The following is a 127,149-nucleotide window of genomic DNA, read 5'->3' on the forward strand; positions in this document are numbered from 1 at the left end:
AAGGAACAAAGTAATACTTTTCAGAAAAAACATGTACAGTTTTTAACTACATTTATCTTTTCACCTGTTTGGGCCACATCATAACGATTAGATACAGTTCTATCTTATCGCATATTACTATGTAATATTGGATATTGACCAAACTTACCAGCAGACTGAAGTCCCAGCATCCCACGCACACCAATACACAATTGGGTTTTACATAGGGCCTCCATTTCAGCCTTAAAACTGTTGTTAATCTTGTCATTGTGGAGGTGAATCATCACCCTTACTGTCTGCTTGAAATGTGGCTCACTCATTTGACAGAGTACTTGACAGCTGCCAGTTCGCGGTTGAACTGCTCAGCAACTGCTGAATTAACTTCGGTCCGTAGGGTGGGACAGATGTTGAGGCTCCTTAATTTCTCTTCTGGACGTTTGTGGTTGCTCTGATGGAATCTGTCATAGAGTGAGTATCGCTCATTGGTGCCTGTGATTGGATGTTTGGCTGACATCCGGTCACTGTCTGGTTCTTCCTGCAGTGGTAATGCGGACCTCAGGTTCTTCACCCACTGCAGGTCAACCACTAGCTCTTTTTTTGTTGCCCGCTGTACGTTGTCCGATGTCGGGGCACAGAGTCTTCCATCGTTGTCTTTAAAGAACAGTTGTTTGGTACGGTTGTTGGTGTGCCTTGCAACCTGTCCTGCTACGTCTGATATGTAACAAGTTGGGAAGTATTTAAAGCTGAGCAGTTCGTCTGCGTGGTCTCTTGCAGACTCCGTCCAGAAGAGAAAGTTTAAGTAGAACACAACGCCGTGCACACAAGAGAAATGGAGGACACCACCTAAAGAATACCACAAAAGATTTTACAGCCCAATCATGTTATTGGACATTAAGAAATATTTCAAAAGTCATATACTAAGCTAGTTCTCACCACCAGCTTTCTGAAGCTTCACAAAGAGTTTGGGGTAAACATCCTTGTCATGGGCTAAATTTCCATTTCAGTTTAAACACTCTGAGAAACTCCAGGACACAGATGATTACTTTCCATGAAGTTTACTAGGAATCTTGTGAAACTAAAAACACAATACAACAAAATGTATGTATTATTAAACAACCAAACATCACAGCAGTATTCGATACATAGCATGGCTTAGCTATCCTAGTGGCAGCAAAATATAGAGCTAGCTTAGCTTTGCAACACAATTGGCATTTCAGCAGTCTTAATATTCACATAAACTCAAATTGCTTCATAACTTTATGTTGCTGGATGAATAATACTTACAGACGTTGCTTTAGCAAAGAGGGAGGAAGAATAGCCTGGTAATTGAAGAACTGATGACTGTGCTCACACAACTGTAGCTGCTAACACAACTGTAACTGCTCACATAACTGAAACTGTTCACACAACTGTAACTGCCACTATAACTGAAACTGCTCACAGAACCGTAACTGCTACTATGTTGCTATGGCTACGAAAATAAACAAATGACACAGAACTATGCCCTTCTAGAAAGGCACACATTTTCTAGGGGCATAACACTCCCCGCTTGGGGTCTTTAAAGAGCCCACATTAATGAACAGAATCAGTCCTTGGAGAAAGAAGCAGAACCACTTCTGTGATGGGACGAGAGAAAGTCTTTTTGGTTCCATCCTTGTTGACTTCCACTTCGACTTTCCGGACCAATCCATCTTCTCCTGGAAAGGTTTTTCTGATGATGCCCATACGCCACTCATTTCTCTTTGCCTGATTGTCTTTCAAGAGAACTGTGTCCCCTTCTTGGAGGCTCGTCCGTTTCCCTTGCCATTTGTGCCGAAGCTGCAGTGTTTTGAGGTATTCACGTTTCCATCTGCTCCAAAACACGTCTGCCAAGCTTTGAACTTGTTTCCACTCTTCTCTGAAGAGATCTACTTCATCATAGCTGTCTGACGGGGGAGGAGGCGCAGCGCCTGTCTTGAGGGTCAGGAACATTGCTGGGGTGAGGATGAAAGGCAATTCTGGATCTGATGACACTGGGATGAGCGGTCTGGCATTCATGATTGCAGCTACCTCAGCCATGAGTGTGGTAAGAACCTTGTGTGTCAGGCGAGATTTCCTCTGCTCAAGCAGCATGCAATCCAAAATACGGCGAGCGATGCCAATCATGCGCTCCCACGCGCCTCCCATGTGAGACGCGTGGGGTGGGTTAAACACCCAGGTGCAGCTCTCTGTGCTCAGGTACTTTTCTATGCTGTTGAATCCTGGATTAGTCTCATCCATCTCCAGCTCACGGGAGGCACCAATGAAATTAGTTCCGCAGTCAGAGCGTATCTGCTTTGCGGGGCCCCTGACTGCAAAGAACCTTCTCAATGCATTGATAAAGCTGCTAGCACTCATTGCCTCAATCACCTCGATATGAAATGCCCTTGAACACATGCATGAGAACATCACAGCCCATCGCTTTGAGTTAGAGACTCCTCCTCTTGTGCGGCGTGAGACGATGTCCCTTGGTCCAAAAACATCAACGCCTACGTAGGTGAAAGAAGGTGCTACTTGTAGCCGTTCCGCTGGTAAGGCTGCCATCTGCTGATGTTCGGTCTTTCCCCTCAGTCTTCTACAAGTGATACATCTGTGAAGCAGACTGCTGATACAGCGTTTGGCTCCCACCAGCCAGAACCCTGCAGCTCGAACGGCACCTTCAGTCAGATGTCTTCCTTGGTGTTTCACTGCTTCGTGGAAGTGGGACACAAGCAGGGTTGCGAGATGATGCCGGCCAGGAATGATGATGGGGTGAGTCTTGTTCATGCTTAGATTTGACTGTCCAATCCGGCCTCCTACTCTAAGAAGTCTGTCTTGGTCTATGGTGGGGTGTAATTTCCACAGGCTACTGGAAGATGGGATGTTGGATCCTGAGTTAATGCACTTGAGTTCCTCTGCATAGCATTCATTCTGGACACTCTTCACAACGCACACTTTGGCTCTTAGCAGCTCTTCCTCTGTAGGACGACAGATGTGCCACCCCTGACATTGATCCTGGACGGAGTGGGTGAAGGAGCGAGCTACGTGGATCAGGTGTGCCATGGCTGTGAGGAGAGTGCTGAACTTGGAGAAGCGTTCAAAGCGTTGTGGGTGTACCACATCTCTGATAACATGTGTGAAACTTGTCGTCACCTGGGGACGCACTTCAGAATCGATGTCAGGGTCGATGAGATCGTAAGTCTCCTGAAGCTCAGATGGGTGCAAAGATGCATCACGGAGAAACGTTGGTCCTTTGAGCCATGTTGTGCTGCTAAGGAGAGCTGGTGTCACGGTTCTTGATCCAATGTCAGCTGGGTTAACCTTCTGAAGTCCCTGGACGCGCCCGCGCGTCTTAATCACGTGACAGCTTAATGACGACGTAGCAGCAAGACGCAGCCTTGTCCCAGCTCTGTTTCAACTTGTGTCGAAAGTGCTGACCACAAACTATATATTCGTTTTTAAATTGTGTTGATAGGCCAAATAAAACCAGATTTATGATACATTATTTACGCCATACTTTTTCCTGAATATTTTCGTCACCTTCGACGCACGTTCGATGCATTTAGACACCGGAAAAGCGAGTAAGTGAGTGTAACGAAAGTGCTGGCAGCAAAAAAAAACAAAACCAAAAACCATGGCAACCCCTCATTTATTGGTGGAAAAATGCACCACATCGATCAATCAAAAAATAGTATTTAGTTGCTGGGGAAAAAAGGGAAAGTTGTGGGAGTTACGGCGGCGATAGATAGAGACAGAGATAGTGATAGTGAGTTTTGAGATTGGAGTTATTTGTGACATTTAGCGTATTTTGAGTGCATAGTTAGTGTGTAGTGGTTTAGTGTAGTGTGTAGGGTCGTGTGTTTAGTGTGTAGTGTAGTCGTTTTTTTGTTTTGTGTGACAAAACGATGAGACGGCTGATGAATGTGGAGCGAGCGGCGGAGCTCTTCTTCGAGCTGGACGAAGCGGAGGGAGACGCGGCGGAGCCCGAGTCTGACTCTGAGCCGGAGAGTGAGGACTTTGACGACGAAGTGGATGATCTCTCGTTTGTTTTGGAGGAGGAGAGAGAGGAAGAGGAGCCTCCGACGTGTGTACGGAGTCGGAGATCCGCCCAGAGGACGGGACGGCGCGGCACGTCCACCCAGAGGACGGGACGGCGCGGCACGCCCACCAGGTCCCGGTCCCCGCTGGCTCAGGCAACAGAGCCACGCAGCAGCTCTGAGCCCTGGAAGACAGAGGAGGATGCTGACACTGCCCCAGCAGTAAGCAGGTTCCAGCCTCACAGACCACCAGGAGTCCAGGTAGAGACACTTTCCCCCCACAGTCCAAAAGACCTTTTTCTTTTGTTTTTTGCCACTGACACAGTCACTTCCATCTGCAGCAACACCAACAAAAATGCTGCAAAAAACAAAGAGTCAGGGAAAAAATACAAGTGGACTGACATAGAGAAGGAGGACCTCTATGAGTTTTTTGGTCTCCTGATCTACATGTCACACCATCAAGTTCAGCATTTACACAGGGAAGGCTGTAACTGCAAGTGAGCATGGGCTGTCTTATGATGTCCTGGACCTCCTGTCTTGGCACTGGGTACCATATCTACATGGACAATTTCTACACCAGCCCCAAACTGTTCATGGACCTGTCCAGCATGAAGTTCACATCCTGTGATGTGCCCCTCTGTCTTGTGGTGGACAGGAACTGTTTTTTTGAGTGGCACAAATAATTTGTGTGCCATTTGTAAGTTTTGTGAGTGCCATTTGTGTTTTGTAAATAGTTGTACAAAAAACGCCTAAGGCATTGCCTGCATTTTAATGTAAAAAGTGGTAAATTAGTCTGTTGTGTGCTAAAATTGTACAAAGGTTTTGAATTTAACAATTTATATTTGCATTATAAGTTATGAAAATGGTTGGTTAAACATATTTGTGGTTTTCACAATAAAAAATATAACTTTTTTCTACTCGGATTTTATGTTTTCTGTGTGATTTTAGGTCCATTGTGTTAGTATAGTATGTCAAAATTGAAAAATAACTGTAAATCCACACAGGTGAGGTTGTGCTGAAAAAAATGACACCAAACAAGGCAAGGTAAACAGTTTTTAAGGTGAAATATAAAGGTAAAATCAAAAGTAGTCAAAAACGGCCAATTATACCCTTGACTCCAGAGGGTTAAGGTGTGTTGGGACGTACTTCCACTGGCCGGGACAAGGTGACTGGCGGATTCGCTGGACCCTATTATGTACGTAGACATAAAATCTCCTTGACTGGTTGTGGATATATCCCAATACAACCTTGCTGTTCATGTAGTAGGTGATTTTGTCGAATGTTGTATCCATCTCTGTGGCAATCATCTCAGCAATCTCGACAGCGAGTACAGATGCACAGAGCTCAAGCCTTGGTATAGTTAGGCCAGGCTGGGGGGCCAACTTTGCCTTCCCAAAGACAAACCCAACCTCAGTCTGTTGTTGGTGGCTTGTCACCTTGATGTAGGCCACGGCTGCAATCGCTTTGATTGATGCATCTGCGAAGACACAGAGTTCTCTCCCTAGCGCGCCTGTGGTGGAGAGGGACGTTTAAGGGCCTGGTATTTGGAGCTCTTCTAGGTCCTGGAGTGACTGTTTCCATCTGGTCCACTCGATCTCCATGTCTTTGGGGAGTGGCGAGTCCCAATCCTCTGCTTGCGTGGTGAGTTCCCTGAGTATAAGTCTTCCATGAATCGTAATGGGTGCGAGGAATCCTAGGGGGTCGTAGAGGCTATTCACTGTTGAGAGTACCCCTCCGCGGGTGAACGGCTTCTGGTCGTCTTCAATCTGAAACGTGAAGGTGTCTGTGCGCATGTTCCAGAACAGTCCAAGGCTACGTTGGATAGGCAGATCATCAACGAAGAGATCTAGGCTGTCGACATCCTTGGAGCGATCTTCTGAAGGGAATGTCTCTATCACTGCAGGTCGGTTTGATGCAATTTTGTGTAATCTGAGGTTGGAAGCTGCAAGCATCTGCTGCGCTCGCCTGAGGACACTGATGGCTTCTTCCTCAGTGCTGAAGGACTTTAAGGCATCGTCAAACATAGAACTCACGGTCGACGAATCTTCTTTCGTCGCTGCCGTAGTCGGCCTCTGCTTCCTTAGCTGCCCGTCGCAGACCATACACAGCAACAGCAGGTGAGGGACTGTTTCCAAAAAGGTGAACTCGCATCCTGTAGTCCACAATGTCTGAGGTCAGGTCGTTGTTCCTATACCACAGGAAGCGTAGAAAGTCCCGGTGGTCCTCTTTCACAACAAAACAGTGGAACATGTGCTCGATGTCAGCGGTGATCGCCACTTGTTCCATCCTGAACCTCATGAGAACACCTAGTAGGCTGTTATTAAGGTCGGGGCCAGTCAGCAAAACATTGTTGAGCGACACTCCTCTATATGATGCGCTGCTGTCGAAGACCACACAGATCTTATCTGGCTTTCTGGGATGATACACGCCAAACGGGTAGGTAACAGCACTCCTGTCCGGGCTGCATTGGCGGGGCGGCTTCTGCGTGTGCTCGCTTGAGCATCTTCTCCATAAACTCTAGGAAGTGGGCTCTCATCTGCGGCAATTTTCCAATGAACGTCGGAGTGAGACAAGGCGGTCGAGAGCCTGTTTCCTGTTGTTGGGCAGCCGCTGTCTCGGTGACCGAAAAGGTAAAGGTGCGACCCAACTTTTGGAGCTTTCTTGGTGGCACTCTGTTTCCATTATCTGGAGAAACTCCAGATCTTCCATCGATGGAGCGAGTCTGTGGTCGTCAGGAGTACGAGCAAATACAGTTTGCCCTAAGCTGTCTCCTATGAGCTTTGCTGCACCGTGTGTGGAGATTGGTGCTAGATGGTGCTGATGTTTAGGTGCTTGACTGAACACCTCTTTCACTCTGATCACGTTGTTGCATGGCTGAAGATGGCTTGCACAACCGTTCTCTAGGATGGCTGTCTTGTAACTTCTCACCTCCCGTGGTCTGTGAGCGCCTCCAAGGCATACATCACCAACGACGACCCATCCTAGGTCAAGCCTTTGTGCGAATGGTGCATCTCCTGGGCCACTTATCTGATCTCGGACCTTGTGCACCCGTAAGATGTCTCTGCCCAGAAGGAGAAGTATCTTGGCATCCGGATCGAGAGGTGGTATTTTGTCAGCAATGCATTTCAGGTGATCATGATGGTGGGCTGCCTCCGGGGTAGGAATCTCAGCACGGACATTGGGAATTTGGTTGCACTCCAGGAGTGTAGGCAGAGGAATACTCATTTTCTTGTCTACTGGCTCCACAGTGTAACCAGTGGCTCTCCTCCCCGCTGTCTCTGTACATCCCGCACAGGTCTTGAGCATGTATGAGTAGGAGCAACCAGAGATTTTAAAGACGTCGAAGAACTCTGACCGTGCAAGGGATCGATTACTCTGCTCATCCAGTATTGCGTACATCCTTTTGGACCCCTCTCTGCGTCCGTTTGGGAACACACTGACAAGGCAGATCTTAGCACATGCTCTGGAGCTCAGACCTTCTCCACATACTTGTGTACATGTCGACTTGACCTCCTGGTTGTCCGCTTCGTCCTCCTTCCCGCTGTCCTCTGAAGTAGGAGGGGACGACTTAGATTTCCAGGTAGGTGGGTTAGGGTGTAGTGCTGTCACATGGGCAGTGCTCTCACACTCTGTACATTTTATTTCAGCGGTGCAGTTCTTTGCAAGATGTTCTGTGGAGGAGCAACAGCGAAAGCAGATGTAGTGTTCTTTCAAAAGCTGTTTGCGATCACCTATGCTCTTTTCGCGGAAACCTCTGCATCTCCTCAGAGGGTGGGGCTTTAGGTGCAAGGGGCAAAGTTTATTTGGGTCAATTCTTTCTCCGTCTTCTTTAGACTCAAACTTGGCCGTACCTGAGACCTGTGTTTTGTGAACATATACAGATGTCTTTGTGGGCCTCTCCCATTTGCTCTTTCTCTCTGCTGGAACTTGCATGAAGAGGCTAAAGCCTGGGTCTGTGCGAGCCTTTGCCTCTGTGCTGATGAAGTTTACCAACACGGAGAAAGGTGGGAAGCTGACAAAATGTTCGTGTTTGTATTTTGTCCCGTGGTATAGCCATTTTTCTTGCATATTGTATGGCAGTTTCTCAATGATAGGCTTAATGCCTCTGGAGGTATCCAAGTATGACAAGCCTACGAGGTAGCCATCTTCCTTGGCAGCTTGTAGCTCTGACAACAGGTTGGCTAGATCCCGGAGTCTCTGCGGATCCTTCGTTGTGATTTTTGGAAAGTTTTCCAGCCTGTTGAACAGAGCTTGTTCGACGGCCTCTGGCGAGCCATATATTTCATCGAGAGGCTCCCATGCCATGCACAATCCAGTAGACGGATTCCTGATGTTTACAGTTTTTACTCTTCTTACATGTTCTGCTGACTCTTTCCCCAGATACTTGGTTAGGAGGTCTAGTTCTTCTGTAGCAGACAGATCTAAGTCAGCGATGACATTTTTGAATGATGTTTTCCAGGCCCAATAGTTCATTGGCTGGTCATCATACATAGTGAGACCTGATGTCACCAGGTGGTTGCGGGCAAGATATTTCACAAGGTCTAGAGTGTTTGTAGAATGGTCATGGTTAACTCCATAAGGTGTCCCATGAACAGGCGGTTGTGCAGGAGATGGGGAATATTGTTCGAAGTTCTGTTGTAGTGGTGCTCCACTTGACTGAAGAGCCTCGGGAGAGTGGTGAGGCATAATGGTAGCAGAAGCAGCAGCTTGGGTCTGACTTTCATTGAGTGGGTGGGGTGTTGAAGGGTTAACTTTGCTCTCCATTATGGCAGATGCACTATTGCTGCGTAGGCTGGCTTGTGCTGACACGTAGGTGCCGGTGCGCTGGTCTTTCATAAACTGAGGGACTGGGTCTTTAGCTTCGCTGCATACTTCAAAGCCCATTTCTTGTAAACCGGCCACGAGAGTATTTGCCTCCGCTATAGCAGCATCTTTTTCTTTTTCTTCATTTAATGCATCGAGGCTGGCTTGGATACGTGCCTGCTCCACTTTAAGTTCAATTTCCTTTTTTGAATGTGACGCTCTAGCCCAGAGGTCTCAAAGTCAAGGCCCGCGGGCCACTTGTGGCCCGCCGGCCGACATTTTGTGGCCCCCGAGTGGACATCAGTATGTAATGTTAATGTGGCCCGCGTGTCTTTACCAAATGCGTTTTGGCCCGCATGGGCTACCATAGCAGGCAGCCAGCCAGGTTGCTAGGAAACGCAGCAAGCAACGGAGTGACACCAAGTGGAAGCGTAGCGGTCCTCATTCATCACATCATGTCCCTCTCAAAACCCACTGGGAAAAGAAAGGTCGACGATGACCACAGACAATTTCATGAAAGGTGGGAGTTAGAATATTTTTTTGTTGAGCACAGGGGAACCCCTACCTGCCTTGTATGTGCTGAAAAGGTTGCCGTTGTCAAAGAATACAACATCAGACGCCACTACTCAACGAGGCATGCCGAGGAGTATGCGAAATACCAGGGAGATGAGAGGGAGAAGCGAGTCACAGACCTAAAGAAATGTTTCACCTGGCAACAAAATCTCTTTAGGAAAGCAACCGACGAGGCTGATAAAGCAGTCAAGGCCAGCTATACACTGAGCGAAATGATCGCTAAGGCAGGAAAGCCTTTTACAGAAGGCGAGTTTATTAAGGAGTGTATGTTGCAGGCTGCGAGTATTGTCTGCCCCGAAAAGAGAGCTCAGTTTGCCAGCATCAGCTTATCACACAGTGGCAGAGCGTGTTACCGAGCTGTCAGATAACATTTATGGTCAACTACGTGACAAAGTCAAAGACTTCCGTGCGTACTCAGTGGCCCTGGATGAGAGCACAGACACCACTGACACTGCCCAACTGGCAATATACGTCCGTGGTGTTGATGATAAGTTTCATGTAACGGAGGAATTACTCAGGGTTATCCCTATGTGTGGCCAAACCACTGCGCAGGAGATATTCCGCCAGCTGTGTGATGCCCTCTCGGATGCTGGTCTGTCATGGAAAAGGTTGGCTGGGATAACTACAGATGGAGCGCCTTCAATGACAGGGAGGAAGAATGGACTTGTTGCACTTGTGCAAAAAAAATTGGAAGAGGAGGGTGTCGAGGAGGCAATCGCTCTGCACTGCATCATCCACCAGCAGGCCCTAGCCTGCAAATGCCTAAAGTTTAAACACGTGATGTCTGTTGTGGTGAAGGTCATAAATCGACTCAGATCTAAGGGCTTAAAGCACCGTCAGTTCCGGGCTTTTCTGGAGGAGATCGAGTCAGCGTACGAAGATGTTCTGTACTTCACAGAGGTAAATATTCCTTGTTTATATCTCTACCTTCTCTCGGTCTGTTAATCTTTCTTATATTCTCTGCCCCCCCCCTCTGTCTCTCTCTCTCTCTCTCTCTCACACACACACACTCTCTCTCTCACACACACACACACACACACACACACACACACACACGTCTCTTTATAGCAGATTTTTTGTTAAGTGTTCTTTTTCTGTTAGGTTACTGTTATTCTTTCTTTTTCTTTTCCTTCTCTTTCTTACCTGTTAGTGTATGAAGACAATTAATTTAATTTAATTTAATTTGATTTCAGGGATGCTGGCTCAGCAGAGGGAACATGCTAAAGCGGTTCTTTGAGTTAAGGAATGAAGTGAAAGCCTTCATGGAGCAGGATGGAATGGAGCTTCCTGAGCTAAGTGACCCAAAGTGGCTCATGGACTTTGCTTTTCTGGTTGATATCACACATGAGCTGAATGTGCTCAACAAGAAGCTACAGGGCCCAGGCCAGCTGGTCAGCGCTGCCTATGATAATGTGAAAGCGTTCTCCACAAAACTGGTCTTATGGAAAACCCAGGTCTCTCAGAAAAACCTCTGCCACTTCCCAGCATGCAAGGCACTTGCAGACAAAGGTACACCATTCAGTTGTGAGGAGTATGTTGAAGCCATTGTGAAGCTACAGGAGGAGTTTAATCACAGGTTTGCAGACTTTAAAACACACAAGTCCATCTTTCAGATTTTTGCCAACCCTTTTTCCTTTGATGTGGAAGATGCTCCCCCTGTGCTTCAAATGGAGCTCATTGACCTACAGTGCAGTTCTGATCTCAAAGCAAAGTTCAGGGATGTGAATGGGAATGAAGAGAAGCTTGGACAGTTTATGAGAGAATTGCCCGACACCTTCCCTGAGCTGTCCAGGATGTTCAAGAGGACCATGTGCCTTTTTGGGAGCACATATCTATGTGAAAAGCTCTTCTCCACCATGAACTTCAACAAGTCCAAGCACAGGAGCAGACTTACTGATGCACATCTCCAAGCCATACTGAGAGTTTCAACCGCCTCTTCCCTCAAGCCAAATGTGGCTCAGCTGTGTGAGAGGAAGCGCTGTCAGGTCTCTGGCTGCAAAAAGTAGACAAGAGAGTCCTATGTTCTGAAGAACTGTCCATTGTTCACTTTAAAAAAGAGACTTGTTCTTACTTCCCTGGGTAAAAAAGGTAAAATTAAAATTACATTTTTTTTCAGAGGAATTTATGTTTATAATTACTGTTCATGCACTTTGAGATTGTTGACAATGCAATACAAATTTAATAATAATAATAAATGTCTGTTGAGGAACTGTTATGTAATAATAAATACTGTGAAGGTTGGAACAGTTGTTTTCTAACAGGTTAAATTAAAAAAAAAATATATTTTTTTTTTTTCAGAGGAATTTATTTATGTTCTGTTTATGCACTTTGAGAATGTTGTTGAACTGTTGATGAACTGTTTATAATAAAAAAAATTTTTTTAATACTTGTTGTTTCTGGGCTTTCTTCCTCAAAAGATGTCGGCGTGTAGTTTGATGATAAATGAATCTGCAGAGGTGAGGCTGGGTGAGAATGGATAGAGCAATCTTTATTGAAACAGCTTTCAAGCCTGCGTCCGAACCAGTGTGGCCACACCCGGTGTTCCCAATATTGGCAAAGTTCTCCCTAAAGCTTTGCCCTCTGCTCTACCAGAAATCCTCTCTGATCTAGGAAATCTACAAGTACTCACCTAACCTTCTCTATCTGCACGGGCCTTTTTAAAGTACTTACGCCCACATCTACCTCTTCTTCTAATTGGTCACTTTGGTAGATTTTAGGGTTTCTCTATTCAATAGGCAAAAGAGGTGTTGACCAGTCTCCTATGGAATGTCACCTCCTCTATAGATATCCTACTCTGCTGATGTCCTTCTTTGGGACTTGTGCCCTAAAACTGACCTGACTGTCCCTCTGTCCTTTTGGGGAACTATATAGTTGAACCGGCTCCTGACCATTTGGCATACCAGTTAAACTCTATTATCTTGTCCTCCAACTGCCCTCCAAAACACACATAGAACTGACTAATTACTCTAATGTCACCTAACAGATGTCATTCCCATCTGAAACCTTCCTTAACCCCCACAACCAGGAACAACATGTCACAGTTAAATCATAGCTCAAAATGTGTTGTTGCCCAGATACCTCATACTAAACACCCTTTTTGTGAAATACTTGAGTACTTGTGGCCCAACCTCAGCCAGGCTCTTCCTCCAGTGGCCCCCAGGTAATTTGAGTTTGAGACCCCTGCTCTAGCCTGTGCCGCTTCAGCTTTTGCCTTTGCCATGGCGATGGCCATGCTAATCTTTGAGCTGGACGATGCACCAGATGAGTGGCTGCTCCTTGAGTGTGCAGACTCAGAGTGGTTACCTCCATTCCCTCTGTTAGCGCTGTTATGTTGTGACATTGCTGAGACTCAGCGTGGTTTCAGTATCAGGAGAAGAAAGCTAATGTGAAGCTATCTGAAGCTGTAATGCTAGCCGCTTATCTTTTGATACTGAGTAGCTTCGTAGAATGGCAATCCTTGTGTCTCCCATTACAAACTTAATGTACAGTACAGACCAAAAGTTTGGACACACCTTCTCATTCAATGAGTTTCCTTTCTTTTCATGACTATTGACATTGTAGATTCACACTGAAGGCATCAAAACTATGAATTAACACATGTGGATATATGTACTTAACAAAAAAGTGTAAAACAACTGAAAATACGCCTTATATTCTAGTTTCTTCAAAGTAGCCACCTTTTGCTCTGATTACTGCTTTGCACACACTGCATTCTCTTGATGAGCTTCAAGAGGTAGTCACCTGAAATGGTTTTCACTTCACAGGTGTGCCCTGTCAGGTTTAAAAAGTGGGATTTCTTGCCTTATAAATGGGGTTGGGACCATCAGTTGTGTTGTGCAGAAGTCAGGTGGATACACAGCTGATAGTCCTACTGAATAGACTGTTAGAATTTGTATTATGGCAAGAAAAAAGCAGCTAAGTAAAGAAAAACGAGTGGCCATCATTACTTTAAGAAATGAAGGTCAGTCAGTCCGAAAAATTGGGAAAACTTTGAAAGTGTCCCCAAGTGCAGTCGCAAAAACCATCAAGCGCTACAAAGAAACTGGCTCACTGGCTCACATACCTTTAAGAGTAGACTTAAGACCTTCCTCTTCGATAGAGCTTATAGTTAGGGCTGCAGCTCTTAGTTATGCTGCTATAGGCCTAGTCCGGGGGACAATGACACACTGAGCTTCTCTCTCCTCCCCTCTCCTCTCCTCTCCATCTGTATACATTATGCCTGTATACATGCCCCATCTCTGCATGTCACTGACTTACTTCTTCCCCGGAGTCCTTGTGCTTTCTAGTCCTACAGGCTCCCTTGGATCCTGGCCGCGCCTGGGTCGTGGATCGTGGATGTGCCCACTGCTATGGCCCTGCCTGATCGTGGATGCGCCCACTGCTATGGCCCTGCCTGATCGTGGATGCGCCTACTGCTATGGCCCTGCCTGATCGTGGATGCGCCTACTGCCATGACCCTGCCTAACACCCACCACTACTGGCGCTAATATTAGTCACATCTCTGTTACATACGTTACACTACTATTATCGTACTGCATTACTACATACCATCCTTACCATTAATCACTACTACTGTTATCACTAGTAATCACATTTCCATGTGCATTTCATCATTATTGCTGTAATACATCTTTATGTACTTTCACTCCTGTCAACCATCGCTTATAATCGAATACATTGTGATCTCGTTGATCTGCTCTGTACATGCGACATCTATTGCACGTCTGTCCGTCCTGGGAGAGGGATCCCTCCTCTGTGGCTCTCCCTGAGGTTTCTTCCGCATTTTTTTTCCCTGTTAAAAGGGCCTTTTTTTGGGGCAAGTTTTTCCTCACTCGAATCGAGGGTCGAAGGACAGAGGGTGTCGTCTCTGTACAGATTGTAAAGCCCTCTGAGGCAAACTGTGATTTGTGAATTTGGGCTATACAAATAAAATTTGATTTGATTTGATTTTGATTTGAGGACCGCCCCAGGAAAGGAAGACCAAGAGTCACCTCTGCTGCGGAGGATAAGTTCATCCGAGTCACCAGCCTCAGAAATCGCAGGTTAACAGCAGCTCAGATTAGAGACCAGGTCAATGCCACACAGAGTTCTAGCAGCAGACACATCTCTAGAACAACTGTTAAGAGGAGACTGTGTGAATCAGGCCTTCATGGTAGAATAGCTGCTAGGAAACCACTGCTAAGGACAGGCAACAAGCAGAAGAGACTTGTTTGGGCTAAAGAACACAAGGAATGGACATTAAACCAGTGGAAATCTGTGCTTTGGTCTGATGAGTCCAAATTTGAGATCTTTGGTTCCAACCACCGTGTCTTTGTGCGACGCAGAAAAGGTGAACGGATGGACTCTACATGCCTGGTTCCCACCGTGAAGCATGGAGGAGGAGGTGTGATGGTGTGGGGGTGCTTTGCTGGTGACACTGTTGGGGATTTATTCAAAATTGAAGGAATACTGAACCAGCATGGCTACCACAGCATCTTGCAGCGGCATGCTATTCCATCCGGTTTGCGTTTAGTTGGACCATCATTTATTTTTCAACAGGACAATGACCCCAAACACACCTCCAGGCTGTGTAAGGGCTATTTGACCAAGAAGGAGAGTGATGGGGTGCTGCGCCAGATGACCTGGCCTCCACAGTCACCGAACCTGAACCCAATCGAGATGGTTTGGGGTGAGCTGGACCGCAGAGTGAAGGCAAAAGGGCCAACAAGTGCTAAGCATCTCTGGGAACTCCTTCAAGACTGTTGGAAGACTATTTCAGGTGACTACCTCTTGAAGCTCATCAAGAGAATGCCAAGAGTGTGCGAAGCAGTAATCAAAGCAAAAGGTGGCTACTTTGAAGAACCTAGAATATAAGACATATTTTCAGTTGTTTCACACTTTTTTGTTAAGTATATAATTCCACGTGTTAATTCATAGTTTTGATGCCTTCAGTGTGAATCTACAATTTTCATAGTCATGAAAATAAAGAAAACTCTTTGAATGAGAAGGTGTGTCCAAACTTTTGGTCTGTGCTGTATATATGTTTATACATGCTTGCTGATAAACACAGTAAAACAAGCACAATGTATACCTTCTTTGATTCTATGAGATCAAGTATGATGTCCTCATTGATTGTTTTGGTCGGATGCTTGATGTCAGTGGGTTTCTTTTTTAATGCCTTCTTCACCTCTGTTTTTGGAAGAATACTTCCAATTCTTGTCTGCGGTCCCATCCAAGGTGCCAAAGAAGAATGTCTTATTGATGTGTGGTACGGGTTTGCCACAGATGTTCCTTTTATAAAACATAACACTGTTAAGTCATATATTCAAAGATTGTATTGCGTTTGCATACACAAACATTAAAGTGTAACATTGATAACATTGACCAAGAACTTTAAACACCTTTTTACAGTTTTGATGACATCAAGAGCTGTTATTGTGTTGCACCAACCTGATATGAGGCCTTCTGCAATCAGACCTGTCTAGATCAGACCACACCTTGAGGATGTCCACTTCCAAATCTTTCTCAGATATGGAGTCTGGGTCAGGCCTCTTAAATGTTCCAACTGCAAATTAAGTTTTTCAAATAATTACAAAGGCATGACTACGCCAAATATGCAACAGCAACAAAGAAGCAAAAGCAGGAAGTAGAAGGTATTTCATACAGGCAAACCTTTTATATGTGCATCAGTTATGTGAGTCTTCATTATTAACATAATGTTTTATAGATGAATTACAGAAAAGAAAAGCATTCTTATGTGGTACATCAAAGGCCAGTTTGCAGTTTGCATCTCCTACTACCACTGCTGGGTGGTATCCACACTGGTAGCAAGAATAGTCAAACTGGAAATTTGTCAGTGACAAAAAGTGGTGGAAAGCTCTTCTCACTACTTGGTAATGGTAGCGGTTGTCATTAAAAAATAACAACGTGTCAAGCATCCGTCCACTGGTTGTCTTGTTCTGTAATTGTAAAACAAAGTGTTTGTTCCAGATAAAGTGGATGAAATGGTTAACGCTCTAGCTGTGCCTGATCATCCATCTCAACCACAAGTTGTTAAGCCTAAACAAAGGCCAGCAAACAAAATGGAGGAAAAGATTTTATTGAAGGTTGACGCTCCAGTTCAAGTGATGCAAAATGTTGGAAATCAAACACTACCTGTGTTCCCTCAAACCCAAGCAAGGACTGACAACTATCAGGATGACATTGTAAATATTATGCAAAGACAAAATGATATCACTGCACTACTGGTTCAGCAAAATCTGTCCTCTGTCCTTCCACCAAGAAATATCCCTGTGTTCGATGGAGATTCTCTTCGTTTCAGGTCTTTTATCACAGCTTTTGAAAATGGAGTGGAGGAGAAGACGAACAATTGGAGCGACTGTTTGCACTTTCTTGAACAATGCACCAGTGCACTAAGTGCAACTCTGCACTTAGTGCAGAGTTGTCAACATTTACCTCCAGAGCAGGAATACCACAGGGCCAAAGGTCTTCTAGCAGAACATTTTGGAAATAAGCATAAAATTGCATCTGCTTATATGGAAAAGATTCTGAACTGGACACCTGTTAAAAGTGAAGACATTGAAGCACTGCAATCATTCTCCTTGTTTCTCAGAGGATGCTCAAATCTAACAGAGCAAATGATGCATATGAAGGAGCTGGACTTACCATCAAATATGAGGAGCATCATCCTGAAACTTCCTTATAAACTACGAGAAAAATGGAGAAATGTTGCTTGTGATCTGCAAGAGCGAAGTGGAAGAACAGTGCTGTTTACTGATCTTGTCACCTTCATTGAAAAGCAGGTTCGAATATTATCAGACCCTCTTTTTGGCAATATTCAGGACTCACCATCCACCAACTATAAGGCCTCCAATGCTAATCACCTAAAGCAGAGGAAAAAAGGAAGCAGTTTTGCCACCAATGTCACTGCAGTAAAAGAGGGAGTCATTACTCAGTATACAGGAAACAAGAACAAAGTCACCGGGACAAGATTAATTTCATCAAGGAAAAAGGAATCTGTTTTGGTTGCCTTAAAGTAGGCCACACAAGCAAAGACTGCAGGAGTCGTTTGGATTGCAACGTGTGTCACCAAAAGCACCCCGGCGTTCTTCATATTGAGCGGCAGGATAAAGCAACATCCCCCTCACAAGCCCAGACATCTGTGAGCCCGACAAGTGATTCTACAACTACTACAGTGTCTCAGACCTGTGGCCATATTGGGGCCGGTTGTGAAGACAACTCCATCTTTTCTATTGTAGCAGTTAAAGTCAAGAGCCAAAGGAGTAACAAAACTGTGCAGACATATGCCTTCTTGGATCCAGGGAGTTCCGGCACGTTCTGTACAGAAGACTTGGCAAGGAAGTTGAACCTGAAAGGTAAAGTATTCTGTTAAGAACAATGGGTCAAAAAAAGGTTGTAAATGCTCATGTTCTGTCAGGTCTTGAAGTGTCTGGTATGGACGTGAGTGATTTCATTGAGTTACTGGACGTTTTGACTCAGAGGACCATGCCAGTCTACACACTGTGAATCAGTGGTCGTATTTGAAGCACGTCAAGCTCTACGACATTGATGCAGGCATTGATTTGCTTATTGGAACTGATGCCCCTAAAGTTATGAAACCTTGGGAGTTGATAAACAGCCAGGATGATGGTCCCTATGCAGTCAGAACCAGGGTCGGTTGGGTTGTTAATGGTCCACTTCGTGGTGGAAGCAGGTGTGGCTGCCCTGCTGTAACAACAAACAGAATCTCCGTTGAACACCTTCAAGAAATGCTGGTCAAACAGTATAATCAGGACTTTAATGAAAGATCATCAGATGAACAGATTGAAATGTCTAGAGAAGATGTCAAGTTCATGAACATCGTGACCAGTACAACAACATTAAGTGGAGACCATTACTGTATCGACTTACCTCTCAGACAGGAGAATACCATCTTACCAAATAATCGCTGTGTTGCAGAACAGCGCCTCCTGAGCCTGAAAAGAAAATTTGACAAGAATGGTCCATTTAAGAAAGGAATACATCACGTTTCTAAATGACATGATAACTCGAGGATATGCTGAGCTGGTACCTCTGGACCAACTAAAGCAACACGATGGAAAGGTGTGGTACATCCCTCATCATGGAGTTTATCATCCCAGAAAAGGCAAGCTGAGAGTTGTTTTTGACTGTGGAGCAACGTACAAAGGGACATCACTAAACTGCCAGCTCTTGCAGGGCCCTGATCTTACCAACTCACTTATTGGAGTCCTTGTTAGATTCAGGCATGAGCCTGTTGCTGTAATGGCGGACATTCAAGCCATGTTTCATCAAGTTCATGGCTCAGATAAGCATATCAACTTCCTACGCTTCCTCTGGTGGCCTAATGGCGACACTGCACAGTCTCCACTGGAGTATCGCATGAAAGTACATCTGTTTGGAGCTGTGTCATCACCAAGTTGTGCAAATTATGCTTTGAGAAGAACTGCAGATGATAATGCCAAACAGTTCCCCATTGAAGTGGTGAGTACAGTCAAACATAACTTTTATGTGGATGACTGTCTGAAATTGATGGCTTCAGTGGAGGAAGCAGTACACATGGTCAAGGATTTAACTGCTCTCTGTCATAAAGGAGGATTCAATCTTTCCAAGTGGATCAGCAACAGCCGCACAGTGCTACTATCAATTGCTGAGGACAGCAGAGCAAAGAACAAGATGGAACTGGATTTTGACACGGACCAACTTCCAATGGAACGAGCACTAGGACTACAGTGGTGCATTGAATCCGACAAATTCAAGTTCAGGACCTCAGCACAAGAACAACCACAGACCAGAAGAGGGGTTTTGTCAGTGGTCAGCTCACTTTATGACCCTTCAGGATTTCTGGCCCCATTTAGTCTGCCTGCAAAGCTGTTGCTGCAGGAGCTTTGTAGGAGATTTTTGGGGTGGGATGAAGCAATTCCCAACTCCTTTGCTGAGCAATGGTCTGATTGGCTGGAGGGCCTCCAAAAGGTGGCTGAATTCAAAGTGGATCGCTGTATTAAACCCAGAGACTTTGGAGATCCTGTTACAGCACAGCTTCACCATTTTTCTGATGCCAGTCAAGCTGGATATGGAACTGTGTCTTATCTAAGACTGGAGAAAGATCACAAAGTACATGTTGCATTTCTCTTGGGAAAAGCCAGAGTTGCTCCTCTTAAGCAGACTACAATTCCTCGATTGGAACTCATAGCTGCAGTTCTTGCTGCTCGAGTGGATAAAATGCTACGGAGAGAGCTGCAACTTAAGCTGGAGAAGTCAGTTTTCTGGACCAACAGCACAACAGTCCTTAAATATATCTCTAATGAAATCAGGAGATTTCACACCTTTGTGGCAACAGAGCCTCTGTCATCAGGGAAGCAGCAGATGTTGATCAGTGGAGATATGTGGGTTCTAAGGAAAATCCAGCAGACGAAGCATCAAAAGGAATGAGAGCTGAGGATTTCCTGAATGGCAGGAGATGGATAAATGGACCTCAGTTTCTCTATAGGTCAAAGGAGGAATGGCCTAAACTGGATGTGGATCTTGGTGTGATTCCTGCGGATGACCCTGAGGTCAAGAGGGACTTGATAGTGAACGCTGTTGTCAAGGATTTGGAAAGTGCCACTGACCACCTTATCTGTTATTTTTCATCTTGGATGAAACTGAAAACATCTGCAGCTTGGTTTCTGAAGGTCAAGGAAACTCTGATGTTATAAGGACGGAAGAGAAAGGAGTTTTGTGCTTCTGCAGGCCTCGGAAAGGACAATCTCCAGACTCAAGAACAGGAAGTAGAAAGGAAAATACACAGCTTTAAGGACACACTCAAAGGACAAAGTCTTACTCCTGAAGATCTTGCTAAGGCGGAGCAGTCAATTATTCAATATGTGCAACAACACAAGTTCAGAAGCGAAATTGCCTCACTGAAAGGTGGCTGCAAAAACATTCACAAAGACAGTCTACTGTACAAACTGGACCCAGTAATGGATGGTGAAATCCTCCGGGTGGGCGATCGACTGAGTAAAGCAGCAATGCCAGCAGAATCCAAGCATCCAGTCATCTTGTCCAAAGACCTGCACATATCCACGCTAATTCTGCGCCATATCCATCATCAACTGGGGCACGCAGGAAGAAATCACATGCTGTCCAGTTTACGGCAGAAGTACTGGATAATTAGTGCAAACTCTGCGGCCAGGAAGGTAATATCTGACTGTGTTGTTTGTAGACGCAACAGAGGAAAGCTTGGTGAACAGAAGATGGCAGACTTGCCTGAGGAGAGAGTGTTGCCTTACAAAGCACCTTTCACAGATGTTGGAGTTGACTATTTTGGCCCTATCGATGTTAAGAGAGGCAGAAGTCATCTTAAAAGGTATGGAGTACTTTTCACCTGTTTGACCAGCCGGGCTGTACACTTGGAAGTCACCTACACACTCGATGCAGACTCCTGTATAAATGCAGTTCGGAGGTTTATTTGTCAACAAGGACCAGTCTCATCTATCAGGTCTGATAACAGCACAAATTTTGTTGGAGCCAATCGGGAGCTGAAAGAAAGTCTGGCTGCTTTAAATCATGGCAAAATTCAAAGAGCTTTGGTCAAGGATGGCATAAACTGGAGCTTTAACACACCAGCAGCTTCCCATCAGGGTGGTGTTTGGGAGCGCCTGATTCGTTCAGTGAAGAGTGTTCTCACCTCAGTCCTGAAACAGCAAATTCTGGACGATGAAGGGCTCCAAACCATTTTCTGTGAGGTTGAGGCAATTCTAAATGACAGACCCATTACAAAGGTCTCAGATGACCCGAATGACCTCGAAGCGCTCACACCAAATCACATTCTAATGTTGAACGGGAAACCAATGATGCCATCAGGACTTTTTGACCAAAGTGATCTTTACATCAGGAAAAGGTGGAGGCAAATACAGTATATGGCTCAACTCTTTTGGAAAAGGTGGACTTCTGAGTACTTACCTATGCTGCAGGAGAGACAAAAATGGACAAGGCCAAGAAGAAGCCTCACTCCTGGAGACATTGTCCTTGTTGTGGATGCCACTGCTCCAAGAGGATCTTGGATAATGGGGAAAGTTTTGGATGCCGGACCAGATGCAAAGGGCTTGGTTCGCTCAGTGCGTCTTAAAACAAGGACCAGCATTCTGGAGAGGCCTGTGACAAAGCTCTGTCTGTTGCTGGAAGCAGCAGTCTAACATCATGGACTGATCATCATCTCTCTCTCTCTCTCTTTCTTTCTCTCTCTCTCTCTCTCTCTCTTTCTTTCTTTCTTTCTTTCTTTATTATTCTCTATTTCTTCTTATTTTTTATTGCAGGTTCATCAAGAATAAGAAGATTTGTTAAGATAAATGCATGACATATAGAATATTGCTATGTCCATAGTTCATATTGTGGGAATAGCTCCTTTCTTGGTATTGTATTGGTAATTGTGATACAGGCACAATTAGGGGCCGGAGTGTTGGAGCTATTTAATTGTTTATTTGTTATTGATAATGTTTGATTAGTATAGTTTTATTTTGATTCAATTCGTGACACTGTTTTCTATTATTAATAATTTAAGGAAAATAGTATCCTTTTGTTTTGCTTATTTAGTTTTGTTTTCTTTGTAAATTGGGTAGCACTGGAGGTTATATAGGTAGGAACGCAGGTGGAGGACCAGAATGCACCTGGGTGGGCAAATGTTTTTTTACCAGCGCGAGAGAGGCATGAAAGAAATAGGATTTATTCGTTTCTTTGTATTGCTTGCTTGTTTTTTGGAGTAAATAAATCAACGGAAGAACATACGAACTTTGAATGGACATTACTTCTTTGCCTGCGTACGATTCACCCCCATGGTGCCGAAGTGGCCCTCTTTGATTTTGATTTTTAGTTAATTTGATTTTTCCGACAAATGGCCACTACACAAAGTAAAGATGTATGCATTATCAATGTATGGAATCTAAATAAGTAAGGGATAATGTATAGTTCTGAGGTATGGAACCCCGATGCGACGCTTCGCGTCAGGGTTCCATACAACCTGTCGGGGTTTATTTCTCCATAACAACCTCCGAACTATACATTATCCCTAACATAACAACTATATATATGTATGTATATATATATGTATATATATATATATATATATATATGTATGTGTGTATGTATATATATGTGTGTGTGTGTGTGTGTGTGAATGCTGAATGTCAATTAAGGCTGCCTTACCGCCAAACCTGACAGAAGAAGCTCACATAGTGGCAGAGTTAGAAAAATCCAGTTGTTAAAGTTGTGAAATCCTGAGGAGTACTCCTGGAATCTCACGACATTGGCACACAATGGACACTCTTTCACCGCAACAGAGACACCTGTTAATTTGAAGACAAGTTGTTTTTGTGTTTGTTAACTTGAATGTGAAAAATCTGAATTATATAAATTCACAACCTTCAAGTATTTACATTTAAATGTGTGTGAAGCCAAATATAAATATGATATCATGAGGGATACATCCATGGAAAGGCATACAGTTACTTCGTCATTGATTTACCCTTTTTGACATAATTCATGCCATACACCATCGCTTGGGTAGTCAGAATAGTCGAGGGATTGAGTGCTGGAGGGGTAGGGCCTGGACAGTAGGGGCAGGTGTTTTCTGTGGGGATAAAACAGGGTGGTGGTTGTTTTTCCTGAGTCCTTAAGTCCAGAGGTAACTCCTGCAGACGTGGGATGCGCTTATGGTTAAGCAGATATTCTGTCATAACACAGATCTTTTGGGTGTTGACATTGTGTGGCACACAAGCGATGTTGCTTTCGAACATGTGACTTTCCAAGTCATCAATGTCCTCAACTTGGATGTCTGCGGTGGCCACTAGGGTGCCTAGTGACTCCTGGCCACCCCATGGCTGGGGCATAATTTGACAAAAAACGGCTCTGCGCGCAGAACTTTAGTTCCGCCCGACCGCCGTTTCGCACGGACGCATTTTACTGCAGCACACAACAAACTCTCCGCAGGAGCCACAGAAAGCGGGAGCAGAGCAGGAGCAGAGCAGAGCACAGCAGAGCAGGAGCAGCCAGTCTGTTGTGATACGCTGTCGCCAAGCAAGGACACCTGTGGAGGTAGGTTTTCTATGATCACTTTGGTCGGTTCTGGTAGAGTTTTCTTACTTGTTGACTGTGACTTTACTTCAGTTCTGAAGCATTTCAGACACATACATCTGACTGGTAAAAGTTAGTCTCCTTGTGGTACGTTAGCGAATGGAGAGTCTGCTCTGACTGCCCTCATTTACGTTATATATTATATTATATCGTGTGTATTTCGCGATTTTTAAGACAAGTCTTTTGCACTTAAAAAATTAGACATCATTATACCATTGATTAACCACCAGCTGCAATGTTGTCTGTTTCATCTGTGTAGACAGAAAAGCAGTGCCACTGTTCAGAGTACCCCTCATCTTTAAAATACACTGGAAAAACAGAGTCCACTCCAAGGTTCTTTGCAGCATTGTTCAGTTCCTCACATTTCACACCCCACTCAGACATGAGCCCCTTTGCTTAGCATGTCTTGCAGTGATGTGGATGTGAGGACTGCTGGTTTGGTGTACGGCTTTCCTCTGTTAGTTCTTTCAAGGTGTATGCATTCTTTTCCAGGGTTTCCGGAACTCCATGCAATTCGCATGAACTGACGGCACTTCTCTTCCTCGCAGTCAATTTTTGGTGGATTTGTTGACTTTATGACATGAATGGGAAAAACCGGACTGTGGTCATATTTTGGAGTGACATGAATTCCGTTTTTCACATCAATAATAATAATAATAATAATACATTTTATTTCATAGGCGCCTTTCTGTCACTCAAGGTCACCTTACAGTAAATAAAAGACAATGCACAGTACACAATAGAATAAAATAAGTTAAAAAATAAATTTAAAATAATAAAATAAAATAAAAAGAAGCCACAAAAGTACACAAGAGTACAAACAGTTAAAATGGACAGGAAGCTCAGTTAGAGGGAAAAGGCAATCTTAAACAGGTGTGTTTTGAGTCGGGACTTGAAATGTGAAAGTGTACTGATGTTCCTTATTTCGGGTGGCAGAGAGTTCCAGAGCCGGGGAGCAGAGCGGCTGAAAGCTCTGCTCCCCATGGTGGTAAGACGGACTGGGGGGACAGTCAGCAGAATGGAGGAGGATGAACGGAGTGTGCGAGAGGGAATGGCAATATGGAGAAGATTGGAAAGATATGGGGGGGCAAGATTGTGAATGGCCTTGAATGTTAGCAGAAGGATTTTGAAGTCAATGCGGGATTTGACTGGGAGCCAGTGGAGCTGCTGTAGGACGGGAGTGATGTGGTGGATGGAGGGGGTTCTGGTAATGACACGGGCAGCTGAATTCTGGACCAGTTGAAGTTTGTGCAGGGATTTATGGGTGAGACCGGAGAGGAGGGAGTTGCAGTAATCCAGGCGGGAAGTGATGAGACTATGGACAAGGATAGCAGTGGTATGGGGAGTAAGGGAGGGGCGGAGGCGGTTGATGTTGCGTAGGTGGAAGTAAGCAGACCGGGTGATGTTGTTGATGTGAGATTGGAAGGAAAGTGTGCTGTCGAGGATGACACCCAGACTCTTAACCTGTGGGGAGGGGGAAACGGAGCAGTTGTCAATGGTGAGGGGGAAATTGTTGGTTTTGGAGAGTATTGATTGTGTGCCAATGAGAAGAATCTCAGTTTTGTCAGAGTTGAGTTTTAGTAGATTTGAAGTGAACCAGGATTTTATTTCAGTTAAGCAGTCGGTAAGGGAGGAGGGCGGGAGGTTGGAAGTGGGCTTGCTGGCGAAGTAGAGCTGGGTGTCATCTGCATAGCAGTGAAAAGTGATGTTATGTTTGCGGAAGATATTGCCAAGGGGAAGGAGATAAATGATAAAGAGGAGGGGCCCCAGGACAGAGCCCTGAGGCACACCTGAGGTGACAGGGGAAGGTTGGGATGTGAAGGTTTTTAGCTGGATGAACTGAGTGCGGCAGGAGAGATATGACTTGAACCATTTTAGAGGAGTATGAGTGATGCCGAGGGAGGATAGTCTCTTGAGGAGGGTGGTGTGACAGATGGTATCGAAGGCTGCACTGAGGTCGAGGAGGATGAGAATGGAGAGTAAACCAGAATCAGCTGCCATGAGGAGGTCGTTGGTTATTTTAATGAGTGCAGTCTCTGTGCTATGGAGAGGGCGGAAACGAGACTGGAACTGTTCGTACAGGTTGTTGTTGGATAAATGAGAATGGAGTTGAATTGCTACTGTTTTTTCAAGAATCTTGGAAATGAAGGGGAGATTAGAAATTGGACGGAGGTTATTGAAGTTTGTGGGATCTGCACCGGGTTTTTTCAGAATTGGGGTAATACATCTTGAATGATGTAGGAACAGTTCCAGTGGAGAGAGAGGAGTGGATGATGGCGGAGATGAGAGGGACCAGGGGAGGGAGGCAGGCTTTGACCAGAACTGTGGGGAGAGGGTCGAGCTGACAGGTGGATGGCTTGGACTTGCGGATAAGATCTGAAATTTCTGAGGTGGTGGGGAGCTGGAAGGAGGAGAAAGAGTGGGTAGGAGGAGGAAGTTCAGATACAACATTGAGGGTGGTTTGTGAGCTGAGATGTTGGTGAATCATCTGGATTTTCTGACTGAGGAATGACATGATGGAGTTACAGAAAGCAGTTGAACACAGGTGAGATGGTAGAGATTCCGGGGCTTGGGTGATATTCTTGAACAGTGAGAACAGTGATTTGGTGTTACCTTTGTTGGAAGAGATTATGCCAGTGTAATAATTTGATTTGGTTTGGGTAATGCAGTTCTTGTAATGTAACATGTGATTTTTGTAATTGTCTTTGTGAATATGAAGTCCAGTTTTCCTGTATAGCCGCTCGAGTTGTCGTCCTTTAGCTTTCATGAGTCGAAGTTCGGGGGTAAACCAGGGAGCGGAAAGGGAGAAGGAGACAGATCTGGTTTTTAGCGGAGCAAGGGAGTTGAGAATGTGTTGGAGTCCAGTGTTGTAGTGTGAAACCAGCTGTTCGAGGGTGACTGAGTTGTGAGTGGCCATGAGGGAGTGGATGCTGGAGGAGAGGGAATCTAAGCTAATGTCCTTAATGTTGCGAAAAGAAATGAGACGGCGGAGCTTGGTGGTGGAGAGAGGGAGTTTAACATTAAATGAGAGGAGAAAATGGTCAGATATGGGGAGTTCAACTGCAGTTAGGTCAGAAGGGGGAACACCAGAGCAGCAGATTAAGTCCAGAATGTGACCCTTCGAGTGAGTGGGGGTATCGGTGTGCTGTTGAAATCCAAAACTGTCGAGGCAGGATGTAAAAAGTCTTTTGTGAGTGGGTTGTTGGTATTGTCCATGTGAATGTTAAAATCTCCCAGTACTATGTTGTTTGGTGAAAGTGTGGATAGGTGGGTGAGCAGAGCAGCAAAGTCATGTAGAAAGTCATTGTTTGGTTTTGGGGGCCGGTAAACAGTTGCAATGATGGTGGGAGTAGGTCCAGAGAGCTGACAGACAGTGGATTCGAAGGAGGTGAAAGCAGGGGTTGGCACCGGCGAGACTTTCCACTTCTTGTGATGAATTATTGCTAGACCCCCTCCCCGGCCGGTGCCACGGGGTTGACAGGTGTAAGTAAATGCCGGAGTAGATTCATTGAGTTGGGAGAAGTCATTGGGTTGTTGCCAGGTTTTAGTTAAACAGAAAAAGTCAAACTTATGGTCAGTGATGAGATCCTGGATGAGATGGCCCTTGCTTGTGAGTGAGCGGATATTAAGTAAACCAAAGTTGACAGTGGTGCTTTCATAGTTGGCAGTGGTGTTAGCCGACCGGGGCAGGGAGGCTAGGACACTGTGGTCAACGGCCCTGCCGGTGTTGGATGAAGGGGGATGGGAATTGGACCAGATGGATTGTATTGGCTGAGTGGGAGGGACGGGGGCGCTAGAGAGCTGGACTGTACTTTGTACTGCTGCTGGGATGGGGTGAGGAAGAGTGTCTATGGAGGGGGTGTGTGGTGTAAATAGTCAGTCACGTGGAGCATAATGTACAGAATATTGGATATTGGCTGCAAGCATGCGAGCGCCTGTGGTGCTGGGATGGATGCCATCTGATTTAAAAAAGGAGGGGCGGTTCCAGAAGAGATTAAAATTGTCCGTAAAGTAAAAACCTCGGACGTAGCAGGCAGGTTTGAGCCAGGTGTTGAGCATGAGTAATCTGGAGAAGCGCGCGTCGCCGCGACCAAATGTGGGAATGGGGCCAGAAATAAAAACAGATTTTCCACAAGTGCGAAGGAAGTCCAGGAGGGAGATAAAAGCACGTTTTGTCAGTTCCGAGGCACCCCGAGCCATGTCGTTTGTCCCTACGTGCACAACTAGTCGGGTAATGGAGGATGGGAGAGACCGCAGCAGCCCAGGAAGTTTTCAGGATTTCCAGGACTGTGGCACCAGGGAGACAACAGGTGGTGGCGTTGAAAAAGCGGATATTCCGTGTAATGGAGTCCCCAATGATCAGCGTGGTTGGTGGAAAGAGTGGGCTTGGATGAGGTTGAGCCGGGAGGGATGGTGGTGAGCCAGCGTCCGGGGCGTGTGCTGACGGCAGGATTGGGGACTGTGCCCGGCAGGACAGGTGTTGCGGTGGGTCGGCCGCCCCGGCCCCAGGAGGAAGAGAGTCCGCCAGCGATGTCGGGTGGCGCACGCCTCCAGAGCGTCGGAGAACGGCTTCCTTCAGGAATTTGCGGCGAGAAGTAGAGGTGGTTGTCCTGGAAGACAGCTGGCGATCCGTGACCGAAGCACAGCGGCTCCAGGCACCGGCGGGTACCGGCGGGGAAGAGGTCCCCGCAACAGCCACGGGGCCCCCTCTCACCGCCAGGAAGATCCCAGACGCAGGGCAGCCGGAGCGGGGGGAAGACGCACCGGCAGCCGCCGAGGCACCGGGGACCGCACGGCTATCGGAGCACGAAGCTGCAGGGACGCCACCAGCCGCAGGAGTAGGACCAGCCATCCTGGACGTGGAGCCGCCCGAGACCGAGTCCGGAGCACCAGCGGTCACAGGCGGAGAGGGGCCAGCGGCTCCCTCAGGCAAGCAGCCCCCGGAGCCAGGAGCCGCACGACCGCCGGCAGCCGTGTGTAGAGAGCAGGCGGCGGGGCCTCCCGGCACCGGGCGAAGATCTGGATTGTCGGCCAGGGCGTCGAAGCGGTTGGAGAGGCTCAGGCGAGGAGGAGAGGCAGTGGCATCCTGGTCTCCCTTTCTGCCGCGGATCACAACTTCAGCCCAGGATGACTGGAGGCTGGGGGTTGAGGACGTGAAAGGCCGCGGACAGGTGGAGGTATCCCATGGAGCAGTATCCTGGAGGGCCGCTTTGAGTGAGACTATTTGCATGGATTGTTCGTGGGCAATGTCCAGACAGGAGGTCAACAGGGCCTGTGTATTCTGCAACTCCTGGGAGAGTCGACGGATGTCATCTTTAAGGTCAGATATTTGTTTATTTGCTTTTACGAGGGTGGTGTTGTCGAAAGACATGGCTGTAGCTCGTAGGCTAGTGCTAGTTCCACTCGTAGGCTAATGTTCCTCTGTAAGTTCCTCTCCGCCTATGTCCACAATGTCTCGCTACTACTGAGAAGTAGAGAAGGATAATGAGGATACTTTTCAGATTTCTGATGTAATTTAACGTTAGATTGTGTAATCAATTTAAAAGCCCAACAATGGACAAGAGCTGAAAATTATCTGCAGCTATAAAGTCAGTGGAACACGTCTTTTCTGTTTTAAAGGCTGGAATGCCTATCGTGGGTGTAGTGTCAAGGTTATGAGTATCTCTGATGTGTCGTCGCAGGTTTTTGGTTGAACTTAGCACAGCTTTGCAGTGTTGACATGCAAAATGGTCAGGCTTTGAATCCAAGATCTCTGTGGAGTCATCTTTGAGAGTGTCACGCTTTCTCTTTAAAGTGCTTGGTTTCTCTGCAGAAAGAACAACAAAACAACAATAATTATCACTGCTAATAATCTAAAAGAAGTAAACATTAATAAGGGCCTTTAAATCTTTAATATTTAACTGCCATTGTCAGGGAACACTGCCCTACACAGACATCTGCCCTATACATATTTCTTGGAGGTGGTTCTGAAAGTGTGGGTTATTGGGCATAGAAACAGTCTCTCATGACTCTGTTTCAGTTTTGCTGGAAAAGCAATATGTGACATTGCTGGTGAATGCTTGAGGGTGACCTGACCCTCTGAATTGATTATATACGAATGATATTTTCACTGGCATCATAATTATCAAGTTATGAGTAAATGTCATGCAGATTTATTGCCACAGGTTCAATGGAATGTGTTTCTACAATGTGTAATGGTAAAAGGGGTCATGGAATATGTTGTCCATGCACGCTACTGATACTAAATGGGTCATGGGGCCTTTCATATATCAGAACACATCTTAAAGACAATGCATGGGCATAGTGATCCTTCTGGGGGACTAATTTATATACATATTTTACATAGCTTATATATTACTATTTTATATTTAAAACAAAAACAACAAATGACAAAGACTTTGTGTCCTGTATTACCTTGTCTTTTGGCTGATTCAATACCTGTAAGAGATAGACATAGTGAAAATGTGACAAACATTAGTAGTAGATATTTCTATATGTCATATGATCTAAGTGGACTTGTTAAGACAAAATCAGAGCAAAATATAACCAAGAGAATAATATCAGTAAGCTATGCTGACCAATATCAAATACAGCACTGTTCGGTGATGTCCTACGCAATGAGCACTTACAGACTTACAATAAGTTGAGGTCACAGTGACAACAAATTTATGGTTTACAGTGCAAGGACTTTGGTGCAGTGAAAAATGTAACAGTCCTATAGAAAATCGTGATATAAATTCAAAGGTCTGTATTGATTTTGATATTTATGATACTTTCATGGTCCCCCCCCTTATATTTCTATTTGTCATGGCTTCATGTGTACTTCTATTGGTGACACAGATTAAAATGTTTGTAGATGCTGCAACAGAACACTTACCATGTGTGCTTTTCAAATGCTTTATGAAAATGCCCGACCTAGTTAAAATGCGAAATTTACAAAATGGGCAATGGCTTCTGGATAGTTGGTTGCTGTCCTTGCAGAAGTATGCAACCACAAATTTCTCTGGAAAAAAATTGAAGATGTAATACAATGCATTAAGATATTAAAATAAATAAATCACATCATGCATCTCTCTATAGTTCAATTATACTCCATACCTTGATTGTTTTCCAAAAAGAAAATTGCATCTCTGAGATGTTTTTTGGAAAGGTGGTCCTTATTTGCCAGTTCTTTTTGCTGACAGAAGACACATTCCTGACTGGCACAGGCCAGTAATGAATTCACATCAGAAAATGTCTGATGTGAACCTGTGAACATTAACAATGTAGGCTATGTAATTAGCACTACATCCCACAAGTCATTATTGTATCTATAAGTCAGCCTAATTATTTTCAGATTGTATATCTTACAGTATTTAATTTCATCTACTTGTAAAAGAGTGATTTATGTTCTATAATAATTAGTCATTCTCACCTTCCATTTTCCAGACAGTTTTTCATGAAAACAGACCTATCAGACCTTGAATGTTGATCTTGTAGGCCCAATCTTGTTGTCAAATTTGCAACACTTTTCCTAACAAAAAGAGACAATATTCTCAACACACCAAGCCTTCAAGTGGATACTTAAATGGTCTTCAAGAAGAACAAATGAATTAATGACACTTGTCCTACAAAATAAATATCCCCAATTGGCTATTTACTTATAATGGATAACACAAGAATCAGTTTAATTTCAGAATTTCAATTAACAATGGATTTGGGGTGAATACTTTAAACTATAGGTATAATCATCTCACTCTGTGGCTCAGTGCTGTGTGCAAAGGTGTTAAATGAACTACAGTGACCCATCCCCCTCCCCACTCTCTATGTGTCTGCCTCTCTCCTCCCATAGATGTATAGTGCACTTAATACTCTGCCAAACTTCGACATTTTACAGTGATGTAAAGATGTTTTACAATAAAGATTTGTAATCAAAATGTGGCTCTTCCTGAGGTTTCTTCCGCATTTTTTTTTCCCCCTGTTAAAAGGGCTTTTTTTTGGGGCAAGTTTTTTCCTCACTCGAATCGAGGGTCGAAGGACAGAGGGTGTCGTCTCTGTACAGATTGTAAAGCCCTCTGAGGCAAACTGTGATTTGTGAATTTGGGCTATACAAATAAAATTTGATTTGATTTGATTAATCACACATCTCGTTCTACAAGTGTCCTCAGGGTCAATCTGATTAGACAAACTGACAAGTTGACCAGTGTTGCTCTTCAGGTTGTTAATTAGGCCATTACTGACAACTCAATTCAAATAACCATATTAACACTGTTTTTTCCCAAAACATAATTGCACATATATGATTAAATGACATTACTTACCACGTTTTATACAGTACTTATATCGGGCTTGAAATGCCAGAGACAGGTAACGCTTGGTCCATGTCTTAAAGTCTTCTCCGACAAAAACAGGGGTCACCCCTTTGGTATAATCCAGTTGACGCCCGGCGGGGTTGCCAGGTTTGGAAGCTAATTTAAATATTTAAGCTACAAATCAAACAAAAACGTCCAAGCAGAAATAGTTTTGTTGAAAAAGCTAATCGTAATTGGAATTTTTTGTTTCCTTCGACAACTTCCTTTAGGCCTATTACATTTCTGAAAAATACCCTACTTACCTTGCCTTTGATGCCCTGTATCTCCTGCCGTCTCTTTCTCAAAAATGTTGTATACAGTAAACACAAATCTGGCAACCATTAAAAAAACCCATTATTTTGTCAATAAACTGGAAAATGTAGGCCTATTAAAATCATTTAGCTATACTAAGGTAATGAAATGTTTTTCAAAATTGTTAACATTTTAATGAGATTAAATATTGCCGGTGAGACATAGTAGACTCAAAATGAAGCCATTGCTAATTAGTAGCTTGCTATTATCTCGGTATATGCATCAGCAAATATCAGGTAATGGGTGTTGGTTGGCAAGACAAACTAACAATGACAGTAGCCTATAAAAAGATTAAAAGAAAACAGTCAAAATTTAAACAATAGAGAAATTATTTTTATTGTATTTTTTATACTTCATACAGTGGAAAACATGTAGGCTATATCATATTATGTACGATGATAAAAAATGAATAATGAAAAATGAAATAGCACAAGGTTGAAGCTCTTGTCTGTCTATTGATTTCAGATACAGTGATTACAAACTGCAGGTCAGTAAAAGCCGTGGCGGATGAGTGGCAACTGCCTCAATCAGCTGTAGTTGTCGTGGCAGGTCAATATAATCCGCGGCAAACAGCAGCGGCTGAGTCTGCCAATTATACAGTAGGAAATTAATTCCCCATTTGAGAACCACTGGGTATCCCTACAGACAGTGGCAAATCCGTGGCAAGAGAGAGAGAGACAGAGACAGAGAGACAGAGAGAGTGTGTGTTTCTATACATGCCCCCCCCCCCTCACTTTTTTCTTATCATTATTTTTTATTAAAAACTATAATTTAACAGCCCCACAGTCACTTCATCCTGTGGCAGCTGCTTCAAACAGCTGTAGTTGCCGTGGCAGGTCGGTAAATGCCACGGCAAGTCAGTGGCAAGTGCCTCGAACAGCCTCAGTTGCCGTGGCAGGTCGGTAGATGCCGCGGCACCTGAAGATGCCACCGGAAGTTGCCACAGCAAACAGCGACAGCTGCCGCGGCACCTCACGGTGCCACCGGAAGTGCCACGGCTAGATGCCGCTGCCACGATTTGCGCTTGCCCCTACTGGGTGTTTTAACGGTGTCCGCGGTTCCATGTAGGAATTACTGCACAGACTTTATCTTGGACTTCTCTTATTGCCAACCGAGGTGAGAAAACACTTTTGGAAGAAGTAAAACCCCCACAAACTGTTTATTTCTACAACCGCATTCATAACAAATCGAAGAGGAACTAGCATTAGCCGCAAGCTAACGATGAAAAACTCCGGTTAAGGTGAATTGTCCCAGGTCGGAAATATGGAGGTTGCTGTTAAAGATAAACGAAACATTAAAGAAATGCATTCTTATGCCTGCCGAGCTGACTCAGGGGACGAATGCATTTCTTCTCTGAACACTCCAATCAAGCACGCTGCTAAAAAAAGCAAAAGCAGCTGGAATGAGTCACAAGAGCAACTGTCACTGTTCGAGCTACAAAACACAATAATCTCAGCTGTCATCGAGAAGATAAATGAAAGGGCAGACAAAACGGATAAAGCTGTTCACTACAACACCGTCCAAATTGACGATTTGAAAAAGTCACTGGATTTCTGCCATCAAGAAGTCGTCGACTTAAAAAAACAAAACATAGCTCTAAAAAACTCATGTGAGCTGCTTAAGAAGAAAGTGAACGAGATGGAGCAGAAAGTGAATGAGACTGACCGCTACAGTAGACGTCATAATCTCCGACTGCACGGGGTTCCCGAAAAAAGATGATACCAACATCAAATCTCAAGTCCAGGACATCTGTCAAGCTGTGCTACCTGTCGAGGAGGCTGAGCTGGTCGTAGCTGCGGTGGATGTTGCTCACAGAATAGGGAGACCAAAGGATGGAGGAAAGGACCAGCCACCGCGTCCAGTGATCATCAGGTTTTTATCCAGGACGGCCAGAGATGTCCTATGGAAAGGCTCCAAGGCTAACAAATCAAATCAAATCAAATCAAATCAAATTTTATTTGTATAGCCCAAATTCACAAATCACAGTTTGCCTCAGAGGGCTTTACAATCTGTACAGAGACGACACCCTCTGTCCTTCGACCCTCGATTCGAGTGAGGAAAAACTTGCCCCAAAAAAAAGCCCTTTTAACAGGGAAAAAAATATGCGGAAGAAACCTCAGGAAGAGCCACAGAGGAGGGATCCCTCTCCCAGGACGGACAGATGTGCAATAGATGTCGCATGTTCAGAGCAGATCAACGAGATCACAATGTATACAATTATAATGGATGGTTGACAGGAATGAAAGTACATAAAGAGGTATTACAGCAATAATAATGAAATGCACATGGAAATGTGATTACTAGTGATAACAGTAGCAGAGGTTAACGGTAAGGATAGTATGTAGTAATGCATTACAATAATAGTAGTTGAACGTATGTAACAGAGATATGACTAATATTAGCAACAGTAGTGGTGGGTGTCAGGCAGGGCCATGGCAGTAGGCGCATCCACAATCAGGCAGGGCCATGGCAGTAGGCGCATCCACGACCAGGCAGGGCCATAGCAGTAGGCGCATCCACGATCCACGACCCGGGCGCGGCCAGGATCCATGGGAGCCTGTAGGACTAGAAAGCACAAGGACTCCGGGGAAGAAGTGAAGTCAGTGACATGCAGAGATGGGGCATGTATACAGGCATAATGTATACAGATCGAGAGGAGAGGAGGAGAGAGAAGCTCAGTGTGTCATTTGTCCCCTGGACTGGGCCTATAGCAGCATAACTAAGAGCTGGTCCAAGACAGGCCTGGGCCAGCCCTAACTATAAGCTCTATCAAAAAGGAAGGTCTTAAGTCTACTCTTAAAGGTAGAGAGGGTGTCCGCCTCCCGGACCAAAACGGGAAGATGGTTCCACAGAAGAGGAGCTTGATAACTGAAGGCTCTGGCTCCCATTCTGCTTTTGGAGACTTTAGGAACTACAAGTAATCCTGCGTTCTGGGAGCTCAATGCTCTAGTTGGGTGATAGGGTAGTAAGAGCTCCTGGAGATATGATGGTGCCTGACCATTAACAGCTTTGTAAGTGAGGAGAAGGATTTTAAACTCTATTCTTGATTTTACAAGGAGCCAGTGCAGAGAGGCCAATACAGGAGTAATATGATCTCTTTTCTTAGTTCCTGTCAGTACACGTGCTGCAGCATTCTGGACCAGCTGGAGACTCTTTAGAGACTTGTTAGGGCAGCCCGATAATAGAGAATTACAATAGTCCAGCCTGGAAGTAACAAATGCATGGCCTAGCTTTTCTGTGTCTTTTTGAGACAGGATGGGCCTGATTTTTGCAATGTTACGTAGATGAAAAAATGCAGACCTTGAAATTTGTTTTATGTGGGAAGGACATATCTTGATCAAAGATAACTCCCAGATTCCTGACGGTGGTGCTGGAGGCCAAGTTAATGCCATCCAAACTAGCTATATCATTAGATAATGCATCTCTAAGGTGTTAAGGACCAAGTACTGTGACTTCGGTTTTATCTGAATTTAACAGCAGAAAATTGCAGGTCATCCAGGTCTTAATGTCCTTGAGACATGCATGGAGTTTAGTAAGCTGATTAGTTTCATCTGGCTTTATTGATAGGTATAACTGGTATCATCTGCGTAACAATGAAAGTTTATGGAGTGTTTCCGAATTATATTTCCTAGAGGGAGCATATATAAGGTGAATAGTATGGGTCCAAGCACGGAGCCTTGAGGAACACCATGACTAACCTTGGTATACAGGGATGACTCATCATTAACATGTACAAACTGAAATCGATCCGATAAATAGGACTTAAACCAGTGTAATGTGGGTCCTTTAATGCCAATTAAGTGTTCCAGTCTCTGTAGTAGAATGTGATGATCAATGGTATCAAATGCAGCACTAAGATCTAGTAAGACCAGGGCAGAGACAAGTCCTTTGTCAGAAGTGATTAGGAGGTCATTTGTAACTTTCACCAGTGCCGTCTCTGTGCTATGATGTGCTCTAAAACCTGATTGAAAATCCTCCTATAAACTATTGTTATAAAGAAAGTCACATAGCTGGTTGGCGACTGCTTTCTCAAGGATCTTGGAGAGGAAAGGGAGGTTGGATATAGGTCTATAGTTGGCTAAAGCTTCTGGATCAAGATTAGGCTTTTTAAGGAGCGGTCTAATTACAGCTAGTTTAAAGGACTGTGGTACGTATCCTGTTAATGGAGACAGGTTGATCATTTCTAGTAGAGATGTGCTAATTAAAGGTAAAGTTTCTTTCAGCAACCTAGTTGGGATGGGGTCTAGGAGACAAGTTGTTGGTCTAGATCAGGGTTTCTCAACGGGGGCGGTACCGCCCCCCAGGGGGCGCTCTAAACATTGTGGGGGGCGCTGGGAGCGTGAGGGCTGAGAGGGGGGCGCTCAGGCATGAATGGGGGGCGCCACAACTTGGCTTGTACAAAGTTCATTTGAACTCTACATTTTAAACTTTCATGGTTTCCCAACTTTTTTAGTGCAAATAACCGACCTAAATAGTCTACTTTATGGGTGTTTCAATAAATTCTACTGAGCTACATGTTATGAGATCGGTGCGTGTCCTTTTATCGGTGCGATATCGTCGCCGATAGGATTTTACATGCGTTGCTCTCATTGCCGTAATTCCTAGACCGTTTGTGCTATCGAACAAATTTAAACTGTTCCTGAAAGCTGAGACTCTGGCCTTTGTACCCATATAAACCTCATTACGGTAGGCTATAGGTATCGCGAGTTATGGCCGGGCGAATATAGGCGAGCCAACGGGATTTTACGGACGTTGTTCTCATTACCGTAACTCCTTGACTGTTTGTGCTATCGAAAAAATTTCAACGGTTCCTGAAAGCTGAAACTCTGACCTTTTCACTGATATATGGGTTATTACGGTAACTCGTTTCTCTGCCCGCGGAGAGACAAACAGCACAGAGAGGAGAAAGACGGAGAGGAAGACCGAGAGGAGAGAAGGGCGGCAGACGCGGACATTTTTACGAGACGTTTTTATGACGATTGTGTGGCATTTGAGCATATTTGTGTGAGCAAGACATGTCAAGAAAGTCATCAAGGGTGACAAAACCTTCACAGAGGTTCACTGAGGATCACAGTGACCATGATGAAGGAGAAACTTCATCTGAACCAGAGCATGTAGTAAACGTTGTAGCTAGCTAGCTAATAAGCTAACATTTTTATGACTACTGAACTTACTGTAAGTCACTTTCACAAAACAGGCCAAAAAATAAAAACTATGAGCTAAGAGCGGTGTGTGTGTGTGTAGAGGTGAGCGAGCGAGAGTAGAAGCGGTCGAGAGGAAAAAGTGTATCTTAACGTTCAGATATAGTTTCATAAAAATAAAGCTGCTGTCTGAGACCAAGAACCCGAGTCTGCTGCTTCCACTGCTGGGTAAAAGGGAAGAGATCTCCTCTCTGCTCCCTGACCACGATTGGACGAGCTGAGCAGGAACGGCCTCCATAGTAACGCCCGTAAACAATAAATAAATCAATAAATAAAGCGCGTACAGCCATATATAGTCCCCCTATTTAAAATAGGCTTTTTTTCTTCTTTTTTTCCTGGGTTCATGTCAGCGTCTCAGTCCTCAGGCAATGACCGTTTCTTTTCAAATGTTTAATAAGCCTAGAGCGCATTAATTAACCCACGAGCGATTTCTGTTTTTTTATTGGTTCATTCACTGTTGTTCACGTGAAGTGTGCGTGTTGTTGGCATCCCTGACTACATTAGCCTTCTAAAACTAATTTTTAACAAATTCTGCTGTGGTGGTATTTTTCTTCCCAAGTTCCACGTTGCTTAATACACCTGGGGTTATTTTCAAATGTTGTGATATCGTGAAGTGATATTAACGTTAACCACTTCTATTCAGACTTAATATGCAATTCATTCATCATCCTCAAATGCTGTGTGGCCTTCCTCTCAGTAGAAACACCAGTTTGACTTAAATTCTATCTCACAGCTCTTTGCAGAAAGATCCTAGCAACTCAAGCGCTCAGGGTCCCATTACAACTAAAATAACATTTCCATGTTGTTTACCAGTTTCTCCAGGCATAGTGTTGAGTTATATACAAACATGACCTACTATATGTGTCAAAAACATACATTTTGGAGGCAATGTTCAAATTAAAATCCATGCTTTCATTTCCTATAAAATGTTCAGATTTGCTCAGCAGCACATCATGTTGGGGGCATAAATACAACTTCAATCCAATAAAAACAGGGACTTTAAAGCAAACGAATGGCTTCTGTCATACAAAACCCGATGTCAATTGAAGTCCACCGGCCATAACACACTGTTTACAAGAACACGTCAAACACCAGAACATATAGTAGATTTGCCTCCCCCCTGGGGGCGGTAAGAGGATCATGGTATGGTCAGGGGGGCGTTTGTTCAAAAAAGGTTGAGAACCACTGGTCTAGATGAAGAAATCATCGAAGTTAGTTGGTGGAGGTCAATGGGAGAGAAGCAGTCTAAATATAAGTCAGAATTTACAACTGTTTCTGAGGTTCCTGTGTTTAAAGATACAATAGTGCCAGTTGAGGGCAAGCGATGATGGATTTTGTCTCTAATAGTTAAAATTTTATCATTAAAGAAGCTCATGAAGTCATTACTACTGAGCGTTGTAGGAATACATGGTTCAGTAGAGCTGTGACTTTCTGTCAGCCTGGCTACAGTGCTGAAAAGAAACCTGGTGTTGTTTTTATTTTCCTCTATTAATGACGAGTAATAGTTTGCTCTGGCATTGCGGAGAGCCTTCCTATATATTTTAAGGCTATCTTTCCAGGCTAAGCGGGATTCTTCCAAATTGGTGGAACGCCATTTCCTTTCAAATTTCCGTGATGTTTGCTTCAATTTGCGGGTATCCGAGTTATACCAGGGTGCTAACCTCCTGTGCTTTATAGGTTTCTTTTTCAGAGGGGCAATAGAGTCCAGTGTTGTTCGCAATGAGCCTGCAGTGCTATCAACAAGATGATCAATTTGTGAGGAACTGAGGTTAGCGGAGGAGTCCTCTATTATATTAAGACATGGCATTGAATTTAGTGCCAGCGGTATAATTTCCTTAAATTTAGCTACAGCACTATCAGATAGACATCTAGTGAAGGAGTTTTTGCCTAATGGTGTGTAGTCCAGTAATAGAACTTCAAAAGTTATTAAGTGATGGTCTGATAAAAGAGGATTCTGTGGAGAAGCTGTTAGATTTTCAATCTCGATACCATAACCTAGAACAAGGTCAAGGGTGTGGTCAAAACAGTGAGTTGGTTTATGTACACACTGAGAGAAGCCAATAGAGTCTAATAATGTGATAAATGCAGTACTAAGGCTATCATTAATGACATCCACATGAATATTAAAATCACCTACAATAATTACTTTATCTGATTTGAGGACTAGACTTGGTAAAAACTCAGAGAATTCAGATAAAAATTCTGAGTAAGGACCAGGTGCTCGATACACTACAACAAATAGAACTGGCTGTAAAGTTTTCCACGTTGGATGTGAAAGACTAAGAAGAAGGCTTTCAAATGAGTTATAATTTAATTTAGGTTTAGGATTGATTGACAGACTTAAGTCATAAATAGCTGCAACACCACCTCATCGGCCGGAGCCTCGAGGAATGTGAGTATTAATATGACTAGGGGGAGTGGATTCATTCAGGCTGACATATTCTTCAGGATGCAGCCAGGTTTCAGTAAGACAGAATAAATCAATATTACAATCTGAAATTAATTCATTTACTAACACAGCTTTCGATGACAGGGATCTGATATTTAGGAGTCCGCATTTAATTCTCTTGTCTTGTTTTGAAATTGCAGAGTTGCTGTTAATTTTTTATTAGATTTTCATGCACCACAACTACCTGAAGAACGACCGACTCCACTTCAAAGAGGATTTGACAGCAGCTGACCGAGACACACGCAGTCGTTTATGGCCAATGGTGGAAGCAGCAAGAAAGAGGGGTGACAAGGCCTACTTTGTTGGAAATAGGGTGTTTGTGAATGGGAAAGAAATAAAATAATGTGACAGGTAAAGTATAATGTAAACAGAAGTAAAGTGTACTGCTATGTTTTGGAATCTTTTATTCCAATATGTTTTATAGCTTTATGAAGTACACAAGTTATTAATATGGCAATAAGGTCTATTAGTGCAGTGTTTTCTGCAGTTACAGTTAACAGTTGAGAAGAAAAACTAACAATTGTTTAAAGTTCTTTTTTTTCTGGGTTGTTCGTGTTCTTAATGTCAATTTCCATTCTTTCTGTAAATGCCAGGGGTATTAGAAACTTGTTAAAGATTAAGTGTTTATTTTTGTATTGTCAAAACAAAGGTGCTGATTTTTATTTTATTCAGGAAACCCATGCTTCAGAAGCAGATGCAGCATTTTGGAGGAATCAATGGGGGAAAAATGTGTGGTTATCATTTGGAAGTAACAGGTCAGCAGGGGTCGCTATATTACAGGGGAATTTTAAAGGCAAAATAATTAAACATCTCTCGGACAAAAATGGTAGGTGGATAATACTTCTTGTGGACATTGACCATTCTCAATTTGTCATTACTAATATATATGGCTATAACAATAAACAAAATAACATTTTTTCAACAATAGAAGGTAAAATAAATCAACTATTATTAACATTTCCTACTGCCAAGGTATTATGGGGAGGTGATTTCAATACAGTGTTGGATGATTCCATGGACAGATGGCCCCCAAAGAACAAAGTTGGGAATGAATTAGTTAATATCTGTAGTAGTATGGACCTCATTGATATCTGGAGACACAAAAATCCAAACCAAAACTCATATACATGGTCAAACAAGGACAAATCTCAACAATCTCGTTTGGACTTTTGGTTGATCTCCTCAGACATTGAAAATAGAGTGGAATCAATTATAATAGAGCCCGTGTTTTTTACTGATCACCAAGCTGTTATGATTAAGGTCAACGTGGCTTTATTTAAAAGTAACTCCAATAGAGATTACTGGAAATTAAATAAAACACTATTACAGAACAAACTATTAAAAAAGGATACCCAGGATATTATTGAAAAATACTGGAGACAAGCTAATACATTAAACAATTTTGGAAAGTGTTGGGAATTAATGAAATTTGAGATTAGGAATTTAGCTATAATCACTGGGAAGAGAATTGCTAAAAGTAAAACCCAAATAATTACAGAAATAATTAGATTATCTGAAAAAGAAGGTCTTTCTGAAAGGGAACTTGGAGAATTAGCAGCTCTACAACTCAAATTATTAAAACAAAATGTATGAAGAAAAAGCCAGAGGTGCCTTTATTAGGTCCAGAAGAAAATGGTTAGAACAAGGGGAAAAGTGTACAAAATATTTTTTTAATTTAGAAAAAAGGAACTATGAAGTATCTTCCCTATCTAAACTTCAAATTAATGACCAGATATGTGAAGACAATATGCTAATGCTAATGATAATAAAAGTGGAGATAACATTGATTTATTTATTAAAGGAATTGAAAATGACATCAGAGGTATTGATGAAGGATTTAAATTAACCTGTGACCGGAAGATTGATTTGATTGAGGTTCAGAAGTGTATTGGCTCCCTAAAAGACAACAAGTCTCCTGGTAGTGATGGTCTGATAAATGAATTTTATAAAACATTTATCAAAAACTTAGCCCCGTTCTTAATTGCTGTATTCGAAGAAGCCATAGACAAAGGAGAATTACCACCTACTCTTCGACAAGGACTTATTAAATTGATTCCTAAACCAAAAAAAGATAAATTAAGTATTGAGAATTGGAGACCAATTAGCCTTATAAATAATGATGCCAAGATTTTTGCTATGATCTTTGCTAAAAGATTAAAACTAGGATTAGAAGATATAATTGATGAGGAAAAATCAGGTTTTATGCCTGGCAGAACTATATGTAATAACATCCGTTTAGTTTTGGACATGATTGATTATAAAGATTATATTTTAGATGATAGTTTTATTTTATTTGTCGATTTTTATAAAGCATTCCATACAATAAGTCATCAATTTATGTTCAAAACTATACACAGCTTTGGTTTTGGTGAAAGGTTTTTAAAAGCAGTCAATACACTTTATAAAAATTGCAACAGCTTTATTGGACTGGCCCATGGTACTACTCCAAGATTTAACATTAACCGTGGTATAAGACAAGGTTGCCCATTAAGTCCCTTTTTATTTATTCTTGTCACACAAATTATGGCTACACACATAAAAAAAAGCTTCATTTAATGGCATTATGGCGGTAGATAGAGAATTTAAATTATCACAACTTGCTGGCGATACTACAATTTTTTTATCTAATAAACATGAAGTTGCCAAAGCAGTCCAATGTATAGAGATGTTTTCCAAAGTATCGGGACTAAAAATAAACTTGGGTAAATCGGTGTTATTTCCACTAAAAGAATGTGACTTGTTGGAGATAAATGGTATTCCTGCAAAGACTACATTCACATATTTGGGTATTGTGATTAATAAAAATGAAAAATCTCGTAACAACTCAAACCTCGACCCAATTGTTGAACAAATTAAAAAGAAATTTAACATGTGGTTAATGAGAGATCTTTCATTAAATGGCCGAGTTTTACTTTCCAAGGCTGAAGGAGTGTCACGAGCCGTTTATGTGTCTCTGACTTTGGGTTTATGTAATACAATATATAAAAAACTTAAATAATAAAATTTTATTCAATTTCATATGGAGAAATAAATGTCATTATATAAAAAAAGAGGTATTATGTAACACGAGACAAAATGGAGGCCTGGAAGTCCTAAGTTTTGAAATATTAAATAATACTTTTAAAATTAAATGGCTAACAAAATTAATTAATGAAGATGATAATATTTGGAATGCTTTCCCTAAATTCATTTTTAATTCAATTGGAGGTCTCAAATTCTTGCTAAAATGTGATTATAACCCTGATAAATTACCTGCGAAATTAGCTAATTTTCACACGCAAGCTCTGCTGGCTTGGAAAATGTTGTACAAACACAATTTTTCACCTACAAATTATTACATTTGGAACAACAGGAGTATTCAATATAAAAATAGATCTTTGTATAACAAAAACTGGATCAATAATGGTATTTTTTTAGTTTTACAACTCATGAAAACTGATGGTCAGTTATTACTTTATGAAGAATTTATTTCTAAATTTAGTATAGAAGTTACGCCAAAAGAGTATGATGTAATCTTTAATGCTATCCCGAGGAATGTGTTGCAACTTCTTTTTGGTTATACAACTGATCTTTATAGGACAGCTCCTATAAACAACATTTTTCTGGGGAATATTGATGTCACAACTTACAAATGTACAAATAAATACATCAGGAATCTTTTGGTAAATGTAACTATTCCTTCTGCTATTTTTTTTTGGAAATCTCTTTATAAAGATGTGAATTGGAAAAAAATGTGGTTGATTAGTAATAAATTTTGTCTGAATAATAAGATCAAGGAAGTATCTTACAAAATTATACATAAAATATATCCAGAAAAAAAAACATTAGAAAGATTTAAACCTGATATTGAATATTCCTGTGATTTCTGTGGTTTGTTTGATGAATCTATAACACATTTATTTTTTCATTGTTTATATTGTCAAATGTTTTGGTTAAATGTACAAAATTTTATTGAAAACAAAACTGGACATTCACTACGTCTACATGAAAAAGACATTTTGTTTTACTTTGAAAATAACAAAATGGAAAATGATTTTATTTTTTTCGTACAACTTGTGTTATATTTAGGTAAATTTCACATACACAAAAATAAATGGACTAACAGCAAACCAAATTTTACACTTTTTTTGCAGGAACTTTATCAATACAGCACCGACATCAATGGACTTCAATTACCAAAGGCTTTAAAAACAAACTCTATTTTGCAGAAAATTTTATTTAATTGATGTTTTTTTTTTTCATCTCTTTCTCTCTCTTTGTATACCTTTATTTATTGTCTCTCTTCCCCTGGCTCGACAGTTTTTGTTATGTATATAATTATTAATAAAGTTAAAAAAAAAAAAGGAAAAAAAAGGGAGTGACAAGCGGAGGAAGACGACAGATGGCAGGTTGTCTACTGTAAAGTGGAAACACGAATTTTTTAGTTAATATCTACGCCACTTTGAGTGAAAGTGTTCAACCAGGACTCTGGTTGAACACAAACGTTATTAGTGATAGAGTTGTGTCCGTTTGAGTGGACTACTCGGCACAAGAAGACAGAGAGGAGTTTAAGTTAGCTTCTGACCTAGCGGCTAGTAGTGCTTTTGCATGGACTTTGCTAACAAGCTAGCGACAAGCTAACCTGACTAGTAAAGCCTGTGGACCTGTGAGACCGACGGCAAACACAAAGACCCCGACAGGGCCGGATAGCGCTGCCTGAGTTTCTCTTCAGCCCGGACAGCACTACGAACCGGAGCAAGGGTAAGATTTAGAGAATATGCTTTCATTCTGTTGTATAAGGAAACATACGTTAATAGATACCGATCTTAAACGTTCATTTTGTTTTCACAGACCAACCTCGCTTCATAACGAGGCCGCATGCCCAGATTTACATGACGCTGATAGTGACGCCATTGTGTGTAAGTAACTTTCACTGTTTTGTTCCTCTTCCTTCTTTCCTTCCTTCCCTAATTTTACTGTGACTTAAGTTTTTTTGTTAATGCCACTCTCCTTTAATTGTTTTCCAGCTGCATGTAAGACAGTAAGACCGAGCTCTGTGCCTCGCTGCAGTCTAGATTAAAGGCAAATCCCAAGTACAGGGCAACTGAAGGCACCACAGACGTCTGCAAAATGGACCAAATTCGGACAGAATGCTGCCAGTTACCTACAGCTCCGAGGCGTCAGACTGACCTGTTTCACTTCCACTCCATTTGCACTGTTTACTGTTTGCTGTAGCTACTGTTAATTTGTAATGTATGTCTTGTATTTTGTATGCTACTGGACACTTGTAAAGAATCTATCTATCTAGATCTATCTATCTCAGTGGCGAACCGTGAGCACTACAGCTGGGCCTTCACCTCACCACCGAGAAAAGAAATCATCACAGAAAAAAGCAACAGTACAATGAATTGAAAGGGATTAACAAGTGCAAATTTAATTAACGATTTAATTAACGATGACAACGATGTAAACAAATAGACCATAACGTCAATAACATTCTCCGCAACAAGAAACATTCTCAACATTAACTGGAGACCATTCACGCTACATAGTTAATATTGAATAAACATACTCTAAAGCCAAAATCTGGAAATATAAAATTAGGTCACCCAGAATGTCACCCCGTGACGCTGCAGACACAGACACTGAGGCTCATTTCATCACCATGGACAGCGCTATGAAATCATGGCGCATTACAAATCATTCACACATTGACAAATAAATTCAAGAGCATCATCAATCTACAATACAATTTCAAAAGTTACACAACGCTGGTAATACAAAGACTATTTTCTAAAGTTGCAATGAAGTGCAAATGCCTCTCCATGCGCAATTACGCATGGCGCAATGAATACCTACGTCAAATAAAGGCAATTTGCGCTGGGACAACCTCCGCAATAAATACAAATTCCTGAATGTCCACTTGGCCAGTAATCTTAATCCCTTGAAATAATAATCAAGGTGTCTTAAAAACATAGGCCTACCTTACATGAACACGAAGTCCATTCGTCGGTCTTTCTTTGTGAAGTGGGCGATGGCGGCGTCATAAAGTTTGTCCTTTGATTTGAGCTCCAAAAGAAGTCCTTTCTCTATGGACATCAGTGCCAAAGCTCCCAGGCGATCCTGTCCAGTACTGTTCCTGGTGTGCGTCTTGATGCGCTTCAGAGCCGAGAAAGACCGCTCCACGGAGGAGGTGGACACGGGGATGGTCAGCACCAGGCAGGTGAGGTGATACAGCTGCGGCATGCTCTCAGTCAGCTCTTTAAGAGTCAGAAAGTGCAGCAGGTCTGGTGGGCTCCTTGCCTCAAAGTTTGCCATGTCCGTCAGTTCAGTCTTGAGCCTGGGGAGGTCAAAATGCAGCCCGTAGTTTTCCGCGAGGCTCTGAAACTCAGAGTTGGGAAAGTTTTCTCTGTATGAGGCAAACTTCTTGGGGTCCAGAAGGGCAAGGAACATGAGTTTTTCATGATCCTTGAATCTGCTCCTCAGCTGAGCGAGAATGTTGTCCAGGATTTGACTGTGCAGGTGCTGGTACGCTGCGCGCACATCTCCAACTGTCCGTGCCCTGCGCCCACTGGGAACCCCGACTTCGCGCACAGTGTCCTCATAGATGGAGTCAAATGTGGCCTTTTCTCTCTCTATGGTGCTGCAAAAGTCATCGATGCTGGACAAACAGAACTGCATGTCATACTCCTTATTCTGCAAGATCCCAAAGAGCACGTCGGAGTAGGCGAACATGGAGTTGAATGTGGCGAGGAGAAGGCAGAACTCGAAGCCCGTCAGCAGTGCAGTGTATCCATCAGCGCTGTGTACAGCATCATCATCAAAATCATTGTGGTTGTCAACAATGAATTCAAAGAGCTCGAAGAGTTCTTCTCTCCGCTCATACACAGTGCAAACCAAACGTGATGAAAAGTTCCACCGTGTTGGAGTCACTCTAGGCAGTCTTCGCTGGCATATTTCATCCAGGAGTTTCGTGCGTTTGGCTGACCTTGTGAAAAAGGCTGCGTGGCCACTTAGGTGGGAGAAAAAAACTTGGCACTCTTTGATTTTGGCAGCACTTTGAGACATGACGAGGTTCAGAGAGTGCGCATAACAGTGAACGAAGAGAGCTTGTGGTATTTTTTCTTTGACTTTAGCTTGGACCCCATTCAGTCCAGAGGCCATGACTGCAGCTCCATCGTAACACTGGGCAATTACCTTATTGGTGCAGGCACAGTCCTCCAGAAACTCCAAAACTTGACGAGCTATGGCTTCTGCGCGCTTATCACCACTGACATCACCAAACTGGAAAAAGCGCTCCTTGACACCACCGTCAGTGGTGTAACGCAGGACATATGACATCTGAGCAGTGTTACTGACGTCAGTTGTCTCGTCTACCATAACGGAGACAAAAGGCGTGTTCCTCACCTCCTCCCTCATTGCTTCTGTCATTACATCTGCCACCGATTGAATCAGGTCATTCTGAATTTTGCTGGAGGTGCCGATGAAAACAGTGGCCGAATCCAGATGACAGCGCAGAGGGCTGTCATACTCCGCCAAAAACTCCAGAAACTCCAAGTAGTTCCCCTTGTTTTCAGAATCTTTACTCTCATCATGTCCTCGAAATGCCAGCTCTTGCTTTCCAAGAAATGTGACGACATTGATGAGACGTTTCAGGATCTCTCTGTTCTGCCTGACCTTGTTGTTGTGGGCCGTAGTATGATTACTGCGCTGCTCATCTAGCTGAAGATCAACTCTTGTGTCCCCAAAAGTTTTCAAACTGACCGTCGTTTGCAGGTGTGCCGCAGAATCTTGATGTCGGTGGGCTGACTTCGTCAGATTTGTAAGGCTGACAAATCTGCTGCTGACCCAGGTGGATGACTTGTCAGTTGTAAAAAGTAAGCAACTCCAGCAGTACAGCCTGTTTGTTTTCTTACAGCCCGTCATCCACGGATATCGCTGATAATTTTCGGTCTTGAAATGCCTTTCCACTTTCTTAACCGTTTCTTTTAATTCCAGTTCTGGAGTTGGTCTTCCGTTTTTTATTATTTGAAGTTTTTCTGTGAAAGGCCGCCTTGAAAAAGGCGATGCTATCAAGCTAGCCACAACATCACTCTCATCTTCCGCCATTTCACTCTGTCTCTCAACCGCTCTCACCACTCTGCAGAGATTCGATGTTCGGACTTCATGAAGGCCTACGATCTTTTGTTTTATTCCCGCCCACTTAAAATCAAACCGTGATTGGTCGATTTGCCCGTCACTCTCCACACCAAAACACATAGCTTGGCCTTCCCCGGGATTCGTGAAGTCCTAACCAATGAATGAGCCAGCTAACCGGGCCTTAAAAGAGACGGACGATTCTAATTGGATAACAGCTTTTCAGGACATGAACTTGACAGTAAGCTTAACTTCAGAACATAGATGAGAGAAAATGTATTAAATATATTGTATTAAATTAAATGAGATAGAAATTTAAAAAATAAAAAATATATTTTTTATTGAATGCTACTAATATAGCTTCCCGGTTGTTGTGTGAGCAGAATTGTACATAGTTGTGTGTTTGTGTTTCTGCTAATAAAGCTCTGTCTTTGAAAGTTTCCTTTCCTCAATAAATTCATTCATGTCCTTGATGGTAATAATCAAGGACGAAATTTTGATTTCAGAGGTGGGGGGGACACAAGTTCTTCTAGTTTTCTATTGCTACTTTTAAGTTTACTGTTCCCTTTTTTGGTTTGAATGGTTGTAAAGCATGTAGCAAAACATTATCACCCAATTCTGTGTTTCACCTTGTTAGTCAATTTTACTCCAACTCAGTACCACCAATTTTACACTTATTTTTGGAATATATGGTAAACAGACCTCATTTCTGCTCTTCCATCTTGTGCTCCTTTACTGCCTGAGCATCTACTGACCCCTGGCTGCTGCTGATCCAGCTAAGATAAACATAACAAAAGGTGGAATATCTATGAGCAACTTATAATTTAATTAATTACAATAATGACAAAAAATATTGCCAAATTTATGTCACTCCCTCCCCACTGTGAGTTCCTGACCCAGTTAATGAACTCACTGCTTAGTCGCTACTACTTCTTACCAATAAAATAATACATTTACACATTTACACAGACTTTTTAGTACAGCGGCCTCAATATAAAACTGTACCTGGCCAGTTTGACAAAATATATAGATGCATGGTGTTTGAACTTTGAAAGCTCTGATACAGATTATCATCACCCTAACATTTGTCACAATGCTTAATCTCATGACTAACATATGTTTATTCTTTCAACCTCACCTGTGAGCCTCCAGCCTCTTCTCCTACATCTCCTCCAGCTTCTCCTCCTCTACCTCCTCCAGCCTCTTCTCCTACATCTCCTCCAGCCTCTCCTCCTCTACCTCCTCCAGCCTCTCCTCCTGTATCTCCTTCTGCATCTCTACTATCCGTCACCTGACAAAAATATATTGATGCATGACATGAACAGTGGGACAATTTGGGGAGCAACAATCATCAATTTTGATGATACGGTTATAGAGGAAAAAACTTAGTTTCACAATTATCATGAGTTTGGACGTATAAAATCCCATTTGTAATCTGAGGTTTTATTGTATTTTTCCCTAAATCTTTCATTGTTGGTGTTTTTTTAAAACAGTTGCTGCCTTTCAACATAAAAATAATTCATGAAAGTGTATCTCTTTGGCATTAAATATGAGCTTTTTTTTAATCTTTGCATTGTTGAGGCTCTACAGTTATAATAATAATAATAACAATAATAATAACAATAATAACAATTAATTTTATTTATCAGCACTTTCAATACAACTCAAAGACACTTTACAAGATTATTGAGAGCTTTGTAATTGATGAGGAGGATGTTGAAGTGGATATGCTGCTTTATTGGGAGCCAGTTGCAGGATGGGTGTAACGCATGAGTTCTAAAGAAGTCTCTTATGTCCACTTTTCTTTTTCTAGACATCCTGGCTGCGCCTAATTACCAAACACACATACACACGCACACACGTACGCACGCACGCACATGGACACCGATTCAAACGTTAATGTAAATGAAACCTCTGATATTACAATCCTTCTAGCTGACGTGACCCAGGCAGAACAAATGCCCAATTTACCGCGGCAGATTAATAAGGACTCCTGGGCAACTAGCAGACCGGTGTGCAAGCAAGATGGAGTGACAGCGGGGACGGCCAATCACACAAGAAACGGCTGAGCCAATCGAGGAGCTTGTGGGCGGTCTAAACTAAGGGAAACAGGCTTCAGCTTGAGCGGCCGTTTTCTGCTTGGTCCTAGTGCTTGACGCGTCTCTGTTTACTATAGCGTAACATTGTTTTTGGACGGTAAAAACTGCAGGGGACCAAAACGGCCTTTTGAAAAAGTGCAGGGGACATGTCCCCTGTGTCCCCCCCCCAAATTACGTCCGTGGTAATAATAGTGTAGTCTATAGCATATCATATGATTGAATGAATGAATAAATAAATAAATGGTGGTTTCGCTGCTATTCATATGCAAATTAGAGCTGTTCGCACCTCCGCGAGCTCCTTTCCGACAATTTTCGGCATAGACGAACGCCACCTTCACAGCCTGTAAATTGTCGTTCACTGCCAAAAATCCCACTTTTCATGCAGTGTATGGGGAAATGTCTTCATATTACAATAACACAATACCCAATTTCCTCAGGAATCCTGTCCTTGAACGCCTCCTTTATTTCTGCAAGGACTGTCTTGGAGTCCCATGCTTTCTGCATTTCAAAAGCACTTAAAATGAAGCCCGTTTCATGAAGTCTCCTTTTAGTTTGATGTTTGCACACCTCTTCACACCAAGCATGCTCAATACATTTACTCATTTTTTTTATGAGTAATATTGAGTAGGCCTAGTGATTTTACGACCCAGCACCATACATTTTGCAGATTGAACAGATTAATCTGAGAAAATAAAAATGCATCCTGCGGCTGCTTCCTCCCCTTTCCTCACAGTCTGTGATTGTCTGCTGGTTTTTGTAGTTCATCTACATGACATTAAGTTATGATTACGCATTAAAGACTGAAAATAGAGAACACCACCATCTATTCGCTAGGTGCACAAGCGTATATATGTCTATGTGCACAAGCGGTCGTCATGGAAACTTCCGGGCGTACTGGAGTGCATAGCCATTTCCGGTCATAGCTACACTGTATCAAGATCAGTGTCTTTGGGGCAATGAGGAGGCGACTCCTCTTTGCCCCAAAGACACCCATCTTGATAGAAAATAGCTCACCTAACTGCTGACGAAAAGCAAAGGCATCTAGAAAAAATGAATACTTTCGATACGTATTTTTCTCTGTGTGGGCCCTAAAGCTACTAAAACTACTCTCTAAAAACAGCTGGGTTATTTCATCTACCCAACCGCGGGGTTATGAAATGTTTTATCCATTATGGGTTATTTATATGGGATTTGGGTTATTTTTGTGCATCTCATGCGAGTCAAAATCCATCAACCCAACATACATCGGTTGACTCAGCACCTGGGTTGTTTGTGCTTCGAACGTCATCACGTTATTACGTCATCACGTCGACTTCACCCGCCCGCCTGATTTCCCAGGGGTCACGGTTCCTTGCTGCTCCACCAGAGTCCACACACCGAGCGCTCATGCACCGGGAGAACCTGACCGATCATCCTCGTGGCGAGGCAAATCAATAATAAAAGGTTTGTGCACACTACATATCTAATTCACATTGTCTGTGTTGCGTTACCTATTAAAGTAGTATCTTTAGTTGGTCGGTTTGGCTAAAAACGTAGCTAGCCATTTAGCCGTTTTCATGGAAGCACACACAGCTTATCTGTTTGGTCTCAGCCATTTACCGAGTGAATTAATGAAACTAGTTCATAATGCCCATGGGCATATGGTCATGTATATTGAGTTCTAGCTAGCTGGTTCGCTAGCTAGCAGGCTAATTTGCCAGCTAGTTTGCTAGCTAGCCAGGTAATTCGCCAGTTAACTAGTTTGCTAGCTAACAGGCTAGTTCGCCAGTTAACTGGTTCGCTGGCTTGCCAGTTAGTTCGCCAGCTAGCTAACTGGTTTGCTTACTACTTTTTTTTTTTTCAACTGGTTTGCTAACTAACAGGCTAGTTCGCCAGTTAGTTGCTTTGCTAGCCGGCTATCAATAAACGCGCGAAAAATGGGATTATGGTCGTTATCCGTTTTTGACCAGACCGTTGCTATGGTCTCCTCTCTGCCCAGAGACAGGTGTCGTGCCAAAAAGTGATCGTCTGCCAGAATCTGATTTCCGGCCGCGGGAGCGCGCACAGCAGCCCGTTGAGCGGTAGCGTTTAAACGTCTGGTTTTCTCTGGATGAAACGGTCATGATATGCAGATACACACAAATGTACGTCCGCAATTATAGCAAAGGTATGTGTCTTAGAAAGTTTAACGTTTGTTGTTACGTAATTATCACAACTGTGGCCAAAAGAAGTGGAGTTTGTAGCGAAATCAGGCCTGACAATTACGTGATAGACATGTCCCTATGTGCTTGGTATGTATGATGCCTTTGTTTAGCCCTGTCTGATGAATTAGATTGTAATGAATGTGATTTATAGGTGTGGATTTTCAATAAAGAAATGATCACTTTTGCAATTATCCTCGTGACTCTGCATTATCTTTTATCTGATCTGGGCTCTACATTTGCTTCCCATGTTTGGATGTGTCTTGTACATCTAATATTCTTGTTTATGCCTACTATTTGGAGACAATACTATGAAAGACATGATTCGGGAGGGTTACATAAGCCTATAAAATAACAGTTTTCACCTGCCAAAAACTGATTGAAGGCATAGTAGAGCTACTGAGAGGTTATTTCTGCCTAAATATGACTTGATCTCATTCTTAAGCTTCATAATATGAAGATCTGAGCTCACAGGACAGCTTGAAAATCTTTTAAAGGACCATTACAACAGAAAATGGGCCTTTTCAGCTGCCAAAAAGTGATTGAAGGCCATATACAGTTATTGAAAAGTTATTTCTGCCTAAATATGACTTGATCTCATTCTTGAGCTTCATAATATGAAGATCTGAGCTCACAGGACAGCTTGAAATTCTTTTAAAGGACCATTACAACAGAAAATGGGCCTTTTCAGCTGCCAAAAAGTGATTGAAGGACATATACAGTTACTGAGAGGTTATTTCTGCCTAAATATGACTTGATCTCATTCATGACCTTCATAATATAAAGATCTGAGCTCACAGGACAGCTTGAAAATCTTTTAAAGGACCATTACAACAGAAAATGTGCCTTTTCACCTGCCAAAAAGTGATTGAAGGACATATACATCTTTATAGATCTTTATATTATGAAGCTCAAGAATGAGATCAAGTCATATTTAGGCAGAAATAACATTTGAGTAACTGTATTTGGCCTCAATCACTTTTTGGCAGGTGAAAAGGCCCATTTTCTGTTGTAATGGTCCTTTAAAAGATTTTCAAGCTGTCCTGTGAGCTCAGATCTTTATATTATGAAGCTCAAGAATGAGATCAAGTCATATTTAGGCAGAAATAACTTTTCAATAACTGTATATGTCCTTCAATCACTTTTTGGCAGCTGAAAAGGCCCATTTTCTGTTGTAATGGTCCTTTAAAAGATTTTCAAGCTGTCCTGTGAGCTCAGATCTTCATATTATGAAGCTCAAGAATGAGATCAAGTCATATTTAGGCAGAAATAACATTTGAGTAACTGTATTTGGCCTTCAATCACTTTTTGGCAGCTGAAAAGGCCCATTTTCTGTTGTAATGGTCCTTTAAAAGAATTTCAAGCTGTCTCTTGAGCTCAGATCTTCATATTATGAAGGTCAAGAATGAGATCAAGTCATATTTAGGCAGAAATAACCTCTCAGTAACTGTATATGTCCTTCAATCACCTTTTGGCAGCTGAAAAGGCCCATTTTCTGTTGTAATGGTCCTTTAAAAGATTTTCAAGCTGTCCTGTGAGCTCAGATCTTTATATTATGAAGCTCAAGAATGAGATCAAGTCATATTTAGGCAGAAATAACATTTGAGTAACTATTTGGCCTTCAATCACTTTTTGGCAGGTGAAAAGGCCCATTTTCTGTTGTAATGGTCCTTTAAAAGATTTTCAAGCTGTCCTGTGAGCTCAGATCTTCATATTATGAAGCTCAAGAATGAGATCAAGTCATATTTAGGCAGAAATAACTTTTCAATAACTGTATATGTCCTTCAATCACTTTTTGGCAGCTGAAAAGGCCCATTTTCTGTTGTAATGGTCCTTTAAAAGATTTTCAAGCTGTCCTGTGAGCTCAGATCTTTATATTATGAAGCTCAAGAATGAGATCAAGTCATATTTAGGCAGAAATAACATTTGAGTAACTGTATTTGGCCTTCAATCACTTTTTGGCAGCTGAAAAGGCCCATTTTCTGTTGTAATGGTCCTTTAAAAGAATTTCAAGCTGTCCTGTGAGCTCAGATCTTCATATTATGAAGCTCAAGAATGAGATCAAGTCATATTTAGGCAGAAATAACTTTTCAATAACTGTATATGTCCTTCAATCACTTTTTGGCAGGTGAAAAGGCCCATTTTCTGTTGTAATGGTCCTTTAAAAGATTTTCAAGCTGTCCTGTGAGCTCAGATCTTTATATTATGAAGCTCAAGAATGAGATCAAGTCATATTTAGGCAGAAATAACATTTGAGTAACTGTATTTGGCCTTCAATCACTTTTTGGCAGGTGAAAAGGCACATTTTCTGTTGTAATGGTCCTTTAAAAGATTTTCAAGCTGTCCTGTGAGCTCAGATCTTCATATTATGAAGGTCAAGAATGAGATCAAGTCATATTTAGGCAGAAATAACCTCTCAGTAACTGTATATGTCCTTCAATCACTTTTTGGCAGCTGAAAAGGCCCATTTTCTGTTGTAATGGTCCTTTAAAAGAATTTCAAGCTGTCCTGTGAGCTCAGATCTTTATATTATGAAGCTCAAGAATGAGATCAAGTCATATTTAGGCAGAAATAACCTCTCAGTAGCTCTACTATGCCTTCAATCAGTTTTTGGCAGGTGAAAACTGTTATTTTATAGGCTTATGTAACCCTCCCGAATCATGTCTTTCATAGTATTGTCTCCAAATAGTAGGCATAAACAAGAATATTAGATGTACAAGACACATCCAAACATGGGAAGCAAATGTAGAGCCCAGATCAGATAAAAGATAATGCAGAGTCACGAGGATAATTGCAAAAGTGATCATTTCTTTATTGAAAATCCACACCTATAAATCACATTCATTACAATCTAATTCATCAGACAGGGCTAAACAAAGGCATCATACATACCAAGCACATAGGGACATGTCTATCACGTAATTGTCAGGCCTGATTTCGCTACAAACTCCACTTCTTTTGGCCACAGTTGTGATAATTACGTAACAACAAACGTTAAACTTTCTAAGACACATACCTTTGCTATAATTGCGGACGTACATTTGTGTGTATCTGCATATCATGACCGTTTCATCCAGAGAAAACCAGACGTTTAAACGCTACCGCTCAACGGGCTGCTGTGCGCGCTCCCGCGGCCGGAAATCAGATTCTGGCAGACGATCACTTTTTGGCACGACACCGGCCCTACTCTGCCCCTGAATGGCTAATACCTGCTGTCGGTTGTGAAAACACAGAGCACAAGGCTAATCCAAGATGACTAAAAAGGGATGTTGAGAGAAATAACGAGCCTGCAATGTTAATTCCTCCTTATCATAATACACTTATTTTTCCTGAAACTTTTAAAATGTGAAGGCATAGCATAGTGTTTGACTGATTAAAGTATATAAAAACAGTGAGAGAACCTGATACGTTTGACTAAATGCATTTATTTGCATTTAAAGTAAGCTATTTAAAATGTGTATATGTTTTCAATATAAAACCAAGTAATGATTTATCAAATCTATGCTATATCTCCTCAAAATGGTTGGTTAATCTGTTGTAGACACTAATAACATTTTTATTTTAAAATTTATTTCACCTTTATTTTACCAGGTAACTCATTAAGAACAAATTCTTATTTACAATGGCTGCCTGGCAAACGACAAGGGCCACTTGAGTGAAGGGGGGCTATGAGATTAAAACACAGTGGTGCCCTTCATTTATGCTGTGAGCAGCGACTAATATTCTTGTGAAGTAAAAACATAGTGATTGTTATAGTGATGTAAATTTAGCTCAATTTACGTGTATGCAATTTATCATATGAATTATAAAGGGAGAGAGGGAGGATTGGTTTCTCTATATTTTGTGATGCTAAATAAAATGGCTGTGTTCACTGTTCACCCACAAACAAGCTTTTTATCTTCACATTGGATTACATTATGCTGCTAGTTTGCATTGCTTTTGGAATAGTGATATCTGAATAGTTAATACAATAGCAATTTTATTTTTGCTTAAGCTCTTTTTGTGTTTGTTTCAGATCAATGGACAACTTTGTCATCAACACTTTGACAGAGTGGCAGCTGACAGACCTTATAGAAAGATTTAAAGGTAAGAATTTTTTTTCCCCCCATCCACGGCATATCATGTCTGCATTGCTACTCATAAGCCCTTTTCAGACATGAACAACAGACAATTTCCATTTAATCAGCCACGAACAACACCTGTTTATACTCTTTCACACATGTAGCACACAACCGCACATTGTCCATGATAGGCGTGTTCACACTCACTGGAAATATACCGTTCAATTCAGGCAAGCGGCGTCAGCTGGGTGAAGCGCGCGCAGGAGGCAGGGCATGTCGCAGAAAGTATGCTGCGGACATGAGTCCCTCGCCGTCCCTTTGATTTGCGGAACTATCTTGGCATCGGCCCTCACTGCCAGGAGTTTGCGGATCTCGTTGTCTCGCCAGTTTGGCATTTTCCGGGGCTGCAGCTGGATAGTATTGTTCTTATCGCCTCTAGTTGTTAAATGATCCTTCTTCCGCGGTGGAAGTTTGTATTTCCCTCCAGTGGCATGATAGATACTGTACATCATCAACATGCCCGCCCTGCTCACCTGTGTAATACTGTGTTCACACTAGGGTGGCTGCAGGTAAATGTCCAATACAGGTCCCGGCCGTTTGATACGCACATTTTCGTTCACACATACTGCCCTAATGGGCAATGTCCGTAATTGTCAGGTATTGTGTGAAAGGGGCTATAGTGATAATCTGGACAATCATGGAGTTGACTGCATTCCTTTTTTGTATAAATTCTTATGAAATATAATTTCCTCTTTTTTTTCAATAGCTTCCATGTAATGTGTCAAAGTGACTCCAATAAATGAATAGGGCACATGTCTTTTGTAGGCTTTCAGTGCTTCATTCTATTTTGTAAAAATAAATGATGGAATATGCATGTTTATTACTATAGCTTCCATGTAATTAGCCATACATTTTTGTTTTCTGCTCCTCTGTTGTAAAAACAAAGATGTCTTTGTGTTCTATTTTTGTCTTTCAGAGGAGGGAATTGATGAGAGTTTTCTTCTTTTAGATGAGGCTACCATCAACCAGTTGATCCCAAGAGCTGGCCCTAGGTTCAAGTTCCTCAAAAAATTTAGAGGACTTGTAAGTAGTTGAGATGAATGTAGACGTGAGAGGCTCAATTCTTCAGTTTTCCACACACTGTTATTTCTGAGTATTTAATAGTTTCTTTGGAAAGATGGCATATACTTGCTTTAAGTGCAAAAGGCAAATTTCAGGGGGTATCAAGAGTCTTTTTATGCATTTACGTGCAGTACACCATGTAAACTCGGCATCAACACATTTCCAGTGTAGTGAAAGTGGTTGTGGTAGGACATTTTCTTACATGTGGTCATTTAAAAGACACTTGGAAAAGGAGCATGAAGTTGGAAATACTCTTGATGACCCCTTTGAAGGTCCAGCCCCACCTGTTTATGTACAGAATGTTGAAATGCTGAATGCTGAAATGGAGCCAGCACAGGGAGATGAGGAAGTTGAGGAGGATTGGGATGAACTAGAGCCAGAGGGCATTACCAATCGGGTGGCCCTCTTTTTAGCCCAAATCTAAATCTTCTATGACATACTCAAACTTAAACTTTGTGGTTCAGCATACCTCCAGTTTAATTAGCAATATTGTCAGCAGACTGCAATCAAAGACTATGTCTTTATTTCGTCAGTTTGGTCTTGATCAAAGCCCAGAGGTAGAAGAGCTTGGGGTGGAGTTCTCAGAAGCAGCTGAGCCTTTCAAAGGAATGGAGACAGATTATAAACGGATGCAGTATTTTGCTAAATCTGGAAACTTCATTCAGCCAGTTGAGGAGCTTTTGTCTGGGGTTTCCTATGTTCAGCCAACGGCCTCTGCCACTGGCATTGTCCAGCAAGTTGGAGTTCCTGATTCATATCACCGTATTCCATTAAAGAGCCTTTTGACCAAGATTCTTGAAATTCCCGGGATTTTACAGGCCATGCTGAAATGGCAGCGCAGAGAGGGTGATGCAATTCAGGATGTTTTTGATGGGGAGTTTTGTAAAACACATCCATTGTTCCAGAACGAGGTTTCAATCCCACTTGTGATTTACCAAGATGATTGTGAGATAGTAAATCCGCTTGGTTCTAAGATTGGAATTCACAAGTTAGGACTTATTTATTTCATCTTGAAGAGCTTGCCACCAGACCTGCTATCAAGTTTGCAGTCACAGTTCCTTTTAGCGGTGTACAAATCTGATGAAGTAGCGACCTATGGCCTTGATGCAATCCTACGCCCGATCGTGGAAGAGATCAGGTGCCTAGAGAGTGATGGCATCCTTGTTGATACCCCCAAGTATCAAGGTGTTGTCAAGTTCACAGTGGTCCAGGTAGTTGGAGACAATTTGGGCTTGCATTGGCTACATTGAAAGCTTCAGTGGAAATTATGTGTGTCGGTTCTGCAAAGTAAATAAATGGGGGGTGAGGTCTATGACGCTGGAAGATCCTGCACTATTGCGTGATCGCAATAGTTATGAGGCAGATTTGCGTACAGCTGACTCCTCCCAGACAGGCCTGAAAAGAGACAGTGTCTTGAACAACTTGTCTTTTTACCATGTATCAGACAATGTGGCAGTTGACATCATGCATGATGTACTTGAAGGGGTGGGGCCCTATGAATTCAAACTTGTGTTGAATTCGCTAATTGAGCAAAAGCATCTCACACTAGAAAAGCTTAATTACAGAATAACAAGCTTTGACTATGGATTTTGTGATAAGGGTAACAAACCTTCTGTCATAAGCAAGAGTGATCTCAGAAACCCTGAAGGCTCAATACGGCAGTCAGCATCTCAAATGTGGTGCCTACTTAGGTTACTGCCGCCAATGATAGGTGACCTTATCCCTATGGATAACAAGCATTGGGAACTTCTACTCCTCCTCCTCTTGTGCATGGAGTTCATCTTTTCTCCTTCGCTTACTGTAGCAGCAACACTGTGCTTAAGCAAAATCATTGAAGAGCATCACTCTCTCTTCCTGGAGCTCTATCCTCACCCACATTTACGGCCAAAACACTAGGGCCCAACTGATAGGACTTTTTGGGGCTGATACCGATTATTAGGGGGGAAAAAATCCGATAACCGATTAATCGGCCGATTTTTTTTTTTTTATATAAAGTTTTAAAATTTTATTAATTTAAGTAATATATCTACATATTTACTGTTTTTTTTTTAACAAATGGCTGCTTTTGAGCCTTTCAGACACTTCTACAAAGAATAAAAGGCAGAAAAATAATTTCAAATCCTTTTTATTGCTGAGTCAAGCAGCATATTAACATGACAACCATCCAACATTAGGCCTACAACAAGGCACCATTAGCTACTGCTCTTTACGCCGACAGGAAGACCGACTGATCATCTCAGTAATATACCACGGATTTATCATGAATCAAACTCTGACCAGAAAAGCGTTTTCAACTACTCGCCCCCCTCCCTCCCCTCCGCTGGTCGGTGCCTCCCCGTCTTAACTCACGTTACTCAGTTTGCTCCGGTCTTATCTGGAGACATGCAGCTGCCTCAGTGAGAGAAGTAGCTAGTCGATTACGTAATGTGTACTGTTATGTTTATTCTACCGTTACTGGCACGGCTAATATGTGTAGCAAGGCTAATAGCAGATGGCTAATTCTAACTTTAGCTTGCATATTACATAGTGCTTAAACGTTAACTCGGCGTGATCGAGACCAACACAGCGGGGAACATCGTGAAGTGGGTTGAATTGAAACTTGTTGACTTATTGTTTATTTCACAAACTTGTTTATTTACCGTTGAGGCGGACCACTCTCCTCCGTGCGTCCCTGCTGCAGCCTGCTCCAGATCAGTCACTGATCTGGAGCAGGCAGCGGAGTTTGTCATGAGGTCGGTGCACCCTCTACAGGATAAATAGCCTAATGTCGGGGATCTTTTCAAATGGGGGAACATTTTCAAAGTAAAACCAAGTCTTATTCCCTGCATTTTATTTCTGAAAATATCGGCGACAATCGGCGAGTTTTGGCCGATTACCGATTAGTCTCAAACGGGCTATAATCGGCCGATTTAATACTGAACAGGCCTACCAGGCCCAGGGTCCCAAGAGCTCTGATGCTCTACACAATTAAGATGCTACTGTAATATAGGCTTGTATTGGGTTTGTTCATCTCATGTCTGAAAAATGTACATTTATGTCCACAAAAGTCATCAAAATATTTAATTTAATGGACTATTTATCAAAATGTTGTCCCAGGGAATCACACCCCTGGATCCCGCTTGACAATCGTGTTGATCACGGCATACATCGTGGCTTAGGGGCTCGCTTATCTCCCAGGGAAAAAAAGTTCAGGCTCAGGATTTTTTTTTACTATCACCCCTGGATGACGTTACCGAACTACTGGGATGTTCTTTAAGTGACTACTGGGATGTGATAAGTTGTACTGTAAGTATTTTTTGTTTAATCACTTAATGTCTATATGCTCCATATACAGTCTTAATCACTGCCACAGTTATGTTTTAGAAGTCACTTCTTTAAAGACACCTGCATGGTCCAAGAAAGCAAACTTGTCACCTTTTACACCTAAAAACAGGGCACCTGGGTGAATAATTTCTGAATGGTTTTGTGTCTGATGTGCACCCTCTAAAAGTGTGCTGCACCACTGTCCACATAGGTTTCCAAATGTATTGTAACGACCAGCGGAGAGTGCAGTCTAGTTTACATTACTGATGCTCAGCCAGCTATTCTAGGTGGCCACCACTGTTTATTATATTAACCTGGATTTTCTGCGTAGGTTCAACCTGCTGTTGCGACTGCTATCCCACCTACAATCTATGATGTCACACCAACTGCCACTCCTCCAACCCCCATGGAGGAACAAGCAGCAGCTCTGGTACCAGAGAATCAGCTGATACAGACAATACACGTTATTCCACATTTTGTAAGTTCCACTTTAAGACTTGGGTGTCACTTTGTTTACTCAACACTAGGCTGGGCAATTAATCAAAGCCAAAATTTAGAAACAAAACTGAATTTTAAATCTGCAATGTCTCTTCTTTCTCAGGATGTCCGGCAGGTTCTTACAGGCTTACCTGATGGCAAGCAAATTGTTGAGGGCCTTGATGAGGATAATGTCATCACAACTAGCCAGAGACGTCTCCTCGTCCGTATCTTGGTGTCGCACCTCATTGAGAAGTTTGGAGCGAAGTACTTAAATAGATTTTTTTATTTTTTTTTATGTTGAATAGGGTTCCTGTTAAATGCACCAACATTCTCATTTGAAAAGTAAAATTATAACATGTAGTTTATTTTCATTTCACTTGAGATAAAACAGGACACTACTTTGAGGTCTGACATTGACCTAGATTTGCGAGGAAGAACCAACGACTTTTCCAATTGCTACAGCAATTCTTTTTGGATAAGACACATGTTTCAGCAGTACTTTAAAGGGGTAGTTTGAATTATAGCACATAAAGAAAGATGTATGAAATGCTTACCGTCAATATAGTTGATGCGAAGGTATTAATTAATAACCCGAGTCCTGTGTTCAAAGTTGATTTGGTTAGTCTACGTTTACTCCACAAAAGTCATTGCATTTGTACTGTTGACTTATGTCTTCTAAAAAATGCTGTCACTAGGCACAATTTTCTGTATTTGCTATGCAACTTATCAATGCACCTCCGCTGTTCCCTGCCTGCGGGTGACCGCAGCACAATGTGTCCTTACACAGGTTTTGCATGCACATGTGCATTGATAAAAGTTGCACAGCAAATACAGAAAATAGTGCCTAGTTGAAGGGACACAGCGGTATTATAGAAGAAATAAGTCAACAATACAACTGCAATTAGTTTTGAACACGAGACTCTGGTTATAAATTAATCCCTTCACATTGCCTATATTAACTGTAAGTATTTCATTCATCTTTATGTCCTACAATCCAAACTATCCATTTAAATCTAGTTTTCACTTTTTACCTGTGTGATGTGTTTTTTCTGTTTTACAGTCCTACGACAGAGACCAAAAAGGCCCTGGCATCGGGCTTGGTTCAGTCATTTCCCAGTTTGAAAGACTCATCAAGCAGTGGCAGCGTGAGTGTTTTTTGAAAAAGGTCATTGAGATATTTATTAGGGGTGTCATGATTCTCAGACTGATTCAATTTGATTTTTAAGGTCACAATCCAATTCGATTTTTAATTTAAACTTTACTTGGTTAACTGGAGTCAGCCAAGGGCTCTATACTAGGCCCCCTTCTGTTTTTGCTAGATTTCCAATGTAGATCTCCTATTTCTGGCGAATCCTCACCAAAGAATACACACTAGGGTTCGTACATGTGACATCACTATCTAAATTTAAAAAAAATCTTGGTGTTTTTATAGGTTACTAAATTCAAGTTCGATCCTGAAACTGACATTCCATTTGATTTTTTTTTTTTTTTTTTTTTTTTTGCTCATTTGATCTCAATTTCTTTTTTCTCCTTGTTCAGGGTTCCCGCAGGTCCTTAAAAAGTCTTAATTAAAAAATCGTGAATTTGAGGCCTTAAATTGTCTTAAAATGGGCAAAATGTGGCTGGAAGTCACGACCGCGACGCGCTGTGAGCCTGTAGGTCTGCTGTTTTTAGCAATGGAGCATGGAGAACCATAAATTGGGCTTAAATGCTAAAACATTCAGTTAAAAGACACAATCCAGCTCACTCCTCCTAGAAACGCTTCCATGCTGTTTGATGCCCGGTGTTATGCACTGCGCAGCAGGAACAATAATTGGTCTACTTCTCTGAGGACAGACAGACGTACAGACAAACCCTGTTCTAACCGTAGCCCACGCTGTCAAAGTCAAAACGTGCCTCATCTCTATTCATCAAAGATTTTGATGTCTTGGCAGGAAATATGGTACACCCCAGGACGGAGCCACAGGCCAGCCACTGGATTCCTGGAGGAAAGGCTGCGTAACATCAGGAAGAGGCTGAGATCAACCAGCAGGTCGCGGAGCACGGCACAGACAGCGCCGCAAACGCCAGATGATGGTGCTCTTGCAAGGGCTTTCATACCAGGTAATTATTGAACTGAAAAATTATTTGATGAAGAAAAACATCCATATTATAGTGACTGACAACTTGTTTTTTTTTTTTTTTTTACAGAATGTACCATATCAGACGAACGTGCGTCACAGATAAAAGAATGGTTGAGAAACAATTCTCAGCCAGGTAGAGGACCAAGGTACGTTTTATCAGTCTGTTTTCTGGAAATAATTGACACAAGCAGTTTTGGGGCAAAAAACGAAAATCAAAAGTTCAGCTCGTTTTCTTGTTTTTTGGTTCTCACTTACAAAACGAATTTACCACTCAATATTTTGTTTCCGTTGGTGGGCGGGTCCTCTGACTGGCTAATGTGCTTCCTTGCCCTGTGCTTTTCAAAATAAAAGTTCTTCTGTTTGATAATGTCCACAAAAATATTGCTGTATTATAGACACTAGCAGACACAGAGGTCCCCAACACCCACAGTCAAGACTGACCCGGCTTCAAATAAAAATAATAGTATTCATAATCATTTGAAAATGAGAACGTATGAAGTTTTGTTGACTTCAGTGCAGTTGATGTTTAGCCACGAGGTGGCGCAGTTGTTACATGAAGAGTAGACCTCAGGCCTTTACTACGAAGGAGGCTCAACATCTCCAGGCTCTGTGTTCATAACCCGGCTCAACAAAACCTAAAGCCCCGGTCAGAGCTAACTGTATCACGATGGTGGTCATTGTCCGGCTCTGAGCTTTGTGCTCTGTGCGTGTTCACATCAAAGGAGCTGCGATCGCGGGCTGCTGAGAGCTGAGAGAGCTGAGGAATAGGAGTGATCACAACCAAATATGAAAAGAGATGAGGCTAGTTTTTAATTTCTGACAGCTGAACATTGTGCATCTTTTTTTCTTGTTGAAAGATATTTTATATTGTTTCCATATTATTATTTACTGACGGTGATTACAGAATGCAAGTGTGTTATATTGAAAGTGCTGCATACCAGAAAAACGACAGTGCTTTCTCTTGTTACTGATGTGTTCCTCACAGATCCATGCACTAAATGAGCCTAAATGAAGTATGCATTATTCCACGTCATAAGCTGACAAAACCAAGCTCAGAGCAATGAGAGAACAGGGATGGGGAGCAGCAAAGAGCTCAATAATACTGAAGGCCACAACGGAGCACACAGACGTCTGTTAGGTAAACAGATCCATTCTATGACAACAACCTTATGACGACAACAACAACCTCGTGAAAACAGCGACAACCACTCTTCACCATCTATCGAGCACAACAATAGCGGGACAAAGATATCTTGCCTTTTTAAATCTAGGCTATAACAATATATTGTTCCGTTTGAATAAAATAAATAAACATGTTGAATGCACAGACCAAAGGCAGCATGATTATGCTGTCACTCACCAGTAGGCTACTGCTGGATCTGTCGAACCGGACCCGGACCGCGCGCCGGAGCAATTCACTCCCATTCAAGTCAATCAGAACATTTCCTCGGCCCACCGCGGTCTCCGGTCAGTCTGAGTTCCGGTCAGTCTGAGCTCTGGTCAGGCCGGTAGACACCGGCACCGCCTCGACAGGTGTTCTCATGGGTGAACGTTAACAGAGGCAGAGACGTCTCACCGGTCTGTAGCTCAGTGTGGCAGTACCGGGTGTCGACTTCAGGCCGTATTATCACATCACAATCAAACTCAGAGAATGACTGAACAAACTCTGAGAAGGTCGAGCTGTCAATCAGCTTTGTATCGATCATGTGGTCAAACTTAGAAAACCCCCTTTCCGACTGGGGACATTGATCATTTTTCGAAATAAGTTAGTGTTAAACGAGGTCAGCTAGAGATCCAGGGTTACCTCAGAAAATTTCCTTTGACCTGGTCAATTTCACATGACCTGAACATTGTTACTCAGCTTTCTGAAGGAGACTTGCCTTATTTAAACCTCAGACATTTAGTTTGGTGTGCTGTGCTCCTGACTGTTAAAGTGAGAGTGAAAACCACGGTTAGATGGAGAGAGCTGTCTAAGGCCTTCAGAAAGAAGACTGCAGCATTCTAAGGGGCTGATGACTTTGCCCCGTTGCCATCTAAAACTTATATTTGTTACACCGTGCCACAGGAAAGTTCTAAATCACACTTTTATCACTTTAGAGTACACTCTATCTATCATAGTTCGAGGTTTAGGGTTGTTCTGTTGGGAGCTCCATTCTAGGCGTCCATGGTCCTCAGCATGCTCACGTGACTCCTCGAAAAATGTGCCTTAAATGCTTGCAATAACCTTTGGATAAAAATCTGTCCAAAAGAAGATAATGTGTGTATTATAAGTGGTTTGTAATAGGAATACAAAAAAGGAATGCATGTTCATCTTCAATTTCAGACTGGACCATCATACGGAAGAAGAATGATGACTGGCTACCTGTCCTCAAAAGGAATCAGAGCATCAGAGGGGCGCGTTGGTAGTGTCCTCAGACATATTAACCCGCAATATCATGCAGATCGTCATCAGGTAGGTGTTATGAAACGCTAATAGGATTCTTGTAGTGTAGGTCATTGTGAAAATGCCCTACTTTTTTTTTCTTATTTGTTGTTTTTTGCTTGATTTCTCAGAGATCAAGAAACTTAAATCCAGTGCCATACAGTGCCGAGTACACGGGTCACAAACTAAACATCGATCAGAATGAAAAACTGGTGATGTTCGGGGTGACCCATGTCCTTTCTGTTGACGGTTTCTCCAGTAAAATTGTCAGCCATTCCACTATGCCTGTGAAAAACAACCTGACAATATATCAAGAGGTGTACAGGTAACTTTCTGTGCTCTATGTTCCATAATGTAGTTGCAAACAGTAGATATTGTTTAATTGTTAGGCATTTATTAAAGCCCCAACAAGAACTTTCATGTGTGCACACAAGTGCCGCTGCTGCGTGCTGTAAAAAATATTTTTCTTGTTAAATGTTTCCCACAGGGCTGTGCGAAGGTTTGGACTTGTTTATTTATGCTTTAGAACATGAAATAATCAGAAAATAGTTATAACATTGTATCTCTCTGACTCTGATTCCACGCACATCCGTGTTCAGTTCAATCTCTGTTGCATTACCATTACAGCACTCTCTCAGAGGCATTACCAGTTCTACTCTCTCTATATAGAAATAACCAATCTTTTCACGGATGCTCTCGTTTGCTGGTGCAGGTCATATAGAAGCATCAGTATTAAACAGAAACTGGTTCATAACCAGTTAAAAGTTCCTTGGGGTTGCTTTAAGTAAAACACATTGGCTTATCATAGCTGTGCTTTTACCACTCCTTATCTGGGAAGAAACAAACTGATATATTTTTTTTTAAATGGTGACAGTTACACAATGCTGTCAGTAACTAAGTAATTGATTAACCAAATCACTACATTAACCAAGAGTGAAAATTGGCTTCAACAATGCTTATGTAAACACAAATATGAAATAGTGTCGATAACTGTAACACTTGTGTATTGCTGTTTTGCAGAAGTGCTGTCCTACAGCACGGAATGTGGGACCAAATACGAGTGGACCACGGAAGAGAGTTTTTCTTGACTCTTTTCATGCAGGAGAAATTGGCAGGCTACAGAAATAACACAGCAAGGGAGCCATACCTGCAAACATCATCAACACATGTGAGTTGGCTTATTGTCCTCTTTCCCTTAATCACTCAGCTGCTAGCTGATAATATTGATTTCTCTTTCAGCACTATGGTATGGTCAGACCCCAGTAAGAATAGATTAATTGCTGCAGCTAATAGGGATCTGAATAAACTCAAGTAAACTGTTCTTTTCTGGAAGACTGCTGGCTACTGGAGCAGTGCAGGGGTGTGTCCTCAGTCCCTTCCTCGTTAAGTTGCAGACGACACCACCATTGTAGGACTGTTTAAGAACAACAGTGAGTCAGCCTACAGGGAGGAGGTCAAACACCTGACTGACTGGTGCTCTTAGAACAACCTGGACCTCAACGCAACCAAAACCAAGGAACTAATAGTGGATTTTAGGAAATCTAAAAGGACTGTGCCTCCAACCCTCTCTATTGAAGGAGAGGAGGTGGAGAGGGTGGAGAGCTTCAAGTTCCTTGGGGTACACATTTCAGCCGACTTCACCTGGTCCATCCACACCTCGAATCAGGTGAAGAAGGCCCATCAGAGACTTTACTTCCTCAGGAAGTTGAAGCAGACCCATCTCCCCCGCCCCCTGCTGGTTAACTTCTACAGAGCATCCATCGAGTCCATCCTGACCTACTGCTGCACTGTGTGGTTCACCAGCTGCACTGCCAAGGACAGGAAAGACCTACAGCGGGTGGTGAGGACGGCAGAGAGGATCATTGGGACCACTCTGCCCCCCCCCCCCCCCCCTCAGAGATATCTACTCTGGCCAACTGCACAAGAAGGCTGGAAACATCAGTACTGATCTCACACACCCCGGACATGCCCTGTTCTCCCCACTCCCCTCTGGAAAGAGGTACCGCTCTCAAATCCAGAACCGCAAGATTGAGTAACAACTTTTTCCACCAGGCTGCCAGAACCATCACCCCACCCTGTTGGAATTATGTGTGAATAAATATATTATCAGTTTTTGATTAGCTAAATCTTATGCTATTCTGTCATGCTGAAATCTGTGGAGAGCTTGACCACAGGACATTTACATATCTGCCACTTTCACCTCTAGCAACAAGTTACTCAACAAGTTGTTCTCTGTGCTCTGTGTTACACCAATGATATACGATCACGCCCAGTTGTCTGTGAATAAAAGTTATGCATGGGGGAGAGCTCGTTGGAAGACTGCTGATCAGACTCACAGTGCTGACACCTGTACTTCCCCTTTGCAAAGAAAGACAAACTCTGAGTCCGTGTCTGTTTGTGTGTATTTTGTTAGTGTTAAACCTAACACACCCCTATCCAGCTCACGCAAGGACTGACATTGAATACATACATACACACACTGCCAAGTGCAATACATCCTCCTTCCTCCTCCATTGCACTATGAGCCCACTATTGTTTGCACTTTTGCACCACCTTGCACTTTAATGCACACGTCCATATTTATGGGGACTTGTTTTTATACTGTTTATCTGTGTATCTTTTATATATACTGTTTTTATTTTTCTACTGTCCTACTGCCATGTGGAGCTGCTAAACGTATTTTCACAGTAAATGTTAGTGACAATGTTGACAGTGACAATAAAGGATTCTATTCTATTCTATTTTCTCACCAGTCAAAGACATGCATAATTTGTCCAGCTGATGCCACAATAGATGTACAAATACAAAGCCAAATTTCAGGAAGAAAATTTCTCATTTGTAATGGTTAATGGTTATTAGGGGCCAGGCAGCATACACATTAGGGGTCCCGGCCTTATTGTTATCTCCAGTCTTTTTCTTCTTCTTCTTCTTCTGCGGAAAATCCTACTTCCCATGCATGAAAAATCACCAAACTAATTGGGTTCTTGATCTTTGTTGTCATAGGAAATTGATTTTTATTCAGTGATTACGATTAGATGCAGATAGTAATTGTCTTTATTGAAGTTAAATTTAACATTTTGTTTTTACTCTTTTGAAATGACAGAATCATATCGTTGAAAGGATGTGGCCAGACGTTAATAACAGGGTAACCTACCCACTGAAAAGGGCTCTCATCCACCTTGTAGACCAGGAGGAACTCAACATGGAGGACAACTTGACACAGTATTGTGTGTCCACACTTACCTGTCAGGTGGCTCAGATTGGACTTGAGCGAATGGTGCAGTCCTGGAATGCACACAGGATCCAAGGTTAGCATACCACTTTTTAAATTTCCCTTTAACCCCGTTATGTACCTTTATAGGCATTGTATGTTTGTCATTGTGAATAGGCTATATTCTGAACAGCTGCAACACACTACCGGCCGATGAGAGTCTAATTGTAGTTATATATTATTAGATGTAGCCTAATTGGGAAAACACGGGCAGAAACTTAGTGACCTTGATACTGTTTTTCTTTTTGTTAGTTGTGCACGTTCCCATGACGGGCATGCAGTTCTTAGCAGGCAGGCACTTCTCGGCATAACAAGTCTGAAGCCTAATTTTGTATTTACTTCAATATCAGACATTTTTAAAGAAAATATTTGAGTGAATAAATTATGGTAAAGCTCACTAGGCAAGACACGTTTATTTGTATAGTACATTTCAACAACAAGGCATCATAAAAAAGATATTAATCACATTAATGTAAGTACAATTAAGTATATGGGATAGCAGACAGATATAAAAACTAAACAAGGCAGATAACACTAGAAGGGCCATAAGCGTCATTTTGACCGCTACATTTTAAACTCTACAATCTCTCATGTAAATACCCAATTGAGTGATGAATGCATTCATTGTGCCATGATGTTTTTTAAAAAAACAAAATAACACCGAAATGTACATTTTAACAAACTTAATTTCCCTGGTACAAAGTCAGAGTCACATCACCACACTTCAGCACCTTCGTGTTGAACAGCTCCGCTTGCTGTTTCACGGTGGGCGGCAACTCCCGTTTTTGTTTGCCCATGGTGCCAACCAGGCTGGTCTTCTTTGCCTGTAAGGCGGTGGCCAGTTTTAGGGACGTGAAGAAATTGTCTGTGGTAATGTTTCTTCCCTTCCCCAGGAATGGCTCCGCCAGTCTCAGCCCCACACTCTCTCCCACGAGCCGACCTGCGCTCCGTGTCTCCTCCTTCCCCAGACACGGAGACCCGTTCAACATGTATTTAGAGTTGACATCTACAGCCAACCAAAATTTGACCCCGAATTAATCGGGCTTATTCCTCATATATTGGGTGAACTTGCAGGGGGCCTTTGTGGGGAACAGCTGCTCATCAATCGTGATGTTAGCGTCGGATTTGTAGCAGGCTACACTAGTCTGGATGAACCGGTCCCAAGTGGCCCGCACCAGGGCAAACTTGTCGTCCTGCAGACGCACATGTCGGGTCTCCTTCCTGTCAAAGCGCAGGAACCTCATTATGTCCCTGAAGCGATTTATTGCCATCGTTTGTCTGAAAAATGGTAAGCCCCCATTCCTCCATATGAGCAGCAGAATAAGTGAATAGTCCAGGCTGTAACTTAGCGCAGGGCAGCGGAGCTCACCTTGAGCGTTGTATGCCGTAGCCGCCGGGGAAAGCCGTCTCATTTTCCTCGGTACAGACTCTGAGTCACTCTCTGAGGAGGTGTTTTCGTGTACCCAGGAAAGATCGCTTTCATTTCTGAGCCCCTCCATCAGAATCACGACTGTCCAAGTTATGAAACATCTTGCTTCGGCAGTATTCAAATTACTCTTCATCCTTTCCTTTTTAGACATGTTGTGAAGGCTCGACTCCATCGCAGACATAGCCCAGCAAACATTTTGACGTCTATTTGACGTCTAATCAACGTCGGTCAGGCAGGTCGATTCGACGTCTAGCAGAGGTGCTGAAATGAAAGTTTTTCTGACGTTGGTCTTATGACCGACCACATTTCGACCGTTATTAGACCGCATCAATTCACGTCGTTTCAACGACATATCAACGGCTCACAGAGCAGGCTACTTCAATCAATGTCATTATTACGTCGTATAGACGACTTTTCAACGTCTCTACGTGACGTCTATCTGACGTCTAATCAACGTCGGTCAGGAAGGTAGATTCGACGTCTAGCAGAGGTGCTGAAATGAAAGTTTTTCTGACGTCGGTCATTTTGACGGCATCAATTCACGTCGTTTCGACGACATAAAAACGGCTCACAGAGCAGGCTACTTCAATTATTACGTCGTATAGACGACTTTTCAACGTCTCTACGTGGCGTCTTTTTGACGTCTAATCAACGTCGGTCAGGCAGGTCGATTCGACGTCTACCAGAGGTGCTGAAATGAAAGTTTTTCTGACGTCGTTTTCATGACCGACGTCATTTCGACGGCTCTTAGACGGCATCAATTCACGTCGTTTCAACGTCGTTTTGACGCCATATCAACCTTTGTCAAAATACACATGTAATGTATTGCATTTAAAAATATGTTTACCTAAATCGAGTTTCAACTAGTGCCTACATAACTGGCATTACCACATCCATACATTCTATTACAAGCACAGCTCTTGTGCTGTAGCCTATAGTCTACATGTGCAATTCTCAATGCTCTAATCTGCAACTATTTAAATTAACTTATCAATTTCAGCAAAAAAATCCTTAAAATGCAAAGAGGTCAAAAAGTCCAATAGACAACACCAGCAAATTTCACATTTGCCAACTTAAAATATCACAGGAATGGTGAACCTGGTTAAAACTTTCATAGTAAATAAACTCAGCTGTGATAAAGTTAAAAATACTCGAATAATGTTCACCCATACTGTAAAATACAAGTAGTACATGGACAAATCTCAGGTAAAAAAAAAAAGAAAGAAAAAAAAGACAGCATTCAGGACCAGATATATGTAACGAGTTATCTATATATTGAATAATTGAATAAAAAACGAACATGTTTATGGGAACAAATGTTTTATTGACTTTCTTTTTATTGCAGTCCTTTGGGGGTCTGCCCCTTGCCCCCGCTTCTTGGTGGGGCATGTTTAAGTTGGTTCTGAATCACACTCTCTATTTCTGCATCTGTGGCCTTTGGATTCCATCTCTTCACAGCAGCTGGAGAGAGGGCATAAGAAAAAAATAAACATTTTTACAAGAGCGCCTATTCAGATGTTAAATGCACTTTATAGATGGCAAGAACAAATTGTTTTGGGAGTTGAAAGAGTAATGAAAGAACCACTTCTTAGAGCCACTCAGTAGCCTGAATCTGATGGTTCCTAATAAAGCCAGTAGGCATTAACAGTCTGTGCTATGGTAGCCCAGCTTAGCCCAGGATAGCCACATGCACATGAAGCCCATTCAGTAATTTCAATTATATCAATCTTAGTTTCTTACACTTGATGACATGGAACATCTTTGTGGCTTTAAAAGGCACAACACAGAGATGCAACACTAAGCATAACTTCTCTTTCATGCAGGTTCCTGGCTGTACACACAGGGAGCACAATAGCACATTAGAGGTTTTCTTTTAAAGGACAATTCCATTTCATTTCAAACATGTGCTACAGTTTCGGAATACATTTACTCTAAAAGAATGAATTTGAAGATATTCCTCACTGTTGCTGCTGTTATGCATTAGCACCTCTGTCCAAGCATCATCACAACAGCATAAAACAGTGGCGGATGGCTCTGAGGCTGTATCCAAATATTCATATTCATTCAAGCCCCCCCATTCGTGTGTGTGTGTGTGTGTGTGTGTGTGTGTGTGTGTGTGTGTGTGTGTGTGTGTGTGTGTGTGTGTGTGTGTGTGTGTGTGTGTGTGTGTGTGTGTGTGTGTGTGTGTGTGTGTGTGTGTGTGTGTGTGTGTGTGTGTGTGTGTGTATCTCACCTGGTGTGCGTCTCACAATAAACCTGTGAAGTGAGGTAAATTGGACAAATAGTTATCAAAACAGGCCTATGCTCGGGACAGAGACACACAAATAGATTACTTTTATATGTAGAGAGATAGTGACATTGATTAACCTCTGAAGTCAATAAAAATGTAAAAATTTTAGTACGCCTAAAATAAAAAAAAACTGTAAGGATGAATAACTGCTTGTGGCTTCATCTGAGCATGTCAATGGCATTATGGGGCTGTAGCCACACTATCAGTGAACACTTGTTTCAAATTTGAAGAAGATGGCACAAAGTATGACCATTCTACACCTACGCTGTGATTGACAGATAACCAGCCACACTGTCAGTCACGTCTCTACAATAAGCTGGCGCCCTCTGCCGTTGCGGTCGTGTAGCGACACCAGACAACTATCAGCATGTGTCAACGGTTAGACCCCGGTTATAAGACGATTTCTGGCCACATATCAATGTCCGTGGACCAGATAGTTTTCGGGAGCTGGTATGGACCGTATGGTCCGTCCCGTTTTTGGTGTATGTCAAGCGACACCTATAGGCCTGGCATATGAACTACAACGTTTTCGGTTGATCCGTCTAGATGCAAATATTCTTGAAACAATGCCGAGGAAGACGGAGAAAAAATAACGTTTTCGCCCGTCTGGACAGCCCCTTAAAGTGTTTTGGTTCTGTAACGATGCTAAACCGATAGTTGCACAGATGTTCGGCTCACATTCGTGCGTTGATAGGTCGTTGAAACAACGTCTAAATGACGTTGGTCATTTCAGCCCCTCAGATAGACGTCAAATCAACCTGCCTGCCCGACGTTAATCAGACGTCCCGACATGATTGGATATCTGCGTCTCGACACAGCAGTAGATAGAGGAAATCATTCTTGACAGTGTTTTTTCAGTTAAATATGTTTTCTTTGAGATCGTATTCCCCCTAATGTTCACATGTCGAAAAAAAGTCGAATTAAAGTCACGTCGTGACGCGACGTCGATTGGACGTCTTCATCTAGACGCAGGTCGAGAAAGCGTTTTCTGGCAGTGTTTATTCAGTTAAACCGCTCTAAAATGCATATTTAATTAGGTCATATTTGCCATGATATTATTTTATGATGTTGAAAAACAGTCGAATTAAAGTCACGACGTGACGCGACGTTGACTGGACGTCTTCATCTAGACGCAGGTCGAGAAAATGTTTGCTGGGTAGCCCTGAGTTAGCTCACAGGCTACGTGAGGTGCTCGATGCTATACCGAGCCGAACATCTGTGCAACTATCGGCTTAGCATCGTTACAGAACCAAAACACTTTAAGGGGCCGTCCAGACGGGCGAAAACGTTATTTTTTCTCCTCGGCATTGTTTCAAGAATATTTGCATCTAGACGGATCAACCGAAAACGCTGTAGTTCATATGCCAGGCCTATAGGTGTCGCTTGACATATACCAAAAACGGGACGGACCATACGGTCCATACCAGCTCCCGAAAACTATCTGGTCCACGGACATTGATATGTGGCCAGAAATCGTCTTATAACCGGGGTCTAACCGTTGACACATGCTGATAGTTGTCTGGTGTCGCTACACGACCGCAACGGCAGAGGGCGCCAGCTTATTGTAGAGACGTGACTGACAGTGTGGCTGGTTATCTGTCAATCACAGCGTAGGTGTAGAATGGTCATACTTTGTGCCATCTTCTTCAAATTTGAAACAAGTGTTCACTGATAGTGTGGCTACAGCCCCATAATGCCATTGACATGCTCAGATGAAGCCACAAGCAGTTATTCATCCTTACAGTTTTTTTTTATTTTAGGCGTACTAAAATTTTTACATTTTTATTGACTTCAGAGGTTAATCAATGTCACTATCTCTCTACATATAAAAGTAATCTATTTGTGTGTCTCTGTCCCTCACATAGGCCTGTTTTGATAACTATTTGTCCAATTTACCTCACTTCACAGGTTTATTGTGAGACGCACACCAGGTGAGATACACACACACACACACACACACACACACACACACACACACACACACACACACACACACACACACACACACACACACACACACACACACACACTTGAATGGGGGGGCTTGAATGAATATGAATATTTGGATACAGCCTCAGAGCCGTCCGCCACTGTTTTATGCTGTTGCGATGATGCTTGGACAGAGGTGCTAATGCATAACAGCAGCAACAGTGAGGAATATCTTCAAATTCATTCTTTTAGAGTAAATGTATTCCGAAACTGTAGCACATGTTTGAAATGAAATGGAATTGTCCTTTAAATGAAAACCTCTAATGCTCTATTGTGCTCCCTGTGTGAACAGCCAGGCACCTGCATGAAAGAGAAGTTATGCTTAGTGTTGCATCTCTGTATTGTGCCTTTTAAAGCCACAAAGATGTTCCATGTCATCAAGTGTAAGAAACTAAGATTGATATAATTGAAATTACTGAATGGGCTTCATGTGCATGTGGCTATCCTGGGCTAAGCTGGGCTACCATAGCACAGACTGTTAATGCCTACTGGCTTTATTAGGAACCATCAGATTCAGGCTACTGAGTGGCTCTAAGAAGTGGTTCTTTCATTACTCTTTCAACTCCCAAAACAATTTGTTCTTGCCATCTATAAAGTGCATTTAACTTCTGAATAGGCGCTCTGTAAAAATGTTTATTTTTTTCTTATGCCCTCTCTCCAGCTGCTGTGAAGAGATGGAGTCCAAAGGCCACAGATGCAGAAATAGAGAGTGTGATTCAGAACCAACTTAAACATGCCCCACCAAGAAGCGGGGGCAAGGGGCAGACCCCCACAGGACTGCAATACAAAGAAAGTCAATAAAACATTTGTTCCAATAAACATGTTCGTTTTTTATTCAATTATTCAATATATAGATAACTCGTTACATATATCTGGTCCTGAATGCTGTCTTTTTTTTCTTTCTTTTTTTTTTTTACCTGAGATTTGTCCATGTACTACTTGTATTTTACAGTATGGGTGAACATTATTCGAGTATTTTTAACTTTATCACAGCTGAGTTTATTTACTATGAAAGTTTTAACCAGGTTCACCATTCCTGTGATATTTTAAGTTGGCAAATGTGAAATTTGCTGGTGTTGTCTATTGGACTTTTTGACCTCTTTGCATTTTAAGGATTTTTTTTGCTGAAATTTATAAGTTAATTTAAATAGTTGCAGATTAGAGCATTGAGAATTGCACATGTAGACTATAGGCTACAGCACAAGAGCTGTGCTTGTAATAGAATGTATGGATGTGGTAATGCCAGTTATGTAGGCACTAGTTGAAACTCGATTTAGGTAAACATATTTTTAAATGCAATACATTACATGTGTATTTTGACAAAGGTTGATATGCCGTCAAAACGACGTTGAAACGACGTGAATTGATGCCGTCTAAGAGCCGTCGAAATGACGTCGGTCATGAAAACGACGTCAGAAAAACTTTCATTTCAGCACCTCTGCTAGACGTCGAATCGACCTGCTTGACCGACGTTGATTAGACGTCAAATAGACGCCACGTAGAGACGTTGAAAAGTCGTCTATACGACGTAATAATTGAAGTAGCCTGCTCTGTGAGCCGTTTTTATGTCGTCGAAACGACGTGAATTGATTGATCGACCTGCCTGACCGACGTTGATTAGACGTCAAATAGACGTCAAAATGTTTGCTGGGTAGTGTCTATAATACAGCAATATTTTTGTGGACATTATCAAACGGAAGAACTTTTATTTTCAAAAGCACAGGGCAAGGAAGCACATTAGCCAGTCAGAGGACCCGCCCACCAACGGAAACAAAATATTGAGTGGTAAATTCGTTTTGTAAGTGAGAACCAAAAAACAAGAAAACGAGCTGAACTTTTGATTTTCGTTTTTTGCCCCAAAACGAAAAAACGGCTCGTTTAATGGGTTCTGCTTGTGTCAATTATTTCCAGAAAACAGACTGATAAAACGTACCTTGGTCGTAGAGACCTACATGCAGAACACGGCAGTCTACAGGGCCAAGTGCATTAGGGACAACAATTGGAGCATCGATCAGATCCTCGAAGAGTTCCCTCGCCTAATGACAAAAGGCATGGTAAGTTTAGGGAAATATGATCTTACATGTGATGAGGATGCATTGTTTATAACGTTTTATTAGTGTGCCACATTGAATTTGTTTTAATGTGTTTTCCATTTTATAGATTGCACAGGACTTTATTGTCCTGCATGGGGACGCTGCATCAAAGTTATTTGAAACTTGGCTACCCTTTTATGCTGAGAAGATCCTGCACCTGGCAAGAGTGGAGGGGAAGCTGACAGAGCATTACGCTCCCAGAATGCAGGATTACTTGTAGTTCCTAAAATCTCCAAAAGTAGAATGGGAGCCAGAGCCTTCAGCTATCAAGCTCCTCTTCTGTGGAACCATCTTCCTGTTTTGGTCCGGGAGGCGGACACCCTCTCTACCTTTAAGAGTAGACTTAAGACCTTCCTTTTCGATAGAGCTTATAGTTAGAGCTGGTCCTATGCTGCTATAGGCCTAGTCCGGGGACAATGACACACTGAGCTTCTCTCTCCTCCCCTCTCCTCTCCTCTCCATCTGTATACATTATGCCTGTATACATGCCCCATCTCTGCATGTCACTGACTTACTTCTTCCCCGGAGTCCTTGTGCTTTCTAGTCCTACAGGCTCCCATGGATCCTGGCCGCGCCCGGGTCGTGGATCGTGGATGCGCCCACTGCTATGGCCCTGCCTGATCGTGGATGCGCCTACTGCTATGGCCCTGCCTGATCGTGGATGCGACTACTGCTATGGCCCTGCCTGATCGTGGATGCGCCTACTGCCATGACCCTGCCTGACACCCACCACTACTGTCGCTAATATTAGTCACATCTGTTACATACGTTCCACTACTATTATTGTAATGCATTACTACATACTATCCTTACCATTAATCACTACTACTGTTATCACTAGTAATCACATTTCCATGTGCATTTCATTATTATTGCTGTAATACATCTTTATGTACTTTCACTCCTGTCAACCATCGCTTATAATTGAATACATTGTGATCTCGTTGATCTGCTCTGTACATGCGACATCTATTGCACGTCTGTCCGTCCTGGGAGAGGGATCCCTCCTCTGTGGCTCTCCCTGAGGTTTCTTCCGCATTTTTTTCCCTGTTAAAAGGGCCTTTTTTTTGGGGCAAGTTTTTCCTCACTCGAATCGAGGGTCGAAGGACAGAGGGTGTCGTCTCTGTACAGATTGTAAAGCCCTCTGAGGCAAACTGTGATTTGTGAATTTGGGCTATACAAATAAAATTTGATTTGATTTGATTTGATTTGACATTGCCCCTGGATGGATTAACACCAGGTAATATATTCTTGTTTGCAGACCTTGCAAATGTCAATGTTGGTTTGTGTCAATGTAAGGTTTCCCCAGCGAGGCCGGTCTCACTCCCTAGGCTACGTTTGTCCAACCAGGGTAGAAAGCTTGCAACAGGACTGCTAGCCACACGGTGGAACATGTTACTTTGCCCTAAACTATTAACCGGAGCCAGCATAAACCTCAAACAACTGGGCTAGGAGAGATTGGGTTACCTCACCTGGTTTCCACCGTTTGTAGCAGCCTTCCCTGTCACTTCTCCTACTCTGTTCAGGTTTGAGGTTAAAATAGTTCTTTTTCAAAGGCTGTCAGCCGACAGTCCCACTCACGGCAAGAGCCCACACCACGGTGACAGTCTCACCGTGGGCAGGAATTGGCTGCATGTAACTGTTAGCATAGGTTCTATTTTAGTTGGATACTGAATGACAAAATCACAGGTATGCCATTCCACATCGTATTGATGCCTATAATGTCTTTCTACAGATGGCGTTGGGGAACTCGCCTTGAGGCAGCTGCCAGCCTTGCTTCCACCAACGGCTTACAAAGTTGGCCGTGGCCGTGGTGTAAAAGTGGTTCGCCACAGCATTGAGGAATGCAGCTTGGCCTTCATCAACCATAAGCCTGTAAGTCCTCCAGCACATCTAAAGGGAAACTTTATTCATTTCATTAACATATCTGGGCTCAAGAATGTGTGCACGCACACATGCATATCCAGGTTTGTTTTACTATACTTGTGGGGACAGGCAAATGGTAAATGGTCTGCATTTCTATAGCCAGGGTTCCCACGGTCATGGAAAACCTGGAAAAGTCATGGAATTTTAAAAACTAATTTTCCAGGCCTGGAAAAGTCATGGAATTAGTAAAATTCCTTGAAGTTTTGGAAAAGTTATGGAATTTTGTTGTGTGAAATTAAATTAATTGTTACAGTGGATAACTTCCCATGTAATGTAACATTACGGCAGGAACGGTAGGATTTGCCATTAGCGGTTTGTAACAATAGTATATCTCTGCAGACCCAGAGGCTGCAGATTCCCACAAGAGAGTTAAATGTGGCATATATGTTGATCTAGCCAATTCTGTCTACGTAGCATGTAACATCGGTAGGCCAATCTATATCAGTGTAGCAACATATCGATGCAATACGTCTGCCATCAACGTTACATTAATTCTGTCAATAGGGCATAACTCCGTCCATGTAGCTTAGCGCCGTCAGTTCATAGAAAAACATTAAGCTTGTTGATTGGACAGTTGAAGCCTGAAGCCTAAAGCCTCTCTTCCTGTCTTTATCAAAAAATACACTTTTCCATGGATTAAAGTTCTCCGTCGCTATGACGGATTTCCATCATTCAGACTTCACAGAGGCGACTTGTGAGATCAATGTAGATCGGAGGAACTGTTGGCTGATGTTTATTGACAGGTTGTCACACTCTACAGCCAATTGTATCGTTAACGGCGTGTGCGCGCCTGACCAATGACAGTGCAGTGACCCACACAGGGCGGGATCTGAACACGGAGCGGCGCTAAAGTTTAGCTGCTTAGCTAGCAAGGACTCGTCGCGCTGCTACGTTATCAGCTGAGTTTAAGTCAGCACGTGAGAACTCGTCTGACACGGAGAGTCTCCTGTTGTGTGCTACATGTGTGAAATAACAACTATAGTCTGGACTTTGTCTGCAGTGTATCTGTGTAAATGGCTTCATTCAGCGTCTCTCCCTCCCCTCTGGCACCGTGAGTTACCATGGTTACAGGAACACCCTGAAACTTTATAATGATGATCAATAAGAAGTTTTTGGTTAGTTTGACTGTACAGAATCATGAATGTTGCCTGATTGTAGCTCAATGCTTAAATCTTGTATTATAACATATAGAACAAAGCCTCAGAGCTTCTTTGATTATTAACAGTATGTTAGTGATGACAGAAAGATAACTCGCCATCAGACTGACAAGGCTGCAAAAGTTGCTGCTTGTATGATGTATTTAAACGATAAGAGGCTCACTTTAAACAATATTATTAATAATAATTAATGATGATGATGAGAAGAAGAAGTAGAAAAATAGCGTACTGAAAAGTTCTGTAGATGGTTGATTATTTGAAAGAGTAAAACTTGAGAGAAGCTTGGCAAAACAAAGGGCACAGATTGATTTCATAGATTGAAAATTACATTGAAAAGACAAAAAACATTTTAAGTGTGAATAGAACAGCTGTTCAGATCATCCTCCTGTAAAACACTGTTGGTCAAATATTTAAACTTGATGTCTGCATTAGAGAATATGGTGTGGGGTGAGGCTGTAAATCTTATCTTATTTTTTTAGCACGTGTCAAGTAACGTGCCCTGTTACATGTTTCACAAATTACAAATTGGGAATATGACTTGGCTGCAGCTCGAAAAAAAACATTTCAGTCAAAAGATTTTTTCTTTGCTTTAATCCATGCTTTTCATACTTAATTGACCTTTGAATAGTGTAACAGTAGTTCAGTACAAACATCTGAATTTAATGTGGAAAATGTATTTCATGACACAAGAAGCTTATGTGTCTGATTGTACTGTAAACCTGAAGATCTTTTGAAGAGATGAGGCTATGTGTTTTAACTATACAAGCAATCTCAGCGCACATGTGGAGGGCAGGAGTAGTTACTTGAAACCATATCAACATAAACATAATTAGCCTCTGCTTTTTATATTTTATGTACAATATTTATCATGTTAAATGTCAAAAAGTATTTTAAGTGAATACGAACATAACCAACTATTAGAGATTGAAAAAGGTTTACTGTTTAGTTTTCATACAATAATTAACAGTTGGAGTAAAGTATACTATACAGTTCTGTTCGTGTACTTATATAGGTTGTGAATGGTCATGGAAATGTTATTATGGGTCCTTGAAAAGTCATGGAAAAGTTTTGAAATTTTGTCCATGAAAATGTGTGGGAACCCTGTATAGCGCTTTTCCAGTCCTCTTGGACAGCTCAAAGTGCTTTACAACACATGCCACATTCACACACACATTCATACAATGATGCCGGAGGCTGCTATGCAAGGCACCAGCTGCTCATCAGGAGCAATTTGGGGTTTAGTATCTTGCTCAAGGATACTTCGACATGTAACTCGGGGGAGCCGGGATTCGAACCAGTGACCTTCCGATCACTAGACGACTCGCTCTACCTCCTGAGTTACAGCCGCCCCTACAGGCATCAAAAATAGCTTGACAATAGTCGGAAAATAGCCGATCTACAAGTTTACAACGCGTTGGTCACTATCAAAGCATAATGGGCTTCTAGAACACCTCAGCAGTACCACAGGCTGATCAGTTCCGTACCACACCGCACTGATGCAGTAATTTTTTCTAAAACAGGCCTCAACAAAGTATTGAGTGCAAAAATGAACATATTTATTATTTATCATTTGGACCTGATTCTATGAGGTTGACTCTAAAGAAGTCTTCTAAATCTACAAAGCATTTGCGGCCCACCTATCTGACCACCTAACCTGGCCTGACCTAACCTGGCTGCCTATCGGCCAGATAGGATGGTCAGATAGGTGGGCCGCACGCATTTTCAGAGCATGTTTATTATAATGATAAATCATCAATCGATTTGTGGCTTCTTAGGTCAGTTCAGGTCTGAATCCTTTTTTAAATTGTTTTCTGTAATGTGAGCTATATGCCATAACCATCCAGACTTAAACAAAAAAGGTTTGGAATATTTCGTGATGTGCAATGAAAGGTAGACTATTAAAGTTCAACTTTTTGAATTAGAGATGCACTGAATCTTTTCCAAATTGTAAACCTAACTAGACTTTATCATAAAACAATCATTTCTCTAGTGAGGACCAGGAAAAAGGTCCTCACAATGCCTATTTTTTAATTCTACTATACAAGTTGGTAGACATTTGTTCCTTACTCACTCACACTCTCTCACTTGCTCTCTTGCATTCTTTCTTTGTTTCTTTTTTAGCCTGGAACAAACATGGTGGAGTACCTCCATGAGGCCAAGGCATCCAGACCATACCCCTACATCCTAACACTGGGAAATGACAATCATAATACATCTCAGGCCTTTGTCATTGTTGCTGGACAGGCTTTGGAATACGACGCACTGCTTCAGGCCATCGATGTCAGCTTCAAGGCATTCTTTATCTTCGATATTAAATACCCGAAGCAGTGTGAACATGTGTGGGAATTCATACAGAACGTAGTCTATGAAATGCCAGGAGGGGAGTCCAAACTAGTAAAGTTTCTTGAAACTAGAATACTTGCTTGCAAGTAGAGCTAATGGCGTCAAGGACAGCTTTTTTCTAGCTTTTATTTGAAGAATGTACTATAGGCCTGTTGACTGTTAGTCAATGTGAGAACAATTTAACTATTGTGGATATTTTCTATTAATACATTTTTTCAAAGATTCCAATATTGTTTTAAGTGTTTCAGGCCATCGATGTCAGCTTCAAGGCATTTTTTTTCTTCGATATTAAATACCCGAAGCAGTGTGAACATGTGTGGAATTCAAACAGAGCATAGTCTATGAAATTCCAGGAGGGGAGTCCAAACTAGTAAAGTTTCTTGAAACTAGAATACTTGCACGCAAGTAGAGCTAATGGCATCAAGGGCAGCTTTTTTCTAGCTTTTACTTGAAAAATGTACTATAGGCATGTTGACTGTTGACTGTCAATGTGAGAACAATTTAACTATTGTGGATATTTTCTATTAATAAATTTTTTCAAAGATTCCAATATTGTTTTAAGTGTTTATTGCATAATATAAGCTTTGCATGACCAAATCTAGCATGTATTTTGTTATAGGTTTGGAGTTTAACAGTTTTATAGCTATGGGTAGTCTATCGCAATTTATTTTCTTATAGATTGTACTGTAATGTGTTAGAATTAATCTGGCATATTGGTTAATTTGACCCAGCATTTGGATAGATTACTGAATAAATGTGTAGTTGAATGAACCCAGAATTGTAGTTAATTTGACCCAGCATTTGGGTAGAGTATATGACACATATATGTAGTTGAAACAACCCAGAATTGTAATTAATTTGACCCAGCATTTGGGTAGAGTATATACAAATATGTGTGGTTGAATTTACCCAGATTTGCAGTTAATTTGACCCAGCATTTGGGTAGAATATTTAACTCATCTGTTGGGTTAAAATGGACCAACCCATCTTGCAGGGTCAAATTAACTACTGCTGGGCTGGTGCAATATTGACCCAGCGGTTGGGTTATAAAACAACCCAAATTGGGTTATTTTTAACCCATCATTCTTCTGTTTTGTGCTAACAGCATGCAGACCGCAGGATGGAAATGACAGGACTTCATACATCCTGAAAGGGTTTATTTCTCCATAACAACAGACTAACTCTACATTACCCGCTCATTACGCGGCATAGGTGTGAAATAATTAATTTGAAACATAATGTTCATCAAAATACAACTTTTATCGATTTATAAATTGCACCATTTAACGTTAGTGCACCTGCAAGTCCAGTCTCTTCTCTGCTGTTTTGCTGAGCCTCCTCTCGGTCGTGTGCATTTGCTTTTAACGAAGCCTTTGAATATCAATCAGTGGATCGATTGATTAACATGTTACGATGTGTGTATTTGTCTTTTGTCATAACCAAGAGATTACAGGTTTACGGGGGCGCGTTTGTGTCGCGGACTCTGTGCCACCGAGAGGAGAGCTGTGACACCGGGTCAGAGGCTCTGATTGCAGGTTTGGTTTTCAGCCACAGTGTGGAAGGAGCCTCCACTCTCCTTGCAACAAGGTTATAAGTCATTTATCAAACAACAATGCACGATGTGTTTGTTTCTGTTTTGACGAAGGTACTTCCTACAGATGCTCGTTCACATGACTGCGTTTCACCAATCAAATGTAGCCGCTAGCGACGTTGGACTCCGTTTCACCACTCAGACAGAGTACTACAACAGCATTCATTTTTTATACATAGCCTGTCACGTCTTTCAACAGTCAGCCTAAATAAAAACAGATACCGATAGCCTATGAAACTTAGGATAAATAAATGTTATTCATTCAACTTACCTCCTCCTGGACTTTGATGCCCATCCACCAAAACACCTTTGTGTTTGGTAGCGGGGTCCGTTAGCGGCTCCACTGCCACTAGGCCTACTTGAACCAGCCCGAAAGGCTCCACTGCTGCTACTAGATCCTGGCCGAAAAAGACGCTTTAATTCCTCGTCAACGGCTGGTGGTTGGGATGTTGCTGATGAAACTCTGTGTCTCCGACATTGTTGTTAGCAGTTGTCTGTCATTTAATATGTTATTTAGGAGGTCAACTGCTTGCTTGAGACCATGGTTGAGACCGTGGTTGAGACCCTCTCTGTCGGTCATTTGCTTTCACCTGAATCCTCATCATACCACTATACTCATACACACACACACTACTATACTGTCTTACACACACTATTATAGTCATACACACACACTATTATACTCATACGCACACTATTATAGTCATACGCACACACTATTATACTCTTACACACACTACTATACTCATATGCACACACTAGTATACTCATACACACTACTATACTCATGCACACACTAGTATACTCATACACAGTATAGTGGTGTGTGTGCTTGAGTATACTAGTGTGTGTAAGAGAGTATACTAGTGTGTGCGTATGAGTATACTGGTGTGTGTAAGAGAGTATAGTGGTGTGTGCGCGTGTGTATGAGTATAGTGGTGTGTGTGAGAGCAAATATGAATAATTTCCTAAACGGCCTGTCATATATTTCTACTGTGATCTATATCTCTACTGTGTATTTCTACTGTGATGTGTATTTCTAGTGTATTTCGACTGTGTGTTATGTATTTCTAGTGTATTTGTACTGTGTGCTGTGTATTTTGATCGTGTATTTCTATTGTGATGTGTATTTCTACTGTGATTTGTATTTCTACTGTGTATTTCTATTGTGATGTGTATTTCTATTGTGTATTTCTATTGTGATGTGTATTTGTGTATTTCTATTGCGATGTGTCTTTATGCGCATGCGCCGCAGTGTATGCAGCCTGTTCCAGTCGCTCCTGCTAACTTTAACTTTGTGTTCCACTTTCTCCTTTTTTCTTTATCTTACTTGTTCTGTTGAACAATGGGGGAATAAGATGGACGAACTTTCAGCGCTAACCCGGAATCATCAGGAATACCGGGAATGTAGTCTGATGATTTTCTTGGAGTCATGGCTATACACGGATGTTCATGACCACAATGTTTCCATGGAGGGTTTCCACACTGTCTGGGCTGACAGGGACTGCACTATGAGCGGTAAGCGCAAAGGATGGGGGCTTGCTGTTTATGTGAACAACAGGTGGTGCAATCCTGGTCACATCACTATCAAAGACCCCATCTGCAGCCCGGATATTGAACTGTTAGCTGTGGGTCTCCGTCCCTACTATGTAGGCTACCCGGTGAATTCTCACATGTTATTGTCGTGGCTTCAGACCCCCCCCAACTTCTTGAGCACCTCACACCCATCCCCCACTCCTCACACCTCCTCTGGCTCCCATGCTACCTGGCCTCCTCTCATTATGGACTCCAACTCTCCCCCTCCTCGACCTGCACTGTTTACACCGCTTCATGTCAGGAGACAGCTGAGCAAACTCCCCACCGGTAAGGCTGCAGGCCCTGACCGTGTCAGCCCACGGGTTCTCAGAGCCTGCGCCGAACAGCTCTGTGGAGTGCTTTATCGTGTCTTCAACATGAGCCTTAGTCTCTAGAAGGTCCCTGTGATATGGAAGACGTCCTGCCTCGTTCCAGTGCCAAAGACGCCGCAGCCCAGTGGTTTCTCGGACTACCGACCGGTGGTACTGACGTCACATATCATGAAGACCCTTGAGAGACTCGTCCTGGAGCAGCTCAGGCCTATGGTCAGGCCGCACCTGGATCCCCTCCAGTTCGCCTACCAGCCCCGGATTGGAGTCGAGGATGCCATTATCTTCCTGCTGAACTGTGTCTACGCCCACCTGGACAAGCCGGGGAGCACTGTGAGGGTCACGTTCTTTGACTTCTCCAGTGCTTTCAATACCATCAGGCCTGCTCTGCTGGGTGACAAGCTGACGGCGATGCTGGTGGATCCCCCCCGTGTCCTGGATTGTGGATTACCTCACTGGCCGACCACAGTACGTGCGCTTGCGGCACTGTGTGTCGGATGCTGTGGTCACCAACACCGGGGCCCCACAAGGGACTGTCCTCTCTCCTTTCCTCTTCACCCTTTACACCACGGACTTCAGCTACCAGACAGAGTCGTGCCATCTTCAGAAGTTTTCTGATGACTCTGCTGTTGTTGGATGTACCAGCAAGGCTGAATACAGGACTGTGGTGGACAACTTTGTCACATGGTGTGAGCTGAACCACCTGCAGCTCAACACAAGAAAGACTAAAGAGCTGGTGGTGGATCTGAGGAGAACCAGGAAACCAGTGACCCCAGTTTCCATCCTGGGGCTTATGCCACATTATTGTGGACATTGTTGAACACTACAAATATCTGGGGGTGTTCATAGACAATAAACTGGACTGGACTAAGAACACTGATGCCCTTTTCAAGAAGGGACAGAGCCGCCTATATTTTCTGAGGAGGCTCGCTCCTTTAACATCTGCCGGACTATGCTGAGGATGTTCTATGAGTCTGTGGTGGCCAGTGCTATTCTGTTTGCTGTTGTGTGCTGGGGCAGCAGGCTGAGAATAGCAGACGCCAACAGACTCAACAAGCTGATCAGGAAGGCCAGTGACGTTGTGGGAGCATCTTCAGCGAGAGACTAATTGCTCCAAAGTGCACCACTGAGCGCCACAGGAAGTCATTCCTACCTGTGGCCATTAAACTTTACAACTCCTCCCTCTGATCGGACTCAAATGGCTATGTATATGTGTATATATATATATATATATATATATGTGTGTATATATATATATGTGTATATATATATATATATATATACACATATACACATATATATATATATATATATATGTGTATATATACATGTGTATATATATATATATATATATATATATACACATGTGTATATTGAGATTGAGATTGTCTACTATATTTTTCTATTTTATTTTATTTTATTTGTTGTCTACTTTACTATTGCATTTATATCTATCTCTTGTTCCATTCATGCTGTATTTTATCTCTGCTTTGCATGGAGCATCTGGAACTACAACAATTTCCCCCCAGGGATTAATAAAGTATTCTGATTCTGATTTCTACTGTGATTTGTATTTCTACTGTGTATTTCTATTGTAATGTGTATTTCTACTGAGATGTGTATTTCTACTGTGTATTTCTATCGTCTGCTCTTTATTTCTACTGTGTATTTTGACTGTGTGCTATGTGTTTCTTTTGTTTTTGCACTGTGTGCTGTGTATTTCTACTGTGATGTGTATTTGAACTGTGATGTGTATTTCTACTGTGTATTTCTATTGTGATGTGTATTGCTACTGTGTATTTATCTTGTCTGCTCTGTATTTCTACTGTGTATTTCGACTGTGTGCTATGTATTTCTAGTGTATTTGTACTGTGTGCTGTGTATTTCTACTGTGTATATCTACTGTGATGTGTATTTCTATTGTGATGTGTATTTCTACTATGTATTTCTATTGTCTGCTCTGTATTTCTAAAGTGTATTTTGACTTTGTGCTGTGTATTTCTACTGTGTATTTCTACTGTGATCTATATCTACTGTGTATTTCTACTGTGATGTGTATTTCTAGTGTATTTCTACTGTGTGCTCTGTATTTCATCTGTGTATTTCCACTGTGTGCTATGTATTTCTAGTGTATTTGCACTGTGTGCTGTGTATTTCTACTGTGTAGTTCTACTGTGATGTGTATTTCCATTGTGATGTGTATTTCTACTGTGTATTTCGAATTTGTGCTATGTATTTCTAGTGTATTTGCGCTGTGTGTTGTGTATTTCTACTGTTTATTTCTATTGTCTGCTCTGTATTTATACTGTGAAGTGTATTTCCACTGTGTATTTCTATTGTCTGCTCTGCATTTCTAAAGTGTATTTTGACTCTGTGTATTTCTACTGTGTATTTCTATTGTGATGTGTATTTCTACTGTGTATTTATATTGTTGGCTCTGTATTTCTACTGTGTATTCCTATTGTTGGCTCTGTATTTCTACTGTGTATTTCTGTTGGCTCTGTATTTCTACTGTGTATTCCTATTGTTGGCTCTGTATTTCTACTGTGTATTTCTGTTGGCTCTGTATTTCTACTGTGTATTTCTATTGTCATGTGTATTTCTACTGTGTATTTCTATTGTTGGCTCTGTATTTCTACTGTGTATTTCTCTTTCCTTCTCTGTATTTCTACTGTGTATTTCGACTGTGTGCTATGCATTTCTAGTGTATTCATACTGTGTGCTGTGTATTTCTACTGTGTATATCTACTGTGATGTGTATTTCTATTGTGATGTGTATTTCTACTGTGTATTTCTACTGTGTATTTCTCTTGTCTGCTCTGTATTTCTAAATTGTATTTTGACTTTGTGCTGTGTATTTCTACTGTGTATTTCTACTGTGATCTATATCTACTGCGTATTTCTACTGTGTGCTCTGTATTTCATCTGTGTATTTCCACTGTGTGCTATGTATTTCTAGTGTATTTGCACTGTGTGCTCTGTATTTCTACTGTGTATTTCTACTGTGATGTGTATTTCCATTGTGATGTGTATTTCTACTGTGTATTTCGAATTTGTGCTATGTATTTCTAGTGTATTTGCGCTGTGTGTTGTGTATTTCTACTGTTTATTTCTATTGTCTGCACTGTATTTATACTGTGAAGTGTATTTCCACTGTGTATTTCTATTGTCTGCTCTGCATTTCTAAAGTGTATTTTGACTCTGTGTATTTCTACTGTGTATTTCTATTGTGATGTGTATTTCTACTGTGTATTTATATTGTTGGCTCTGTATTTCTACTGTGTATTCCTATTGTTGGCTCTGTATTTCTACTGTGTATTTCTCTTTCTTTCTCTGTATTTCTACTGTGTATTTCGACTGTGTGCTATGCATTTCTAGTGTATTCATACTGTGTGCTGTGTATTTCTACTGTGTATTTCTACTGTGTATTTCGATTGTGATGTGTATTTCTACTCTGTATTTCGACTGTGTGCTATGTATGTCTAGTGTATTTTGACTGTTCTATGTATTTCTAGTGTATTTGTACTGTGTGTGTGTGTATTTCTACTGTGTATTTCTATTGTGATGTTTATTTCTATTGTGAAGTGTATTTCTACTGTGTATTTCTATTGTGATGTGTATTTCTACTGTGATTTGTATTTCTACTGCGTATTCCTATTGTGATGTGTATTTCTACTGAGATGTGTATTTCTACTGTGTATTTCTATTGTCTGCTCTTTATTTCTACTGTGCACAATAGACATACACAGTAGAAATACACATCACAGTAGAAATACACAGTACAAATACACTAGAAATACATAGCACACAGTCGAAATACACAGTAGAAATACAGAGCCAACAATATAAATGCACAGTAGAAATACACAGCACAGAGTCAAAATACACTTTAGAAATACAGAGCAGACAACAGATATACACAGTGGAAATACACATCACAGTATAAATACAGAGCAGACAATAGAAATACACAGTAGAAATACACTAGAAATACGTAGCACACAGTCGAAATACACAGTAGAAATACACATCACAGTAGAAATCCATTGTAGAAATACACAGTAGAAATAAACATCACACAGTGGAAATATACAGTAGAAATACACATCACAATAGAAATACACAGTAGAAATACATAGCACACAGTCGAAATACACAGTAGAAATACACATCACAGTAGAAACACACATCACAATAGAAATACACATCACAATAGAAATACACAGTAGAAATATACAGTAGAAATACACATCACAGTAGAAATACACATCACAATAGAAATACACATCACAATAGAAACACACATTAGAAATACACGGCAAACAGTACAGATACACAATAAATACATAGCAAAGAGTAGAAATACACTGTAAAAAAACACATCACAATAGAAATACACAGTAGTAATACACATCACAATAGAAATACACAGTAGAAATACACATCACAATAGAAATACAGAGCCAACAATAGAAATACACATCACAATAGAAATACACAGTAGAAATAAACAGCACAATGGAAATACACATCACAGTAGAAATACATTGTAGAAATACACATTACACAGTAGAAATACACACTAGCTGTGCATAGCACACAGTGGAAATATACAGTAGAAATACACATCACAATAGAAATACACAGTCAAAATACACAGCACACAGTACAAATACACTAGAAATACATAGCACACATTAGAAATACACGGCAAACAGTACAGATACACAATAAATACATAGCAAAGAGTCGAAATACACTGTAAAAAAACATATCACAATAGAAATACACAGTAGTAATACACATCACAATAGAAATACACAGTAGAAATACAGAGCCAACAATAGAAATACACAGTAGAAATACACATCACAATAGAAATACACAGTAGAAATAAACAGCACAATGGAAATACACATCACAGTAGAAATACATTGTAGAAATACACATTACACAGTAGAAATACACACTAGCTGTGCATAGCACACAGTGGAAATATACAGTAGAAATACACATCACAATAGAAATACAGTCAAAATACACAGCACACAGTACAAATACACTAGAAATACATAGCACACAGTAGAAATACACATCACAGTAGAAATACACAGTATAAATATACAGTAGAAATACACATCACAGTAGAAATAGACATCACAATAGAAATAGACATCACAATAGAAACACATTAGAAATACACGGCAAACAGTACAGGTACACAATAAATACATAGCAAACAGTCGAAATACACTAGAAAAACACATCACAATAGAAATACACAGTAGAAATACACTGCACACAGTACAAATACACTAGAAATACATAGCACACAGTCGAAATGCACAGTAGAAATACAGAGCAGACAAGAGAAATACACAGTAGAAATACACATCACAGTAGAAATACAGAGCCAACAATAGAAATACGCAGTAGAAATACACATCACAATAGAAATACACAGTAGAAATAAATAGCACACAGTGCAAATACACTAGAAATACATAGCACACAGTTGAAATACACAGTAGAAATACACATCACAATGGAAATACACATCACAGTAGAAATACATTGTAGAAATACACAATAGCTGTGCATAGCACACAGCAGAAAAAAACAGTAGAAATACACAGTAGGAATAAACATCACACAGTGGAAATATACAGTAGAAATACATATCACAATAGAAATACACAGTAGAAATACACAGCACACAGTACAAATACACTAGAAACACATAGCACACAGTTGAAATACACAGTATAAATACACATCACAGTAGAAATACACAGTAGAAATATACAGTAGAAATACACATCACAATAGAAACACACATTAGAAATACACGCCACACAGTACAAATACACTAGAAATACATAGCACACAGTCGAAATACACAGTAGAAATACAGAGCAGACAAGAGAAATACACAGTAGAAATACAGAGCCAACAATAGAAATACACAGTAGAAATACACATCACAATAGAAATACACAGTAGAAATAAACAGCACACAGTGCAAATACACTAGAAATACATAGCACACAATCGAAATACACAGTAGAAATACACATCAAAATGGAAATACACATCACAGTAGAAATACATTGTAGAAATACACATTACACAGTAGAAATACACAATAGCTGTGCATAGCACACAGCAGAAAAACACAGTAGAAATACACAGTGGAAATAAACATCACACAGTGGAAATATACCGTAGAAATACACAGCACACAGTCGAAATACACAGTAGCAATACAGAGCACAAAGTAGAAATACACAGAAATACAGAGCACAAAGTAGAAATACACATAAAACAGTAGAAATACACACAACACAGTGGAAATACACAGTAGAAAACCCAGCACACAGTAGAAAAAGATAGTAAATTCAAAGCATACAATAGAAATACACAGTAGAAATACACATCACAGTAGATATACACAAAAGAAATACTGCACAGTGCAAAAAGACGCCTCTCTCACTCTGAAACGCTCTAAATTGACATGAGTAAGTTTCCACCATAAATGAATTAAAGGACAGGTGAAACCATCCTTGCCTTAAAATAGATCCAAATTTAGCATGTCCAGGCTAGGAAACTTGTTTGAAAAACCTTTTTTCATTGAAATACAACATAGTCTACTTCACAGTTCAAAAACACACGTCTCTCGCTCTGAAATGCTCAAAGTTGACAGAAGTGAGTTTTCACCATAATTGCCATGATATTTATCCAAATTCAACTATTCCTGACAAAGAAAAATCCTTGAAAACGGTCCCTGTATGGTCCATGTCAGGCCCGTGCAGAGACCTTTGGAGGGGCAGATGCTCAAGAAAAAAAAAGGCATAAAAACTATATACATATATAGCAGTAATCATCATGATGATGAGAAAAGCAAAGACATTAACTTACACTAAGGTACTACCTATGCTGAGGATGAATTTACTTGCTGAGGGAGCTACTCTATCAGGTGAGCTATAGGCCTACATCAGCCATAATGCTGCGCCGTGTCTACCGTTTTAAGAGTTGTCTGCGGTAAAAAAGCTGGCCCCAACCGACTTTTAGCTTTATCACATCAGCTATGGAGGACTAAACATGACTTAAGTATAAATAAATAAATAAATAAATGCATGAAGAAATGTATACATAAATGTTGAAATAAATAAATAAATACATAAATAAATAAATAAATGCAGGAATAAATAAATACATGCATAAATAAATAAATAAATAAATGAATAAATAAATGCTGAAATAAATGAATAAATAAATAAATGCTGAAATAAATGTATCAATAAATAAATAAATAATAGAATAAATAAATAAATGCTTTATATTTATTTCTACATTTCTGTACACCTACATTTATTTATTTCTGTATTTCTGTGTCCATATGTTAATGAGGTAGGAGGTCCTAACCTCAGTCAGCAGCATGATTGGTTACAGGAGTGTGCTCGATGCGGGTCGACTACTTCTGCCTTACTAGCGGCGCTGATGTTGTTGGCTACCAGCCCGCCCGCTCAGCTAACCCTTAGCTGCAGTTCTGATTTAGTTATGGCAGTTTTTGTACGAGCAATTGCGAATGAATTGCGATCATTAGCGAACCATGCGACCAACGACTATGTTCAGTTTCGTCTAGATAGATTGATGGATGACTTGGCTCAGCTCAACGCCGGTATGGATGTGCAAACTGAGCTAGCAGTGTTAGACGCTCTGGAAGAAGTCGCCCGCCAACTTTACATCCTGTCAGAGACAGAAGAAGGGACTCTTGGACGTCCGTCGTACAATATACCCCCCACTTTAATCGAAGCACACCTTCTCTGGGGGCACACCGCTAAGGAAATAGCACAGGTGTTCGGAGTGTGCGAGAGAACAATTCGTCGGAGGATGGCACAGTACGGAATAAGGTACTCCGGATTGTCTTTTTGTCTGGTTTCCCGTTTAGCTTCTTTTAAAGGTGGCAATATATGTGTGCAAATTCACAGAGATATTTAACTAGCTAGTGTTTATTGATGGTAAAGTTGCTCACCTTATCTCCAAATACCACTGGGAAATATACTGTGTTTATCTTATATAGTCTAACATTAGGTGCCAGTTGAGCATAAAATGTGTGTTAGTCTAAGCTTTTAGTATAAATTGTTCATGATATTGTAGCGTCCCTAAATGAGAAGCTACGACACGTTCAGATGGGTTTTCTTTTCCTTTATTTATCACTTGAACACAGGCTACTGTGGGCCGTAGCCAACGCCAAAACAATAAAACTCGCTGCCTCAAAAGTGCACACACACGCTAACATCGCTCCTTCCTGCATTCACCCGCAGACCTCTCAAACAACCCTGACCTCTCTCACTCTCAGCCAATCACAGACAAGCTATCTCACACACTCCCTGTCATAGGTAGCTGAAAATGACTGACAGGCTTCACAGTTTCTAAACGTGGAACACGTTCACTGACATTAAGGAAAACTCAGTAACTGCCTCAACAAACCTTGGTTTAACACACAGTATCACACAGTGACCTACACATCACTTTATCAACCCAGTCCGTTACAGTATTATAGAACATTTATCCCTACAATAATGTCTCCTTGCACTGCTCTGTAATCTGAGTTTAAGTTAACTAAAAATTAACTAACGTTACTGATATTAACTTACATTAATATGCACTGGGAGTAGGTCTAACAATACTTGATGATATAGGCCTATATGCTTTGGTTTTCAATGACAGATGGACTGGTGACTAACATGCTTATATTACTGACAAACTTAGTGTAGGAGCCAAAATGGGTTTGGCCTGTATTATTAATTGTTTATCCTGCACATGCTCTTTGGTTACTATTATTTCCGGCAATTAACACCTGGGTGTAGATTCACGGCATTTTACCTGTTTCAGTTGCACGGCGGTTCTGGTTAGACAAAGAGGGTGAGTGGGGCTCGATATTTTCTGTTGACCGTTTCGTTTTATTTCCATAACGTATCGTTTTGTTTCCATATACTTATATCATTTTTTGTGTCAATAAACACTTTAAAAAAGTCACTTTGAGTCAAGAATGGATTTATTCGAGCGTGTCGCAGACAAGACCCCACTGAGTCTCTTAGCGGCCTTTTAAATTGGACAATTAGTCGCTACACTTAGTTTATCATATGTACTCCTTACAGGTAGTGGATTTGTGCTGCTGCATTTGTTGATACTGTACATGGGTGCCATTAATTAACATCTTCAGTTTGTCGGATAATCTGTAACCCTATTTCTGGAGGAAAAGTGAACAGAGTCAGATGTGACATTTCAGCACAATTGCATTAGTTTGATACATGATAGTGTTGCATTTATAAACTCATACAATATGAAAGATTTTAACTTAAATTATAAATAAAATTAATAAACTGATAGGTATTTAGGTTATTTCTACAGGACACAGCAGCTGAGTTTAGACTAAACAGGAATGAGGTTTGTTTTAGGTGACATCGATTTAAAATAATCTAAACCTTTCACTGCAGCTAACGACAGAGCAACAGACTCCTTGTGATCATTGTTTTGTTTGTACTGTGAGATAGGTGACATTACTTTTTTGCCTCTTGTGACTTTTTTCTTTCATTTCATTTCATTTTTGATGATCAGAGTCCACAATCTATTAACTCCAATAGAGGACAACAGTCTGGATGAAACTGTGACCCAAATTCTGCAGCAGCATCCCATGTCTGGATACAAAATGATGGTTGGGCACCTGAATGCACAAGGCATACGCATACAAAGTAAGGAATTGTATTTATTACCCATTCATTTGTTCGGGGGTTGTTTTATGTTGGGATTTGGCCTACTTGCTGATTCACTCACAATGTGAGGAAACTGCTTTATTTAGTGCTAGTCTGGATTTGTGAATTCACTGCCAGATTGGGGAATGCTTTTTTTTTTTTCAGTACACCATATCTGTGCATTGTTTTGCCTATTATAGGACAGCATGTCCAGGAATCCATGCGGCGAGTGGATCCTGGTGGAGTTTTGATGCGCACCCTTCAGCTGAACCCAAGAAGGCATAGGAAGTATTCTGTTAGAGCACCGAACAGTTTATGGCACATCGATGGAAATCACAAACTGATAAGGTATCAAAAAAACATTCCATCTCAAAAAAAAACATCTCAAGCATCCACTTTATTGTAGATTGTACTAATGTAAGATACTTACTACCCAGTTTAGTGTATATCCAGAGCAGTTACAAAAGCCCATCTATCTATTTTAATTAACCTACCAGTGTCACTGAAAGCCAGACTAGGATTTATCAATGGTGGATGGATCAAATTATTTAATTCATCAATGTTCTTGTGCATGCAAATCAGTTTTACTTACTTCTGCCAGCACCAAAATTAAGAGTTACGCTGGTTGGTTCTTTTAACTTTTCACAGTACTCCATTGTAGATTGTACAATGTAGAAATTGTAATCTGACAGGGGCTAAAATGGCTACGACTCCCACACTGTGCACCCAGTATTGATGTCAATATTCCCAAATTAAAGTTGCACTCAACAGTTTAACCTCAGCCATTGTCTTCTTTGAAATCTAATATGATGGAGTACAGTGCTAAAAACAGAAAATGTCAGTGACCAAAGACTAAAAGCTCTACAACATGCAGCTGGCCTCAAAGGCTATTTTTAATCTAAATACTCACCAGAACCTTGTATAAATTCACTTTGCCATGTGTGGGTGTAAATTTTGTGAGCTGGAAATAAATACAAAGAAATGTTGACCTAGAAGTATATCAGGATTTTTATTTATGCTTGTGTGTTAAAGATTTCAGATAGAGAAGTTCTGTTCAAATAGGCTTATACAGTATGCTCTGTGTAAATCTGGCCTAAACTTGCACATAAAGAGATGCATGATGCACGTAGTGGTATTGATCTTAGTCTGTTCTCATACGTATCTATTTCAGATGGCATATTGTTGTGCATGGTGGTATTGACGGCTTTAGTCGTTTGATTGTATACTTGAGTGCCGCCACCAACAATCGTGCAGCAACGGTCCAATAAAGCTTTCTGGAAGCTGTCGGTGTCTATAGTGTGCCATCACATGTGAGGTCAGATAAAGGCAGGGAAAATGTTGATGTTGCACGCTACATGGTGATTAATAGAGGACTGAACAGGAATTCACACATTGCTGGCAGGAGTGTCCATAACCAAAGGTAGCATAATCTTCCATTCAAACATTTATCAAAATAACACTTTGTAAAAGATGGCCATATAAACTGACTTAACCTGTCTCCTCAAGTCTATCTTAATACAATCAAGCTTTGTGGCAGCAGATTATGAGCTTTTCAACATTAACGTTAGTGTAAATATTGAAAGAGTTGTTCTCCTATTGTCTCTCTGTAATCTATTCTGACCAGGAGAAGATTACTATTCTAGTGTGATTCCAATGTAAGTGATGACAAATCTACAGTCCTCATTCTGTAGTTCAGCTGAACTTCATTCTGAAGCTAATATGAGGCTTCAGCAGTCACAGAACAAGGCGACCCATCACTTACAATAGAATGGTTAGCATTAGATTTTCCACAGCCAGTATAGATGGACAGAGGAACAACTACAGCGACCAGAAACTCTTTCATCATACATGTGGGCATGTGAGCATTGTTTGAAGACAAACTTAAAAAAAAAATCAACTTATCCTTTTAAGAGATTAAAATTAAACTTTGTCATTAACTGTTATTTAGACTGAATATTGAATACATCACTTATTACCTATTTAATTCAGTTCTAATTTACTGTGCTTATCATTGATGGGAGTGTTGTCATACACCAACAGTAGGTAAAAGTATTGGGTAAAGGTATTTTCCTGTATGTTGTGTCTTTGTTCATTGTAGGTAGAATTAACAGTTTTTCCTTTATACCCATCAGAATTGAAAGGCTCTGGAGAGACGTTTATGTGGGAGTTCTTGATCTCTTCTACACCATCTTTACCAACCTTGAGAGAGAAGGCCTTCTCAATCCTGACAATGAAATGCATCTCTATGCTCTGCACTGGTGCTTCGTGCCCCACATACAGAAGCACCTTCAGTTTTTCCAGCATGGCTGGAAAGGCCACAGACTACGCACTGAGGGCAACCACTCACCGCTGCAACTGTGGACTCGCCATGAGCATGAGGCGCAGCAGGGCCCCATACAGGTTTGAATTTATTCAGTAATTCTGTTTTACTTTAACTTTTAACTTCCTACATGGGATATTGTCAACATTATCTCCACTTTATGTCCATTATAAAGTGCATGTATCAGTAGCAAAATGTAACTAATCGTGGCTTGTTGTTCAGGAACTAAATGTGATGGATTTATATTGCCTATCATTGGCACTTTCAACACAATAAGGTATTGCTACAATGTTGTGGTCAAACAAGGAGCAGTGATTTAGAGAGAAAATAATACATATTAGCTCTCAAAATTAATGTATTGGCTCTTGGAAATCGTAGTCAAGCTCTTTCTGATGCCATAGCTGTTTTTGGGGCATATACAGAATCCCAGATGATAAACAAGTGATATTTTAAACTAGGTTCTGTAAAATGAATGAATATGGCTTACAGTCCTGTAGACATATTTACCATAAAAATCTTTAAGACTTTGATTTTGATTGACCCTTAACCTCAGCTCTCGCAATTGCAGGTTGACATGGAGTTTGGAGTTGACTGGACTGGACCGAGTGGTCACCGTCAGCCTGGTGTTGTGGTCCCTGAAGTTCAGCTGCAGCGCTCACTGACTGACCAGGAAGTTGCAAGTCTACCAGACCCTGATGTCCCTCTGTCCAATGTGATGGATGCGTATGTACAAAGTGTGAGCTTATTGTCAGAAATGCTCCAGTAAATCCATATTGCTCAAGTTCTGATAAAGAAGCCGGTATTGTGGTTTAGCAGTTCTGATATTTGTGTTGAATCGCATTCTTATTTGCCAAAAACATCTTTGTTTCAAGTGTCTAAAATGATTTTTTTTTTTTTTAAGTAAAAAGAATGGTAATGACAGCATTTTTATTTTATACCAGATGTCAAAACTTACATTGTACAATATGACTGCAAACAAACACTTTTTGCAATAAGCAATTTTTTTTAACCATTAAGTTTAAAGCAATAGTTCACCCTTAAAACGAAATTCAGTCATTATCGACTCACCCACATGCTGATTACAAATCCGGTGTAGTTTTTTATTCCTCAAAGTCCAGTTGGAGCACGGCGCTGGTACCCTCCGGCAGTAAACATGGATGTAACGGCTGCAAAAGGCGCCCGAGAGAAAAGGTCCATAAAACTACACAACAACGTCGTACACGTTAGTACACTTTTATAGCCTAAGCCGTCGTTTCGAGTAAACTCTGGATGTCGCCACTTCAGGACACTTGGATTGCAGCGGACGAGCAGTATGGAGGAATATTACAACGTTTTTGTGTAGTTTTATGGACCTTTTCTCTCGGGCGCCTTTTGCAGCCGTTACATCCATGTTTACTGCTGGAGGGTACCAGCGCCGTGCTCCAACTGGACTTTGAGGAATAAAAAACTACACCGGATTTGTAATCAGCATGTGGATGAGTCGATAATGACTGAATTTCGTTTTAGAGTGAACTATTCCTTTAAACATTGAAAACCATTATGATTATGTAACAGAGCCTTGTACGACAAACTGTCCTGTAGTTATCAAAATAACTTGTTTTTAAGTATTCATTTCACATGTGATTGGAGACTAACAGTCTCTGAATCAGAAGGCTCAAGAAACTGCAACATGTATCCTGTTTCAGAACAATTCCACAAATAAAGAACAGCAACAACTCAATTTGTCTCTGTAACTGTCTCCTGAGCTTTAAAACAATTATTAACAGTGAGATTAAACCTAAAAGACAATGGTATAGACATGAAACAAATAACAAATATGCTTCACCACATCACAAGCATGCAGACCTTTTTACTGCACCAGTGTCACACACACTGGCAGAACTAGGCACTAGTTGCTATCACTCTTTCAAATGCTTTTATGCTGCAATCCAAATTTTGTTGCTGGCCAAGCAAGACAACAAATGTACACTAAGGTATACAGTGATATATTGATGTGTCCTTAGACCATTCCAAACCCAGTGTCAGTGCTACAAATAGCAGCAAGAATGTCTCTTTCAAAGTTAGAGTACTCTTTGTAATGTCCTGGAAGTTTAAGCAGGTGGAAGCAGGTAGAAGAACTGGGAAAGTTGCTCTCCACCACGTTAACATCCAAGTGTCGGGGCAGCACATTCCACCCTATCCAGAACTGCAGGATGTTTCCCAAGGACGCTTGGGATGCTACCAAAATAGAGAAGAAAGTCAACATTTATTTTATTGCCTGAAATGATTTTGTATCATCAATCATAAATGAAGTTGAAAAAATAACGTAATTTTACTTAATTTGTGCTTTGGGTTATTCATGTAGCTGATAATCCACGGGTAATAAAAAAGTGGAGGAAGCAAAGACTTGTGTTTTTGACCAACATTCATTCATTTGCACCCAATACGGACTTTCAGTTAAATAACCTGAGGAACTGTTAAAAGTACATATTTACCGTTCTCAATAAATGTGCGAAGGAATCCTGTGATCCTACATGTATCCTCCAAAGAGACATCACTGTCTTCATCCTCATCCTGTGTTGGCCAGTTTATCTTTTCCAAGACTATCTGACAGATAATTTTTTCAAATCAGTTAACACTTCCCAACAGCCCAGAGAATATAAAGCGCAATAAACCAAAGAACAGAAGATATGAGAAATTGTCAATCCTAATAATCCAAATTGTAATGTGGTTAGGGCATGGTTGTAGTCAGTTTTAAGAACCATAGTAGAGTACTTTCCAGTCCTGTTGAGCATTTTCTAAATCATCCATCAGTTTTTTGATTGGTTTCCTTCTTTTAAGGCAGCAATTAGTATCAGTTCATGTCATTTGAAAATCAACTTGCAAGGACTTAAGGACAACCATGTTTTTCCAGTAGCTAATCACTCGTGCAGTGATATGATGTAGGATTAACTTTAAAAAAGAAAAAGTGATCAAATGCTGACTGGTTATTTGCAAAAGGTTTCCATCTCTCCAGGTTAATGTTTGTTTTGGAAAATAAACATAATTTCTGGGAAGGTAATTCTTATGAGTTAGGAGGAGTGTTTTTTACTTGGCAGCATGAGTCACTTACCCTTGGTGTGCACTGTAAATCAGATGCTCTTGGAAAGAGAAGGGGAATTGTGTCTTTCCTCTAAGTTAGCAAAGGCCAGATCAGTGTCTCTTTGAAACCCCTTCGTAACTGTTTGACTTGTCTGGAGGTTCTTCCAAGTACCTGCAAAATATTTGCATCAAAATAGAAAAGCCAAGCAGCATTACAAATCTTCTACAGATAGCCATATTAGTATTAATAACCTCATCAACATCCATCTGTGAAAAGCAGCCATCTCCAGTTCTCAGATGTGACTAGAGGCAAATCCCAGGACAGTGCCAACTCATTGATGATGGACTTTTCTTCTGATGATAATTCTGCTGTACCCTCAAGCTAAAAATGACAATTAGAATTAATTATAATTAAAAGTTTTGACTTCATTACTAGCATAAGTATTCATATATGATACAACAAACAGGGATAGGACAAGTTATTGATAATTAGCAATCATGCAGTTGACACCACCAACTGGTCTGGTACAGGGGGTTGCTGCATAGACTGTAAAAGTCAGGCCAAAACATTTGGATCGCCTCGTAGTGGTACAGTATAGTACATAAGCCCCACCCCCTCCATGTTAGCAGATGGGACATGGACCAAACCAAAAAATCAAAGTACATGTCAAAAAAAGATGCCAAAGATGGTTTCTGTCATTTTTAGGTATAATTTTATCACACTGATGTTTGTTCAAGTGTTCATTTTTCTGACAAGTTTGTTTTTTATTAGTTATTTTATGCTATAAAAACAGACTGAAATGTCATGATTGACAGCTGTGATTGACTCACTACTGCACAGACTCTGGCTCCAAATTGACAAGATGGCGGCGCTCATATCTGTAATATTTAGGCTTCACTTTTGTACAGTGGGAGTATCTATAAAGTTGATCAAGTTGAATTATCAGTATTTAAATTGAATGAATTAATTACAAAAATATATTAATTTTTTTCCCTGACATCATCTATTATTTTTGTAGCACACTTGAATGATCCACAGTGTGTTTGGAGTTGTATGTTTTTTTTATTTCCTCCTGCAAACATAAACGTGATGCAGCATTGTAAATCATGCACTGCTCTCTGAGCTTCATCTGAACAACACAATGCATGTATTGACCTGCCCTGACAAAGAGCGACCCTAAACCACAAACTCCCTCTTGTGGTGAAACTCTGGAATTACAATGCCTTACTCTTGTCCTTTGAGCCACAACTATTACCAAACAGTCCATGTCAAAACAAATAAACAAATATATAGGGGGTGTCCTTTTAAGCCACTGTCCCACATTTCTATCGTCCTAGCCCCAATTTGTATCAATAAAATCATACTTGAAAAATCGTACCAACTTGATTTTCTCACGAATATCAAGGTCAGCACAGTCCTTAATATCGATTGTGGCTTCTTCTGGGGATCCACCAAAGAGCACATGCAGGATAGCTGGGCTCAGTCCACCAAAGCATGGCCCATCATGTAGAAATGAATGACCGATCATTCGACCAGCAACAACAAAGAAGTCACTCTCCAAAAGCAGATGGGAAGTGGAGGGAATTCGATGATCTTGTTCCCCTCAAAAAGAAGAGTTCCCCCTGGCACTTGAATACAAAGAGAAAAGCAAAGCATATAGACAGTAATGTAAAGGACATAGATATTTAACTATCATACAGAATTAGTTAAGGAAATATCAATCAGCCACTGAAGATTCTGGTTGATCCTGTAGAAACCTAAAGGTTCACAGCAGTGACATTCACATTTACGAAAAAGGTTAGTATTCTCTGGGTATACGTAAAGGTCTGGGAAGACAGATCTGTTTTCAGTCTGGAACTGGTACCAACCAAACACCAAAGTGAATATTTACTTACCAAAATTTATCTCAAACCCATACTGAACATTTTTGACATGATGGTTGCAAAGAAATGGTGAGTCACACCATCACCAATTGCTGGATCTCCTGAAAAAGCAGAACACACGGTACAGACATCAGTTAAATGAAAACTGTAAAAAAAAAATATATTTTTTATCTTTAGTTTTGTATGTGTAAGCAATTTACCCTTAAGTGTGCATGTCAAGGGGCAAGCCCACTCAACATAAGCCATCTTATAAAAAGAAAGGAGTGCCCTTTCCCTGTCCACTGCACTGTCTCGAAGATCCATGGTAAGACTTAAACATTTTCCAGTTGCGTGCTGACTTAAAATGGCTTCTTTGAATCTCTTTGCTGACTCTGTAGGATTTGGTGCAATTTGCCAATCTAAAAGTAGTTGTTCAAATGCTCAAATTAATACTGGATCAATTAATTTACAGAGTGCAACAAGTTATTGAAATAAATTATGTAATATTTAATAACGTAACAAACCAGGGAAGCCTCTCTCTTCAGTGGGATCTAGATCAACCATCTCAGGAGCAGGCACACAACCCTGAGGTGGCACCGAGTAGTTTGAGTTGTTGGCCCTTGATGTCTCCCTCACCTGTGGTCTCGTCAACATGCTGACAAATCTACCTTCACTTCAGGAGGAGTTGGCACTTTCTGTGGAAACCTCAACCTCTACCTCACCACTGCTCTGTGATGGTCTTGAGTAAAAAGAGGTAATTTTTGTTAGTTTGGCTAGTATATTTTATATTGCATAACACACTCACAAAAACACTGCAATCTAGTAAAACTAAAGTTTAAAAGTAGAAAAGGATGGCCATATATATATAATCAATCAAACTCAAGACTTTCCCTCAAGACCAATATCCAGGATCTATATCCTCCACATTTGGATGCACAACAATGTATGTACAATATGGCTTTTCAGAGGGATTGTTGGCATCAAAATAACTAATATTTGGGCCCACAATAATGAAACATTAGATGTGCGGATCTGTCATGTCTGCCCTGCACTTAGACATGTATAGTTACAATTGTTTAACACACACACACACACACACACACACACACACACACACACACACACACACACACATACACTCACTCAAAATGCTTTACACCTTATGGCTGACTACACATGCAGCATGATTTACAAATGTGATATTTTAGTTATGTAGAGCATACCTCATGCATTCATCACTATGAGCTTTTATGCGTGAAAAAGGGAACTCCTCTCCACACCCGACACATTTCTGAGGTGGTCCAATTAGCTCATTACTACAGTCTGGTCGACTGTCCTATAAACAAGATCATTTTAAAAATCATCAAAAGCAATAACTATGTGACTGTCATTCACAGTCTGCATTTTTAAAATGGGAACACCAGTCAAAAAGTGAGGAACTTACAGGGTCCAGATTCAGGTTCCTTTGGAGTGGTCGTATGAAAAGAGTGGCATGACCAATCTGGGTTTGGGGATCTTTCAGGTGTCTTACATGATAACCCTCATTGGGACAGGGAATGAGGATCAGGTGGCGACTGCGTGTTGTTCCAGAGATTTTGAGCAACTCAAATCCACCCCCTAGTTTTGGATAGGCTTTATACAGAAATTCTTTAAATTCGTTTGCATCTGTATGGCTACCTGAAAAGAGAAGATAATAATAAAATAACAGGTCTAGAAATTACTTATTTTTAAAAAAAAAACCTTTAGCATTTGGAGCATTATTAAGACAAGTTTTTGACAAGCATGTCATGGCTGATACCAACGGATTCCTTAGATTTTCTAATTTCATGACATAACAATATCCTCATGCTAGCTTTAAAATTGAGCCCTCTACAGCCTCTGAAAGACAAAATGCCGGACGAGGAAGAGGCAGGCAATCTCAATTCGAATTAATTCAGTTTGAATCCCAAATTCATATAGGCTACACTACCCAGCAAACATTTTCTCGACCTGCGTCTAGATGAAGACGTCCAGTCAACGTCGCGTCACGTCGTGACTTTAATTCGACTGTTTTTCAACATCAAAAAATAATATCATGGCAAATATGACCTAATTTAAATATGCATTTTAGAGCGGTTTAACTGAATAAACACTGCCAGAAAACGTTTTCTCGACCTGCGTCTAGATAAAGACGTCCAATCGAAGTCGCGTCACGACGTGACTTTAATTCGACTTTTTTTCGACATGATAACATTAGGGGGAATACGATCTCAAAGAAAACATATTTAACTGAAAAAACACTGTCAAGAATGATTTCCTCTATCTAGCCTACTGCTGTGTCTAGATGCAGATATCCAATCATGTCGGGACGTCTGATTAACGTCGGGCAGGCAGGTTGATTTGACGTCTATCTGAGGGGCTGAAATGACCAACGTCATTTAGACGTTGTTTCAACTACATATCAACGCACGAATGTTAAAAACTATTCGAAATAATGGAAATATGTTCGTGAATTTAAGAAAATATTGTAGTATCATATTGGCAAATGTGGGCTGAAATGTTTGTGATTCCAGCATCCATCTAGGAACTATTTTTCCTCGCGTAGTTAGCGCACCTAGCGGTTTCTTACGCATGCGCAAGAAGAACTTTGCAGTGTCAGTTGACGAGGAGGAGACACAGACACCTGTGAAAGGTGAGTTACTAAAAGTACTGTAATTTAAAATGAAACCGTGTTTGGTAAGACATTATACGTTTATCAGTTGCATGTTAGAGTTTTGATTTTGTTGCTGCATCGTGCATTGTTACTGTTTTTTTTTGCTTTTATTCGTAACCGAGCGGCGGCTAGCAGCCGAGTTAGCTGCCGTGTGAAACTAGCCCTGAGTTAGCTCACAGGCTACGTGAGGTGCTCGATGCTAAACCGAGCCGAACATCTGTGCAACTCTCGGTTTAGCATCGTTACAGAACCAAAACACTTTAAGGGGCCGTCTAGATGGGCGAAAACGTTATTTTTTCTCTGTCTTCCTCGGCATTGTTTCAAGAATATTTGCATCTAGACGGATCCACCGAAAACGCTGTAGTTCATATGCCAGGCCTATAGGTGTCGCTTGACATACACCAAAAACGGGACGGACCACCATCTGGTCCACGGACATTGATATGTGGCCAGAAATCGTCTTATAACCGGGGTCTAACCGTTGACACCATAGACATATATACATAGACGGCGCATTGACTGCTGCCGCCCACTAGAGCGACGTGCCTACAGGGCGGCCATCTTGGAACAGGACCACTCGCTCCTACAGTGCATTACGTCTATGGAGAAATGATGTGTCTACACAATAAAAATGATCATAAATCGCTCATTTGTCAAGCTATTTTCACAGGGTTTGTTTGTCAAACATCAGACCAGATAGACAGACAGACACACACACATAAATAGAACAAAAATAACCCAAAAAACGTTCAGGTGTGTTCAGGTCTTTATTGCTTGAAGGCTATTACATTTGAGTATCTTCTTCTTTGTCTTCTTCTTCTTCTTCTTCTTCTTCTTATTATTTTATATTAATATTACTACTGTTATTTTTATTATTGTTATTCCAATCATTATATTATTATATTATTGCTATTATTATTATTATTGTTATTATTATAATTACATCACTATCATCATCATTATTATTATTATTATTGAAGACATAGGATCTGCTGTCTACCCTTTGTGAAAAGCAGACCGTCAGAACAGCTTGCAGGAGCTTACAGGACTCATCACGTTCTGTTCCATTTTTTTGAGTGGCTCCCCTGAGGATTCAGACTTTGTTGCATGCTGCAGGACACAGAGGAAAACTTTGTTCCTCGTGGCTGTCCAGCTCCTAAACTACCACCACCCCCTGATCAGTTTTATCATCTCTATGAATAAAGTGATTTGATTGATTCCAAATATTCAAACTAAACAGGCACTTTGAATTATCAGAGGGTTAAGTAGTAAAACTTAGAAAATATTCAAGGAAAGAACAAAAACATTAACACACCCCTCCAAACAAACTATTTATAAGAGTATTTACAACCTGTCATGAATTGGAGCTAAAACCCCTGAAAGAGAACTGTTTTGCACAGTTTCTTTCTTGTGCTGCCACTCTGGTATTTGAGTGATGTAAGTTTTGCAATGTGGTGCAGCCTAATTTTGAGGAACACAGACACCACTAGTTTCAGTAGGTCAGAATGGTGGTTGTCAATGCCAAATTGTGTGTCTTCAGTGTGTTCCCCGAGCAAAAATACATCATCCGTACCAATCTCCTCACGGACCACATGCATGACCACTGACACCTTGGGAGCTTGCTCTGAGTGGACCTGGCGAATCACCCGCTCTGCTGCTCTCACTACTTTGACTGTGCCCTCTTAGGGAATCATGAGCCCGCCATTATTTTTGAGCACAAGTAGGTGGTAGCTCTCATCATGTGAAGAGGGTACGGCATCTGCCACCAGGCTGGCACGGCACACATGGCAAGAGAGCCTTTTTAGAACCTGCCGAACAACAAACCCTGCAATGTAGACTAGAGCATTGTCTACAAGCCCACCAAAGCGCGTGGGCAGGTAGCTGTGGTCACACACAAGGGCTGCAAAGTTAACAAACGGGGGAGGGAGTTCTTCTGCAGTGACACTGTGTCATCCTGTGCTGCCACGTTGCCTAGCCCACTTGGTGAGACACCACACCAGACCATCAGACGCCGGAAGATGCCCTGGAACTGGCCGGCAGAGGGATTGTTGTTCCAGCCCCCTAAAGGAAAAAAACAACAACACACACACACTACAATTACACCAAAGATATTTTCTGTTTGTTTTTTAAAGGCTTTAAAATGTGAACTTTACCTGATGCTCTGATCGAATTAAAGAGAAGCTCCAAGTGATCTTGGCTGAACCGGTAGGTGCAGACATACCGCTGGACTTGGAGCAGCTCAGGAATCATGAGCATGAGGGTGTCAATGTTGATCACAAACCCGATGACAGACAAGTATCTTCAAAAGAAAATTTTTTATTTCCCTAATTGTATTGAGACAAAGACACCTTGAGGAAGCACCTAGGAATTTTGTAAAGAGGTAAATTGATTTTGCCAGCAAATCCATCAGATGTGAAACAGCAAAGGGTGACAGGGATAGACAGACAGACAGACAGACAGATAGATAGATAGATAGATAGATATCTTATCTTCTTTTAGGAAGCTGAACCAACAATAGGAACATTATTAAACCAGAACAGGGACAGCTTGAAACAAGAACTTGCCATACCTGACACCTGCATGACGTTAACATGTATCATACATACCATTGTCACTATTTTTAAAAGACCTCTTAGATTTGTGAAGCGATGTGCCATCTTTAATTGACAATTTGATCAGAAACTCCCTTGCTCTCATCAAGAACACCACTCTCTCCTCCCAATTCAAAGCCCCAAGGGGAGCTTTAAATCCTTTCGCGCGGGGATTGTGGCTGTTCATGACATCAAAGAGCCTGTCAATCATCTAAAAACAAATATCTGCATTAACTTTAAGCATCTAAAACCATCTCCATAACAGTGTTTCAACACGTATCATATCAAATGAATACTTATATATTAAAAAAAACAATTCATTTCAGTATGTAAACATGCAAGTATTTGGAACTTGACTCTACTCCATCTATGGCCCTATGCACATCCCTAATCATTTTACCTCAATGAATTCCGCTGTCGCTTCACAGTCTCTGAACTGCGAGTAGCCCAGGTCCCTCAGCGTGCGGAGAGCCACTGCAACAGACAGACTCAATGTCTGGGCAGCCAGGGACACCTTCATTTTTTTGGTTTTCAAAGTGGACATGCTTTTGAGTGACTTTATTTGCAGCATGCAGTCCGTCTTTGGTTTGAACATCGTTGAGATGGATGATGTATCTCCAGCTGATCAGGCCTGTGGTGTTCTTAAAGGATAAGTACCGTTTTTTACAACCTGGACCTTATTTCTGGCAAAACATATGGTCATTTACTCACCCAGATAACTTTGGTGTCATTCGGCGTCGTTCGGACGAAATTAGATCCAGTGTAGCGGCGATATATCCATATAATGGGAGAGACGGGGCAGCGACACACAGCCTCTATATAACGCATTATCTGCCACGAAACTAGTTAATTTCATCAATATTTTGTTATGAAATGCTAGTGCTATTCCCCTCTGAGTCCGGGCTCGTCCGTTATCAACATCCGGGGTCAAACTAGCAGTAGCAGCTACAGGTAAACAAACCGCGCTGTCGCGGGTGCGCGCGCAGCTCAGAGACGACATCTTCCAGGTCAGAGGTAGTAGATCAGCCTACAGACCCCGGATGTTGACAATAGACGAGCCCGGACCATGGCCCGGACTCAGAGGCTAATAGCGCTAGCATTTCATAACAAAATATTGATGAAATGAACTAGTTTCGTGGCAGATAATGCGTTATATAGAGGCTGTGTGTCGCTGCCCCGTCTCTCCCATTATATGGATATATCGCCGCTACACTGGATTTAATTTCGTCCGAACGACGCCGAATGACACCAAAGTTATCTGGGTGAGTAAATGACCATATGTTTTGCCAGAAATAAGGTCCAGGTTGTAAAAAATGGTACTTATCCTTTAACTGGGCTGTAAGCCTTCAAAATCAAAATCAGAATTAGAATCTTTATTAGTCACAGCTGAGCTCACCAAAGTACAGACAGGAAAATGTAATGCATCATCACATGCAGTCATAACTATGTAAATAAAACACGCAACAATAAAATAGAATAAAAAAGCAAATAAGCCTAGAACAACAATCAGCACTTACCTGTAGCATGTTAGAGATAGATAGACAGATAGACAGATAGATAGATAGATAGATAGATAGATAGATAGATAGATAGCACTTACCTGTAGCATGTTACGTGCCAGTTTCAGCATGTGACAGGCATCCATTGTAACAAACACTCTCTCACCAGTCACTGGATGGGGGAAAAAGGTCTTCAGGGGCTCAAGAGGGTTTGCTTTAAGGTCACAACCAAGTTGGTTGCACATGCTGAGGTTGGTTACATGCCCGTCCATCGTCACGCAGATCACTCTCAAACCATGAGCATGAAGTTCCTCTATGGCATGGACAACCAAGACCTTCTGTGTTTCTGGTGAGAGAGTCTTGGTAAAATAGTAGCCAACTGGAGCTTTCCAGTGCCCTAGAATGCCTACCACCATAAGAACGAGAGCCTCAGAGGCAACATCGGTCTCGTTTAATCCATCCCCCAAATCCACAAACCCTGACATTTTTTGAGTTTGTGGATTGTAGTGCACATGCTTTTTAATAGCCATGGCATCCAAAATCAGTGTCACCAATCCATATTTAGCTTGGTCTTCTGTGCACCTTCCTCCTAGCATCTCCAACATCATTTTGTTGAGGCCAGGCTTTGCATCCACTGAAGTCAGCCACCTTTGAAAAATAAAATGTAGTAATTTGACCACCCTAACCCATTCAGAAAAAAACAAAATAAACAGAAACTAGCATTCTCCCCACACATTCCCCTCATAGACATCATGCATATGCACTCACAGACACGCACAGACACACACACTCACACACTAAAGGGACCACAATGGAAATAAGCTGTCAGCTTTTTTGTGTTTTTATCCCTTTGGCAGCATTTGTGTCGATGTATGTTTCTCAATCTCAATCAATCAATCAATCAATATCTGAAAGCTCAAAATGTATCAGAACACAGTGTGTGATGTGATGTGAGCTTTTTAAATCAGTAATTTTTACTGTCTTGTTTAGATTACATTTACATTTTTTGAGCACATTATGAATAAATACCACACACTAGTCTTGTTTTATACAATGTACACACTTTATTTAACATTTTGGCAGTAACTAAGTTCTATTTGTAGCGCTCACATTTAGTTACTTTTGTACAGTCAATTCTTAATTTCTTTGTATGGGTTGTTTGTATTGGTTGTTATATGTTTTTTGAAATAAAATATTTTCAAATGTACTTATTTTGGGTATAGAACACCCATTTTTCAGAATTTTCCTGCCAGCTCGGTCCCTCACAATATATTTAACAATCAGGCAACATGGAGAAAACCTTTGCAATGTATGGGGATGTGGGAGAGGAAGATGTTGAGACTCTCTCAGGAAACTATATGCCTTTGGACCATGAAGTTGTAGCGTCAGGGCAAACTCCCTCTGCTCTCTGGTGTACTCATGGCCCTTCTTTGCCAAGAGGTCTACCTGAAGATCTGAAATTCAGTAAGCATAAACTTATTAGTAAGACCCCTTTAAATAAAAAGGAAGAGAGTTTAACACAGACTATAAACAAAAAATACCTATATAAAATATTCAAATTAGTATTTCCATTTTACCTGAGTAGCATTCAAGCTTGTCTTTCAGCTCTTCATTTATGAGGTTTTTCTCCCTCAGATCCTCGAGAAGAGTGTGTACATTTTTCTTCGCCCTTAGCTCCCGGAGCTTGCTATTTCTCTTCTCGCGCTCATGGAAATGCTGAGGCAACTCCACTGGCAGGATTTCTTCTGCTTTCCTTGAAGCTTTTGTTGTCCTTGATGGTACTTGCTAAAATTTAAGAAACATAATACAACATTTTTTAAAAAGTTTTTAGCATCGGAAAGTGGACTGTACTTTATTCCTAAACATGCAGACAGAAAAAAAGTTTAGAAAAGTGTGGTATTAAGTAGCTATGGAATGCTTACATGGACATATGAATCATAGAAATTAATGAATTCATTAGCCAAATGGCACATATACCTTTTGTAAATGAGATGGGAAGTTAAACACAGATGGTTTGACTCCATGTCTCAGCCGAACAATTTGTCCTGTTCTGTCAAAGTCATCTGGCTGGAAGCGCTCACTGCAGAGCAAGGACCTCTCAGTTGCCACAAAACCTTCCCGTTTCACTGCCAGTTCCCATTGTCTCTTTAAACTACTGTCTTTGGGAAACCTTAAAAATATGAGAAAAGTAGCGAGAGATGAAGAATTGTCTACAACAAAAAATTATTCCATGTAATCCCTTCCCATGAACCAGTCTGCCACCCAGTCCTCCCATTAAGCTGGCCAGCTCTCCCTGCCTTTCCTCCCACCAGAAGCTGCCTTCATCAGTTCTTGTTAACATTTCCATGTATCCAACATTCTGTGTTATAAACTGTTTTCTTGTCTGTAACAACATCTATTGCACGTCTGCCCGTCCTCGGTGAGGGATCCCTCCTCTGTTGCTTGATTTTTCCCTGTTAAAAGGGTTTTCCATGGAGTTTTTCCTCAGTGGATGTGAGGGTCTAAGGGCAGAGGATGTTGTTATGATGCCATGTAAAGCCCTTTGAGACAAACTGTTTGTAAAGACGGGCTATACAAATAAAATTGCCTTGCACATAGAGCTAATGATGATCAATATACTGTATTAGCTATATTAGACCGATCACTGCAGTCTGTTTTTTCTGTGTAAAGGGGAGTTGCTAGGGACGCTGCTTCTTTAACGGTTTCTGGTAGTTTTTTGTTTTTTTTACAGAGATAGTTTATAGATTCATAACACCGCATTTAGACCAAAATTTTGTCTCAGATTAGTTATTTCACTGGGGGCGGCTGTAGCTCAGTGGGTAGAGCAGGTGACCAGCCACCAGAAGGTTGCTGGTTCAAACCCCGGCTCCCCTGGGCGGAACTGAGCTACATGCCGAAGCATCCTTGAGCAAGATGCTGAACCGCTCCTGATGTGCAGTTGGCACCTTGCAAGATGCAAGGCAGCCTCTGCCATCAGAGGGCCCTGGATGAACTGGCGTCTCATTCAGGGGTGTGCCCTGGCCTTCGACCTGGGCACACCCCTGGGCCAAGATGGCCACCCTGTAGGCACGTCGCTCCACAGTCGATGCGGCGTCTATTTATATATGTCTATGGTAGACACATGCTGATAGTTGTCTGGTGTCGCTACACGACCGCAACGGCAGAGGGCGCCAGCTTATTGTAGAGACGTGACAGATACTGTGGCTGGTTATCTGTCAATCACAGCGTAGGTGTAGAATGGTCATACTTTGTGCCATCTTCTTCAAATTTGAAACAAGTGTTCACTGATAGTGTGGCTACAGCCCCATAATGCCATTGACATGCTCAGATGAATCACTATCTCTCTACATATAAAAGTAATCTATTTGTGTGTCTCTGTCCCTCGCATAGGCCTGTTTTGATAACTATTTGTCCAATTTACCTCACTTCACAGGTTTATTGTGAGACGCACACCAGGTGAGATACACACACACACACACACACACACACACACACTTGAATGGGGGGGCTTGAATGAATATGAATATTTGGATACAGCCTCAGAGCCGTCCGCCACTGTTTTACGCTGTTGTGATGATGCTTGGACAGAGGAGCTAATGCATAACAGCAGCAACAGTGAGGAATATCTTCAAATTCATTCTTTTAGAGTAAATGTATTCCGAAATGGAATTGTCCTTTAAAAGAAAACCTCTAATGTGCTATTGTGCTCCCTGTGTGAACAGCCAGGCACCTGCATGAAAGAGAAATTATGCTTAGTGTTGCCTCTCTGTGTTGTGCCTTTTAAAGCCACAAAGATGTTCCATGTCATCAAGTGTAAGAAACTAAGATTGACATAATTGAAATTACTGAATGGGCTTCATGTGCATGTGGCTATCCTGGGCTAAGCTGGGCTACCATAGCACAGATTGTTAATGCCTACTGGCTTTATTAGGAACCATCAGATTCAGGCTACTGAGTGGCTCTAAGAAGTGGTTCTTTCATTACTCTTTCAACTCCCAAAACAATTTGTTCTTGCCATCTATAAAGTGCATTTAACATCTGAATAGGCGCTCTGTAAATTTTTTTATTTTTTTCTTATGCCCTCTCTCCAGCTGCTGTGAAGAGATGGAGTCCAAAGGCCACAGATGCATAAATAGAGTGTGATTCAGAACCAACTTAAACATGCCCCAGCAAGAAGCGGGGGCAAGGGGCAGACCCCCACAGGACTGCAATAAAAAGGAAGTCAATAAAACATTTGTTCCAATAAACATGTTCGTTTTTTTTTTTTTTTACCTGAGATTTGTCCATGTACTACTTGTATTTTACAGTATGGGTGAACATTATTCGAGTATTTTTAACTTTATCACAGGTGAGTTTATTTACTATGAAAGTTTTAACCAGGTTCACCATTCCTGTGATATTTTAAGTTGGCAAATGTGAAATTTGCTGGTGTTGTCTATTGGACTTTTTGACCTCTTTGCATTTTAAGGATTTTTTTTGCTGAAATGGATAAGTTAATTTAAATAGTTGCAGATTAGAGCATTGAGAATTGCACATGTATACAGCACAAGAGCTGTGCTTGTCATAGAATGTATGGATGTGGTAATGCCAGTTATGTAGGCACTAGTTGAAACTCGATTTAGGTAAACATATTTTTAAATGCAATACATTACATGTGTATTTTGACAAAGGTTGATATGCTGTCGAAACGACGTTGAAACGACGTGAATTGATGCCGTCTAAGAGCCATCGAAATGATGTCGGTCATGAGACCGACGTCAGAAAAACTGCCTGCCTGACCGACGTTGATTAGACGTCAAATAGACGTCAAAATGTTTGCTGGGTATTAGAAATACACTGACAGGACAAATGTGTGTCAATCATAGACTTTAGATGTATGACATACCTTGAAATGTAAGACGTTTTTCCCCTAAACCTGCTGCAGCAAGTCTGTCTTTGGCGTTTCGGTTGGGGACCAAGTCCGCGTTTTTGTCCACAAGACAGCAGAATGAATGTGTGTAGGAATAAAGTTGGGTGGGCCCAGCAACGGATCGCCGTCTTGCTGTCCTTGTCCCTCCCATGTATGGCCCAAACAGTCTTGAAACCTCGGCTAGGATCAAGTGAAGAGGACATGCTCAATGTTAGAAAATAATATAAAAAGATTGCAGGGGAAATATGTTGGTAGGGATGGGCGATATGGCCTATCACCTTAGAAGAAAAGCTTGTATTTGACTCTCTTTTTAGATTTTTGTGCTGGCATCAACACTGAGTGTTTTATTTGAAAATTAACCGGATGTCATGTTGTTCTTTCGTGTCTGACTTCCTGTCTGCTCTGTGCTGAATTCGGCTGAATTGCTCCACACACTCTACAGAGTATAGTTTGCTGCTGCTTGTCGGACAGCTTAAATCCGAACCACGTCCAAATAATGGATGTCGCAACGGTCTTTTTCACCAGCTCCTCCGTTTCCCTTTCAGCCATGTTTACTCAAGATGACGATGATGCGTTGCAGCCGCGGCTCTACATTTCGCAGGTGGATTGCGTCATCAACATGCATTATTGCGATAGTGCAATAGAATTAAAATCTCTATTGTAGGCCAATTTTGTATCGTTTATATTGCATATCGTTTGTATCGCCCATTACTGTTGGCTAATGTTGATGTTAGCATCGCACACTATAGCAATGTGATCTGTTAAAGCTAATGCACAGCGCCACTGAAAAAAAATCACACATCACTGGCGATAGTAGTTTTGTCCACAGATGGGAGTTAGAATCAAAAACTGTTCCCTGTAGACACCTACCGTCCACTGGGTGTCTGGGTGTCATGCTATGTGACGGCGGAGGTGGTGAACTTGGCTCGTTGGGGTCCTCGGTGCTGTACAGAAAATATCAAAGCAGTGAAAATCATATGGGTACCAAGCTCAATTATTATTAAACTCAACAACTGCTGTTTACCTATACTTGTTACAGGCCTAAACAGAAGAAACTCACAATTTTCAAGCTGGTCAGCCACATCCCAAAGCAGGTCTGCCAGTGGCCTCCTGGTCGAGGCCATTTTCGAGCTGGTTTACAACTTCACAGGGAGGAAGGCTTGGGATCGGGAATCGTTTGCTTTTGTCTGGCTCTCCAATTTGACCAATCATGCTGTTGACTGAGGTTAGGACCTCCTACCTCGTTAACATATGGACACAGAAATACAGAAATAAATAAATGTAGGTGAACAGAAATGTATAAATAAATATAAAGCATTTATTTATTCTTTGATTTATTCTTTTATTTCAGCATTTATTTATTTATTCATTTAGTTCAGCATTTATTTATTAATTAATTTATTTACACATTTATTTATTTATGCATTCATTTATTTATACTTAAGTCATGTTTAGTCCTCCATAATCAGCAGGACTGCATCTTCACGCAGCAGTCGCAGTCACCTCGGTCGTTTTGGCATTTGCCCTCATCTATCTATGGCCAGACCGTCACTACTCCTGTTTCATAGCGCAAATGCAATATTGTTGCTGTAACGTGCGATCTGTCGGATTTTGGGCCGAGCCCGTCTCTCGCTGCAGCGGGGGGCACGTCGGGGCACGTCTTGGTGGATGATGTTACCCAGGGGAGCCAGGTCATTTCATTTAGGCTGCATAAATTATTATTATTATTTGCTATTTATTATTCTACTGACGGGCTACTGACAGGCCTTCACAAAAACACACACACGCAAAAAAAAAAAAAAAAAAAAAAAAATAGTACCGAGACAAAAGGGCACTTTGGGCATCAAGGAGCAAAGGGGCAGGTGCCTTAGTAATTAAAGTTGTACTTTATTTTACTTATTTGAAGTGTACTTTATTGTAAGTCTATTGTAAATTGTTCTTAGGTGTACTTTTAAAAAGTATACTTTGTTTCAAAGCACTTATAGTAGAAGATTAATATTCTTATTAAAAGTGGACTTATTTTTGAGTCATTTGTAATATACGGTTAATATACTTTATTAAAGTGCACTTAATTTGCACTTCTTTGGAAGTGAATTTAGGTACACTTATGAAAAGACTGTAAGTCTGTTTTAAATTGTTCTAAAATATACTTTTACAAAGTATACTTTATTTCAAAGTACTTACATTAGTCGAATAGTATTCATAAGATAAGTATGCTTATTTGAGTCATTTGTAATATACTGTTAGGATACTTCATTAAAGTGCACTTAGTTTCACTCTGTACAGAGACGACACCCTCTGTCCTTCAACTCTCGATTCGAGTGAGGAAAAACTTGCCCCCAAAAAATACCCTTTTAACAGGGAAAAAATATGCGGAAGAAACCTCGGGAAGAGCCACAGGGGAGGGATCCCTCTCCCAGGACGGACAGACGTGCAATAGATGTCGCATGTACAGAGCAGATCAACGAGACCACAATGTATACAATTATAATAGATGGTTGACAGGAATGAAAGTACATAAAGAAGTATTACAGCAATAATAATGAAATGCACATAATGGAAATGTGACTACTAGTAATAACAGTAGTAGTGGTTAACGGTAAGGATAAAATGTAGTAATGCATTACAATAATAGTAGTGAAGCGTATGTAACAGAGATATGGCTAATATTAGCAACAGTAGTGGTGGGTGTCAGGCAGGGCCATGGCAGTAGGCGCATCCACGATCCACGACCCGGGCACGGCCAGGATCCATGAGAGCCTGTAGGACTAGAAAGCACAACTCTGGAGAAGAAGTGAAGTCAGTGACATGCAGAGATGGGGCATGTATACAGGCATAATGTATACAGATGGAGAGGAGAGGAGGAGAGAGAAGCTCAGTGTATCATTTGTCCCCCGGACTGGGCCTATAGCAGCATAACTAAGAGCTGGTCCAAGACAGGCCTGGGCAAGCCCTAACTATAAGCTATATCAAAAAGGAAGGTCTTAAGTCTACTCTAGAGAGGGTGTCCGCCTCCCGGACCAAAACAGGAAGATGGTTCCACAGAAGAGGAGCTTGATAACTGAAGGCTCTGGCTCCCATTCTGCTTTTGGAGACTTTAGGAACTACAAGTAATCCTGCGTTCTGGGAGCGTAATGCTCTAGTTGGGTAATAGGGTAGTATGAGCTCCTGGAGATATGATGGTGCCTGACCATTAACAGCTTTGTAAGTGAGGAGAAGGATTTTAAACTCTATTCTTGATTTTACAGGGAGCCAGTGCAGAGAGGCCAATACAGGAGTAATATGATCTCTTTTCTTAGTTCCTGTCAGTACATGTGCTGCAGCATTCTGGACCAGCTGGAGACTCTTTAGAGACTTGTGAGGGCAGCCTGATAATAGAGAATTACAATAGTCCAGCCTGGAAGTAACAAATGCATGGACTAGCTTTTCTGCGTCATTTTGAGACAGGATGGGCCTGATTTTTGCAATTTTACGTAGATGAAAAAATGCAGACCTTGAAATTTGTTTTATGTGGGAAGTTGAAGGACATCTCTTGATCAAAGATAACTCCCAGATTCCTGACGGTGGTGCTGGAGGCCAAGTTAATGCCATCCAAACTAGCTATATCATTAGACAATAACTTAATTGGAAGTGAATTTAGGTACACTTAAAAAAGTGCAAATGAAGTTGAGTTTGTTTTAAGCCGTTTTTCTTCATTATTCAGTATATTAAATAGTTCTAGCAGTAGTTATTTAGTGTACTTATGAAAGGAGTTATTACTTAGCAATACACTTTCTACATATTACATGTATGTGCTAGTACATTTGTTTTCATTTCATTCCCAGTTATGATACAGCAATTTGTAGGAAGTCGCAAAATGAAACGGGTTGTAATTTATATATATATATGCATTTATTTCACATTTGATATACAGTCTATAGTACAGGCCCTGGAAAGAAAGGCGCCTAATTCAAATAGCAACGTTTGCATCTTTGCCATCCAATCAGCGCATTGCGCTCAGCTCAGCCTCTTTGAGCTCCACGATTCACGGCGCTTCATTCTGGTCAACGTTGCTGTTGAATGACATTGACCAGCTAAAGTCTCCGTCGCGAGGCGAAGCAAGCCCAAGCCTACTTCTGATTCACAGTAAGTACATTCAATGTTTTTAATTTCTGATTGAATGGTCATACATTCTATATTTCCATTCATCACACCGGCTAATTTTATGATTTCGTTGGCGGGTCATGATGTGTTTCAGCAACTTCAGTCATCGTAGCCAGATAACCAACGTTAATGTTAGCTAACGTCAGTCTTACAGCTACTGTAACTGTAAGTTAACCTATTATTACTGCTCTTGGTAGCGGCAGCGTTACGCCTGTGTGTATGTGCTTCAGTAACACAGTGTAATATTACATGATGAAGCGTGGTGTGGTTTCTTTAAGGGGTAGAGCAGTGCGTGTGCGCGTAGGGTCTGTGTGTGTGTAGTGAAGCGAGCGGCAGGTGAGGTTGGAGCAGACATTAGCAGAGCAGAGGAAGAGGTTAGCCGTGCATGTACAGTTCATTATGTGGCCAAATAAACGCACAAGCTTCTCCAGACCACGTAATGTCTCTCCTATTGTTTTACCAACTACTGTCTGACAGCAAAGTGAAGTGAAGCGTGTTAGCCCTGAAGCTAACCGGCTTCAGCCCAGGAGGAAAACGTACTCCCCTGCGCTCTGCCACTACGGTCTTAGCCTACTGTACATGTTAACCGGTCGTCTAGCTGCTTAGTTTATGACTTTAATTTAAACTACTTCCAAGAAATAACGGACCTTATCAGCCAACCTGAAGCTTATGTATGACAGCTATTCATGTCTGCAGTCAGATACAGTATAGTCATGTCAGTACAGTATCTGAATGCAAAAACGTCAAAATAACGTGACCTCTATTGTTCCTACACCAGTAACTTGTAATAGCAGCTCAAGAATCGTAAAAGTAGAGGAAAAGATTGATTAATTGATTGATAAATAAAATCAAAATAAATAAATGTATACGTGATATACACCTCTTACTGCTAGATATGACCATGGTTGGAAAATTGCACAGTACACGTGAGCACATCTTTGTAATATAAAGATAAAATGCTGTGTAGCATTAATAAAACAAATTGCCTGTAAATGTGGTAATTGGACAGAGGCTGTAATTTCAAGGACTTACACACTTGTTCAGCACACTATGTTTATGCTGTGATTCATAGTTATAACCACTGTTATTATTTCTATGTTGTCCTCAGATGAGCACTAAACCAAAGAGCCACAAGGCAATGTGAGAGGGGGAGTGGATGGTGAGACTGAGGACATTTACCAGCTCTGGGGTTTGGCCTGCTGGAGAACGCAACAGACCAGCCCCGAGGCAGCGCTAATGGCATGATCTCTACCAGAAGGTAAAGTACATCAAAATATCCACCTATTACTCATGACCATTGTTTTGAGTTACATGTAGTCTATTTAAAAGCTTCTGTGATTTCTATAGCAGCTAGATCACACGGAAACTGACCACCAGTAATTACTAAATACATGTTGGACTATTTACTGGTAGCAGTATTGGTATACCATACTGATAAAATTTCTCAGTTTCCAGAAAGCAGGTTAAAACGTAAGTGAACCCTGAGATGAGGGAAACTCTGGGGTTTTGTTTTTTTTCCGTAAATGAGAGGTATCTTAAACTCTGTGTCAGTCACCATGGTAACTGACTCTGGGAACCTAATGTGCTCTCTAGCAGGTTTACTTAAAGAAACCCTGAGTCTTACGGAGCTGTCTGACAGGGCCCTTTTCTTTTCTTCTCAACAGCATCATGTTGAAGCAGAAATAATTCACATAGTTTTACAACAGGGGGATTATTTAGATTCGTTTAGATTAGCTCCCATTCCCTGAGCCGAACGGCACCACTCCTCATCAGTCCGTCATTTATCTGAACAATATTCTCAGTCTGGCTGCACATGGAATATCAGACTACACGTCTGATATTCTAGCTGACGTGCTCTCAGACGTCTAGCTGACGTGCTCTCAGATCTTGACCTCTTCATTTTTATCACTTTGCAGGTTAATCAATCACCTTCCAGCAGTCAGAAAAAGAGGAATCATTCACATTTCATTTGGCTTCTTTTTTTCCCACAGATAGCTACAAAACCCATCAGCCTGCATTGCCTCCAACAACGCAATTTCAAAGTACATGTTTCTAATTATCTGCCGCATTTAGGATAATGTTAAATAACTTCAAGTGCTATCTGTAGATAAAAGTGAGTGTCTGCCTCTTGGGTCCTGGGGGTGAGTGACGCCCTTAGCCTCTGGCCACCCAGCGACCTGACTCAGGACCAGCTCCTCTGCCTCTGTCAGACGTGGTGGAGGTGGAGGTGACCACCACCTCTGCCTTCTTCCACATGTTCAGCAGGATGTTAGGAGACAGGATGTGTGTTAATCAGTAGGTATCTGTTGGTGGTAAAAGCTGCTACTAGCTGAAATATCCACTGAATTAACTCACAAGACTGTTTTTATAGTCTATACTCAGAGTTTCACTTCACAGATTAAGTCAACTCAGAGTTCAGGGTTAGGCTTCGAGTTTGTTGAACCTCCTTTCTGGAATACCCCTTTGATGTACTGTTCAAAATAATATGATTATGCTGCGTGACTAACATTATCTCTTGTCTATTTGGTCAACAGACGCTGTTCTTCTGGAGTTTCCACAGACAAGTGTCTCTGATGTGTGCGCGGCCATCAGACAAAAGTGTAACAATGAGCAGTTCAGCCGAAAAAAAAGGAACATAATGTGTGGTGTGTGTTTCTGTATGGTGGGAGGGGTTAGGCGTGCAATAATAAGGAATATTGTTTTTCATTGTTCACTATTTCTCAGTGTTCTGTAAAGTTTATGTGTAATGTTTAGGTCTTGCTGACTGAAATGGACCTATTTCTACAAGGTGTACTAAAGTACCAATAGTTAAAAATGTTTAAAAGCCATAATGTAAATGTTCATACATTTGTTGTATAAATGTTAAGAGACAGTACAAGTTTTTTGTATTTACAATGTATTATTCTAATTTGGATATGGTACGAATAGATTAAAGACTATTTTTTCAACTGGAAGTAGTCCCACAAGTTTCACTTTCACAGCCTTTAGTATGCTGGTAATACATTTGCAAACATGTGCAAGGTAGATAGTAATATAGCAAAGTAAAGAGAAAGTATATTGACTATTATGCAAAGTATGCTTTTTTAGCAATTGGAATAAGCCAAACATATAATTAAGCATATTAGCACAGTAAGAATATATTAAAGTATAAAGCTTATATATTTTTGAGACACTAACAAATCATTTTTAATGTACTTATGATACAAACAAAGTACTAGTATAGAACAAGTGTAACTTTAATTTGACTAATTAAGCATATATAAAGCCATATGCTTAAAGTATACAAAATATACTTTAAGTTGTTCCACTTTAGCACATAAAAGTACACTAAATACACTTCAAGTTGAGCTTTTCTACAATGACTTACAATTAAAATATATTTAGTACAAAATTAGTTGTTCCAAAATAGCATGCTTCAAGTTAACTAATCATGAACACACTTGAAGTATAATGATGATTAGTGTGACTTCAAGTACACAAAAGTATGCTAAATTTTAGTACATTTAGCACATTTATTTTTCAGCTGGGCAGTTCAGGCCAGAAAACTTTTTTGAAAGACCTCTTTTTCACTGAAATGCAGCTTAGGCTACTGTACAGTGCAATAACACGCTCCTATCGCTCTGAAAGGCTAATTTTTGACATAAACCAGTTTTCACCCTTAATGAATTAAATTCCAGGTAAACACTCGTTTGCCATGAAGAAGATCCAAATTCAACCAGTTCAGGCCAGAAAACTTTTTTGAAAGACCTTTTTTTCACTGAAATGCCGCTTAGGCTACTGTACAGTGCAAAAACACGCTCCTATCGCTCTGAAAGGCTAATTTTTGACATAAACCAGTTTTCACCCTTAATGAATTAAATTCCAGGTAAAAACGTGTTTGCCAGGAAGAAGATCCAAATTCAACCAGTTCAGGCTAGAAAACCTGTTTGAAAGACCTTTTTTCAGTGAAATGCAGCTTAGGCTACTGTACAGTGCAGAAACAGGCTCCTCTCGCTCTGAAAGGCTCATTTTTGACATAAGCCAGTTTTCACCCTTAAAGAATTAAATTCCAGGTAAAAACTCCTTTGCCATGAAGAAGATGCAAATTCAACCAGTTCAGGCTAGAAAACCTGTTTGAAAGACCTTTTTTCAGTGAAATGCAGCTTAGGCTAGCCTACTGTACAGTGCAAAAACAGGCTCCACTCGCTCTGAAAGGCTCATTTTTGACATAAGCCAGTTTTCACCCTTAAAGAATTAAATTCCAGGTAAAAACTCCTTTGCCAAGAAGAAGATGCAAATTCAACCAGTTCAGGCTAGAAAACCTGTTTGAAAGACCTTTTTTCAGTGAAATGCAGCTTAGGCTACTGTACAGTGCAAAAACAGGCTCCTCTGGCTCTGAAACGCTCATTTTTGACATACGCCAGTTCTCACCCTTAATGAATTAAATTCCAGGTAAAAACTCCTTTGCCATGAAGAAGATCAAAATTCAACCAGTTCAGGCTAGAAAACCTGTTTGAAAGACCTTTTTTCAGTGAAATGCAGCTTAGGCGACTGTACAGTGCAGAAACAGGCTCCTCTCGCTCTGAAAGGCTCATTTTTGACATAAGCCACTTTTCACCCTTAATGAATGAAATTCCAGGTAAAAACTCCTTTGCCATGAAGAAGATCCAAATTCAAACAGTTCAGGTTAGAAAGACCTTTTTTCAGTGAAATGCAGCTTAGTGCAAAAACAGGCTCCTCTCGCTCTGAAACGCTCATTTTTCACATAACCCACTTTTCACCCTTAATGAATGAAATTCCAGGTAAAAACTCCTTTGCCATGAAGAAGATACAAATTCAACCAGTTCAGGCTAGTAAACCTGTTTGAAAGACCTTTTTTCAGTGAAATGCAGCTTAGGCGACTGTACAGTGCTAAAACAGCCTCCTATCGCTCTGAAACGCTCATTTTTGACATAAGCCACTTTACACCCTTAATGAATGAAATTCCAGGTAAAAACTCCTTTGCCATGAAGAAGATCCAAATTCAACCAGTTCAGGCTAGTAAACCTGTTTGAAAGAACTTTTTTCAGTGAAATGCAGCTTAGTGCAAAAACAGGCTGCTCTCGCTCTGAAACGCTCATTTTTCACATAAGCCACTTTTCAGCCTTAGGCGACTGTACAGTGCTAAAACAGCCTCCTATCGCTCTGAAACGCTCATTTTTGACATCAGCCACTTTTCACCCTTAATGAATGAAATTCCAGGTAAAAACTCCTTTGCCATGAAGAAGATCCAAATTCAACCAGTTCAGGCTAGTAAACCTGTTTGAAAGACCTTTTTTCAGTGAAATGCAGCTTAGTGCAAAAACAGGCTGCTCTCGCTCTGAAACGCTCATTTTTCACATAAGCCACTTTTCAGCCTTAGGCGACTGCAAAGTGCTAAAACAGCCTCCTATCGCTCTGAAACGCTCATTTTTGACATCATCCCCTTTTCACCCTTAATGAATGAAATTCCAGGTAAAAACTCCTTTGCCATGAAGAAGATACAAATTCAACCAGTTCAGGCTAGTAAACCTGTTTGAAAGACCTTTTTTCAGTGAAATGCAGCTTAGGCGACTGTACAGTGCTAAAACAGCCTTCTATCGCTCTGAAACGCTCATTTTTGACATAAGCCACTTTTCACCCTTAATGAATGAAATTCCAGGTAAAAACTCCTTTGCCATGAAGAAGATCCAAATTCAACCAGTTCAGGCTAGTAAACCTGTTTGAAAGACCTTTTTTCAGTGAAATGCAGCTTAGTGCAAAAACAGGCTGCTCTCGCTCTGAAACGCTCATTTTTCACATAAGCCACTTTTCAGCCTTAGGCGACTGTACAGTGCTAAAACAGCCTCCTATCGCTCTGAAACGCTCATTTTTGACATCAGCCACTTTTCACCCTTAATGAATGAAATTCCAGGTAAAAACTCCTTTGCCATGAAGAAGATCCAAATTCAACCAGTTCAGGCTAGTAAACCTGTTTGAAAGACCTTTTTTCAGTGAAATGCAGCTTAGTGCAAAAACAGGCTGCTCTCCCTCTGAAACGCTCATTTTTCACATAAGCCACTTTTCAGCCTTAGGCGACTGCACAGTGCTAAAACAGCCTCCTATCGCTCTGAAACGCTCATTTTTGACATCATCCCCTTTTCACCCTTAATGAATGAAATTCCAGGTAAAAACTCCTTTGCCATGAAGAAGATACAAATTCAACCAGTTCAGGCTAGTAAACCTGTTTGAAAGACCTTTTTTCAGTGAAATGCAGCTTAGGCGACTGTACAGTGCTAAAACAGCCTTCTATCGCTCTGAAACGCTCATTTTTGACATAAGCCACTTTTCACCCTTAATGAATGAAATTCCAGGTAAAAACTCCTTTGCCATGAAGAAGATCCAAATTCAACCAGTTCAGGCTAGTAAACCTGTTTGAAAGACCTTTTTTCAGTGAAATGCAGCTTAGTGCAAAAACAGGCTGCTCTCGCTCTGAAACGCTCATTTTTCACATAAGCCACTTTTCAGCCTTAGGCGACTGTACAGTGCTAAAACAGCCTCCTATCGCTCTGAAACGCTCATTTTTGACATCAGCCACTTTTCACCCTTAATGAATGAAATTCCAGGTAAAAACTCCTTTGCCATGAAGAAGATCCAAATTCAACCAGTTCAGGCTAGTAAACCTGTTTGAAAGAACTTTTTTCAGTGAAATGCAGCTTAGTGCAAAAACAGGCTGCTCTCGCTCTGAAACGCTCATTTTTCACATAAGCCACTTTTCAGCCTTAGGCGACTGTACAGTGCTAAAACAGCCTCCTATCGCTCTGAAACGCTCATTTTTGACATCAGCCACTTTTCACCCTTAATGAATGAAATTCCAGGTAAAAACTCCTTTGCCATGAAGAAGATCCAAATTCAACCAGTTCAGGCTAGTAAACCTGTTTGAAAGACCTTTTTTCAGTGAAATGCAGCTTAGTGCAAAAACAGGCTGCTCTCGCTCTGAAACGCTCATTTTTCACATAAGCCACTTTTCAGCCTCAGGCGACTGTACAGTGCTAAAACAGCTTCCTATCGCTCTGAAACGCTCATTTTTGACATCAGCCACTTTTCACCCTTAATGAATGAAATTCCAGGTAAAAACTCCTTTGCCATGAAGAAGATACAAATTCAACCAGTTCAGGCTAGTAAACCTGTTTGAAAGACCTTTTTTCAGTGAAATGCAGCTTAGGCGACTGTACAGTGCTAAAACAGCCTTCTATCGCTCTGAAACGCTCATTTTTGACATCAGCCACTTTTCACCCTTAATGAATGAAATTCCAGGTAAAAACTCCTTTGCCATGAAGAAGATACAAATTCAACCAGTTCAGGCTAGTAAACCTGTTTGAAAGACCTTTTTTCAGTGAAATGCAGCTTAGGCGACTGTACAGTGCTAAAACAGCCTTCTATCGCTCTGAAACGCTCATTTTTGACATCAGCCACTTTTCACCCTTAATGAATGAAATTCCAGGTAAAAACTCCTTTGCCATGAAGAAGATCCAAATTCAACCAGTTCAGGCTAGTAAACCTGTTTGAAAGACCTTTTTTCAGTGAAATGCAGCTTAGTGCAAAAACAGGCTGCTCTCGCTCTGAAACGCTCATTTTTCACATAAGCCACTTTTCAGCGCTAAAACAGCCTCCTATCGCTCTGAAACGCTCATTTTTGACATCAGCCACTTTTCACCCTTAATGAATGAAATTCCAGGTAAAAACTCCTTTGCCATGAAGAAGATCCAAATTCAACCAGTTCAGGCTAGTAAACCTGTCTGAAAGAACTTTTTTCAGTGAAATGCAGCTTAGTGCAAAAACAGGCTGCTCTCGCTCTGAAACGCTCATTTTTCACATAAGCCACTTTTCAGCGCTAAAACAGCCTCCAATCGCTCTGAACCGCTCATTTTTCACATAAGCCACTTTTCACCCTTAAAGAATGAAATTCCAGGTAAAAACTCCTTTGCCATGAAGAAGATCCAAATTCAACCAGTTCAGGCTAGTAAACCTGTTTGAAAGACCTTTTTTCAGTGAAATGCAGCTTAGTGCAAAAACAGGCTGCTCTCGCTCTGAAACGCTCATTTTTCACATAAGCCACTTTTCAGCCTTAGGAGACTGTACAGTGCTAAAACAGCCTCCTATCGCTCTGAAACGCTCATTTTTGACATAACCCACTTTTCAGCCTTAATGAATTAAATTCCAGGTAAAAACTCCTTTGCCATGAAGAAGATCCAAATTCAACCAGTTCAGGCTAGTAAACCTGTTTGAAAGACCTTTTTTCAGTGAAATGCAGCTTAGTGCAAAAACAGGCTGCTCTCGCTCTGAAACGCTCATTTTTCACATAAGCCACTTTTCAGGGCTAAAACAGCCTCCTCTCGCTCTGAAACGCTCATTTTTCACATAAGCCACTTTTCAGCCTTAGGCGACTGTACAGTGCTAAAACAGCCTCCTATCGCTCTGAAACGCTCATTTTTGACATAACCCACTTTTCAGCCTTAATGAATTAAATTCCAGGTAAAAACTCCTTTGCCATGAAGAAGATCCAAATTCAACCAGTTCAGGCTAGTAAACCTGTTTGAAAGACCTTTTTTCAGTGAAATGCAGCTTAGGCGACTGTACAGTGCTAAAACAG

At 41.3% G+C, this 127,149-nt stretch overlaps 3 protein-coding genes, 3 long non-coding RNA genes and 1 pseudogene across 22 annotated transcripts in view; 3 read left to right on the top strand and 4 right to left on the bottom strand.

Annotated features, from left to right (window-relative positions):
* Positions 1-5,156, bottom strand: part of LOC311260389 (uncharacterized protein) — an 11,077-nt gene extending 5,921 nt beyond the window's left edge. For 2 of the 4 annotated variants that reach the window (XR_014623005.1, XR_014623006.1), the window contains exons 1-3: positions 1,264-5,156; positions 913-1,054; positions 149-822 (exon numbers count right to left, since the gene is read on the bottom strand). The gene's annotated coding sequence lies outside the window, so the exon portion shown is untranslated. The remainder of the gene's footprint in view (positions 1-148; positions 823-912; positions 1,055-1,263) is intronic. The other 2 variants (XM_084358150.1, XM_084358151.1) reach the window with 2 other exon arrangements.
* Positions 5,157-15,465: 10,309 nt separating this feature from the next.
* Positions 15,466-22,700, bottom strand: LOC311260327. The gene is made up of 3 exons (XR_014623003.1): positions 22,569-22,700; positions 15,819-15,933; positions 15,466-15,659 (listed from the first exon to the last, which is right to left on the bottom strand). It is a non-coding gene; the product is annotated as an uncharacterized lncRNA (long non-coding RNA).
* A 25,423-nt stretch (positions 22,701-48,123) lies between these two features.
* Positions 48,124-56,190, bottom strand: LOC311260326. Of its 2 annotated transcripts, none has more exons than XR_014623001.1 (3): positions 55,198-56,190; positions 49,041-49,193; positions 48,124-48,678 (listed from the first exon to the last, which is right to left on the bottom strand). It is a non-coding gene; the product is annotated as an uncharacterized lncRNA (long non-coding RNA). The 2 variants fall into 2 exon arrangements; XR_014623002.1 differs by lacking the exon at positions 55,198-56,190 and adding an exon at positions 49,874-50,924.
* Positions 51,337-82,731, top strand: LOC311260324 (uncharacterized protein). 11 transcript variants are annotated; one of them, XR_014622997.1, is made up of 11 exons: positions 51,337-51,444; positions 56,197-56,267; positions 57,219-57,325; positions 60,999-61,145; positions 61,269-61,411; positions 62,208-62,292; positions 63,082-63,250; positions 63,338-63,416; positions 68,796-69,000; positions 76,583-76,725; positions 76,832-78,591. XR_014622997.1 is itself a non-coding variant. In XM_084358028.1 (9 exons), the coding sequence occupies exons 2-9, from the start codon at positions 56,201-56,203 to the stop codon at positions 64,266-64,268; spliced, it is 810 nt and encodes a 269-aa protein (XP_084214154.1). In that variant the 5' UTR covers positions 51,337-51,444; positions 56,197-56,200; the 3' UTR covers positions 64,269-64,402. The 11 variants fall into 11 exon arrangements, 7 of the variants coding, with proteins under 7 accessions (XP_084214154.1, XP_084214153.1, XP_084214148.1 ...); XR_014622998.1 differs by having other exon boundaries at positions 57,252-57,325; XR_014622999.1 differs by lacking the exons at positions 76,583-76,725; positions 76,832-78,591 and adding exons at positions 74,591-74,613; positions 75,333-76,574.
* Positions 82,732-93,186: 10,455 nt separating this feature from the next.
* On the top strand, positions 93,187-99,483 carry LOC311259524 (uncharacterized protein). Of its 2 annotated transcripts, none has more exons than XR_014622910.1 (5): positions 93,187-95,443; positions 95,644-95,791; positions 96,615-96,863; positions 97,576-97,843; positions 98,332-99,483. XR_014622910.1 is itself a non-coding variant. In XM_084356744.1 (5 exons), the coding sequence occupies exons 1-5, from the start codon at positions 93,246-93,248 to the stop codon at positions 98,527-98,529; spliced, it is 1,101 nt and encodes a 366-aa protein (XP_084212870.1). In that variant the 5' UTR covers positions 93,187-93,245; the 3' UTR covers positions 98,530-99,483. The 2 variants fall into 2 exon arrangements, 1 of the variants encoding a protein (XP_084212870.1); XM_084356744.1 differs by lacking the exon at positions 96,615-96,863 and having other exon boundaries at positions 93,187-93,598; positions 95,310-95,443.
* Positions 99,484-110,400: 10,917 nt separating this feature from the next.
* Positions 110,401-114,580, bottom strand: LOC311259414 (annotated as a pseudogene). Its single transcript has 4 exons — positions 114,354-114,580; positions 111,446-111,638; positions 111,046-111,253; positions 110,401-110,910 (listed from the first exon to the last, which is right to left on the bottom strand). The product of its transcript is annotated as an uncharacterized misc_RNA (transcript).
* A 3,798-nt stretch (positions 114,581-118,378) lies between these two features.
* Positions 118,379-121,472, top strand: LOC311259624. The gene is made up of 3 exons (XR_014622923.1): positions 118,379-118,502; positions 119,629-119,778; positions 121,055-121,472. It is a non-coding gene; the product is annotated as an uncharacterized lncRNA (long non-coding RNA).
* The last annotated feature ends 5,677 nt before the right edge of the window (positions 121,473-127,149 follow it).

The sequence above is a fragment of the Pagrus pagrus genome (assembly GCF_965226575.1).
Source record: "Pagrus pagrus genome assembly, chromosome: 7".
Lineage (NCBI taxonomy): Eukaryota > Metazoa > Chordata > Actinopteri > Spariformes > Sparidae > Pagrus > Pagrus pagrus.

Bases quoted from the DNA above. Each gene is read 5' to 3' on its own strand.
- LOC311259524 (XM_084356744.1), top strand. From the start codon at position 93,246: ATGGCAGTTTTTGTACGAGCAATTGCGAATGAATTGCGATCATTAGCG. The intron at 95,792-97,575 runs GTATCAAAAAAA...TATACCCATCAG, and splicing joins GGAAATCACAAACTGATAAG to AATTGAAAGGCTCTGGAGAG. The intron at 97,844-98,331 runs GTTTGAATTTAT...TCGCAATTGCAG, and splicing joins CGCAGCAGGGCCCCATACAG to GTTGACATGGAGTTTGGAGT.
- LOC311260324 (XM_084358022.1), top strand. From the start codon at position 65,618: ATGATGACTGGCTACCTGTCCTCAAAAGGAATCAGAGCATCAGAGGGG. The intron at 66,018-66,712 runs GTAACTTTCTGT...GCTGTTTTGCAG, and splicing joins ATATATCAAGAGGTGTACAG to AAGTGCTGTCCTACAGCACG. The intron at 69,001-78,499 runs GTTAGCATACCA...GTCTTTCTACAG, and splicing joins GAATGCACACAGGATCCAAG to ATGGCGTTGGGGAACTCGCC.